Below are 141,447 nucleotides of genomic sequence, written 5' to 3'. Positions count from 1 at the left end.
CGGGGGGGAGGAGCAGCAGGGACGGCCGTGCGGGTCCTGGTTGGGGACCGGGGGACGGCGGTGACCCTCTTCTGGATGAGAAGCAGGGCGGGAATAGGCTGCGGGGAGGTCAGGTTTGGCTCCAGGTGGACCATGGAATGGAGCTCTCCGGTTGAAAGTTGGAAGTAGACCTCTCTTGGCTAAGTCCGTGCTGTGATACCCCAACTTAGGTTTCCGAAGGTAACGCACACGTTAAATCAAACCAAAGCAAGTAGTTGTGGGGAATTTCCTAAGGTTGACGCACTAAGAATGTCCCATTTTTTAATTACTTTCTTGGAGCAACGAGGACTCCACGGCTTTGGTAAATGAGGCATCCTCTGTAAAATAAAACTGTCCCGTGGAGACGTTTGAAATTGTGTTGTCCTGGAGTGTGTAAAAGTAACTGAAGCCGTGGTGCGGGAGTGAGTGCCTTGAGAGGGTGTGTATGGTGAGAAGGGAAAGGAGGAAGACTCGAGAACAGGGAGACGAGGTGGCGGGCTGAAGCCTGCAGAGGCAGCAGTGGGAGTCCAGGACTGAGTGGTCATCAGGAATGGCTGATGAGGTGCGTGGGGGCCTGGGGGCAACCTCTGCCTCTAGGTTCTGTTAGGGCAGGGCCTGGCCAGTGGGCGCTCAATGTGGCATCCCCTGAACAGAGTCAAATGCCGGAAAGCTCAAGGTGCCATTGGCTGCGGCAGCTGGGGGACGGGCAGCTGGGTGGCGGGATGTGTGTCAGGCAGGGGGCAGGTAGGGAGTAAAGAAGTGAATAGGAGGTGAGAAAGCGAAGAAGGGCTGAGGGCTTCTCTTCCCAGAGTGTAACTGAGAAGAGAGATGAGGTAGTAGTTAGAGGGAGATGACAGTTAAGGACGCTTTTTTTTTAAGATGGGGAAAAAAAGTATACTTATATGTTAAAGGGTAGGAGCCAACGGAGAAAAAAAAGTCTGAAGTTAGAAGAGAGGGGAGAATTAACAGAGCAAGGTCCCCAAGAAAGCCAAAGTGGATGCATCCAGAGCAGGGGTAGATAAGCTTTGGACTGACAGAAAAGCGGAGGGAGCAAGGACCTGTGTGGCCATAGAGACATTTCTGGGAGAGCAGAGGCTTAGGAAGAGCTCATCGCATGACTCCTATTTTTTTCTACCTTAATAAGCTTCTATCTGGAAAGCTACTCCGGGAAAGAAAGGATGATGGGTAGGGCAGACTACGCTTCAGAAAAGCTCCGTAATGCTTAACAAACACCAAATATCTTCCCTCAAAGCTGGGTAAATTGACAAGAAATTTGAGCAAAAAAACAAGAAGCTCTAGTATAAATAGATCACGAAAGTAGAAGATGGGGCTAATCATTTTCTCCAGATAATTAAAAGAAATAGTAACAACTTTGGAGGAAAAGGAAAAACAAAATCAAGAAGAAAATGACATGTGATCACAAAAAGTGTGAACATTTACAAACCCTTTAGTCACATAAGGGACCAGAAAACTGCCAAAAGAAGTGTTCTCTATTAGAAGGATAGCAGGAGGAAAGGTCACTTCAAAAATCAGGGAAGAAGGGATGATTAATACTTAATGGAATTGTTTAAAAGATATAAGTAAGGTTTGGGGACAAAAATAAGCAATATATTGAAATGTGGGAAACAGGAATGGGAAATGATTCAGTGAGTTCCACTTCAGTGAACAACATCTTGTTAAATCCTTAGGACCTAGTGACTGCATTCCTTGATGATAATATTGTCTGAAGTTCTAGGAATGTCATCAGATACCATTTTGGATGATTCTTACAGACTTGAAACAACTCCTAATATTAAGTTACAAAGTAATTCCTGCATTTAACAACAAACACATGCAAAAATCGATACCCATGACCTTGCAAATTAGTTTTAAACTTGCTAAGCAGAAAAATATTGGGAAGCATTGTTATGAAAATAGGTTTGAAATATTTTGTTTCAAGAGAGCCTTAAGGAAAAGCCCTGTCCTATGACAGTGGCCAGTCTGGGAGAGCTAAACGAAGCAAATAGGAGTGATGTGGTTTGAATTAAGCCAGAGTTTGATTCTGTGATAGAACCCGAGACCTTGCCTATGCCTACTGATGGCTGAACATCCCCTGGGAGGACTTTATGATTAGTGTTTTACATAGGTCTGGAGTAAACTCATTCATTCATTCATTTTATTCCTTCAATACCCGTTCAATACCTGAGCCCTTAGCACATGCCACACACTTTTTAGGTGCAAGGGATGTTACTTTGACTAAGATAAACAAGATGCCTGTTCTCATGAAGTTTATATTCTAGTAGGGAGGTCAACAGACAGTGTTGACCATCATACCTCAAACTCATGACCCAGGAAGGCTAATGAGCTCCAGCTATTATATCTTCATTCCAGACAGCAGAATGGAGGAAGAGAAGACGACGACGAGAGATTCTCTTGGAAGATCCACGTAACACAGTGCTTACATACCATTGGCTTAAAGCTTAGTCACATGGCCAGACATAGCTGCAAGGGAGGCTCCAAAAATGTGATCAAGTAACTAAGTAACTAGTACAGAAGGGAGAACTGGGTAGTGGACGGTAACTAGCACTCTGTGCCACAATCTGTAAGGGAAGATTAGGGAAGTTTCAACTTAAAGAATGATTGTGATACAATTTTGCAGCCCTTTGCAAGTGTGTATGGAAAACTTATATGAGGAGTCCCGTAATGATCTTTTTTTAAGTAAGAGGAGAAAAAGTGAGAGAGGCTTAAACTATAGAATGAAACTAGGTTAGAGACAAGATAGATTTTATGGCAGTCAAGTATCAGGTTTATATATTATATGTGAATTGTGACTAATTGGGTTCCATCTTGAGTATTATGACTAGTTGTTCTTATGGAGTAGGATTTTTTGTGTAAGTAATATATCCGTTTTTCCTGGGCAGAAAGTCTATCGTTATATCTCAAAGGTCTAGGTGAACAAAAATGTTAAGAACCACTATCATACCTGAGTTGATGTGGAACAACTTGACTTCTCTCATTTCCAACTTCAGAAAATTATAATCCTGGATTTTTCAGTAAGTGAGGCATTCGATGGGGCTGGTACCCATATTTTCATAAGCTGTCCAGTGCCTTTTCCACCTGTCTCTACATGCCCTCTGAACTATACCTTCTCTCTCCTCACAAGTGAGTCAGGTGAGGTGAGAATGTTAATTTATTTGAAATGATGCTCTAAAAAAAACAAAAAGGATGTGAGTTTGCCGTAACATCATGGCAGATAATGCTCATTGGACAGGTCAGTTCTGACCGTAAAGTCCACTGTGATTGCAGTTCCAAACCTCGGGGCATCTTATGAGACAAATTCTAGGAAGGGCCTGCAGTTCTGAGACTAGGACTTTCCTTTGCTCTTCCTGGGCCCTTTACCCTTCTTCATGTAATCGTTTATTTGCTTCCAGTTCCATTTGTCTACGTGCTGTAGGGAATCTGAACTCTTCCTCAGCTATTGCTGGTGCGTCGTCCTCACCTCCAAGGGTGTGGAGAGCCTTCTTCCTCTGGAGGTGCCCTGTTCCGCCTCCCAGTTTTCTAAAGCAGATGCCAGCTCTACTCCCAGTTCCACAGGGTGTGCACCTAACTCGTTTCCTAAGACAGCTGCCCTCTGCACTCATCAGGGGACACTCCTTGTTGACTCCTCTTTGGAACAAGGCAGAGGATAATAAACACATTAAATGCTTTTGCTTTTTCTTAATCACACCAATGCTCCTTTTCCCCAACATTTCCATGTTTCACTCTTTCCCCTTGTCTCACTTGTGTGGTATCTTACCTTTAAGATGTATCATCTTTCACTCTCTTAAAATGGAATCCTTGGCCAAGCTGCCTTACTGAAGTTAGAACCATTTTCTCACCATGATTCCACATGTTCCTGTCAGCTTCTTCTACTCTGTTTGACAGCAGCCTCCTCAAATCCAGCTGATGTCAGAAATGCTGTGGGAGGAGGACTTTCATTAAACTTGACAGCAGGGAAAAGTTTAAAGAAGTCTTTTTAACCAAGTCTGCACCCTAGAAACAAAGCTCATAGATTTTAGGACACCATCGATCCTCATGATGACTCTCTTGCCCTGTTGTGGAGACAAACCAACTTTTATCCTCACAGCTTGGCAGCCACCCTGAAGTAGCCCTAGAATTTTTCTATCAGAAGGGATCAGGACAGCAAACTGCATGGATGTAGAGGCCAGGAAAGTGGTCCAAGAGACAGGTTTGAATAGAAAGCACACTTAAACAACAAGTTAGATTGCCTTTGTGGGGGCTAAGGCATTGGCCCCTCTGCTGAGCAAGCCCCTCTTCTATAGGGTGCTCCTTGGATGAGCAGAGGTGGAGTAATGCTACCCACCCCGTGAGCTGTTTCTTCTCAGTTGTACTTACCACACAGATAGAATAGAATATTCCTCTGAAAAAAAATACTCTGGCTACGCAACATTTTGCCCAGGAGAGGCAAAGAAAAACTGAGACAAGAGGAGCAGCCAAAGCCCATGTCTAAACCTACTCTGCCCTGTTCTTTGCAGCCATAGTGTTAGAGCTGCCCTGCTGGCCACCTGGTAAACCTCCACTCCTTCTTTGAGTCTTATCTCAAGCAGAGCCTCCTCTGCAATGCTTCCCTGACTCCCTCAAGGCTGTGAGATTCTGCATCTTCAGTGCAATCCGTTCCTTCTGCAAACCCTTACAAGAGAGCAGCCTTTCTCACATAGTTGGGTAATTGTTTGACACCTCTGTTAAACTAGGCACTCCCTGAGGACAGAGCTATTGTATTCATTTTCTGGTATCCCCAGCACTGAGTGTAATGCTTGGCTTGCAGCTATCTCAATACAGCTTTCTTGATTGAATGGATAAATGAATGAAAAAGTTGAGTTGAGAGTAGCAACAATCACGATTTGAGAACTATTGTACCTATTCCTTATTTTTCAGTATTCTCCATTCTCTTTTGTACCTCTGCATCTAGTTTCTGTTCCCTTATAGCATTTTTTAAAACACCAGTCATTTTGTAATGCTCACAATTTTGTGGGTCAGGAACTCAGGCAGGGTACAGCAGAACTGCCCATCCCTGCCCCGGGACGCAGGGGCTTCAGCTGGAGTGAGTCTAGCAAATCCACGTGGCTGAGAGGCTCACCTGGGGCCACACATCTGGAGAGTCAGTTCTGGCTGTCAGCTGAGTTCCCCAGCTCTTCTCTGTGTCCCATCCCCTGAGGCTGGAATTTCCAAGGTAGCTTCTTCACTCACACGTCAGGTGCCTGGCCTGCGAAGGCTGGACATCCCTCACAGCATGGTGGTCTCAGAGTACTCAGGCTTCTTACTGGACACAGACATAGTCCCAATTATATGTTTCACTTCTCTGGTAAACACACTAATCTAAAAATATGGGTGAGGAAGGGGGAGGTATGGTGAGCAACATGCCTTCAGTTGAAGAAAAAGTCCTCAAAGCCAGTTTCTTTACTGCTGCGAAGTTCATCCAGACCATCACCTTACACTGGATTGCACTAAACTTCCTGTGACCAAGTCTAAGCCTTATGCACTACCTGCCATCTGAATAAGCCCCTTTTCCCTTTGGTCTCTGAGTTTTTAGTAACTAGGAAGAACACAGATTTCTGCAGGTGCTTTCAGAAACAAATTTGCCGTAGAGTAAGTTCATTTTGTGACGTCCCAACTTATATGTTTGAAAATAACATATACACTAAGTCAAACTGAGAAGAGTACTAAGGGAAATTTCCTAAAATCTGCGTGCTAATGCATTTTTCTAGTGATTACTTTGGTAGAGCCACTTAGAATCCATGGTTTCAGCAAATGAGGTGTCCCATGTAAAATGCAAGCATTGTATGAAAGCAAGATTTTAAATGTTATTATCCTTGCTACTTTAACTAGCAACTTCCGTCTGAAGGTGCACTGTCAAGTGCCTACATGCATAAACTAACACCCCTCCAGTTCCTCGATATGAAGATGAAAGCCCCTCAGGGAAACTCTCCACGCAGGACCAAAGACCCACCTGACCCCATTACATGAGGATTTCCCTCCTGGGAAGTAGATGGAAGGAACACACTCTCTGCCCGTTTCTGAAGCAAAGTATGCCAAGGTCTGCGTGCCCTTCCCCAGAAGTTCCCAGGGAGGAGGCTGCAACATCTGCACACTCTGTTTAGCACTCTTTTGGGTAGAAATCATGCTTTGCTGGCATTTTACGTTTCTATAAAAGAATAGGGAGAAACTTGCCCCTCAGAGTCCTCAATGAGGTAAAAAGGCCATGGTCAGGTGGTAATTGTGATGAAGTGTCTGCAAAAGAGAAAGAAGTAGGGTCAGAAAAATACACATTCCCTCATGGTATCCTTCAGGGCCTGACTGAAGGCCAAGCAATCACAGAGCGAGCAGTGCCAGTCCTGAGGCTCAGGGTAATTTGGACAACTAATTATAATTAAGCAGTTATTCATAATAATTTGAATAATTGAAGGTTCCCTACCTTCAGGCTGTGGGCTGGAAGCAGTGCCCTTGCCAAGCCATAAGGGAGCCTGAGGCAAAGGAGAAATCGGTAACACTTATCCTGTCTTTACTAAAATTATAGATATTTTGGGGGCCAGCCCTGTGGCAGAGTGGTTAAGTTCTTGCGCTCTGCTTTGGCGGCCCAGGGTTTCGCCAGTTCGAATCCTGGGCATGGACATGGCACCACTCATCGGGCCATGCTGGGGCAGCATCCCACATGCCACAACTAGAAGGACTCACAACTAAAAATACACAACTATGTACCAGAGGGATTTAGGAGAAAAAGGAAAAACAAAATCTTTTAAAAAAAAATTATGGACATGTTGTTCTTTATATCTTTTTACATAATTTTACTTTTTTAATTGAAGTCCAGTTGACATACAATATTGTGTTAGTTTCAGGCGTACGTCATAGTGATTTGACATTTACGTTTATTACGAAATGATCACCACCATAAATCTAGCAACTGTCTGTCACCAGACAAAGTTATTGCAGTATTATTGGCCATATTCCCTCTGGTGTACATTCCATCCTGGTGACTTATTTATTTTATAACTGGAAGTTTAATCCCTTTCACCCAATTCGCCCAACCTCTCACCTCCCATAATTTTATTTTTAAAAACATTTCATTAAAATATTATTTATCTTGATTACTGAGTTTTTGGTGCCCTCTTAAACTTGGTGCTGGTGGCAAGTGTCCCCTCACCTTCCCCCAGTCAAGGCCCTGTGCCCAGAAGCAAAGTGAGGGGTATCTGGACATTGCTTGGCCTGCCCCTGAAAGGGAATGAGGGGCAAGCCAAAACTTGGACTGGTCTCTCACCCTTGGTGTCCCGAAATTTCCAAATCACTGAATCAAAAGAATCAAGTTCCAGTCAAAGTCAGGGAAGAGAGACAGCCCCAAGTCTTGTGTGACCATTATTACCCCATTTTACAGATGAGAAACTGTGACAGATATGCCTGAAATGACAAAGCTGGGAAGTGGCAGGTGAGGACTTGAATCCAGTCTGGGTGGATTCTGTTGGCTGTGCTCTCAGCGAGTGGCCCCGAGAGATTGCCCGCTGGCTGTGTTACCCACCATTCCCACTGAAAAAGATAAATAATGTATGTTTTCTCTCTTAACAGCCAGTTGAAAGTTATGACAAAATATCTTCTATTAATGGTTAATAACTTTTATCATCTTTTCCTTTTATAGAAGTAATATATATTCACTGAACAGAAATTAGGATATAAATGAGAATGAATGAATGTAAATGAGAGAAATCAAAATAAACCAATATCATACTCCAAGAGCCACCTACTATTAGCATTTTGTTGCATATCTTCCCAAGCTTTATTTTAATAAAGGAAAATTATATGTATTTGATTTTACAGTGAAACTACGGTACACATGCAGTTTTTTTAATGTACTTTTTTCACTTAAAAATACACCTTGAACATCTTTCTCTGTCATTGCTTTTTTGCAGAGTAATTTGTAATGGCTTCATAATATGCACTCATCCATTCATAAATATTTATTGAGGGTCTGCTGCTCTCCACGAAGGCAGCTGGATCCTGGAGATACATCAGCTGACAACACAAAGAATTCGGCCCTCTAGGAAATGACATTCAAGTAGAGACAGACCTTCAAAAAAATAAATGAATAGCTGTGTCTCAGTTAATAGGAACACTATTTGGGATGTGTCAGGGAGTCTTCTCTGATAAGAGGCTGTTATGGTCTGAACTGTGTCCCCACAAATTTGTATGTTGAAGTCCTAACCCCCAGAACCTCAGAATGTGACATGTTTGGAGATGGTGTCTTCACAGAGGTAGTGAATTAAAGTGAGGTCATGAGGGCAAGCCCTGATCTAATATGACCGGTGTGCTTTTAAGAAAAGGAAGTCTGGACACCAACACACACAGGGACACAGGGTGAAGACGGTGTCTACAAACTAGAGAGGCCTGGCTCAGAGCCTTCCCTCGTGGTCCTCAGAAGAAACCAATCTTGCCTGCACCTCCATCTCGGACTTCTGGGCTCCAGAATTGTGAGAAGATTAATTTCTGTCATTTAAGCCCCCCAGTCTGTGCTCCTTTGTTACGGCAGCCGTACGAAACTGAAACAGGGGCAGAGAAAGAGTCCGAATGAAGTGACAGGGTGTGAGCCCTGCAGCATCAGGGAACAGTGAGTGCCAAGGCCCCAAAGCTGAGCTTGTTGTTTGCATTAGAGGAAAGCACGGGGGCCAGGTGGCTGGAGGGGTGACTGAGGAGGACGGAAGGAGATGAGTCAGAAGAGGCAGCAGGGTACTGCCAGGTCCCTGTAGGCCTTGGGAAGGACTTCAGATTGCATGCTGGGGGAGATAGGAAACCAGTGGAGAACCATTGAACCTGACATACTTTCACAAAGGTCCTTGGCTCCTGTGCAGAGCCCAGACCAGGTGTATTAAAAAGTTTGTAACCTCTGGGGCTGGCTCCGTGGCTGAGTGGTTAAGTTTGCGCGCTCCGCTGCAGGCGGCCCAGTGTTTCGTTGGTTCGAATCCTGGGCGCGGACATAGCACTGCTCATCAGACCACGCTGAGGCGCATCCCACATGCCACAACTAGAAGGACCCACAACAAAGAATATACAACTATGTACCGGGGGGCTTTGGGGAGAAAAAGGAAAAAATTAAATAAAAAAAATAGTTTGTAACCGCTTAACAATCAATTAAATTATTTATCAGGGCATCTTAAAGGTTTGGAGGAAGAGGCAGGGGGAGGGTCTTCTGGGACACTGGCCCCAAGTCCTAGGCCCTCTTCATACCCCCACCATCCCCCATGGCCATCCTACTCCTCAAGCTGATAACTGGATAAGCCTTCATTTTAAACCAGCCTCACTTTTCCATGAGGCCTTTTCCGCAGGGTCATTCAGAGGGACCTCTCCTCCCTGATTTTAAGGCCAGCGGTTGCTATCCCTTCCCCTCCCTTAGGTCTGTTCCTTCTCCCTGTGTCTTAAACCCAGGTTCCCAATCCCCAGGCTCCCTCCACCCAACTCAAGCCTTGCTAGCTCACTGGCACCCACTGCCATCTGCCAAGATTCCATGTGACTCTCCTCTCTACCTCTATCTCCCCCATTCCCTTGTTCCTGGCTTCCACCTAGGAAATGGAGAAGTGGGAGCCTCTTCTGGTACCCGCAAATGGAACTTCAGGGAAGTGGACAGTCTCCATTACTCAGGTATGGGAACCAAGTCATGGCTGCCCCACCCAATCTGGAAACCTCCTGCCTTCCTATCAAGTCAGAGGTAGTGGCCACATGGGCAGTAACATAGCCCAGGGCTGGACCGAACCTTGACCAGTGTGCTCTTCTCAGGAGCTTTTGTTGTTTCCAGACCGTGCTTATGCTACTGAGGGGTCCTCTCTGATGGAAAGAGCCCTCATGAGTAACCTCCTTTAAGAATGTATGTTCTTATCCCTGCCTCCTGCTCAAAGTCTTTCCGTGTTCCCCATCGACTCTATCAACATATACTTGTCATTCTGCTCTAGGCTGCATTTTTACTATTATTCATCGAAAACAAGAGATCAAACAGGTTCTCTTTATCAAGGAGCAGTGAACACACAGGGAAAACCAAACAGATGCCATTAGTAAGGGTGCCGTTCAGCCCAGACCAGCTTGAACCCAGGTGAGAGTTGACATTGAAAACCCAGAAAGGCACCTGTATTAGCTGGATGTTCCCAAGTGCAAAGGCCTGGCCTAAAAGGGGGCACACCAGCAGGGCCGCTGGCCTGGGTCTTCATTGTCACAAGGGCCTCAATGCCACCAGGCCATACCTATAGTGAGAGAGAAGCGTCGGCACGTTTGAAGAAAGAGGTTACCGCCACCCAACTTAATTCTGTGTCTCATTGCTGGGCCACATCTGTCGTGAACTGTGAACCCGTATTTTAATAAACCTGCTAATAACTCTTTTAATCACCTTGGTAATGGCATATTTATATTGAACTGAATGTATATGTGTGTGCATGTGTGGTTGAAATTTTTTACTTCTTAGATATTGACATTTAAAATAAACCACAAATTCTGTAGCTCTATTTTGGCATTTCTTTTTTTTTGTTTTTGTTTTTGTTGGTTTGGTTTAATATGGAAGGGGCCTATGCCTCTCTTGACCTCAGTAAGGCCCTAGGAAAACTTGAAACCCAGGCAAGGTGACAAAGTCTGGTCATTCAGCACTAAGGGCCTCCTTGTGTTACTTCTTTACTTAGAAAAATAAAGTGTTGCTGAAGAAGACCCAGGCTAATCAGTTTCTGAATTCTTGGACTTTTAGTTTAATTTAGCCATCAGGGAATTTTATCCAGGCAAAACCAAAACAAAATCTCCAGTGTGAATCCACATATTCCAGGCTGAGTGAGAATCAGATATGCCCCTGGGATGAAGCGAGCGAAGGATCTGATTTTCCCTCCACATAGTCACCCCAAAATCAGATAGAAAGGGAGTAAAAAGTTACATAAGTCTGGCTGCATATCTTACCAGATTCTCATTCCTACTTCCCTGAGCAAAAAGCAAAGTACTTAGCGTACCTTAAAAATGTTTGCAAAACTATAGTTTAACCTCTGTAACTGTCATTGCCAAACAGAGACTCACATGCCCATATGTTCAGTATAGAAATGACAGCATGAAACTTTTTAGCAACACTTGTACTCGATAATAATCCTGTCATCTTGAGTTTGAGGGATCATGACACTGTCTGTCTGTAGTTTTAAATTCCCCAGTGATGCCAAATATATTTGTGTCACAGACACCGTTCCAAAATACCAGAGTTCAATTTAGCTGAATACCAGGGGACTGACTCAAATTACTTGAAGGAAGTAAATATATCTTTAACTAACTCAGATGGTGAAATGTTGAAAACTCAGAAAATCTGTATTACAAAGAGTTGTAACGTGGTAAAGTAAGACATTTCCAGAAAGGTTAATAACTCTTGCGTTTTCTTTAATTATATTATTGTAACCCTTTCAATTCACATCTCTTCTCAGCCATATGTGAAAATACTGTTTTTACCAACTCATGACAGCATCTAATAAATTACTAATAATACATCATTGTTGTTAGAAATGTAGAAATCTGTCTTATGCTACAGAAATATTCAATATAGTGAAATACCAGTAATCACAGTAATAACAATCACCAGAGCAATATCCAACTCTGATTGAGTACTTAATATGAGAGAAGCTTTGCAAGTGCTTTCATGAATTGTTTTCTAGAAAGCTCCGCACACCCTTAGAAGACAGGTAAAACCATTCGCTAAGTCCTCTTCTAGTAAATGGCTCAGATTCTCACCGAGAACTGACTGTGTGCCAGGCACCGTCCGTGCATTAACTCCTTCATCCTCACAACTCCCCACAAAGCAGGTGCTCTCAGTTTCCCTTTTGGGGCTGAGGAAACTTAGGTACAGCTTGAAGGGACCTGCTCAAGCCCGCAGAGCTGTAAGCGACAGAGCCGACACTCATACTCTGCAGTCTGGCTCCAAGCTCAGGCTCTCCCTGACTAAGCAGCCGCTCAACACTAGCTACATTTCCTCTGAGCCTCCTGCATGCCAGACACCGTGTCAAATGATCTCCGTGTGTTAATTATCCCTCCTGAGGAGCTCACCGTTTTCCCACTGGTCAGATCAGGAAAGTAAGGCCCAGGTCCCTTGCTCGGAGTTCAAAACCTGGTCTTGCCTGACTCCCAGGCTCGCACTCTTTCCATTTTATTGCACAGCAGAAGTTGGTGTGGCTTTGAGAGGTGCGTAGTGACTCCGAGGGGAAAGCATACGTACTGTGAGAATCCAATTAATCAGGTCCTGATGCAGGAGAAACACCCCATAAACACCTCAGACACGTAGGAGTTAAACACTGGACCGTACTATCTCAGCTTCTCCCCCTGCACCTTCCAAGGTGGGGCCCCAGAACAGAGAGGCAAGAAGCTGCCACCTTCAGAAATCAGGCCTGGAGGCACCTGCCAGCCTTGTGGCGGGCCTGCCTTTATGGACTTGCCCCTGCTGGAGGACACAGGGTCAGAGACTATCCTCCTGGGTCCTGGCTCCACTTGTTTCCTAGATGTTGAGTCCTTTGTTGAGGCCAGTGGTTTGAAAAGTCTCAAGTCACAGGTGGGCAGTGGAAGCCCCAGAGAAACTGTCCTGTGGAGTGAAAACCAGCTTGTGGTTGTTCTTGCTACTCATGTCTCCTCTTCCTTGCCACTGGGCATTGTTGAACAAATTAAGTACTAAATTGCAGTATTTTCTATTTTCTTAAACTACTTTTTGACATACATTCATAGCCTCCTTCCTACATTGACAGCCACCTTCCCAAAATTTGGTGATGGTGCCAGCCCAGCCTTGGTGCATTCTGCAAAAGACATTTCCCCTGCAAAAAAGGGTTTCCTTTTGCTGAACTGTACATGATTGTCACTTTTTTTGTTTCTTCAGAAATGAGTCTCTTCCTACAATAAACCATTGTTGTTTCTTCTTTCTGAAGTCATCTCAGTCTGTTGTATCATATACCCAATCACAAAATGACTCAGAACGCTTGAGTCCTCAACCAGGGCTCACTGCGAGTGGCGCCGCCAGGACTGCGCGGCGCACAAGCGTGTAACCGCATGCCGGGCCCTCGCAGTGAGAGCTCTGTGCCCCAAGAACCGAGAATTCAATTGCAGGAATGTGCTGTCCTTTGATTTTTTTCCCCTGCTCTATCTATGATTTACCTTATTTCCAGATTTTAGCAATATGACTCAAATTCTTTTCCCTCCTATTGCAGAACCTGAACAGATAAGCAAAATAGCGTATCTACCTTTGTGCCTAAGACAGAAAATCAGTTGTTGGCTTATTTGAAATAGGTTCAATTTGATTTGTTTTTTTGAATTTAGCTTTTTCAGGAAATTGTTGCTGTAGGTCAGTTTGACTCATCTGATCACACGGTTAGTGTTACTTCTCCGAGCTGAGACGTGTAGTGAAGAGCTGGAGTTTATGAACATACTCTGATGGGTGTATGTTGTGTTGAACAAATATTTTGGTAAGCTAACGAAGTTTTCAAATATAGCTACAAAAGTTGCCATCAAATCCTGGAGTTATAATAAGAAGAAAATCTATGAAGGAGGTAATCTAATTCACCTTACTGTTTTAGTGCAGACATATCCTAAAGCTCAAATGAAATAAACCAACACTCCAGCACGTTTGCGTCTAATCAGGAAACTTGTTTTGGACATTTTTAAGTGTCCAGCAAATGTTCTTCCGAGTTTTTCTCTTTGCTGGCTTAGATTGTATAAGCCAAACACAGAAGGTAGCTGAATTCCCTCATGCTTCCTCCTTCCTATCTTTTCCTTTTATGCACGCACACACACACACACACACACACTTGCACGTGTGTGTGTGGTTGCCAAATTTTTTACAGTGCATGTGATGATTCTGCCAATCAGAAAGAAAAAAAACGTGCATGATAAGTGTTACCTGGCACATAGTAGATATTTCAATTTTGTTGAATTGAAATAAAATACATCTGAAAACATGAATTGTAAAAGATCAAGGCTAGTTCTTCGATTTTAAAAATCATAGACATAGCTTAAGGACATAATCAACCCCGTAAACAATGATTTATGCACAAATATTTATTGCAGAGTTATAACTGAAAAATGGAAACAGTCTAAATAGGCAATAATAAGAGAATTATGAAATAAATGCCATATCCATGAGGAAATATTGTGCAACCATTTAAACTATATTTATAACAAGTTTTAAGGACATAGAGAGGTGCTTATGACATAATGTTAAATTTATAAAATAAAGGGCATACTAGATTTTATTTCAGTATAAGTTCAGCTTATAAGGACACGTTGCACAGAAAGCAGAACTGAGGGAATACACTAAAATGTTCATAGCGCTTCAGGGTAGTGAGATGACTGATTCTTTTATGCTTCTTTTCCATATTTCAGAATCTGCCTCAAATAATAAAGATGTATTATTTTGATAATTAAAAAAAGTTAAAAACTAGAAAAACATTTCTATGGAAAAATTTTATTCATATAGCAGCTCAAAATCAATGAAAAGTTTATGCATTTATGATCTGAACTAAACCCATCAGTTTTTTGTATTTATGTTTTTTGTATGGTTGTAAATATAATCCTATGAGAGTCACATAATTGGGTTTCCATAATCCTTGCAGATAACCTATTCCAAGTGTAATGATCAAAAACTGTCAAGCTTACCTTCAATTCTTGGTTTCAGTTTGAATCCATGATGAATTAGTGACTTTGTAGGAATATGGGCACTTAAGTCGTAGTCTAACCTTCTCTTGGTTTTATTGAATAACCTGTTCCTTTCATCTTCTCCTCTTTGCATTTTATTTTATTTTCTGTTGATTATTTTACGTTACTGTTTCTTATTTTAGTGTTTATTATCTCAAGTTCCTGGCATGCTAATTCTCCCGTTTATTGTCTCCTGACTGTCTCTCTCAGTTGGTCATTCCCTCACGTAGTCTGTGATTTTTAATTGTGAGCACATCTGTAGCAGGGTGCATTGTTTCTTTACATGTTCCATGTGCCTTGAGTTATAAAAGTGTCCCTAAACAGAGATTTTGTATTTTCTTCTGTCATGGCTCTTGGGGATTCCATCCCATTCAGGACCCATTTTTATACTAATATCCAGGCTTGGGATTTGCATACCATGTGGACAATACACACTCAGATCTTATGCCTTTGCACGGGGTTTCAGTTTCTCAAAGGAGACCCCTTCTACTCACAAAGTGCCCAGGACACAATTCTTCCTTTAGGCCATGGGTGTGATATGTCTAATGTTCTTTTCAGGACCCTGTTCTGAGGCAGAGGTTTGGTTCCAGCTCCCTGCCTGGTGTCAGCCCTTAGTCATGACCTGCGTCCTCATATGGATACTAAAATACCAGCTCACAGCTGTGGCACCTCTGTCTGGGTTCAGTGTCCCTGAGAATTCATAGATGTTATCTCACACACATACTACTCTAGTTCTGAGCTCCATCTTGTGTTCTGGAGCCTAGGTCTTTCCTTTCAAAAACTATATATTAAAAAAAAGTTACTGCATTTTATCCCGACATCCTGTTGTTTGGAGTGGGAAGAGTTCTGTGGAACTCTTGGAATATTGGAGTGGGAAGAGTTGCCTCAGCTGGATTCTGCGTCCTCCAGAGTTTTTCTGGACCAGAGCATCTCAGACTGTCTTATTAGCACACCTGTGGTGCTGCCATCCATTTTGAGGAGAGTCACAAGAGGTTAGTCACTAACAATAGTTAGAGCATATACTTAAAAAATTTTTCACCTTGTAAGATAGATTCAAGGCTCTCCCTGTATGAGAACATGATCCTCACTTTCTTGAATTCTCTACTGGGTAGAAATGCTCTGAGAACATCATCTTTCATGTGTGTTGAGATGGCCAAAAAGCTAGGCAGTTCCTCCTCACTGTATTCACCATTCCCTTAGGTGTCAGCTGAAGACACTCTCAACACCAAACTATTATCAAATTAATTCTTAAAAAGTAAACACCATGCTTCATAATGACAAGAAGAAAGCTAGATTTACTTTGGGCAACTTTCCCAAGATTTTGCTTATAATTAATTCCAAAGTGCAGTTTCACCCAAATGAAACATAATTTATAAAGTCTGTGCTGTAGTTGCCTAGTTACCGTAAGAGGGAAATGAATAGGGCTCCTTTCCTCACACAAGTCCAGTCTTGAGCCCAGGGAAAGAGCCCAATGGAGGAAAAGTAGAACCCATTTTAATGGGGCATGCCTCACCTTGTGCCTCTTTCTCAAGCCAGTGGCCACTCTTGTTCCTGAGATCTCTGGCATTTGGACCCATGTTCTCCTTATTGGTGGTGAAAAATTTAAGGTGGGGGTGCTGGATTCAGATAAGCACAACCCGAGGGCAATTGATTGGTAGGTTCTGATTTTTATCTACATCACCAACATGAGTTTTCCTCAGTTATACGACACCTCAACAGAGAGTAATGGCAGAAATTGACTTTTTTAAAAAACATAAAATTTGTTTCATGCTATGCAGGATATCACCAGGATTTTTGTAAGCTCTTTTGATCACCTGTCACCTCATTGGTTTTGAGAGAGTCCTCTAAGGAAAGGAGAGGGAGTTATTACTCATTTCACAGCAGAAGCTGCCCCGTGCTAAAAGCCTCAGCTGTCGACTGGGCAGACTCGGGGTATCGAGGTTAGCGCTGACCTGGACCTTTCCTGGACCCACATTGCCTCTGCACCATGACCTTGACTCAGCGGTTCTCTCCTAGCTCAGGAGGTGGGTTTTCACGTACCAATCATTCTGATTCCTCATATCTTAGCTCCACTGCTACTGAAATTCCCACACATGTCATTGCCCGGCCCCCATAAATCCTCCCCTGTTATTCCTGAAAAGAGTCTGCAGGGGTGTTCACACGAGCCAGCTGCACACTTACCACTTCTGCTTGTGTTGACCATTGACCGCAGTCTTCCAAGTCATAATAAGTGAACCAGTGTGATTCATGCAGGGGTGGTAGGAATCACTGTGACAAACCTTCAGAAAGACAAACATTCCTTGGTACCGCAGTCATGATGGGAAAATATTCTAACAGATAAAAGGCATCTGAATTTATTAGGTTGGCGTAGCTATAATGTAACTAACAAATGGGGTTTTTCTCACAGTCTGATAACAGCTTTATTGCATGTTAGCCTTGTCATTTATTGCTTCCTATGTCCATAAAAACTGAAAAGAGCATGCTATGCCTTGACTGGTTGACGCGGATTTGTGATTTATTTGGTCAGAACTGTGTCCTCTAACCATGGCACTTCAGTTTACGGTCGAAGTTGGTTTGAGAGCAAATTAAAAACATAACTAGAGAGCGCTTAGGAAAGTGAGCACTTCCCTAAACTAGAGTTTCTACTTTGGTTATTGTTTTAGGCCAAAACTCTCCTTGAGTTTTGATTTTTGCCTTGTAACTTTATAAAAGTTATACAGATAAGTCAAAAGGGCTAACTAGGTAATTAAACGTGTCGTGCGTGAGGAGCAGGAAGCAGCAGGAGATGGAAGGGAAGGGCTGTGAGCAGCAAGTCATGCTACAACGATGATCATACTGCGGCAGAGACAGAGGGTGGACAGAGAGGCCTGGTCCTCGGCTCTGCTCTGGCCTGGGCACGGCAGCAGTGGAGCAGCATCGATCCAAAGAGAACGTAAGAAAAACTGATCTCCAAGGTCATGGCACTGAGGGCTGGTGGGCATATAATGTTGGTGGGGATGGTCTGCAATAGACAGAAGATGAGAGCAACGAGACTTCGCAGAAAAAATAACTACGAGTGGATGATTGATTGATTTGCAGTACTTCACAGATACACTGGATCTGTTCTAATCAAAGGATTGGTTGAGGCCCAGACAATGACTGTTGTGAGGAAGGGTGAGAAAATTAGAGTTTGGCACTTACAGGTTCTTGTTCAGAAATCTCATAATAATCCTGATTAGATACATGTTGAGAGATAGAGGCATTAACAAAGACAAAAGCTGAGAAATGAGGAGACCAAAAGATGAGACCCTGAACACCCTTCAGATGGTATTTCTCCCAGCATTTGAACCTTTTTTAAGTCTCCCTGTCCTCAGACAATCCTCCAACAACATAGTTTACTTTCCATTTAAAGGACCATCAAAGGCTATCAACTCCCCATGTAGGTCATGTGATGGTTAATGTCCTGTATCAACTTGACTGGGCTAAGGGATATCCAGGTAGCTAGTAAAACATTATTTCTGGATGTGTCTGTGAGGACCTCTGGAGGACATTAGCACTTGATTCAGCAGACTGAGTAAACATCACTTCAGCAGTGTGGGTGGGCCCCAACCAATCCCCTGACAATCTCAAGGGAACAAAGAGGTGGAGGAAGGGCAAATTCTTGGCTCTCTCTTCTTGAGCTGAGATGTCCATGTCCTCCTGCCCTAGAACATCAAAGCTCTTGGTTCTTGTACCTTTGGACTCCCTGACTTACACCAGAGGCCACCCTAGTTCACAGGCCTTTGGACTCAGGTTGGATTCTACCACCAGCGTTCCTTGGTCTCCAGCTTGCAGAGGGCAGACTGTGGGATTTCTCAGCCTCTATAACATGTCAGCCAATTCCTAGACAGTCATGTGCCGCATAGCAATGTCTCAGTTGATGACAGGCCACATATACAACAGTAGTCCCATAAGATTAGCTCCATAGAGCCTAAGTGTGTAGTAGGCTGTGCCATCTAGGTTTATGTAAGTGCGCTCAGTGATGTCCGCACAATGAGGAAATCGCCTAAGGGTGCATTTCTCAGAACGTACCCTTGTCGCTAAGTGACTCATGACTGTAATAAATTTCCTCATATCTATATATCTATGCAGACAGTCCCCGACTTACGATGGTTCGACTAACGATTTTTCGACTTTATGATGAGGGGACAGCTATATGCATTCAGTAGAAACTGTACTTCAGCTTTTGAATTGTGATCTTTTCCTGGGCTCTAGCCATACGTGGTAAAGTCCGCTCTCATGATGCTGGGCAGTGGCAGCTCCCAGTCAGCCCTGTGATCACAGGGTGAGCAGCTGATACACTTACAACATTCGGTACCCATCTGACCACTCTGCTGTTCACTGTCAGTACAGTATTCAATCAATTACATGAGATATTCAACACTTTATTATAAAACAGGCTTTGCGTTAGATGGTTTTGCCCAGCTGTGGGCTAATGTAAATGTTCCAGGCACGTTTAAGGCAGGCTGGGCTAAGCTATGATATTCGGTAGGTTAGGTGCATTAAATGCATTTTCGACTTATGATATTTTCAACTTAGGATTGGTTTATTGGGATGTAATCCCAGTGTAAATTGAAGAAGATCTGTATCAATCTATATCCTGTTGGTCTGTTTCCTGGAGAACCCTAACTAATACAGGCCATTTCTTCACGTAAAAACCATTCTATCAAAGGGAGAATACAAACCACACTTAAAAGTACAATCAGACTTCTTCTCTTTCCCCTTCCTAAATAGTTCAGTCCTGAAGCCGTTGGGCGGGGCAAAGCAAGGCTTGTGCCTGTGGCAGTGCGGTGGAGTGTGGGGAGCCATGATGGCCCAGGGTCGGGTACCAGAGTCTGAACAGAGAGAAAAGGGTGCCCCTCGGAGGGGCAGTCGAGTGCAAACGTCAGCACCCCATGGTGAAGTGGCCTGGCGTAGTGGGAGTGGAGGTCCCAGCCTAAGTAGGGTTAGGAGGTAGGATTGCCAGATTTAGGGGAAAAAAAACAAAGAATAAAACATGACACCCTATTAAATTTGAATTTCAGATAAGCAATGAATAAACTTTTAGTATAAATATATCTCGAATCTTGCATGAGTTATTTGTAGTTTATCTGAAATTCAAATCTAACTGGACATCCTGTATTTTATCTGGCAACAGTATGAGGAGGGCGTCCACACAGAGGGTGGGCAGCCTGGTGTGTGGTGTGGGAGCTTAAGGGGAGTGAGGAGGGCATCCATGAGGAAGGTGGGAAGTGGCTCAAAATGGGGGTCAGAGGTGGAGCAGAGAAGGGTGGGCACTGGCACAGGAGGGTGGCAGAGGAGGGTGAGCTTCCTGGGGCTGTTGTAACAGATCGCCACAAACATGCCGGCTTCACACAACAGAAATCTGTTCTCACAGATCTGAAGGACAGAAGTCTGAAATCAAGGCGTCTGCAGGGCAGTGCCGCCTCTGAAGGCTCTCGGGGTAGTCTTCCCTGGCCTCTTCCAGCTTCTGGCGGAAGGCGTTCATTCCTTGGCTTGTGGCTGTCGAGCTCCAGTCTCTGCCTCTGTCTTTACGTGGTCTTCTCCTCTTCTCTCTGTCTCTCTCCTCTGTGTGTGTCTATAAGGACACCTGCCACTGGATTTAGGGCCCACCTAGATAATCCAAAATAATCTTGTCTTGAGATCTTTAACTTAATTACATCTGCAAAGCCCCTTTTTCCAAATAAGGTCACATTCACAGGTTCCAGGATGTAGACATATCTTTGTGGGGGCCACCATTCAACCCACTACAGTCACATATAGGAAATTGATCAAATAAGCAAATATTTTAAAGAAAATGGAAGCCTATTTTTTCCTATTGGAGAACAATATGAAAAGACATTGGATTGGAATTAGGTGTGTCACTGTGAACTCACAGTTTTCAATACATACAGGTAAATATAGAAATAATTCTAGTTCTACCTGTGTATCTGTGTCTATGCTGTCTACTGACTAACAACATCCCAACAGTAATAAACACATTTAGCACCCAGGTCTTGGCTTCCAAATACCATTTGCTACTAAAGGAAATCAGGTTTCCTTGGAGAAATGGCTGATTGCAGGGCTGGTGCAAGGAAAGTACTAGGCAAGCCTAGAATATTTTGTTGTACAGGAAAATAAAGAAGTGTTCAAAGAATAAGGGAACGTGTTGAAAAAAACACAGAAGCCAGCTGGAACAGGCTCCCAGTTGCCAAATCAGGTACAATTTGAGCATCAACAGAAATGATGATAACAGTGGATTATAACCCACAAATAAAACAAGAATCCACAGGGCCATACTGGTGTAAAGGAATGGATGAATGCATTGAAAGTTTAATGAGAAATAGGATATTTGCATAGTTTCAAAGTACCTCCCCACAAAATATTTATCAGTTACAAAGGGGAAAAGAGTAATTTTACAACAAAGAGCTTGGCAGACACCACCCTAATCAAACGATTCAAGTGAACATCATCAGTAATGGGACAAATCTGAACCAGGCACCACGGGGTGGGATGCACACAAAAACAAAAAGTCAGCGTCAGTCCGGTGTTTTTCTTGAGAAAGACTCGTAATAAACTTAAATTTAATCATGAGGAAACATCAATTAAACCCAAACTGAGGGTCATTCTACAAAATGACAGACTCGTGCTCTTCCAGAGTGTCAGGCCCATGAGATAGGAAGAGGCTGACCAAACATTCTGGTACAGAGGGGACTAAAGAGACACGACTAACTGCGTGCCTGATCCTCAGCTGGATGCGTTTCTGTAAAGGGATCACTGGAACGACTGGGCAAACTTGAAGAGGGGCTGAGAGCTACTAGATGGTAGTGATGCATCAGTGTTAATTTCTGGATTTTGCACGTTATTTTATGGTTCTGTACGGTGTGTAGGAAAACACACAGAGAAATATTTAGAGGTGATATGGCATGAGGCTGACAGTTTACTGTCAAAGAGTTAAGGAAAATAAAATTCTCTGAATTGTACATTCAACTTTTCCGTAATTGTTTCAAAATTTAAATCTGTTATTATTTCAGCATTTTAAAAATGAAAAAGTGCAGTAGGAAAGGCCAAGAATTATGTTCATATATTTCCATTGCAGCATTATTTATTGCATCAGAAAACTAAAAACAATGAAAATGCATAACAATTTGTACAGAAAGATCTCAACTGTGTTTAAAAATATAGAAAAAAATTAGACAGAAATATATGAAAAGTTAGGATTCTGCATCTCCGCGTGGAAGGACTACGGTTTTGGTTTTTTGCAGGGACACACATTATGTACAGAAAGAATGTTAAGGATCACCAGGACTAGACAGTAGAATTTAATCATAAAGTAACTAGACGTGAGGAAAGGGATTAGATGAAATAGTATGAAGTAAATAGAATTTAAGAATACAGTGAAATTGCATCATATATGTCTTTAATTTCTGAGAAGTCAACCATGCACACTCAAATTGTATTTTTCATACAACCTAGGCCTGAAATGCAAGCCAACAACATCGTCTGTTGCCTAACGATAGAAACAGTGATGGACTCCAGTGCTGCTGGGAAAACTGGCTGGGCTGGATTTATTAAGAAATGATAAAGAATATACTAATCCTGACTATTACTATACCTGGGGTGATTCAAGGGCTTTTCCGGAGTAATTTTCATCGAGTAGATACAATTTTCATTTGACATGCTCTGTAGAATGTAATCTTTGGTTAAAAAGTGATTCTAGCCTTCATTTTAGGATAAATTTTAACATTTGCTTCGATTCCTTCCAGGGCTCTTAACTAAATAGTCTAAATTTCTTTGTTCTTACTGAGATATAATTCACATAACATAAAATTCACCCTTTTAAAGTACAAATTTAGTTTTTTCTGGTTTTTTTAAAGATCTTATTTTTCCTTTTTCTCCCCAAAGCCCCCCAGTCCATAGTTGTATATTTTCAGTTGTGGGTCCTTCTAGTTGTGGCATGTGGGATGCCACCTCAATGTGGCCCGATGAGTGGTGCCATGTCTGTGTCCAGGATTCAAACCAGTGAAACCCTGGGCCGCCAAAGCAGAGTGCGCAAACTTAACCACTTGGCCATGGGGATGGTCCCCCAAATTTAGTTTTAATTATCAGTTTTTAATATGGCGCAAGAGATCCACAGAGAAAAAAGAAATCTCATTTTAACTATTTCTACAGGCTTGTTTAAAAGAAAAGGAAATTCAGACGCTAACATTTGGAAAGGAAAGTGATTAGAGCAAATCGATGGGAAAAGGTCTGCCCCGCGCCCTCAGGAAGGATGCCATGGTGGGGACACCTCTGAGCCTGGCCACCCCAAGCCAAAGACAGTTCGTCTTGAAACACACACACACTCTCCTTCTTGTCCTTCTCTCTCTTTGGCACTTATTCCCCCTCTCTTCCCTTTTGCCCCACCTCAGACAAATCCCTTTCCCCAATCAGAATCCACCTTGGGGATGAAGGGGAAACTGCTGGAGTGTTGTCCTTGTCATTGGTGTTGTTTTCTCACAATCGGTGGAGCAGTCCCTGAGTTGTGGATCACCTTTGTGATCCTGGGCAATTTCATGACCTCTCTGAGCCTCACTTTCCTCCCTGTGAAATGGTTTAAAGAGTAGTTCCAGCTTTGTAAGGATGTTGTGAATGTTTAAAAAAGGATTAATGTTAAGTGCTTCACATTAGTCCTTTAACATTAATTCTCTTTTGTATTAGTTTCCTGTTCTGCTCTGACAAATTAGCACAAACTCAGTGGCCTAAAACAGCACAACTTTATGTCTTACAGTTCTGAAGCTTAGAGGTCTCACGTGGGTCTCACGGGCTAAGATCAAGGGTGGGCAGGCCTGGTTCCTTCTGGCAGCTCCAGGGGAGAGTCCATTTCCTGCCCTTTCCAACTTCTCGAGGCTGTCTGCATCCCTTGGCTTGTGGCCCCCTTCCTCCCATCCCTCCAAGCTCTGCTTCTGAGGTCACATCTCCTTCTCTGACCCTCTCACCTCTCTCTTATGTAGAAGGACACTTGCGATTCTGCTGGGCCTACCCAGATAATCCAGATCATCTCCCCATCTCAAGATCCTTAGTTTACTCACATCTGCAAAGTCCCTTTTGCCATGTAAGGTGACATATTCACAGGTTCTGGGGATCAGGACGTGGATATCTTTGGGGGGCATTGTTCTGCTGACCACACTTTCCCTTTCTTCCCATATTTCATAACGCCCAGGTGTTCCCCAACCTGGCCCAAACCTCCTTTCCTGCTTGAGTCCTCTCAGGTCCCCTACTCATGCCTCTGTACTTCAGCTACCGCCTTCCCTGCCCCTCCAGTCCGAACTCTGCTCCTTCCACAAGGCCCCTTCAGATTGTGAGGGCTTTGGGAAAGCCTTCCCAGGCCATGGACCCACAAAGACAGCTTCCTAAATCCCACTGCACCATTCGCTTGGCAAATAATCTGCCCTCCTGTCATATATTCAAGGCACATAGGTGCTGCATACATGTTGAATGAATAAATGAATCTCACCACCAGACCATAAGCAAATCAAGAGCCATGTCTTTTTTTTCAGCTTTATTGAGATGTAATTGTCATATAACACTGTGTTAGTTTAAGGTTTACAACGTGATGATATGGTATACATATATATTGCAAAATGATTACCACAATAAGGTTAAGTAACACATCCGTCACCTCACATAATTAGCATTTTTGTGTGTGGTGAGAACATTTAAGATCTACTCTCTTAGCAACTTTCAAGTACACAGTAGTGTTGTTAACTATAGTCACCATGCTGTACAGACATCCTCAGGACATATTCATCTCATCATTGAACGTTTGTACCCTGAACCAACGCCTCCCCATTCCTCTGCCCCCTCCCCACCCCCAGCCTCTGGCAGCCACCATTCTACTTTAAGGACCATGTCTTGTGCTACTTTCCAATCCAGCGCCGGAGAGAGGTTGAGGGGAGATAGGCGGCAATGAGGAAAAGATGAAAAATGGCCAGGAGCCCAAGGCAGGAAGGGTTCACAGAGTCCCCTGTGTTTCCTTAGCTTAGAGCAACACCAACTCACTTCCTGCAAAAACAGACTGTGGGCGAGGGGACTCGCTTCTCTAGCCAGCGTGAGCGACAACCTTTAGTGACAACTTGCTTCCACCCTTCCTGCCCAACTTCTCGTGCTCTCTGGATTTGACACCTGTGCGTGTGGCCAATAAAGGCTCCTACAGAAACCCTCTGGCACCTCTGAGAAGAGCTCCAGAGGCCACCACGGCTGTGGAGGGTCGGGTGGAAGTGAGAGGGGAGAAGGCTTCTCAAACCCTCTGCTCCCTCAGTCCTTCTTCAGAGTCTGTGGCCTTCCTGGGTTTGCACTATTATTATTATTTACTGATGACTTATTTCTCTTTTTTTTCAGGGTTTTGGAGAGGTGGTTAATGATCCTGCTTCTATCATTCTATCTTACCCCCATCACAATTTCCTGTGTAATTCCACCTTTCTAGTCAATGAGTATCACTTTCTGTAAGTAAATGTTTTTACTTTTCTGTTAACACTTTGAAAAAATATCTTTACCAGAACTTTTTCCTCATTAGCTAAAGCATTCATGGGGCAGGTCTTCCCCGTCAAGGAAGAAGGATAAAGAGATTTCTGGGTTATTTTTGGGCTTGTGATTCTAACTGCCAGTTTAAAGTTCACATCAATATACACATCACAAAATGCTATTTGGTGTCTCACATTTTTGACAGATGAGTTGAAACCTTTTTATATAATTCAGCAAACATTTAATATAGAAAGACTTTCCTGAGCTTTTGTGAAATAAATAGATGTATAAGAAACAGTCTTGGCCATCCAAAGAAGATCAGACACACAGATAACCACACACAAACTATTTCAGGCCTCTCCTCTGACTCACCACTCCTGAAAGATTGGGCCTTAGACCAAGGAAAATTAAACACAAGATTAAAAAAAGTCCTTTCACCTTGCTAGGCAAACAACCAGAACTACAGACTTTTCAGGTTTTAGATAACATTACAAACATCTTTACTGATTGTAGCTTTGCTCTTCTAGCAACATAAAGCTTTTTCTGTGCTTATAGTTAGTGCCACTTGTGTGGCTGTGTTTTACAGTTGGACATAGATGTGGAGTTTTGCTTGTGTTCAATTGTAGAAGGTAAATGCGTAACTTTCCTTTGGGGGAAAAAATCAGGAAGGAAGTTAAATACAAGGCTTTTCCTCCCATTTTACATTCAAACATGTCCCACAGGAAATGCACAAACAGTGCTTCTCAAACATAACACGTGCTTCTCTGTGCTGTAATACAAAAGAGCTTTACAGGAGTTCTGTTTGTTCCAGAAGCTAAGATTTAAGGACAAATGTGGAACTTGGATTTTCACTTCCTGCACAGTAGAAATGCCAAATTCCTTAGCCTAATATTCAAGATCTCCAAAATCTTATCCCAGTTGACTTCCAGCCTTATCTGTGTCCATCCTCCTACATGAACCCAGCAATGTCCCGTGCGCCATGTTGGATATTTTTATTTGTATACCCTTGTTTGCCCTCTGGCATACTCTTCTATCTTTCCTCTCCCTCTATTCCCACTATCAAAATACTCCTTCTTCAAGACACATGGTTAAAGAGAAGGCATCCGTAAGGTAACCCACACACCAGTCTCCAAGTTGGAATTTCCCCTTCTTTCTTGGGTTTTCATAATTTCCTGTAATTAAGGCTTATAGCTTTTACAATCAGAAATAAAAACTAAAAATTACCCAATAGCTTATCAAATAAAATTTGAACATAGTTTTTGAAAAGGGGAAGAAATTCTTTCAGAACCAAAGAGTTCCATTCATACCTTTAAGTGCTTCTGCTAATAAGAAAAAAGAGAGAGAAATTCTAGCCAATGTAGGAAGCAGTAATAAGATAGAGTTGTCCTATGAACCACAAATTATTATTTTTAAAAATAATGGAAAAGAGGGAAAAAAGCTAGAATTACCTTGTGACCTACAAGAAAAAGTCAAAAACATTTTAATGGGAGATTTCAAAAATGACATATTAATGTGTGCCATACTCCTGTAAATTTTCCTCCAATTAACATGTGGGTTTAATGCAAATGCTAATAAAAATTCCAATGTGATTTTTTAAATTAGAAAAATGAAGTAAAATTTACAGAGAAAAGCTAAATAAATAAGAATTAAAACACATTTTGAAAAAAAGAAAGAATAATGCAGTGGGACTAGTTCCACCTCGTATTAAAACATATAAAACCTCCAATAATTAAAGCAGAATGCTATCGGAAGATGACTAGACAGGTAAATTAGCAGAACAGAACAGATAGCTCAGAAATAAATTCTATTGAATATAATACTTTAAGAAATGATAATGCGAAAAGACTTTTCAATAAATGGTGTTGAGAAAATTTTAGCTCTTTAAGAAGAAGTTCCTCATCTCATACTTTACAGTAAAATGTGTTCTAAGTAGAATTTAAAAACTGAAGATTAAAATAAAATAGTGAAATCTTCAGACAAGGTAGAAAAAGTGAATATTTATCCAACACCTGGAGAAGAGAGTTCTTTAAGGTTAGAAGTAGGAAGAGGAACCAAAAGAGGAATGAAGTAATATTGGATCACTTAACTCCCACACTTTTGCACATTAAACATACGCAGGAGGAAACTACCGTCCCGTCTAGTGGGCAAAGTCTTCCTGCTCTGATACAATGTTCCTTCCCACCTTCAGTCCCCACACCTATTCCAACCACCTAGTAATGACAAATAGGATATAAAAAGGGAAAATCAACATGGTATAATTGGGTTCAAAAAGCATAAACATAAATACCGCCATGGAACAGAAACAAAGAAAAACCGCCAGAGTGGGGAAAGAGAACCACAGCTGTACACCTGCTGGCCTTCCGTTCCCACGTACAAGGCTCCTGCTCAGGTTAATGAAGATTCACAGCGAACAGCCTCATGCAGACAACCCTGAGGACAAGGACCAGAGCTAGAGCTCCCTCTAGTCACACGAGACCCTCTGCTTAGAGCTGTGGATTCATAGGAAGCTGTGGATGTTGTGAAGTAGGAACTCAAAGACACAACCGGGGTGCTAGCCTAGTGGCATACTAGTTAAGTTCACACGCTCCGCTTCGGCAGTTCAGGGTCCGTGGGTTCGGATCCAGGGTGCAGACCTGCACACCACTCATCAAGCCATGCTGTGGTGGTGACCCATGTACAAAATAGAGAAAAATTATATACACAGTGGAATACTACTCAGCCATAAGAAATGATGAAATCCAGCCATTTGTGACAACATGGATGCACCTTGAGGGTATTATGCTAAGTGAAATGAGTCAGAGGGAGAAAGTCAAATACTGTATGATCTCATTCATAAGTAGAAGATAAAAACAAACACATAGAAACAGAGAGTGGATTGGTGGTTACCAAAGGGGAAAGGAAGAGGCAGCAGGGTGAAAGGGGTGATTAGAAACATGTATGTGGTGATAGATTGTAATTAGTCTCCGGATGGTGAACATGATGTAATCTACACAGAAATTGAAATATAATGATGTACACCCGAAATTTATATAATGTTATAAACCAATGTTATCACAATAAAAAAACCAAAAACAATTAGAGGAAGATTGGCACAGATGTTAGCTCAGGGACAATCTTCCTCATATACACACCAAAAAAACACAACCAGATGCAATGTTCCTCACCAAAAAAAAAAAAAAAGATACAACCGGATGCAGTGAAAGAATCTATGATATCTACAATATCAAAGTAAGTCAGGAATATGAAAATATTACTGTGTATCCAGTTCTGAACTGGGGGCGCCAAGGTGCTATGCGGCAAAAGCAGTATTGTCAGATAGGTAGGGGTGAGCATGGAGGGAAGAGAAAGGGGGGAAATAGATAAACACTAAAAACCTTTCTACTGAAAATGAGCCTCCTGCAAAATAAAATTCCAAAACCACATTAAAATGTCTAATGTAAAAAAGAGTATACACCCTACCTCCCCAGTTGGAACATGAATTCACTCTAGATAAAATTAATTTTATGGAATTGCTTGATAAGGAATTGAAAATAAATGTGCTGATGATACTCAAAGAGATAAATGAGGATAGTCTTTCCATTTAAAAAGAACAAGAAAGTATGAAGGAAAAAATCAATAAGCAAACGAGAAACAGAGGGATCTGAAAGAGAAACAAATGAAAATAAAAAATATAGATGTTAAAATTAAAAAATCAACTGCAAGAATAAACTTTAGGTTGGAAATATATGAAGAGAGGATTATTGAATTGGAAGAGAGGAATTCTCCCAGCTCATGGCCACAGAAAAGAAAACTAGGAGAGAACAATGAAGGGGTATTGACATTGGATTGTGAAGACTCTGGAAGAAGAAAACAAACGATGGGAAAGAGTTGAATCCTCATATCAAAAGTGTGTCGTACATACCAAAAGGATAAAAAAGTTAAATCATTACAGAGTGAGTTCAAAGCATCAAGAATGACGAGAAAATCTGAAGAGCCATCTTAGATGAAAGACAGACCCTGTGCAATTAGGAAACCGTCTTCCCATCAAAGATATTAGATGCCACAAAGAAGCCAGTGAAGTGATGTCTTCAACGTGATGAGGTCAGACAGACGTCTACACTGCTACACTCTTGCAATGTGGGCACCAAATGAAACCATTTTCAAGTAGCAAAGCCTAAGACCAAGAGTTTAGCTTACTCCAGACTGGGCTGATGCTCACCCACCATGGTGCTGGTGAGAGCAAAGTGGAGACTCACCACACGCTGCGAGTATACTTCACATGACTGACCTGGACAGTTAAAAATGGTTAAGATGGTAAATTTGATGTTATGTGTTTCTTACCACAATAAAAATAAGAATATCATGCTCAGGCCCCAAGCAATTCCACCTTAATATCTCTGTGGGGGTGGGCAAAGGGCGGAGATGGCAGGCAGTGGGTATTTTTTAAAACTTCCCAGGTGATTTTTAATGTGCAGCCAACGTGAAAACCACCAAATTATACCTAAAACAAAATCATAGGAGATTTGAAAGAAAAAAAAAGAGGATTGGAAAGAGAGTGTTTTGAAAAAGAAATGTAAGACAAGTATAGAAATAGAGGAAATACTAAAAAAAAAAAAAAGGTCAGTGTAGTAGTTACTGTATTAGGCAAAACAGAATGTGAAGCGAAAAATAGATAACAAGGGATGCTACATAATAAAGGGAAAAAATCATGTACAACCAAGCGTACGTACCCAACAACATAGTTACAAAATAGATGAAGTAAAAACTGATAGAAGAGGAGACTCTTACAAATCCAAAACCATGGTGGGAAATTTCTAACACCTTTTTCAGAAGTATTAGATCAGAAGACAAAAAGCTTTAGGAACGGAGGGGCCTGGTGGGGTGATGCAGCAGTTAAATTCGCACGTTCCACTTCGGTGGCCTGGGGTTTGCTGGTTCGGATCCCAGGTGGGGACATGGCACCGCTTGGCAAGCCATGCTGTGGTAGGCGTCCCACATATAAAGTAGAGGAAGATGGGCACAGATGTGAGCTCAGGGCCAGTCTTGCTCAGCAAAAAGAGGAGGATTGGAAGCAGATGTGAGCTCAGGGCTAATCTTCCTCAAAAGAGAGAGAAAAAAAAGACTATTTTGGGGACCAGCTCCGTGGCTAAGTTGGCCTGCTCTGATGCTGCGCCCCAAGGTTTCGCCGGTTTGAATCCTAGGTGAGGACATGGTACCGCTCATCAAGCCATGCTGAGGCAGCGTCCCACATGCCACAACTAGGAGGGCCCACAGGTAGGAATGTGCAACTATGTACCAGGGGGCTTTGGGGAGAAAAAGGAAAAAAATAAAATCTTTAAAAAAATCCCAAAAAACTTTAAGAAGGATACAAAATATTTAGGAAGCAAAACTAGCAAGTCTGATCCAGTCGGGCTATAGAGAATCCTACAACTGGTAAACAGAGAATGTTTCTTCTTTTCACAAACACATGAAACAACCATAAAAATTGATGACATGAAAGATCACAAATTTAAGTCTCAGCAAATTTCAAAAAATCAGTATCATACAGATCATGTATTTTTTATAATTTGTTATTTTTTCTCCTTGAACATTTTCTGAAACTGTAGCAAAATATTATTTGAGAAAGCTGGATATAGGTTTATGAGCGTTCACCACATTATTCTCTAAATGTGTCTTTATGTTTGCAATATGTGAATAAGGTATTTTTTAGAAATCAAACCACTAGAAAAATATATTCCCAACAAATATAATAGCAGATTAATATTGCTTTATATAAAGAGCCCACAAAAAGATAAGAAAAACACTCAAATGTTAACATATAAATACACAGAAGACATGGAATGACATTCAACAAGAAAAAACAAGTACTCCACAAATGGAAGAACATTCATTCCAAATAGAGTCAAGGAAATATAAACAAAAATTGTGATTGGGCCGGCCCGGTGGCTGAGTAGTTAAAGTTCCATGTGCTCTTCTTCGTTCGGCAGCCTACTGCGTGCAGACCTACTCCACTCGTCGGCCATGCTGCGAAGGCATCCCACATACAAAGTGGAGGAAGACTGGCCCAGATGTTAGCTCAGGGCTCATCTTCCTCAAGCAGAAAAAGAAGAGGACTGGGTGAATCTTCCTCACCAAAACAAAACACAGAAGTGATTACAGCCGCTCTTGGTGAGGAGGCGACAGGACACTCCAGTCCAAACTGCTTAAAACATTGTGGAAAACAATTTAAGAAGATCCATCATAAGACATAAAGTTTTCCATGTTTTTTGACTCAGTAATTCCATTTCTGAGGATCTGGGGTATGGACATGATCCTAAATATATGAAAAACTTTATGTACGATGATTTTCATAGCGTGTTATTTGTGAAAACTGGAAACAAATTAAATGTACAAGGATAAGTGATGTAATTCCATAAATCATGATATGTCCTCTTGAAATATTTTGTAGCCATTACAATTTTGTCTACGAAGGATAGGTAATAATGGGAAAAAATGCTTAGTAGAGCATGTCAAGAAAAGAGCAAAATTCAAAATTATTCTCTATGATCATTAATATTTGTAAGAAAAAAGCTTGGCAGAAACAAGATGGAACATCAAAATCTTAAACTTGATTATTTTTCGGATGATGGGACCATAGGTGATTTTTTTTCCATTATTCTTGTTTTCCACTTTTTCTTTGTATTTATATTACTTTAATAACAACGGTTACACAAGCTGCTTTAATGTTCCTGCGTCTTCCCTAGGTGACGACTGATTGATAGATTGCTAAATATGTTACAAACTGCAGACTTTCTCCCCTTTGGGACTAAGGGGGTGGCCACCAGGACCCCAAGAAAATAAACAGCTCCATCTTCAGTCCATGGTGTTCTCAGGTCAGCAGACCGGGTTGAGGGCCTGGCTGGAGGGAAACTCGGCCCCTCAACTGGCTGCATGTGGCAGCCGGGGCCCCAACCCTCTACTTTCAATGGACAGAGGGTGTCCCGGCTCCTGAACTGGGGTGGGAGGGGGAGAGAGGTTTGTAAGGGCACTCACGTGGAAGACAGGGCATCGCTCAACTCAGACTGTGCCACTGTAAGTGAGATTAACTTCAGCCTCCCCTGGCACGAGATGGAAAAGTTGAATAGTTCCAATAACTTAGACACAGCACAAGTCAAAGATCCCAAAAGGACGGTAATCCCTGGAAGAGTACAGTATCCCCTCGAACAGACCCCCTTCTAAAAAGACAACAATCCAAGCTCTGGGGCAAATGTCATACTGACTGAGACCACACAGAAAAGTAAGACTGCAAAGGAGAGCTAAGTCATTTAAATCAGAATTTTCTGTAAAAAGCATCTTTTTTTTTTTGGTTAGCACCTGAGCTAACATCTGTTGCCAAACTTCTTTTTTTTTCCTTCTTTTCCCCAAAGCCCCCCAGTACATAGTTATAAATTCTAGTTGCAGGTCTTTCTGGTTGTTCTTTTTGTTAAATAAAGAAAATATTTCAAAACATTTTGGCCTATCCTCATTTTACAAACAGATTTCTAGATATTTTCCCCAAGGTGCTTCCTAAGGAGAGACAGCATCTGCTACACAGGAGATTATACTTGCAAGCACTTGAAGAAGAACCCATCTCCAAATCAAACATTTGTTTTATCTTAACAACTGAAATAGGTTCTTGTCCTACAAAGCTGGATTTGATCCTCCTACCCAATAAAGCATGTTTTGATTGCTAACATGTTCGCTGATGTAGCTGTAGTCAGAAAGAACACGTCCACTTGCCGAATTCATCCTTCCTCTCTCTCTCTTCCTTCCTTTCTTCTTTCTTGTCTTCCTTGAGTCACAAATTCAAACGTCCATAAGGGCCAGGCAAGCAGTGTGAATGGACAAAGGTGCCGGATGCAGGTGCAGGGAGCGCTGGAGCCCTGGTGAGCTGGAGAGCTCAGGCTCCAGGTAAAGGGAAGTCAGTGGGTGCCTTGCAGGAATGCAGGCCCAGCGCTAAGAGGTCATCCTATTGTTGCAATAAGGCAGAATTATAGATGTTCATATGATATCTATCAGGTTTGTAAACGGCTGCAACCAGTTCAACAGCAAGTAGCCAGTTTGCAGTCTCTGATTTACCCATTTAAGCTTCACTGTCTCATCTAGACCATGGGACTATTATACAGATTAATACTTTTTTAAAATAACAAAAGCAATACTCACTGAGCCTGTACTTTGTGCTGGGCAATGTTGGAAGTGCTTTACTGGTATTAATTCATGTTTTCCTCATATCAGCCCTATGAAGAAAGCAGCTAAGAACCCAATTTTATAGATAAGAATTGAGGTATGGACTAGAACAGATGCGATGATGCGCGTAGCAAGCTTATGACACCACACTGTGCTACAGGAACTCAATGCAGGACCATAATTGTAACTGGGAGAAGAGGACTCGAAACATGTGAGGGAAAAGTTGAACAACAGTGTTCTGAAGAGCAGGGAGTCCAGACGTGTTCCAGGTATCTTGCTGTGTAACCAATCACCTCCAAACTTAGTGGGTGAAGCAATCTTAGAGGTGTGTCCTCTCTCATGGTTTGGGGTGATCTGGGCAGTCACTGCGGGCACTGGTGCAGTTGTAGTCACGTGGCTTCTGAGGCTGGAGTCGTGTGAGGCTTCTCCACTCACAGGGAAGCCCCATGGACACAATGGCTAGAGCAGCTGGGTGCAGGTTGGGCGTGTGACTCCCCACATGGCTGGCTTCAGCTTCCTCACAGCAGGGTGGCCTCAGGGCAGCTGGACTTCAATGGTAGCTCAGGTGCCAAGAGTGAATCTTCCAAGAGACAAGAAGTGGAAGCCACAAGCCTGTGAAGACCCGGCCCTGAGACTGGCACAGCCACTTCCCTTTGTTCTGCGGACCAGGGAGTCACAGAGCCCGTCCAGATAGAGGGGAAGGGGCACAGACTCTGCCTCCTGATGGGAGGAGTGACCAAGAATGAGTAGCCTCCGTTAATCTGCCAAAGAATGGCAGACCAGATGGATGATGTCCACCCTCCCACTGGGGAGGCTAGCACTGGGCCGGCTGTCTGCCACTTCTGTCCTTGATCTGCCCGAGTTCCGTCTCCACGAGAGGTGACTGTCCAGGCCACAGGAGGGCAGGCCCTTGAGGACAGTCCTACCAAGGATGCGAGAGGGGAGTTCTCCCGAGAGAGTCAAAGTGCTCTCACCACACAAAGGAGGAGTGATGCCCCGGAGGCATGCAACGTCCCTCCACAGATTTATTGTTTGTCTTAAATCTACTTCTGTCCTAAGTGAAAGGCTTCACACAAACCCATGCCTCCTTCATGCCCTGCACACCCAAACTTGTTCTCTGTGTCCCGCCTTTTATTCGAGTCACAGATGCTCACTTGCTGCACTGCTCGGCAGGCCTAGGCTAGGCTCTGCGTGGGATCAGAGGAAACAGACGTGGAACTCGCCCTCGAGTTGTCCCCGCTCCTGTAGGGAAGCAGAGAAATAACAGTGACCTCAGAGCGAAAGAGGAAAGTGCCAGCAGAGCCTCAGATAAAGGGCTCTGGAGATTCAGAGGAGAGCCAGCGCTTCTGCGGTGCCCACAAGCACACGCGGCATCGCGCATCTTGGCGTTGCTGTCTGGTCTCGTTATTAACTCCTGTATTGTTGAACAACAGCAAACCAGCCAGGCCAAACAATTCGCGGCGCTGCTGCTTCCTCTGCATCCAGATCGTCATGTCAGGGACAGAGCTGGAGAACTCCGATAGGCATACTGCAGGGACTAACCTCTATGGACTTAAGAACCCACCCTCAACAGAAGGAACCAATAAGATGCTACCTGCGTAAAGCCTATGCAGGCTCATAAATATAGACCCTAATTAGTTTACTAATATTTCTTCAATGCATTAAAGCCTATGCAGGCTCATAAATATAGACCCTAATTAGCTTACTAATATTTCTTCAATGCATTAAACAAACTAAGACATGCAGATGCCTTTTCTCCATCGCCACCTTTTTTCCCTGGTAGGAGGAAATGTCTTTCTATTGGCATCTCCTGCTGCCCGTTGCTGACATCTCAGTTGGGTGTGTCCTTCCACCTTGGCCAGGTAGAAAGGTCAAATAAAGGTGATTGACGTAAGAGGAAAGCACACCATGACGAAGGCACTAGAAAGAACTTTTACATACAATAACCTGAGATTTCTTCATGGAAAGTTCTTTTGTGTGTGCACCGTCAGAGTTTTGCCTTTTGGCATCACTTCCCAGTCTTTCCGAAAAACATACCATGTTTTCTTTTTTGTTTCTTATTTCTAAGTGACAGATGGTTAGGAAATATCTTCTTCACTCTTGTAATTATTTTCCCCAGTTTTTCTCCATTAAACAGCAATTACCCTCATGTATAATCTTTCTAAGTAGTTATTTTCCAGCTCCCAAAGAGAATAACCACGGTGATGGCATTCATCTTATGTACTTCATGGTTTTTCCCAGCACGACACTTCTATTGAAGATAATTTGCACCACAGTAACTAACACAGTCACTTAAACATGCTCAGTAGTTAATTTTTTTTAAGTGGACCAAGTTTTCAGATGAAACATTCATCTGTTTTAGAAAAGGTGGTTTTCCTGGATTCCATCCAAAAGCATCTTCAAGGAAAATTAGCTATGTGGCCACTGTACTGCAAATATTTCCCAAGGGAGAGATGGAATGAAAAATTTCTTCCTCTGACTTAAATTAATTCACATTTATTCTGTCCTAAGCATTTTACAAAACATGCAAATTATTTGCTTTATGGAGAAGTAAAACTCCTTCTGGATTTATTTCTTGATGCTAGCAATATTGAAAAACAACTTAATTTACATTATACAAAAAAACTTTAGACAGATTTAACAATTAAACATATAAATCAAGTCATAGCAAGTAGCAGAAAATAGAAACAAGTAGTTGTGATATTTTTAGAGGAATTATGCTTTAAGCTCAGGAGCAGTAAGTGAAATGTCAAAGGACAAAAACAAGAGATTTGATGACTTGTAAATTATAATATTAGAGACCATTTTAACAAGCAACATTATTTTACCAATGGTCATCCATGATGGATTGAGAAGAAATTATTCTGGGCTGTCGGCATTCAGTGATGTCCACATTTCACAAGTCATCCCAAGAACCAACAACAGAGAGAACCATGTTATTTTGTTGAGTCAAATTTGACTTGCACTGAGAATGTGGTATGTCTGACAGAGTCCTCACTTGAAAGTACCCTATCTGACCCCCAGCACCTGAATTTTAGGGTGGCCTTGTCCTTGTTACCCGCTTACTGTGACACACTCACTCTCCAGAAGTCACATGTTAACACATCTGTACAAAGGGAAGCGTTCACTACAATGGTTTTTCTCACATGTGGAGATTCAGAGATTTTTCACCCAGGAGGCATTTCTGGAGAATGATATCATTGCTGGGAAATTCCAGAGAATGGAGCTAAAAGAAAGATAAATGGAAAGTTACTGAATTTCTAGAGATATTCCCTGAATCAGGACTATCTAACTAGCTTTAGGAGAATTGCAACTTTGAATATGAATGACGGTATTCAAGGGAACCGATGCTACTGTTAAAAAAAAAAAAAAAAGCAAAACTGGAAGAAAGAGGAAGAGGACAGGAGAGGAAGGGAGCGGGGGGCAGAGGACCCTGTCCCATAGTCATACAGAGAACAACCACAAGCAGACAATATGAATTCCTGATGGGGAGTCCTCTTGAATCAAATGATCTCTCCAGGCAGCTTTTAACAACATGCTAAGCTGGACAAAGCCCAGAATTGCCCAGGTGGACAGTGTCCACTGTCACACTGTTACAGGAATAATGGCAGTGGTTCCCAGCCAGGCCTGCATTCCTGCTGTCCCATCTCCTTGTTTCTCTCTGAGCTTGTCACACCCTCATCAACCCATGTCTGGAACATCGAGGGCCTTTCAACTGGTCTCTCTAGGCTCCAGTCTGTTCTACCACCAATTCGCCAAATCGTGAAACACTTTCCCCAGAAGTTGCTGTCTAAAATGCAGGTGTGGGGGCCGGCTCCGTGGCCGAGTGGTTAAGTTCGAGCGCTCTGCTTCGGTGGCCCAGAGTTTTGCCAGTTCGGATCCTGGGCGCAGACATGGCACCGCTCGTCAGGCCATGCTGAGGCAGTGTCCCACATGCCACAACTAGAAGGGCCCACAACTAAAAATACACAGCTAGGTACCAGGGGGATTTGGGAGAAAAAGGAAAAATAAAATCTTAAAAAAAAAAATGAGAGTTAGATCCAGACACTGCAAACCGATGTCTAGTGCAATCTGGCACGTGTCCTGATCAAATCCCGGATTATCAAGAAGATTTATTCGTGAAGCGCCTGCTCCACGCGGCCAAAGTGCGAAGGCCTTCACATTTGCTATCACATCTCAACCCCTTTCAACCCTTTGGAGAAGTATTATCAACCCCACTAGAAAAACAAGACCCAATCAGGACACCAGCCAGGTATTTTCAGTGTTAAGACTGCGTTCTCATGATTGGATCCTGACACCCCAAGTCGGAGTCCTTTTAGATTTACAGTAGTCGTGGTCCATTGTTCGTATAATTATGTATTAGGTGTCTGCTGTACCGTTCATACACTCAGAGTCTTTTAGACCCAGGAGACATCTTAGAGAACATCTAGTCTGATCCCCTTATTTACAAATGAGGACACTGATAACGTGGCATGACTTATGAACCATATAGTGAATAGAACGATAGAATCATGCTCTGCAGAGATTCTTTTTTCTACCTGATTTTTTAAGCATTTTCTTCTGAATAAAAAAGCATCTTCTGAATATATAAGCTTAGTGCTAAAAAGGTGAAAATTAAATAAAATAAGAAATTAAAAATAATCCACAATTCATATCCCAATAATCCTAACTTACTGAAAAACGGCTTTAGATTCAGTTCACTTGTGCCTCATGTTAGGGCTGAGAAAACAGATGTATCAATTAGGCAAATGGTTATGAATTCGTACATATACACATGTACATATATAATTACTGTTGCATTCTTCATAAGATATGGTATTCTCACTAAACATAAATATCTTCTTATTTTATTAAAATTATTTATTAAAATTCTTAAATGATGGAAAGGATTTTTGCCATAATCATAAAACTAATATTTTCTCACTGGGAAAAAAAGTTTTTGAAAATAAATTCCAAAGTAAAGACTACCTACTATCCCATCACCAAGAGATCACCACCATTAGCATTTTGGAGGCTTTTTTGGGGGGGTAGGAGTGCCTTTTTGTTCTGTTTGTGTGTGTGTATTTAATCAGGAGAAATGGAATAGACGCTTTAAACCCTCGAGACATTTTGTCAAAATATCTTATTGTTCGTTATTATTTAAACTAACAGCATCAGTGAATGAAAATGTTCATTTCACAATATCCTCACCAACTTTAAATACTATTTTTGAAACTTTTGCTAATTTTATTTTGGGAAAAATGGCTATGAATATGAACTCTAAAAAGATAAACATTGTTGTGAAAGTTATTGCTTATAATTGTCTTATTTTATGAAGCAAGTAAGATTAAGCATATAATAGCAGAGCTCTAACTAAATTCTAGGTTACATCATACCTGTTTAGAATATTTTAAACCCAGGTAACTGGCTTAAAAACAGTTTTGCAAAACTGCACAGTATTAACTGGAATGGAAAGAATAAGAAAGCAGCAGGCGAGGCGGGTCAAAGGGCCTCCAGCAAGCCTTCTGTGGAAGAGGCGGAGGCAGCATCTCTCTGTTTCTTCCTGCCCTGTTCCCAAAAGGGAAGCAACTGATACATCGACACATGCAGCACAGCGAGACCATCAGACCACACTCGCAGCCAGAACGTCTTCAACGGTCTACGTGTGTGTATTTAGAGCCCTGGCCGACTTGGAGGGATATACATCAAAGTGACAATTCACAGAACACTAGAGTTAGAAAGCTGAGCACTTTCAGAAAGCGGTTCATTTCTAGCCCAGTTCCTACCTTCCCCTGGCTTCCCGGTGCTGTGTGCCCCTCCTCTTCCGCACCTGAGTTGTTTATTGAGGTCACATTGGTTTAGGACACTATATAAATTTCAGGTGCACACCCTTATATTTGGACTGCACCTGAGTTTTTTTAAACAAGTATTTATGCTCGTCAAATTTCTGGTATGACTCCCATGCCATCATTGACCCTGATGTTTTGACTGCGCCGTCTGTTGAAGGGGAAGGGCCCTCACATCTGTGGAATGTATGTTTGGGGACGGCATTCTGGGTTCACAGCCAGGAGGGTCTTCTGCCCTCCCTGAGGGGTGCTGCTGGTTTGTGATGTCAGAGTGTGAGGCTCCCCTGGCACCTCTAAATAGCTATATGAGGTAATTTTGGGAGAAGGGCAAGAATAAAGCAGAAATGTGTCTATTTCATAAATATGAAGACACAGGGGAACAAATGCAAAATTCTGGAATCTTTTACAGCCTGTGAATGCAATATAATGCCATCATTATTGCTAGCATCTGAAAAATGAAGTCCCTTCATACTGAATGCATTGTTGGATCTGTGTGTGACGTTACCGGTCAGCAATTAATGCTGTCATTGTTCAGGGGCCTTTGTGTTGAAAATGCATGATAATCATGATAATGGAAGCATGGAATTCAAATTCTCTCTCCTGACATTCAAGGCCTTCCATAACAGTGACCTAACCCAGCTTTAGAGCAGGAACTCGCCCCATGCAAAGCTTTGTGTGGGGAAAACTAGTCACTCAGCATTCCCTCCCCACCGCCATGCTCTGTTTGTGCCGGCGTGCCATCCAGAATGCCCCTCTCACCAACACCGCCCGGCTGGCGCTTCCATCTGCCAATCAAGGATCATTCAAATGCCACCTCCTCCATGACCTTTCTCTTCCACAGACTCTTTTCTTTACTCTGACGAAGTTTCTTTGCAGGTGGGAGCCACATCTTACACGATATGGATGACAGAGACCTCTCGCTTGTTCCTCCTTCCCGAGGGTAAAGTCCTGGCAGGGAGTGACTACCCAGCCCAGGACTCCATGGGCGAATACCTCCTCCAGGTGTGCCCAATACCTGCTTCTTACCGGTTTAACGATAAGTGGAAGTGACAGGTGCCGCTTCTGGGCTGGGCATTTTAAGAAGTGTGCATGCCTTCTTCCCTTCCCCGTCTTGGGCAGCTTGAAGCCGAAGATTCTGATGCCCAAGAGCATGGCAGGAACTCGGAAGGAGCCGGAATCCCTGGATCACCAGGTGGAAGAAAGTTGCCCCCTGACCTATAACAGCATCACTGAGCTGTTAAGTGAGTGTGAAATTAACTTCCACGGGCTAAGCCACTGAAATCTGAAGTGTTCTCTCTTATAGAGCGAGAGCCGTTTCCCTGACTGATACAGCTCGGTATCCTTCCAGTGCTTGGCTCATTCCATTTCATACATTAGGTGCTCAGAATGCATCTGTTAACCTGAACTGAAAATTCAGAGACAAATTCAAAGAAATATAAGTTAGGTTATAACACAGCTTGAGATATCTGACGACAGCAAAATGCCCCTCCAACGCTATTTTCTTAAAAAATATCCCCACCCCCCCAGTTATTTATATTACAAGTGCAAGTATGATAAATCTTACACTTTGAGATCAGTTGTCACTTTGTTCTTGGCAAAGAGAAAATAAGATGTTTTGAGAACTTATGGCCGTTCCGGTTGAATGTAGGTGCCAAGTTTTCTTCTGGTTATGTGAGCCAGATGGCATAACTGTGAACAAACAATGGCAACATGAAAGATACTGTCTTTGATTGTCATACACTTGGGTCAGATTTTCAAACAAGACATAACAGGGGCCCTTGGCCAAGAGCACTTTGATTCACGTCCAATTAGACTTTCACTGTAAAATGACGATGCTATTACTGCCAGTGTTATTTCTTAGGTTGAGCTGTTATGCAAAAGGGAGATACCTCGATTGGGTCATCAGCCCTGCAAATCAAACTTCAGGCTAATTCAGCACAATTGGATGTTGTATTCAAAAATCAGAGCGTAAAGCTAGAAGAGTAAGAGGAAGGGGATAGGTGACAGAACTTGGCATCCAGCTGTTCCTAGAATTAACTCTTCAATCTCCTCTCAGTGCGCTTCTTTACCCCCTTCGCCTGTCTTATTTCTTCTCCATCCCAACAACTGAGCATCCCCATGGAGCCCTGTTCCAGTCTCATTCAGAGACATTTTCTTATGATTTATCTTTATGCCTAGATTATTCCATTTTACTGGCTGGCCTACTGCACATTGTTTCCCATAAAAATGTTAATGATCACGTATACATTTGTTTTTGATAATTTTTTCCAAATATGTTTTGTTTTTTCCTAAAACAAAAAGCTGAACCCACACTTTCTGATAGCAAGTGGACTAACTATGATTTAGACCCACTTTTGGGGGCCCAGTAGTGGTTGATAAAAATCAATTTACTGAATCACAACCAGCATTTCCAAAAATGAAATAAAATAGAATAAATAGGGGAAAAAATCAGAGGGTGTTATATATTGTAGTGGGTAAATATTGATTCATGAAACTTCTATTTAAGTTACTTAGATTGGCATGTACAATGAGGCAAAATAAAATATTTCTCAGTGTGGGTTGAATCAAAAAGTTTGAAACTCATTTATTTAGCAGATATTTTTCTGCTTATCATCGCATTAATAATTTAGCTATCTATTATTGGTATTTCTTGGGGAGGAGAGAAAAGAGGAAAGATCAAGATTTTAATGATTAGTATTGTTCCTTGAAGTAAAATGAAGAAATAGAGACAATTCCTTAATGAAGAAATAAAAGAAAAACTTTGGTGATCCTCTTACAATGAAAACTTTGAAGCCTATTTCCTAAAAATCCAGAAAATTCCTAAGGAAAGTATCACATTGTCCTAAAATTATGCTAATATATTAATTTTCTTAATTATTAACCTTAAAGATGAACTCACTTTTTAAAAATAGCTTAATTGAGATATAATTCACATAATATAAAACTTATCCAGTTAAAGTGTACAATTCAGTAGTTTTTAGTATGTTTGAAGATCATACTACAATCTAATTTTAGAACATTTTCACCATCTCCCAAAGAAATCTCATACCTATTAGCCACGACTCCCCATTCCCCACCCTCCCCAGCCCTAATAAACCACTACTTTATTTTATGTCTCTATAGATTTGCCTATTCTGGACATTTCATATAAATAGGATCATACAATATGTATAGTCATACATATTTATATATACTGTCTTTTATGTCTGGCTTCTTCCACCTAGCATAATGTTTTCAAGCTTCATCCATGCTGTAACATCTATCAGTACTTCATTCCTCATTATGGCTGAATAATATTCCACTGTGTGGCCATACCACATTTTGCTTATCCATTCATCAATTGATGGACATTTGGGTTGTTTCTACCCTCTTGGCTATTATGGACAATGCTGCTGTAAACATTTGTGTACAATTTTTTGTGTGGACATACATTTTCATTTCTCTTGGGTATATACCTAGGACTGGAATGACAGGTCATATAGTAGCTCTATATTTAACATTTTGAGGAACTGTCAAACTGTTTTCTGAAGTGGCTGCACCATTTTGCATTCCCACAACAACTTACGAGGATTCCAGTTTCTCCACATCCGCTCTAACTCTTGTTATTGTCTGTCTTTTTTATTATAGATGTACTAGACGGGTGTGAAGCGACATCATATTGTGGTTTTGATTGGCAATTCTCTAGTGACCGATGATACTGAGCATAGTTTAGTGTGCCTATTGGCCATTTGTATATCTTTGGACAAATGTCTATTCAAATCCTTAGCCCATTTTTAATTATCTTTTTCATTGTTGAATTGTAAGTGTTCTTTATATATTCTGGATACAGTTCTCTTATTAGACAAATTATCTACAAATATTTTCTCCCATGGATTGTCTTTTCACTTCTTGATGGTGTCCTTTGAAGCACAAATATTTTAAATTTTGATAAAGTCCAATTTTCTATTTTTTCTTTTGTCACTTGTGCCTTTGGTTCTGTATCTAAAGAGGCATTGCCTAACCCAAGGTGACAAAGATTTATTCTTATGCTTTCTCCTAAAAATACTATAGCTTTAGCTCTTGCATTTTGGTCTATGATTGATTTGGAGTTAACTTTTGTGTATGGTGGGAGATAAGGATCCAACTTCATTCTGTTTCATGTGGATAGCCAGCTGTTCTGGAACCATTTGTTGAAAAGACTATTATTTCCTCCCATCAAATTGTTGTGGCACCCTTCCCAACAATCTGTTTACCATAAATGTAAGGATTCATTTCTGGACTTTCAATTCCATTCCATTGGTCTATGTGTCTCTTTGTCAGTACCACACAGTCTTGATTACTATAGCTTTACAGTAAGTTTTGATATTGAGGATTGTGAGTCCTCCGAACTTTGTGCTGTTTCAAGATTGTTTTGGCTATTCTAGGGGTCTTCCATTTCCATCTGAATTTTAGAATCAACTTGCCAACTTCTCCAAAAAGTCCAGCTGGGGTTTTTGATAGGTATTGCATTGAATCTGTAGATCACTTTGAGGAGTATTGCCACCAACAATATTGTCTTGTGAGCCACAAACATGGGATGTCTTTCCATTATTTAGGTTTTTAATCTTTTTCAACACTATTTTGTACAGATTTTGCACTTCTGTTGTTTTATTCTTTTTGATGCTATTGTAGATAGAACAGTTAATTTCATTTTGGACTGTTCATTTCTAGTGTATAAAAAGACAATTGGCTTTGGATATTGACCTTGTATCCTGCAATCTTGCTGAACTTGTTTATTATTTCTAATAGTGTGTGTGCGATTTCTCAGGATTTGCTATATGCAAGATCATGTCATCTGCTAATAGAGATAATTTTACGTTTTCCTTTTGAATTTGGATGCCTTTTATTTTTCTTGTCCAGACTGGATCCTCTGGTACAATATAGAACAGAAGTGGTGGGAGCAGCCATCCTTGATCTGCTCTAAGGGAGAAGGCATTCAGTCTTTGACCGTTAAGTATGGTGTTTCCTGTGGGTTTTCTGTAGATGCCTTCTCTCAGGTGAAGAGGTTCCCTTCTATCCCAGTTTTTTGGTTTTTGGTTTTTGTTTGTTTGTTTTCTATGGCAGAAAGGTGTTGGATTTGGTCAACTGCTTTTCCTGTATATACTGAGAGGATCATGTTTTTGTCCTTTATTCTATTAATATGGTGTACTACCTTGATTTACTTTTAGATGCTAAAACCAGCCTTGCATTTTTGGGATAAATCTCACTTGGTCATAGTGTATGATTCTTCATATATGTTTCTGGAATCGTTTTTCTTTGATCTCATTGAGGATTTTTGCATCTGTATTTATAAGAGATATTAGTCTGCAGTTTTCTCTTCTTAAGATGCCTTTGGTTTTGGTATCAAAGTAATTCTGGCCTCATAGAATGAGTTAGGAAGTGTTCCCTCCTATTCTATTGTTTTTTAAAGCGTTTGTGAATGGTTGATATTAATTCTTCTTGTTTAAATGTTTCTTTAAATGACCAGTGAAGCCATCTGGACCTGGGCTTTTCTTTGTGGGAAGTTTTTAAATTACTGATTCAAAATCTTTACTTGTTATGGGTCTATTCCAGGTTTCTATTTCTTCTCAAGTCAGTTTTGGTCGTTTGTGTCTGTCTTCCTGGGAATTCAATCCACTTAATTTCTCTAGTCTGTTGGCATACAGTTGTTTGTAGCATTCCCTTACAATTCTTTTTATTTCCCTAAGGTTGGTGGTGGTGTGCCCTTTTTCATTTGCATTTTCTTTCTTTTTCTCTTGGTCAGCCTAGCTGAAGTTTTGTCAGTTTTACTGATCTTTTCAAAGAGCAATTTTCAGCTTTATTGATTTTCTCTATTGTGTTCTAATCTCTATGTTATTTTTTTCTACGTTTACTCTTCATTTTTCCTATAGCTCATATCTTTTTTGTTTCTTTAGTCCTCAATTACTGCTGCTTTCATGTTAAATAGATATTTTCTAGTGTACTGTTTTTATTCCCTTCTTGTTTCTTTTCCTATGTATTTTTCAGCTATTTTCTTAGTGATGGTCCTTGAGATTGCAATTAGCATCCTAACTTGAAACAATCTAGTTTGTATTAATACCAGCTTAATTTCAATAGTATACAGAAACACTACTCCAATATAGCTTTGTTTTTTCCATCTTCTTTTGTATTATTATTGTCATATAAATGACATCTTTATATTTTATAAGCTCATAAACATAATTTTATAATTGTTGCTTTATGCGGTTGTCATGTAAACCAGATAGGAAAAGTGTTACACACACCAAAAAACCCTATTTATACTGTTATTTATATTTACCTATGCTGCATTTACTAGTGCTCTTTCTCTCTCTCTCTCTGTTTTTTTTTTTTACTGAGGAGGATTTTCCCTGAGCTAACATCCATGCCAATCTTCCTGTATTTTTTTAGTATGCGCGGGCCACCAGCACAGCATGGCCGTGAACAGAGCAGTGTAGGTCTGTACCCAGGAAGTGAATCCGGGCCACTGAAGTGGAGACGCTGAACTTAACCACTAGGCCATGGGTGCTGGCCCTCTTTCTCTTTTTTTTAAGTGGATGAATTCCTGAGAAAATAGGGGAAGCCCAGAAGTGAGGGACCAACAGAACAGCCAACTGCGCCTCCATCCACCATGACACTGCTGGAAGGTAGGAGTGGGAAGCCTTTAGCAGAGCTGTCCCAAGCGTGTGCTATGTCTGGCCTTTTCCTCCACATTCCTGGCACTCAGCATGGTCAAGTGCGAGATCTTTATCCATCTGTGTGGATTCAGTTACTGTCTCGTGTCCTTTCATGTAGCCTGAGGGACTGTCTTTAGTATGTCTGGTGGGGCAGCTCTACCTGTGGCAAATTCTCTCAGGTTTTGTTCATATTTGGTGGACTGTTTTCTCCATTTTTGAAGGATATTTTGCTGGAGGTACAATTCTGTCTCTTGTTCCAGCTCTTTGAATGTGTCGTCCCACTGACTACTGGCCTCCATAGTTTCTGATGTGAAATCATCTGTTAACTTCAGCAAGGATCACTTGTACAGGCTATGTCATTTTTCTCCCGCTGTTTTCAAGATTCTCACGTCACCTTTGGCTTTAGACACTTTGGCTGTGATGCACTTCAGTGTGGATTCTTTGAGTTGATCCCACTTGGAGTTTGTTGAGTTTCTAGGATGTGCAGCTTAATCTTTTCCATCAAATTTGGAAAGTTTTTGGCCATTATTTCTTCAAATATCCTTTCTGCTTCTTTTTCTCTCTTTTCTCCTTGTGGGACTCCCATTATGCATGTGCTTTTTAATTTTCATCTCTTTACTCCAATTTTTTAATGCAGGCATAAGTACTCCTGCTAGGTTATGGTAGTGACATTAAGAATTTTGATAAATATTGCTAAGTGCCTTCTCAAAAGTTTATGATAAGGTACCCTCACACCAATGATGTATGAGCAAGCCCATTTCTCCTAGGGTCCTTTATTGATTACACTGCAGGTGCTTTTTAAATATTGGATGAGGTGCTTACTTTCGGTTGGGCTGTGGTCCCTCAGACAGGCCTGATTGCCTCTCAGAATCTCCCGTCAATGCTATTGTTATCCCTATGGGTCCTGGGACCATCCTCAGAGAACACTCAAGAAGTTGGAGAAATGACAGGCATATTTCCCAGGCTTTCTTGTTCTGCTCTGTTTTGTGTCTCCCTAAAGAGAAGTCTCATCAGTCTAAGCTACCTCGGTCTCAGACGCTAGGCTGAGCTGTGAGCCTTCTTGGAGCACTCACAGCCGTGAGGAGACTTATCCTGTAGACACTGTTCTTTAAACTGCTTTTTTCCACTCAACCCCCTAGTGTGACTATTTCCTAGTGTCTTTTACAATACAATTTGTAATGGTTGCATAGTCATTCATAATTGCAAAAAGGAACACTCATTTTGCTTATTTTGTTAGTTTCTGATTTTCCTTATTATAAATAACACTGTGATGATTATTAATAAGCCCAGGAGGGCAGGAGCCCCATCTAGTTTATTCTTTGTTGTGTTGCAGCATCCAGCACAGAGTCTACCTCATAAAAGGCACCAATAAGTGTGAATAGAATGAATAAGTGGTTGAATAACAAGCCTTTATGTATTTAACCCTTATTTACAAATTCCATTATTTCCTTCAAAAAATACCCAGAGGAGAAACTGATGGGTAGTAGATGTGTATGTGTGTGTGTGTGTATACATACATACATACATACATATATATATATATATTTTTTTTTTTTTTGGTGAGGAAGATTGTCCCTGAGCTAATGTCTGTTGCCAATCTTCCTCTATTTTGTATGTGGGATGCCGCCACAGCATGGCTTGATGAGTAGTGTGTAGGTTCACACTCGGGATCCAAACCCACAAACCCTGGACCACAGAAGCAGAGCACGTGAACTCATTCACTACACTACCAGGCTGATCCTTGATATACGAATTTTTAAAACCGTGGGCCAATATTTTCAAACTGCCTGCTGAAAGATTTCTCCAATTTACACACCCGTGGGTGTGTATGGGAATGCCTATTTCTCCACCCTGGCCATCTACTGATGTGTTTGTGTTAACCCTGTGTGACTGGCCATTGAAGAACAGGCATTCCAGGGTGCACTTCTTGTAGGACAAGCAAGGCCGGCGTTTTAAGGTCTTTTGCCATTTTGCTCCTTTGACCAGCAGACTCATCGGTTTGGGGAGGAGGGCTGGTCCCTCTGAGTTCCGGGAGCCACAGCCTGGGGCTGCTCAGGGAATGGGAAGGCTGACCTGTGACTGTCAACACCCTCCTGCTTCTCAGACAGTCTCATGGGGCATCACCGTCACTGGTGAGAAGAAAGGCAGACAGAGGTCCGGCTGTACCTGCACCCTGACCCGGGCGATTCAGGGGTGTCTTGTGGATCTCAGGGACGTGGGGGCGGGCTCTCACCACCGCCTCCTCCACGGATGTGCACCTTCCTCTGAGCAGAGAGCCTCCAAGCTTTTTTGGTTTTGCACCCAAGTTGGCAAACAATTTTCAAGCATGTCTTTCCAATATATGTCTGTTAACTAATAAAGTCTATGCATGTACTATAACACTAATGTTTAAAATACATAGAAACCCGTCATGTGAAACTCAACATTTTAAAAGGTGAGATTACAAAGACATACACGACTGGCAGGTCCCACGTCCCTTCTTGCTCAGTGACACTGCCTTTCTGGCCCAACTCTGGCATCCAGTGCTGGAGGATGTTTGCGGGTAGTGGGCTGTCTCCTGTCTGAGCAGGCGGGTCGTTACACGTTTCTGAGGGAGCTGGGCTTCCTCCGCCACCGACCAGCGGGCTCTCTAAGCCAGTACTTCCTATGCGTGCCGCAGGAGGCCACCTTACACTGCTCTTCAGTGAACTGAACCCAGCAGCTCTGATCACACCTTACACCATGGCCAGGTCCGGGGAAGCAAGGGCCGGTTCTCCTCATTCTCGGCTGCCTCACAGTCAGCAACGAGTCCCCTTATTCAAACACCGCATACTCTGAGGAAAGTGAAGCGACAGCAGGGCCTGGTCAGGACAGACCTTGGCTGTTAGATTTTGCATCACAAAGATTCGATTGTAAAGTATTTACATGACATCACCCTGTGTAAATATGTAAGGTCTGTGTACAGAAAAAGATACACGCAAAATAACGTAACAATTTAACTGAAATAATGAAAGGAACACACACAAATAAAAATTAGGAGGGGAATTCTTTACAGTAAAATTTACTACCAAGTGCTTTCATGGAAATATCTTTCCCTAAAGAAAGAAGAAAAATGCTCCAATAGATTTTAGTTGAAAACTTAGGGGGAAAGAGAGGGTCAGGACCAGGCCTGCTGATGCCGCCCTGAGGGATCGGACTGGGTTCAAACTGGCTTTGGACCCACGTCTGCCACATCCCAGCAGTGCGACCTTCGATGTTGAGGGTTTGGGGCTATACAGAGGGGATAATCACCTCTTACCTTAGCAATAATGTGCAGCTTGAGCAGAGAAGGTGGCAGGTTGGCGTATGGCGGGCTCAGCGGCTGCTCCTCCTTGCCTTTGCAGGCCGCGCGGCTCTCTCACGCCTGCTCACGCCCAGCTGCAGTCTGCTCTTTTGTCTTTCAGCATTAACGATGTGGAACACTTCTAGAATTGTTTCAGCTGCCTAAAAATGTCTTAAATCTGAAGCTTCTCTTTAAAATGCCCGTGCTCTATTTGCTTGCTTCCAAGTGTGACGCAACCACTGGGCTTACTTCGAGGCGAGTCGGAGGACAGAGAGAGCCCCGGGTGCTTCTCTAACCGACTGGCGTCAGAATCATTCTTGGCATCCTAAGCTGATGTTTCTTCTCTTTTTAATTATAGGTAACTCCAGTGTTCTAGAAATTCACATGCACAGCAAAAGCACAGCCACTTGCACTGAAAACACCTGCGTCAGGAGAAAGCTTCTCCATCCGCCTCTTCGCTCAGCTTTCCTTTGGTCCTTGCTCAGTTCTGTAAACAGGCTTCTATTCAGCTCCTTTTCGATTCTGCATATGTTCCTCTAAAAACATTTCCTATTTCGCCATTTTGGGTAGTCGACCTCTTGGAGAGCTCTGCAGGGGTCACGGCCGTGACCCGGGAAGAGGTGAGTTGGTCTGAATTCCGGGCTGGAGAGTGCTCGGAGAGTCCTGCCACGAAGGTCACCCGCTTTCCTGGAAAACTCGCTGCGATGTGGAGAGGGTCAGGCCCCGTGTCCCCCTTCCCATCCTCTCTGCTCTGTGCGGGTGGGGAGTGGGCAGCCGGGTGGGTCACGCGCCCCAGGCGAGAGGTCATGGCTGTGGAGGCGAGGCCCCTGTGCTGGGCAGGCGAGGTCTCCCAGGTCCGGAAAGAGGCCTCCTCTGCCCCCAGGCATGCAGGCTCCCGCGCTGGGGAAACCGCTTACACGCAGCGGAGGGGAGAGCAGGAGGGGGAGGGGTGTGGACCCGGTGACACGGCCCTGCACTCCCTCTGGGACTTGGTTTCCCCATCTCTCAAGGGAGCGCTGCCTGCTTCGCAGGGTCGTGAACATGCTGGCTCCGGGACAGCCTCAGCGGCTCGTGCTTGGTCTCTGCGGGTCCATCTGTGCCCGGATCTCCCTGGTTTTCCTGAAGTTAGCGTCCACCCATCAGTACATCTTGGATTCCCTTTCAGTACTTTGTCTTTTGATCTTTTGCCTTTGTTTTCAAAGCTTTTCATTCCAGTTGCTTCCCCAGTAGATGGTGGGTTCTGCTTCTTTCCTTCTAGGAACTGTCACCATGGTTGCTGACTGTTGCATTTACCTACCTTCAGCTGGAAGCCCCTTGAGGAAAACCACCACGGTGGGGGGAGGGCGTCAGGTGTCCCCTGGTGGCATGTCCAGGAAACCGTCCTGTTATTTTGTGTGTGGGTATCAAGCATTCTAAAAGAACTGAGAGGAACATTAACAATAAGTTCAGAGACACCTCCTCAATTTTCTGTTCCTTTTTGCCTCAACTCCATTCCCTCTCGAGAATCGTGGGAAAAGTCTGCAATCTGCTATCCCCAGACCTTCCATCGGTGAAGGGTCAGCCTTGGGAGGTTAGTAGTCTAACCAATTACCTTGACCCAACTGATGAAGAGTCACCACAGGTGGAATCCGTGGGGCAAAACCCTCTTCAACACAAACTCTGTAAACAGACAGCTCCCAGGCTTGGCTGACAGCTTGAGTGTTGCTGCATGCTGCTGCCATGATGGTAAGGTCAGTTTGAATAAAACCAAGTGGCCACTCCCTTCTAGTCCACATCCCATGGCAGTTCAATGTCACAATAACTCCTGGATATTTATAACCCATTTTGCTTCACACAGAGGGTAGGCCATGTGTGCAGAAAGTTCGCTGCAATGGGATGCAGTGTGGAACAACTTGATATTTATCATCCCTGTCACCTTCCTGGAAGGTAGGTTGTATGGGCACAGAGGGGCCCATGTACAGAATGACAGATGAGGCCAGCCCCGGTGCACAATACTGCTGATTTAAGGCTTAATAACAGGAGGTTTATTTAAAGTATTCAAGATGTTTGAAAAATTAAGATTGTAACGGTTATATTAAAAAACAGTAAACCACGGGACTGGCCTGGTGGTTGAGTTCGCACACTCCGCTTCAGCAGCCTGGGGTTTGCAGGTTCAGATCCCAGGTGTGGACCCATGACGCTCATCAAGCCATGCTGTGGTGCTGTCTCCCATATAAAACAGAGGAAGATGGGCCCAGGTGTCAGCTCGGCGACAATCTTCCTCATACACACACACAACATAACAGTAAACCAGAATTGATGGTCAAATACTGCTGTAGAGTTGATAACAGATGAGTCTTCTGAAGGGGTCACAGTGCAGGCATCAATGTGGCGACTGACATGTTTTCGCTCCAGTACCACCATCACCCCCACAGTTTGATGACGTTGGCATGACTCTTATTACAAAGGCAAAGAAACTGATCTTTGCAAGATTGAAATTCAGACACTAGGACTCAGTGGCCCAGGCTCTCTGCTATCCTATACCAGTTTCTACTACAAAACTGTGAATTTTAAGCAAATTCATAGAGCTGAAAAAAAGTATTTTCACTAAAATTTTGTCCTCATTTGTTTGACCTTGCTGCTCTGGTTGCTGACTCTTGTGGGCTGAACTGTTCCCTCAAAAATTTGTTCAAGTCCTACCACCTGGTACCTGTGACCTGCTTTGGAAACAGGGCTTTTCAGATGTAACCAAGTAAAGAAGTCGTGCGGGATTCGGATGGACCCTAAAGCCAATGCCCAGTGTCCTCAGGAAGAGTGGGGGTTTGGAGACAGACACACAAGGAGAGCACGGCCCTGTGAAGACAGAGGCCGGGAGTGGGGTGACGTGGCCACAAATCAGGGAATGCCAAGGGCCCCAGAAGCTGGACGAGGCTGGAAGCATTCTTCCTCAGAACCTTCGGAGGGAGCGCGGCCCTGCTGACACGTTGATTTCAGGCCTCCGAGCTGTGAAAGCATACACTTCTGTTTTTCAAAAGCCGCCCCATTTGTAGCACTTTGCTATAGCAGCTCTAGGCACTGACATGCTGACTTCATGGGCTGGAGCCCAGCTGGACCTAAGATGCTGAGAGTGAGGCCTTGACCGCTGCTGCACCGCCGGGAACAGAGTAGGTGCCCCTGAGAGATGGCCACCAAGCCAACAGGGGCCCTGGACAGACCGAGCGACTACTTTGGCATGGGTTCTAAGCCTATTCTGAAGGTCCAGTTTTGTAGCGAGATCATCGAGGATCTTAAAAAAATAACAATGAGATGCCACCTTAAATACTTTCAGGTACAAGGAGGGTACAAAGAAAAAGATCAGGTCTTTGAATTTGGTGCAGTGAACTTGCAGGTAACAGGGAGCTGCTGAGATGCGTGGCTGTAGAGACGGCAGGCAGGCAAAGGGTGGCAGAGCCATCATCTGGCGAGACAGGATGCTGAGCCTGGGGGTGGCAAGGGGGGCCGGCCTGCCGGGGAGACAGCCCTCAGGCAGCCTGCCCAGCAGTGTGGCTGTGCTTTAGAGACACCGGGGCTCACCTTAGAAGAGGAAAGATAGCTTCAGGGAGAAACAACAAGACCCTGCTACCCATTAAGATCTTAAAGTGCAGACAAATAAACCAAAGGATGGCGAAGAATGGACTTCCTTCACTGTGTCCCCAGGTCGGAGGCAGGCCCCACAGCAGGCAGCCCTGCTGCAGAGACGTCCGGAGAAGGCCGGGTAGAGAGAAGCCATGGCCTCTTCCCTGGGGTGCACACCGCCAGGGCCAGTCCTTGAAGACACTGGACACCACAGCCACCTGAGACTCTATGAGCAGTGACTGAACAGATCTGAAAATACGGGCACCGACAGGCAGGGAGGTTAGGGACCCTGTCAGTTAGAAACGTGCTGGGGAAGAGTGAGAAAGTGTCACAGCAAACGTTTAGTGAATGCTGTCTGTAAGCCAGGCGCTGCTCCGAGCCCTGAGCCCGTGGGAACCACCTTCCTCCCAACACCCAGCTGCAGGGTCATGGTAAGATGCCCACTGTGCAGATGTGGAAAATGAGGCACAGCTATGCTTGTTCATTGGCCAAGGTCATACCGCCAGGAAAGGACACAGCCAGGAGCTAAATCCGGTGCTTTGACGCCAAGCCTGTTTCCTTAATTCTTACACTATCGTATGTCACTCAATAACCCACATCCCAGCGTTCAGTGAGGTGTTCCATCCGTCACCTGCTCTGGTGCCTGCAGCAACCCTGTGAGGGGACATCACTGTCGACCCCGTTCGCAGAGGAGGAAACCAAAGGAGTTGTAGTGACTTGCCCGGGATCACATGATTAGGGACTAGCAGAGTGGGATTTGAGGCCAAGGCTTGCAATTGCAAAATCCCAGCTCCCTCTGCGCCCCCGTGGCTGCTGAGTGGGGCGCTGGCCAGTGTGGAGGTGGGACTTTTGAATACGCTGGGCCTGAAGTCACAGCGAAGCATAAGCAGGCAGCAGCACAGGAGGAGGAGGCCAGCTCTTTGAGAAGCTGGGGCCGCCTAGGGGAGCCCAGAGCAGAGTGGAGGCAGTGGGAGCCCAGAAGCAGCTCCGAGACATCCTCCTAGTGGGCTCGGAGAGCAGGGCGCAGGTGTTGGGGGAAAACAGAACGAAAGGAAGGAGAAGACGGCTGAACCAAACCAGTCCAAACCAGTTGGGGAGAGTTCAATTGGTAACAGAACTTAGCAACCATGAAGGGACTGGTGATTTATTCACCTTTTGTTTGGTGGAAGCTGGTAACACAGCTGCAGGCAGAGGGCCAGGGGTGGGGACCCAGAGGCAGCAGGCCTGCATCGCTCTTAATATCTTGAAGTTTTAGAGAACAGGGATTGGACTTGTTTGAAGGCAAAAAGGAGAAGCTGCTGGTGGAACAAGTTGGGTGCGAGCCTTTTCAGGACCGGGGAGGGGACAGAATGCCCAGGCCCAGGCGGGGTGGCGCTGGGGGAGCAGGAAGGGCTACCTCTTCATCTTAGAAAGGAGAAGAAAGGGGCAGCCAGAGAACAGGCTTCCCTCTGGGCAGTGCTTATCAAGGTCAGTGCCGATTCATCTGCGGACGGCGAGTGTGGGGAGACCTCTGTCTTTCGAACACACGTCCATCCATTCGGATCACATTTGTTGTTTGGCAAATACGATAGCAAGTTAGCCATCAACGAACTACATATGCCGACCTCACTGGACGTTTATGTTCTGTCCACATTACTTCCTAAACACAAACAACAGAAATCATACTGTTCATTAGGACTCTGGCTCTCAAGCAAGAAAGGGACATTTATTACCAGCTCACACTGGTGTCTCATAGGCCCTGCGCGCCCTGGTGCAGCCAGGAAAGCTCAGGACAGGAGAGCCATCGGGAAGCTTGGCCACCCTGCCCCAGGCTGCTCCGCCTTCTCCATCCACAGCATGCAGGATGGCCCCACACGGGCATGACTTTCTGTCTCCTTTCTTCAGGGGACCATCCCAGGCTGAGTGTCTCAGGACTGTTTTTCTTCTGCAGGGGACAAAAAAAGCAGCTCAAACAGGCTTAAGCTAATTAGGGAATTTAACGGCTCAAATAACTAAAAATTCCCGGCCAGCTGGATCCAGGTGGTCACAAGGCAGCAGAGGAGGCAGGCCCGCATTGGCTCCAACTCTGCTGGCTCAGCCCCCTCGGGACCAGACGACCAACAGGAACTTCAGCTTCCGTCCTTCCCCCGCACTGTGGTTCTGATTGTCCCAGCAGGTCTCAGGATGGGCTGCAGGTAGGCCCGGCTTTGGGTTATGCCCAGTTCTGAACCACCCATGGCCAGGCCTGGGACGTGTGCCTGGTCCTGGAGCCCAGGCCAAGGTCCACCACCACAGACACATGACAGTAAGAGCAAAGGGACGTGAAGTTCACTGTTCATTGGGCACGGTTTTAAGCACTTTAGATAAGTTAACTCATTTTAATCTCAGCTTAGTAGCTTCTCTGTTCACTAATTTAGTCGGCGCATTGCCCCCTTTTGATGGATGGGGAAATTGAGGCCCCGGTGGACGCCCTCACCAAGGCCTCAGAGCTGATAAGTTGCAGAACTGGGATCTGATCTCGACTTTCAGGCCCAGAAGCTGGGCTCTGGCCATTACAGGAGGGTACAGCACCAGCAAAACTGGACGCAGATGCTGGGCTGACAGAGATGACAGATGTCCCATGGCCACTCTGAGTTACCTCCCTGCAGGGAGGATTTGCCCAGCCCAGGAGGGTCACGCTGTGCCGAGGTGGCTGCCTCTACAGTGAGCTCGTACGTGGGCTAGTTCCAGAACACAGGAGGGACGAGGTGGGGTGTCCTTCCACCATTCTTCTCTGGGGAGGGTCCTGACTGGGGAAAGGCAGTTCTGGTCATGGGGATAGAAGTAAAAAGCTATTGACCAGCAGCCCCTGTGTGTGCTCACCTACACTCCCCCTAAATTCTGCTCCGCACAGGGGCCGAGTGGCTGCGAGGTGTCCGTGGTCTGAAGGCACACAGGGAACCCACTAGGTGGGAGGAGATGCCCAACATTGTTCCTTTTTGGTGTCAGGGTCCAGGAGAGGACCAGGGAAAGAAGCCCGGTCCCCCTCTAAGGAGCAGCACACACTTTACAGACTGTTATACTGCGACTGAGCTGTCCTCTGTAGTCACAGGTAACGCGGAAGGTGAGTCTGCCTTTTGCACCTCTCCAGCGAGCCTGCCGGGAGGACGCCATCCTCACTCTTGCAATCGCAGTGGGATAGAGGTGGTCAGGAGCCTTGGGTGGGTGCTGACCCTGGGGGCCGCGGGCAGGGCGGGCAGGGCTCCACAAAAAGATTTGCTGAGAAGCCACACTAGGCACCTGTAGGAAAACACCTACTAATGCCTGAATTTCCATCTTTCACACCTGTGTTCTGTCAGCTTCTGCAGAGTTATACTGCAGTGACACCCCCAAATCTCAACGGTGACCTCCATGAAGGCTTGTTTCACATTTTCACAGGCGAGCTGTGGCTCTGCTCCACCTGGGACCTGGGGTTAGGTAGTGCCCCAGTGTGGACACCCAGTTCCTGGGCAGAGGGAAGAGGAGCATCGGCCAGCTGTGCAAGGCCCCTCCCACTCCTGCTCCCAGGTGGCAGGTGTCATCTCCACCCAATTCCATTATGGCCAAGCCTGACCTCTACTGGCAGGGAGACATTCCCTACTCAGGGAGGACCCCACGGAAAGGCCTGGAGCAGGTGGACTGGACATTTAAAATAATATAATCTACCACACACCCAACTTTTTTTGAGGATTAAAAATTTATTTTCAAGCATTCACAGGGAACCACTGGCTGTTTTGGTTATTTTGATAAAAACAGAGCTACACTTATGTCTACGCTGCTATACAAGTTGCACATGTTCCTAAATATCCTTTTTGGTGCTTCCTGAGCCAACTGTACATCTAACTGTGCCAATTAGAAAATATGGGTAACACTAAATGAGGCTCTTGTCTATTGCCATTGAGAAAAAGTAATGGCAACTTTCTAGATAAACTGTCAGTAAACACAAGGAGGCAAACGTCCTGTTAGGAGAGAGCTGGAGAGGCTGTGAAGGCCCCGTTCTGTAAAGTCCTGTATAGGATTTCAGCAGAAACACCGGTGAACAGGGAGAAGGGCCGAATCTCTGAGCCAGGCCTCACGCAGGAGGAGCCTGAGTCTAGGGAGGTTTAGGAATTACTCAACGTCATTCCAGGTAAAGTGTCAGAGGCAGAATTTAAATTTTCACACTTTCTTGGGATCCAAAGCATTTACTTTTTCTTGTGCCCAGTGCTGGCTCCCCAAAGGAAAGGGACTAAGTGAGAGAAAGAGAAGAAAAGGAGAAGAGAGATTAAAAAAAGGAAAGCAAAGTTGAGAGAAACAGCAGGGGGCAGAGGAGGTAAGAGACAAGGAGATAGGAGGGAAAAACGGAGAGGGAGAGAAGGCCAACAAAGGAAAAACAATATTGAAGGAGAACAAAGCTGGGGGACTGACACTATTCAACTTCAAAACTTACTATAAAGCTACTTGATTCACTGTAACTAAGACAGTGTGGTATTAATGAAAGAGTAGACAAACGGATCAATGGGGCAGAATAGAGAGCCCAGAAACAGACCCACAAAAACACAGCCAACTGATCTTCGACAAAGGAGGAAGCGAATACAATGGAGCAAAGAGTCTTTTGAACAAATGGTGATGGAACAACTGGACAGCCACATGCGAAAAATGAATGTAGACACAGACCTTAAACCCTTCACAAAAATTAACTCAAAATGGATCACAGACCTGAATTAAAATGCAAAACTAGAAAAGTCCTGGAAGATAACATAGGAGTAAATCTAGACGGACTTAGCTCTGACGACTTTTTAGATGTGACGCCAAAGGCAGGGTGCATGAAAAAAAGAATTGATAAGCTGGACGTCATTAAAATTAAAAATTTCTGCTCTGCAAAAGACACTGTGAAGAGAATAAAAAAACAAGCCATAGACTGAGAGAAAATATTTGCAAAAGACACATCTGATAAAGGATTATTATCCAAAATATACAAAGAACTCTTAAATTCAACAATAAGAAAACAATCAAATTTAAAAATGGTCCAAACAACAGGTACATGAAAAGATGCTCAACATCACTAGTCATCAGGGAAATGCAAATCAGAACCACAATGAGATGTCACCTCACACCTGTTAAAGAATGACTATTGTCAAAAAGACAAGAGGTAACAAGTGCAGGTGAGGATGTGGAGAAAAGGGAACCCTTGTGCCCTGTTGGTGGGAATGTAAATTGGTGCGGCCACTATGGAAAACAGTATGGAGTTTCCTCAAAAAATTAAAAATAGAATTGTCATATGATCCAGCAAGCCCACTTCCGGGTATATATCTCAAGGAAATGAAATCACTATCTCAAAGAGTTATCTACACCCCAATGTTCATTGCAGCATTATTCACAATAGCCATTGTGAATTCCATTGACTGATGAATGGATGAAGAAAACGGATGAAGAACACACAAGACGCAATATTATTCAGCCATAAAAAGAAGGAAATTCTGCCCTTTGCAACCACATGGATGACCTACAGGGCATTATGCTAAGTCAGAAATAAGTCAGACAGAGAAAGACAAATATTGTCTGATCTCACATGGGGAATCTAAAAAGAAAAACAAAACCGAACTCATAGAAACAGAACAGACTGGTGATTCCCAGAGGTGGGGGGGTGGGGGGTGTGTGGGGGAACGGGTGCAGATGGTCAAAGGTGCAAGCTTCCAGTTATAAGGTAAGTTCTGGGGATGTGATTGATGTACAGCCTGGTGACTGTAGCCAACGATACTGTATTGTATATTTGAAATTTGCTAAGAGAGTAGATCTTAAAAGTTGTTATCACGAGGAAAAAAGACTGCAACTATGTGAGGTGATGGATGTTAATTTCTTGTGGGAATCATTTTGCCATAAATATATACCTATTTTGAATCATTATGTCGTATACCTTAAACTAATACAATGTTACATGTCAATTATATCTCAATAAAACTGGGGAAAAACAGATGCTCCACATCACATGTCATTAGGAGACTACAAATTGCAACAACAGCCCTACTAGGATGGCCAAAATCCAAACACAGACAACACCAAATGCTGGTGAGGATGTGGAGCAACAGGAACTCTCATCCGTTGTTGGCGGGAATGCAAATGGTACAGCCACTTTGGAAGACAGTTTGGCGGTATCTTAAAGAACTAAACACACTCTTACCATATGATCCAGCAGTTGTGCTCCTTGGTATTTACCCAAAGGATCTGAAGACTTATGTCACTCAAAAGCCTGCACAGGGGTGTGTGTAGGAGCTTTATTCATAATTGCCAAACTTGGAAGCAACCAAGATGTCCTTTAGTAGGTAAATGGATAAACCACTACAATCCACACAATGGAATATTATTCAGCACTAAAAAGAAATGAGCTATCAAGCCACAAAAAGATGTGGAGGAACCTTAAACGCATATTACTAAGCGAAAGAAGCCAGTCTGAAAAGGCTACATACTTTATGACTCCAACTGTATGACATTCTGGAAAAGGCAAAACTATGGAGACAGTGAAAGCTTGCTGGTTCCTAGGGGTTATGGACGAGGGAGGGGCCAGCACATAGAGCACAGAGGATCTTCAGGGCAGTGAAACTACTCTGTATGACACTGTGATGGTGCATACTTGTCTTATATCCTTGTTCCAGCCCGGAGAACGTACAGCACCAGGAGTGAAGCCTCGGTAAGCTAGGTCTTTGGGTGGCAACGACGAGTCAGTGTAGGTTCAGTGATTGTAACAAGTGCACCATCTGGTGGGGGATGTTGAGAGGGGGTGCTGTAGTGCGTATGGGAGAGGGCGGGGGCATATGGGAACTCTCTGTACCTTTTCCCCAGTTTTACTTAAAACTGCTCTCAAAAATAAATTCTATTACATAAAAATTTAAAAATAAATAAAAATAAACTGAGCACAGCGAAAAAGACAAGATCGGTAAAAGACCTTCACTAGTGACCTTCAAAGTTCACTTCAAAGAATCTTTGGAGCGACGGGGCCTTCTGGAAGGCTGAGGAAATCTGGCAGGTGGGCACCCTCCTCGGTGGGAGGCTCGGCCTGGCGGGCCCCCGGGCGGGGCGCGAGGACCAGGGGCGGCATGGAGGAGGCGGCGCCGCCCGCGCCGAGACCCCGGCGCAGAGCGAGGCCGCGCGGAGCAGGGAGGGGCCGCCGCGCGGGCGCCGGGCGGAGGAGGAGCGGCCCGGGCGGCGCGCGCGGCCCGGCCCCGGCGTCCGCAGCTTTCCGGCCTGCGGGGTCCCGGGCAGGCGCCCAGCCCTGCGCGCGGCGGGCGACGGGCCTCGGTGGGCGGTCGGGGGCTGAGCTCGCTTTACCGGCCGCGCCCCGCGCCTGGCGGGGACGCTCTTTGTTGGGACCGCGCCGTACTCGTGGGCGCGAGGACGGGGGACCCGGCTCTGGAGAGAGCTGTCTCCACCCGAAGTGCCCTCCCTTAAGCCTACAGCCCAGCCCGCGCGCGCCGAAAAGCACCAAAGAACGCGCGCGCAGAGCGCGGCCGGCGCCAGGCCGGGTCCCCGCTTCCCTGCGCCCCGCGCCCGGGGAGCCCCTGTCCCCGGCGGGAGCGCGTCCCGGGGCGGCCCCCGCCCCTCGCCCCTGCTCCTGCTGCCCGTCTCTTCCTCTCCCTCCTCCCCCTGTTTCTCCCCTTCCCCCGCTCCTCCCCTTCCTCCTCCCCCGCTCCTCCCCTTTCTCTTCTCCCTCTCCAGCCTCCCCCGCTGCCTCCTCCCTCCTCCTCTCCTTCCTCCCCTCCCTCCTCCTCCTCCGCCGCTCCTCCTCTTCCTCTTCCTCCTCCTCTCCCTCTTCCTCCTCCGTCCGCCCCGCCTCCCCGCTCAGGCCCTTCCAGGTGGCCGGGCCCCCAGCCGCCGCCTGCCGCCCCCGGGGCTTCTCCGAGCCGTGCGCAGCGGCCGGGCCGCGCCGCGGGCCCTGCCGTGGGGAGGCGGAGGGCACCTGGGGTGGGGGCCCTGTGGACCCCCCGCATCTCTGCTGCCCGCCGTCCCCGAGCTCGTCCGCGGGAGGCACTGCGCACCGTGCGCCCTGGAGGGGCGGCGGGCAGGTCTGGGGCCCGGCTCGGCGGCGGCGGCCGCACACGTCCCGCCGGTGTCCAGAGGCGGGCAGACCGTTGACACGCGGGCAGGTTCGCGCGCACTGTTGTCCCCACCGAACGCACCGATTTAGGGGCGGAGGGAAGCCCGAAACCAGACGAGAAGCACCCTGCGGGCTGCCGCTGCGTGGACGCGCCTCCTCCGGGCTGGCTCCGGGCCTCCGGGCGGTAGCGGCGAGCGCGTCCGGCGGGCTGCTAGCGGGGTCCCGGCCCGGAGACGCCCCTCGGCGCGAGTTCAGAGCCAGATCGCCCTTCCGGAGGACTCGGCGGTCAGCCACGCGAAGGGAACCGGACAAAGGCCCCCCACCTCTTTCCTCCTTTGAACTTGTAAAACGACCTTAAAAAGGATTTGGAGCCGCTTAGCGCGTTTTCTGGCCAGAGCGTCAGGAGGGTTCTTTCGCCCACAGGTCCGAGGAGGCGGAGAGCGGGGCGCGGGCCACATGGCCCTGGTGCCCTACGAGGAGGCCGCGGCAGTGGGGCTGCAGAAGTTCCACAAGCCCGTCGCCACCTTCTCCTTCGCAGACCGCACGATCCGGATCCGGCAGGACTGGAGGCAGCTGGGCGTCGCGGCGGTGGTGTGGGACGCGGTGAGTAGCCCGGGGCCGCGGACAAGGTCTGCAATGATAGTAAGACGGGCCTTTATTTATTTATTTTTTAAATAACGGCTTTCTTGAGATATAATTCGTAGACCATACATTTCACCTATTTAACGTGTACAACTCAGTGATTTCTTTTAAAAGAATATTCAGAATGGTACAACCGTCACCACGCTCGATTTTAAAACATTCATGTCCCCACCCCCTCCAAAAAAACTTCTACCCGTTAGAATCACCCCCCACCCCCCATTGCACTTTAAGGGTGAGTAACGGAAAGACAGGGAAGTTGAATGACTTGCCAGTAATTTACCCAGCGGTACAGTAGGACTGGGGCGGGGGTGGGGGTGGGGGGGAAGCATCAGCCCCTAACAGGTTTGGACGCTCATTAATTTTTAAGTTAATTTTTAAAAATATTGCACGAAGACTATTGTAAAGTGACAAAGCCCAAAATGAAGATCATGTATTTTCTTTGTTTCCCAATTCTGATGGTCACAGAATTATCCTATAACTGCTTTTTACATCCTCTCCCCGCCTGCCCCGTGACTTGCCCTCAGCATCCAGCACCACACTTGGGACTCAGTGGGAGTTCAGTTAATGTTGGATCAATGACTGGCATGGATCCACTTTACAGCCTTAACGTTGTGTTCCGGATGTTAGAAAAACATTTAGGAATAGAAACCCTCATACGTTCTAACCCAGTAATAACGCATCTAGGAATCTAGTCCAAGATAACTACATGAAAAGTATTCCTGGGACGAGTAATAAAGATAGATACTAGTGAGGAATGGGTGGGCCTGCCCAGTGCTCACCAAGAGGAGGAATTGTAATTATACAAATAGCACGTGACCATGAAAACCAAATTGCAGCAAATAGTTGTTAACAATATACAATGCTTTTATAGAGTCGTATGCAGATGCTAGCTCAAACATCAAGTATCCAGAACTTTGGCCTGAACTCACCTTTTGATGCCCAATAATATACGGTGAGGGCCTTGTGTGACGTGACTGTCAGGGATGCAGCTGGGGCCCGCGGTGCTGCTCTGCATTTTCCCTCTGGGAGGTCGTGGCCTCACTGGCCTGAGCTGGGTTGGGAACTAGATGTTCCCTTAAACTCACAGAGGCTGTTCAAGTCAGCTCTGCCTCAGTAGTTTTGTAAGCCCCAAGCGTAAAAACGCTGTGACACAGGACGGGACCCATCTTGGTGGGCAGTGTCGCTGACCGCTGCCGTCCCCATCAGGGACCACCGTGGGGCCTGGGCAGCTGCACTGGGGGACGGGTTTGTGCTTGCTCCAGGGGTCGCCTCCCAGCTCTCGGAGTTCCCGTGTGCTCCGGTGACCTGGAACTGAGCCTTGTGGTGGGAGGGGTGGGGCGTCTTCCCGCCAGAGCGCAGCCTGCTGGAAGCCCTTCAGTGCCTACAGCGCTTGCTGACCTTCATCTTGCCGCTGTGTTTTGACCCAGGCTGTCGTGCTTGCCGCGTATCTGGAGATGGGAGCCGTGGAGCTCAGGGGCCGCGCTGCCGTGGAGCTGGGTGCTGGCACGGGGCTGGTGGGCATAGTGGCCGCCCTGCTGGGTGAGTGTGCGTGCCGGCTCACTCCTGGGTGAGTGGGGCTCATCGAGAGGGGCATGGGCTGTGTCCATGAGCAAACTCTGTGCTGCTTTCCTCCTCTCTGGATTGTTTTCCTTTCCCCCGCACTTATGAGGTACGGGCCAGTTGCTGGTGCTCTCAGCTCCAGGAGGGCTAATTTCTGTCTCTCTCTCATCCTGTTACTCCCACTTCTCCTGAGGCTTTGCTTTGCCTCCTTCGATTCTGTGATGCTGATAATATGATCTTAAGGCGACCTTGGGTTCAAAGAGAATTCTCTTATTCAGGCTGTCCTGTGCACACTGAGACTTTCCTGACAGGTGGGCAGAGCGGAGTCTCTCCTTCCCTGTGGAGGGAGCTGCTGCTGTTTCTCATCCCGGGAGGTCGGCCCTGGTGTGGGTTGTACTGACATCTCAGATTAAACAATTTACACTCTGAACTGGTATCAGGGTTTGTCATTTTTGTTTGGTATACAGACCTTAATTTAGGCCTAGAGCGTTTTTAAGCCTCATTTTCATTTTAATATTCGTTGTAGACTCCTGTCTACAACTTCTGACTCGTATAGTTCAAGCTATCCAATGATAGGCTAGCCCAGCTTCTAGGAGAGAATATACGTAATATTCATCACTTCGGTACTGTCATCTGGGGCTCTTGTTATAGTGCAGTTTCTGCTTCTGAGGGGCTGGATTGGGCCTGGGAGCCTGCATTTCTTTTTTTCATTTAATTTTTTTAGTGCAGTACCATCGGTTTATAACATATACATTTCAGGTGTACATCGTTCGATTTCTGTATAGATTACATCACGACCACCACTCAAAGACTAATTACAACCCATCACCACACACAGGTGCCTAATCACTCCTTTTGCCCTCCTCCCTCCCCCCCTTCCCCTCTGGTAACCGCCAATCCAATCTGTGTGTGTGTGTGTGTGTGTTTGTCGTTGTTTTTATCTTCTACTTATGAGTGAGATCATATGGTATTTGACTTTCTCCCTCTGACTTATTTCACTCAGCATAGTACCCTCAAGGACCATCCATGTTGTCACGAATGGGCGGATTTCATCATTTCTCATGGCTGAGTAGTATACCATTGTGTATATATACCACATCTTCTTTATCCATTCGTCCCTTGATGGGCACCTAGGTTGCTTTCAAGTCTCGGCTGCTGTGAATAGTGGAGAGCCTGCGTTTCTGACAAGCTCCCAGGTGACGACGCTGACCCTGCTGTACTCAGGCTGCACTTGGGTGGGAGGGATCTGGAATGGCCATGTCGTGTCCAGGTGCTCAGGGACCCACTGGAGCCCCTCTTTGTCCTGTCCTTTTTCTGGTAGCTTATTTCTCTTTCAGTATTCTCTTCTCTGTTTTGACGTCGCCTTCCAGGATGTGACGGGGTGTGGGCAGGGGTGGTGGCCCGAGCATGTGAGACTGATTTGGGTGCCCACTGACTGATGCCACAGCGCCTCAGTCGCTGAGGGGCCCTGCTGCCACAAGCTGTGTTCTCCGTGGGTTAGCCTTATATATATAGCCAGGTATGTTAGGTGTTACTTGTAATTTTCACTTTTCCAGTGAAACTGGGGTTCCAGGAGATTAAGCCGCTTTCTGAGGCCTCATCAGGAGCCCTGAGACTCACACCAGGCGTGTCAGACTCCGCAGCCCAGGTTGTTTTCTCTCCCTGACACTAACTCCCTCTCTGCTGCCGTGAGAAGGGTTCGCTGAGGGAGACGCGGTCCTTCTGTTTCCTCCTGAGAACAGCGGCTTCCTGCAGGACTGGCCGCTGCAGAGCCTGTGGTGCGGCCAAGTGCGTAGGGTTAGAGTGTCACACTCTTCTACCTCCTACCAGCTGTGTGACGGGGGCAAGGTGCTCAAGAGCCAAACGTCAATTTCCCTGTAAGACGGGGATAATAGTTGTCTTCACCCCTCAGTGAGGATCAGATGAGATTGGGGTAGAAATCCGGGCTCCTTGACTGGCACACAGTAGGCGCTCACTAAGTGCTGATTGCCTCTCTGAGGCTTTCTGCTTCTGATCTAGAAATCTGGACCTTGGGGTTGGGATCAAAGACAGCCACGGAGCAAGGGACAAGTTGATTGTTGCCACAAAAGACGAGTGGCTTTGGGAGTGGCCAGAACAAGCCCATGGTGTTCCCGGCCCAGCCTCGCTGTCACCCCTGAGCCTTGCTGCCCCTTTTGTTTCCCCGCAGCCCTGTGCCTCTCACCTCTGCCCCCGTCTCACGTGTTTTGTGCTCTGTCTCCAGGCCACTGAGGCTCTGCGGAGAGAGACCGGCTCATCCTGTGGGTGCCTGGCTCTCCTGCAGCCCCAGGTTCACGCAGACACTTGACTGGTTATGGAGTCAGAGACAAACGAACTAGAAAATCATGGAAATTAATGTTCCTGTCATAAAAATGGTTAACTCTATTATAAATATTGCCCTAAAAGCAGGAAAGACCCCAGCAGAAAATCTGATTATTCATGACTCTGCTTATAATTACCATTAGCATTTTGGTGAATGTCCTTCCCTTCTTTTTTCTCCATCCATTTTTTATTTGAGGAAGACACATCCCTATGCCCATCTTCCTCTATTTTATATGTGGGACACCTGCCACAGCATGGCAAGCAGTGTGTAGGTCCACACCCAGGGTCCAAACTTGTGAACTGCAGGCCACTGAAGCAAAATGTATGAACTTAGCCTCTGCGCCACCGGGCCGGCCCCTCCATCTGCATTTTTAATCGTGGTTATATTTGTGGTTATATACACATGTGTACATGTGTGCACATGTATATACATACGTACACACACATGATGCTTCATTTAACATGAGGTCTTGTGCGCTTCTCTGCGCTACTATGCGATTTTCATACTCATTGTTTTAGTGGCGACGAAGTATTAGGCTGGACAAGTTTTGATGTTGAAACCTGAGGCTGAGAAAAAGTTCATCCTTTAGCATGGAGACAGTGAGAACTAAAATAGGCATGATTTTGAAACGTCAGAAAGAGACTAGTTGTTCCCCTTTTCAGCGTGTTTTCACTTTTGTAATCTCAGTCATTTACTCCTGAATTCTAGGGGCACCCCCACATGCCTGGCCTGGTTTTAAGTGCTGCACGCGGAGCAGTGAGGGGTCAGGCAGGTCGCTGTGCTCAGGAAGCTTCCGTTCTGATTCTACTTGGGGAGAGGGAGGGAAAGACAAATTATAGTAAAAAGCCAAAAAAAAAAAAGAAAAAATGGTGAGTGCTATGCAGAATGTTAATATCTGATGGAGATTTTCCTGTTAAAAGAAAAAGCAGCTGCTAAGGCCAGAGCAGCCCCTGTGTCCTGGTGCTGGGTCTTTCCAGTCTCCCGTTCCTCCAGGGGCCCCGCGTGGTGGGTCTGCTCAGGGGCTGTCTCCAGGGGTGAACTGAAGGCTGATGGAGGTGGAGGAACTTGCCCAAGGTCACAAAGCCAGTGGATTGAGGAGTTAGAATTTAGTCCAGTTCTGACTCTCAAACACTGGGCCTCAGTCTGAAGCTCTCCCCTCTCCAGGTAGCCTTTGTACTCCTTGGAAGCTGTTCTGGGACAAAACCATCCCACCTCCAAGGTGGGGCTCTGTGAGTGGGAGTCGGGTCGGCGAGTCTGGACTTTGAAAACTTTCCCAGCTGACGTAATGCCCAACCCAGCCTGGGGACTCTCTTAGAATATAAGACTCAGGACGACACACACTGTCTCTCCGTTCTCTATACTTCTGGTGCAAGTCTCCCCTGAACTTTCGACTTGTGTGTTTAACTGAATGCTCGATGTCTGTCCCTGGCTGTGTCTCAGCTCCTCACAGTCCGTGTTTACACTCGAACTCAGCTTCCCTTCACAGACTCGTCCTCTTGTTTGTTCTGGGTTAGCATCACTGTCCACGTAGTCACTCAGGCCAACTCCTTGATCCCCGCTCCCCCCAACTCCCCGCCCTGAAGTCTTGCTGATTTTGCTTTTAACTGTTTCTTGATTCCATTTCTCCCGAGTCCCACTGCCTGGCTGGAGCTCTCATCACCTTCTTCATGATCATACCTGCATTTGCACCTGACCTTCGTGCCTCTGATTCTCACACCCACTTTCCCAGTAGCTGTCAGAGTGTCCCATCTAAAATGCAGAACTGATGGGGTGACCATACTTAAACATTCCTGTACCCCCCCGCCTGCAGGCTGAACCCAGGCTCCTTGGGAAGGCTCTGTAATCTCATTTTTCCCGACTCCCCAGCCTCACTCTTGTTCAGCACCATGGCACGCACAGTTTGAAGTTCCGGGGACACACACACTGTGTCTGGCCTGTCCCTTCGCCTTGAGCGCCCTCTCTTCACCCCTTCCCTCTGGTTAATGGGGTGTCCTTTAAGTCTAAGCTCAGATTTCCCTTCCTTCAAAAGCTTTCTTTGGGCTCTGCTCCTCTCTGAGCATCTCTCCTTCATGACCCCAGAATTTCCTGGGCCAGCCTGTGTCCCCCTCGCTTCCTTCCCACGTTGCATCACAATTATGTGTATGTGTCTCTCCCTCAGGAGACTCTGAGTTCTAGAGGGCAAGGGTTGTCTTGCTCATCTCTGCATCTCTAGCACATAGTATGTGCTCACATGTTTGAATTATCCCTCCTTCCCCAGCGTAAGTCACAGGCGTCATTGATCACTGTCTTTCTCACCATCTTCACTTCCTGTCAACACCCTGCCCTTCCTGGTTTCATCTTCTTTGTTAGGCCAACCAAGGCGCAGTGCAGCTCTCCACTTGTCCCCGGCCTGCGCCCCTGCAGCTGAATGTGGCTGCAGGATCATCCTGCTGCTGGGTCTCACTAGAAATTCCTGATCAGGAGCCTCAGGGGGCTCCTAAAGCTGCGGAGCAGTCGCTCGACTTTCTCTCCTGCTCTTTCCTCTCGAGTCTGCCAGTCCTTCTTCCTCCATTCTCACTCTTAGCTGAACACATTTCTTCTTACTTCACTGAGAAAGTTGCAGCCTCTGCACGCTCCCCCCACTGCCTCTCCGCGACCTGCGTCGCGTCTGGACCGAGACTCTCTGCCTTTGCTCCCGATGCCCTAACACACAGACGACGTGGGTCCTGCCCGGCCAGCGCTCTCTCCCCTATTCGAGCACGTGGCTCCAGTGACTCTGTCCTGCACCATCGTGTTCTCCCTTTCTACCCAATCGTTCCCGTCAGCATACGGACTTGGTGTTATTTCTCTCATCTGAAAAAAAAAAAGAAAACTTCGTAAGTGGCTGATTCGAGGTCTGTGGCAGGAAATGTATAAGATGACCCTGGATACCTTGTCATCCCAGATAGCAAGGAAGCTGTCAAGGATGACTGGGTTTGTGTCAAAAGTCCACTGGCAAAAGATAGGACAGTTCGAACATCAATAATGATAATGGCAATGGATTTAACATGTTTAATCCACGAGTTCATGATACAACAACAAAAGAAACCCCCTTAGTCATCTTTGTAGGATGCTTAGAAACCATCTCTTTGAAAGTCGATTTCCAAAAGCGGAGGGAGAAGCAAAGCTTATCTTGCCTTTCCAGTCAGACAGTTCCTATAGAAAATGAGTAAACGAACAGTCATTGAAAGAAACTTCCCTTTCTAGAAGTTTCTCAACAAATAAATGCAGAAGGAGTCTGATGAATGAAGGATCTGGGCATTGAGTAATTCATGGCTGCTCACATCACAGAAATCTGCCTCTTGGTGAAAAACACACCACCAACTGGCTCGAAAAATCAAACTCAGATCAAACAAATTTACAGGAGATACAGAGGACAAAAGACATGCTAAATTATGCAGATGCTACTGTGGGAAACTACAGGACAAATGATCCGTTTCTTCCCTAAATTGCAGCAAAAAGAGAGGCAACTAATGATTAAAAGAAACCTAAGACATCCTCTGTACCCCTCCCCTAAAACCAAGCCCTCCGCAAAGCTGTCTCTTCAGAGGTGACCTGTAGGACTCGGGACCTGTGAGGGAGTGATTCCCACGAGAGTCGGGAGACGGGCACTGTGGGCAAGTGGTGTGGGGAGGTGGCTGTGGCCGTGTCGCGGGGCGGTTACGGCAAGGTGCAAGCCACCAGCCTCCTCCAGCTGCATTGGGGTGCTAGCCTCTCCATGCTAGGAATTCTGGTAAAACCCAGGTCAGAGCGCTGGCCCCAGCTCACTGGGAGAAAGCCACAGCCTTTCAGAACAGGGTGGGGAGCCCCGCAGTCTGCCTCTGTCCTTCCCTTGCTACTCTGGCCGCATCTTCGCCCCCTCTGCTCACTCCACCCGCTCCAGCCTCCTCCCACCTGCCCTTCAGGCCTTTGCACTGCTTGGCTGTCTCCAGGAATGTGCTCCCCTCGATGCACTGGGGTGTCCCCTCACTTCTTTCAGGCCTGTACCCAAGTGCCCCTTCTTGGCGAGGACTTCCCTTTCTGCCTACCTCCCTCACTCATGACATTCCACGTCTCTCTTTCCTGCTAACAGGCTGGATGTTCTATTTTTAAAACACTCTATTGCCTCTCTCCTCACTTGAGTGTCAGCTCTGTGAGGGTAGGGGTTTAGTCCCACGGCTGATGGTAGCCACTTAGATATTTGTAGAATTGATGGATGTTACAGGGGAATCGTCAACTGACGTTAAGATCCTGTTAAGACTCCTGGAACACCCAGCAGGTTAGAAGTAGCGTCAGAAACCCCTGAGACAGGCATTGGAGAGGGGCTCCATCTAAGGGCTGTTAAAATGAACACTGAGGCGACATGCTAAAGACTAGATTACTCTAGTGTTGCCAGCAGAGTGCTGTGTAGACTGTGAAGAAATCTAGAGATAAAGTTCTAAGTCAAACCGAGAAAAGGCTGAGATTTCCCTTATCAGGACAGATGAAGTGTCAGGAACTCTGCTCATCAGCAGCACGCTGTCGAGCAGGGAATGGTCAGTGGTCAGCGCGTGCTTGTGAAATCTAACAGCTGGAGCATTTTCACCAGCATCGCACTCAGGACTGTCAATGGTGAGTTGAATTACACCCTGCCCCAATCCTACCAGTCAGGATAAGAAACATTAAGTATAAGCTGAAGTGGTGCTCACTCGGCTGGTCTGTAGTCCTGAGGGATCACCCATAAAGATGACACACTGAAGAGAGGTGCAAATGGAAATAATTTCATGAAAGAATGAAACATTATTTTAAAATTCAGAATTTACAGGGCCAAAACTAAACAGGATGGCATGCATTATATTGTGACTACAATGTCGATGAGGTGTTTCAGGGCTGACCTCATGTGGTTGCTTCACCGTAAGGGTAACTACAGTTCAGTCTTCTCAGCCATATTGGTTTAAAAACTTGGGTCTCTTAGTTCGTGGAAACAACCCACAAAAACAGATTAATAAAATATTGCCTCGTTAGTTTTATATGCTGCACATAGAAACTTAGCACTTAGAGAACATGATCTCACGTTTTAACCTACAGTATTTTAGTACAATCTAGTAATTTCTAAGTTTACCATTTTTCAATATTTGTACTTATTACATAGATACATATAAGTTGGCTGCTTCATAACAGCATAAGGAGAGGTGGACAGGGATTTCTTGGTGGCCAATTAAATCTCTTCCTTGATTCTTTTTAAAGCTTTAATCCCGGAAAGTAGCCTTCCCTGTTCTTGGTATCCTGTCATCTTCACAGTCATTTGCTCCCAGATGTTTCACTATTGGCTTCCTCTTCACCCTGAGGCCTATTGACCTGAAGATCGTGACCTAATGATGAGTGAAGTACAGTGGTAGACACCTGTGGGGGTGGGCCAGCCCTGCCTGCAAATGTTCAGAAGCATCAGCTAGCTTGTTGTCACTTGGGGACTCCATATTTTATAGGCACAGCTTCAGCAAACAGCAGGTGTGTCATGGACGCAAACCAAAGCCTCACTTTCACCGTCAGGTAGTACGGGAGCCACTGGTCATCGTTCTGATCTACGCTGCCGTCCGTGGAGGGCAGGATCTTTGCATATCGGGTGGACTATTTAGAGACCCCCACCCCCCTGTAACTTGACCCTACCGTGACTCATACTGATGTGCACCCTACTTTCTCTCTGCCCACTTTCCAGGTGCTCACGTGACTATCACCGATCGAAAAGTAGCGTTAGACTTTCTTAAGTCAAACGTTCAAGCCAACTTACCTCCCCATATCCAACCCAAAGCTGTTGTTAAGGAGCTGACCTGGGGACAAAATTTGGGGAGTTTTTCATCTGGAGAATTTGACCTGATACTTGGAGCTGATATCATATATTTAGAAGAAACATTCACAGATCTTCTTCAGACACTGGAACACCTCTGTAGCAACCACTCCGTGATTCTTTTAGCCTGCCGAATTCGCTATGAACGGGATAGCAACTTCTTAGCGATGCTGGAGAGGCAATTTACTGTGAGTAAGGTTCACTATGATCCTGAAAAAGATGTGTATATTTACAAAGCACAGAAGAGAAGCCAGAGGGAGGACTTATAGTTGGCTGTGGTTGATAAGAATGTTGTCATTGGGTGTGTCAGTGAAGGTCTTAAGGGGGAATCTAACTGTATTTATTGAAATGGCTTGTGTGAGAAGCTTGCCCAAAGGTTCTCAAGGGACGAGCACAGGAGCGGTTTGACACAGGGCAGCACTTTGTTCCATTGCTCTGACTCTTTAGTTATATTCTACTCACTCTGACGTTCAGTTAACATGGCAGGAAAGTGCGGACTTTGGTTCCTCTTGATTCTGTACCCCATGCTGCTCCCTCCTGTGAACAGTTTCCACTGGTGGTATGATGAAGGACTGGCGTCCAGGAGTCTTCAAGTCAGTGACCTTGTCTCGGTGGGGCTAAATCACGCAAATTGTCTTAAACACATTCTGAGATACGTGTTTAGCCCAGTTTTCTAACTCGGAATATACGGTAAGGTTTAACCTCCATTCCCTGAGCCGTTAATGCTCTAGAAGTCCTCCGTCTACCCCATTTACGTCTGATACTTTTGGTTTTTTGAGATCCAGTTGTGAGTTTTCTGAGGTCTCATATTATGCTTTTTGGCTTAAGTTCTCATTTAGGTATAGAAACAATAGGTAAAAATAAAGTTTTAGTTCCTTTTTGAAAGCACCTAAGATCTCGGACCTCCAGGTCCTATGTTTAAGTTATCTTCTTCAAATGGGAAGCTGTAGTCTTTCCCTGCAGCTTTACCCTTTCTCCAATGGTTTCTCACCAGCTCCATCCCTGGTCTGTAATTATTGTTCAATGTCTGTGGTCCCCAGAGACTGTGGGCTTCTCCAGGGCCAGGGATGTTCCTGCCTCCTTCCTTGTTGCCTCTCCAGTAACTACCAATGTCACAACCAAACATGTGTTGAATGCAAAAGACAATTTCCACTTAGAGGGTATTGATCTTTGGGTAAGTGATTGAATGTTGTTTTATGATTATCTTTGACATAGGCTTTATGAATGAAGTCACACACTTGAACAGGCCTCCCCTTTTTTAACGATGTAAAAGCTTAAACAATAGCTTAAACAAATTTAGACAAGAATATTATAACCCAGTATGGTATTTGGTACTAGATATAGATTTTCTTTGTAAAACCTTAGAAACAAGACCTCCGCCTCCCTCTTAACCTTTTAATGAATATCTTGGATGTGAAAATAGCAATACACTGTTTTCTACATATATTTTAAATAGAGATTTTTACTTTAATAAAGGTGAATTAAAAGTTCAGAGCATCCTGTGATGTACCAGTTCAACATAATTCTGATAAATGCACATGAAATAGAAATATCCATAATTTATCAAATCCATGAAATGCCAGTACTGCGCCAAGAGTGTGGAAGGTCTTTCCAAACAAATAAAATAAAAGCCCTGCAGTGCCCTCGACACCGTGATGAAAGCCCACTCCCAGGTCGCAGGTTATCAAAAATGAGCACATTAATCGGCTCTTACTTTAGCATCCCTAGCTTTGGAGATGGGGATTAGATGGTTTTGGCCGGGGATGCCCGGATGTGCTGCCAAGTGAAGCAGGCGGTGACTGGGTTACTTTACATTGTCATGAAACATTAAGGATCAGATAAGGGTGAAGGTAATTTTTTTTCTCCTCCTACAAATAGATGAAAAGGCAAGAAAAACTCAGTAGGAACAGAATGGTTGTCTAAGTGAAAATCGTGATCTTTTTTGGCTCTGGGTTTACAGTGTTGTCACAGGTCAGGTTCTCTGGGGAATGAGGCTCAGTGATGGAGGTGAGGTGCAGAAAGTTTAGAAAGACCAACATCTCTGAGGAAGGAAAAGTTGCAGGGCTGGGAAAGAGGAAGAAACTGGGCTGGGATGCAGTCAGGAAAGAATTGTGCTGGGCCAGCCCTGCGGCTGGGCCATGCTGAGGCGAGGGGGTAGGACCTTCTCTGTGTAGACTAGTCATTGGATCCAAGGGGCATAACCCTGGGGTGAAGACAGGACCTGGAGAGAGACTCCGCTGAGAGCCATCAGCCACCAGCACTCCCAGAGGCTGGGGCAGTGAGTACCTCAGGGGTGTATGCTGGGAAAGAATGCATCTGGGTAGGATGCCACAGCGTCCAGCGGAAAGGTCAACAAAGATGTGACATTTCCCACTTAGTTAAAAGGATTAATTTATGCCATGAACGTGCACCTTAAGTCCTCAAGTGAAGGACAGAAGCTAGTCCAACCTGCTTACTAAGCCTTGACCCTCACCTTGCTCCACTCCTTTGAACTGCCGGACAGTTAAGTGATGCACTGGGCATCAACTGTCCCTAATTAAAGTCAAGGACTGCCACCAAGGTGCTAGGTTAGGATACAGGTATGACTCCAGGTTCTTAGGATGACCACCACCAAGTACGCTGTGGCTTTCTAGTAGATTACCTCTTACGGGTCTATCTTGCTGCAGTTCATGATAGAAATATCCGAAGCCCGGGCACCATATTCAAATAGTTTCTAGCGGAACACTTATTGCTTCATACAAAAGGATCAGAATTTTAGTCAATCAGAATACTTTATCTAAATTAACTGAACACTAGATTGAAAACGCTTTCAAGGCACAATAACAACATCGTCTGGAATGTTTTCTCTTGCCAAATATAAATTATGCTCCTGGAAGACAAGGACTATACTTCATATTTTATATTTCAAGTGTTAACACAGTGCCTCTTCATAAAGGGAGCTCAATAAATATTTACTCATGAAAAATACAGATTTCTTTACAGATGAGTTACCTTATTAAACTGCTTACTAAATTGTCTAATTTATGCACTTTATTTCTCCTTGTCCAAGTTAAGGGACAAATAAATTCTCAGGTATATCAAAATGTAAAGCAGACTCTCAATAACAAAATTATCATGAACTTATGTGCAGGTTCACCTCCAACATAATTCCATTTAATCTCTCTGCTTTTAGTTCATAGTAGTTGAAAGAAGCATTTTCTGTCAACTTTTAAATCAAGATAAAAATAAAATTCTAAAGCACTTTTGGAAATCACTGTCATGTATCAGTCTTGGTGGGAGGCCCTGGATCGAGGGCCTGACATAATCGTTGGTGAAACGTGATTTATCTTAGTTTCACAGAAACAGACACAGTTCCTCTGTTCTCAGAACTCCACCTGGACAGTGTCGCGGTCCTGCAGCGAGGAGGCAGCGCTGCGTGAGCAGAGGCTGTTCTGGGAAACTGACGGGACTGCAGGAGGCCAGGGCAGTTGACAATCCTCAGCTCCTGTTTCGTCACTTTAAAAACTGAGGATTTGTTAGCTTGGAGCTTTCTTCCCACTCTTAAATCATGTTGTGCTTTTCTTTCTACAAGCAGGGAAGGGTTAAAATTTAACACCAGAGAAGATGGCCTTCTGGGAATTGAGCTTCCTGGTTGAGAACGGTTTCTGAGGGGGAACGGGAAAGCAGCGCAGCAGAGCCAAGGGGAGGCCTGCCTGGTGTAAGGCTGGTTCTGCCACTTCTGATTTTTCTTCCTAAAACAACACACACATAGACTGTGAAGTTTGACATTAAAAATACTAACCGACGTGATATTTTTATTAATTTAGCAGATTCTTAATGCTGCTTAGGAAACAACCTCTAAATATGAAAACCATACTTAATAATTTCCACTTCTCGGTGTCTATCCTGGAGATACACTAGCTTGTGTGTGTCCACACTATCTTGTGTCTATCTTTAACAGTCAAAAGTTTCAAACAGCTTGAATGTCCATAAAGGGTACAGGTTAAATCAGCCGTGATGCATCCAGACGCTGGGACATGCACGCCTGTGGGAAGGACTGACGCGGGTGTACGTGGACTGAAGAACTACTGCCAACACACGTTCAGTGGAAAAAAGCACCGTTCATGTAAAAAAGGGGGAGGGAGGCGGATGTACCTTAGACTTGTGTGTCTATGCACAAATTGTCGCTAAAAGCATACCTGAGAAACCGCTTCTTACTGCTCGCCCATTTATAGTTTAGTTTTTTCCAAATATACATGTTACTTAAAAAAAGTAAGTTAAAAATTAGTAAGGGTGAGAACATTATCAAGAAAGCGAAAAGAAAACAGAATGGGAGAAAATATTTGCAAATCATATTATCTGGTAAGGGTCTAGTATCCAGAATATCTAAGGAACCCAGAAAACTCAACAAAAAACAACTCCACTGAAAAATGAACAAAGAACTTGAACAGGCATTTCTCCAAAGAAGATATACAAACAGCCCACAAACACATGAAAAGAGGCTAGACATCATTAGCCAATAAGGAATTGCAAATCAAAACCACAATGAGATACCACTTCACACCCATTAGGATGGCTATAATTAAAAAGCAAAATCACAAGTGTCAACCAGGATATGGAGAAATCAGAGCCCTCATACATCACTGGTGGGAAGGTAAAATGCAGCAGCTGATAAGTCTGACAGTTCCTCAAGAAGTTAACATTGGATCACCATGTGACCCAGCTTTCCACTCCTAGGTAGACATCCGAAAGAACGGAAAACAGGGACTGAGACAAATACTCGTACATGGATGTTCATAGCAGCACTATTCACAGCAGCCAAAAAGTGGAAATAATCCAAATGTCCATCAGTGGGTGAACAGACAAGCTGTGGCCTATGTAGTTACACTGGAATATTAGTCATAAAAAGCAATGAATTACTGACGAATGTTACAATGTGGAAGAACCTCAAAAACATTATGCTAAGTGAAAGAAGCCAGTCACAAAAGGTCATGTCGTGAGTCTATTGAATTTTTTAAAAAATTGGCACCTGAGCTAACATCTGTTGCCAATCTTTTTTTTTCTTTTCCTCTTCTTCCCCAAAGCCCCATAGTACGTAGTTGCATACTCTAGTTGTGAGTGCCTCTGGTTGTGCTATGTGGGACGCTGCCTCAGCATGGCCTGATGAGTGGTGCCATGTCCATGCCCAGGATCCAAACCAGCGAGACCCTAGGCTGCCAAAGCAGAGCCTGTGAATTTAACCACTCAGCCATGGGGCCGGCCCAAGTCTATTTATATGAAATATCTGGAATAGGTAAATCTGTAGAAACAGAAAGCAGACTGGTGGTTGCCAGGGGCTGGAGGGAGGGGCAATGGAGAGTCACTCTGTCATGGGTACAGGGTCTTACTTGGTAGTGATGGAAGTGTTTTGGAACTAGATAGAGGCGGTGATGGCACAACACTGTGAATGCGCTAAATGCCGCTCAGTTCATTTAAAAATGGTCAGTTTTGTTATGTGGTTGTACTTCAGCTGAAAACAAAAAAAAATAGCATTCAAACTGGAAATTGTTTCCATTTCACTTGCTAGGCCCTCACGAGAATTCCAAGCCCCAGTCTGGTCAACGTACGTAAGAAAGATGTGGAGATTACGTGCACACTGGGAGGAAGGGGAACACTGACCGAGGCGGGGCCTTTCTGGGCTTTTGCCTTAAGCAGTGTCCCGGATAGTGGCCTCATCCACAAGAGGGAAAACCAGCTGAAGAACAGGTTTAGAGGAGAAATGAGAAGTTGTTTTGGACCTCTGTTCCATGGTGAGTCTGGAGCTCAGGGATGAAACTGTATAAACGTGAGAATTACTGCCTTGGCTGTGTGTCAGTGCGAGGACAGGGACTTTTCAGGCCAAGAAGTGTGTCCTCAGTATCTGTGAAATGATAAGCAACAGCAAACGTGGCTGAAGAGAAGGCAGGCATGCTGTGCTTTTTGAGGTCCAAGCACCTGAACACGGCTTGCAAGTAGGGTGACTCTAGGGCCTGGTTTGCTCAGCACAGTCCTTGTTTGCGCCTACTGTCCCCATGTAATTTATGTCAGCCTTTCACTCTCAGCACTGTCTCAGTTTGTACAATAAATTACGTGGTCACTCTTTGTAGAAGAAAAGAAAGGAAATTCAAGTAACTCCTTCAATACAAGTCTAACAAGCTTAACAAACACATCATGGCAATTTTAAAGAAGTACTTTAGAATAAATGTGACTGCTTATCTTCAGCAGTTGACTCAACAGTATAGGAGAGTCTCTCATTCTTATGCTTTCATTAAAGAGCAGATTAACCACATCCCCTCCCCTTTCCTTCCCTTTTATGATATGCTCATAGAACTTCAGAATTACACGGGGACCTGAAAAGTTATCTATTCTTGTTCTTCCAATGCAAACGGCATTTTATGACATCGAGACAGCCGGTCATGTCTCCCATTGGTTGTCTCAATAGGGCAGTAACATCTCCAAATCTTCAAATGGGCATTGTTCAGCCTTACTGCAGAAAGAAATCTTGTGCTAAAAATTAGGAATATAGTAAAATCAAGTAACTGAAGGTATATTCTTGTTGCTTGAATTAGTTTTCCATTGCTATGCAACACAAGCTTGTGATATAGTCTAACATAACTTTTGCTCATTTAACAAACCAAGAAAATATAGCTTAACACTATTACCAAAAATCAAAATATAGAGATCCCATCCCCAAAAAAGAGACTTACAGAGATTTAAAAAGCATGTTTATGTGACTGCACATAAATGTTTGTGTAAAAAGGGCATTATGACAGTTGATACCACAAAGATTACAGTAAGAAAAAGCACTTTATGACAATATTTCACAAATTCACAAGGATCACTTTAATGTACAAAGCAATTGCTACCATTGTGAACACAAAGCAGCTAATATGTACATAGTGTTAATAAAATGCATTATAACTCGGTACATTTTTTTCTCTTTACACAGATAAAGCACAAAAGATTTAGGTAAAAAAATTAAAACAGGGATGTTTCTAGAATGTAGGGAATTTCCCTCATTATAATTATTTATTTAGTATTCAACTCTAATAGCAACATCAGAGTTAAAAAATCAATACCCTGTTTGTGCTGATAGTTTTGGGGGGAGGTATTCTTTACCCCAATCCTCAAGGAAAAAACAAAACAAAAAAAACAGCTTTCTTTCTAGAAACTTCCCTGATTATTTTGTTTCTAAAAAGTTTCAAGTGATACATCTAGGTTAGAAATAATTCCTTTTTTAGGTGAGGATGACAACTGACGTGGACAAATCAGTCGGGGACAACTTTACATGGAAAACTGCTAACTAGCACTCTTCTTTGCCATCCCTAATCTATACTCACAGAAAAATGCTGACAAATTATTTCCCACTTGTTATATAAATAATTTTATTACATACACAACTTGGAGTGGCACCTGGATGAAAGTAGGTCTATAAAGCATTTACCAATTCAGTTTTAGAAACACAGGAAAATAGCCCTCCCAAACACAACAGCAGGCCCTCCCGCTTGGCCAGCTGACAGGAGACCTCCACCCACCGGGGCGCTCTTCCTCCCTACCGGTTCTAAACCATGTCAGATTTACTCTCACATCTCTGAGAAGCTCCTCAGACAGAAGCTTGGAAATGCTGCATTTCTATAGGCAAGTATTAATGCCTGTATGAAGTAGATAAAATTTGAATTTCCTACTGTTCGACCCTTTTCAAAGACACTTCCTGAAGGTCGTTCATTTTCCTTTTACTTGCTGGTGAGATTAATTCAAATGTATCACGTTATACCCAGCCAGGACCTGCACCCACAGAACCAGAATGCAGACAGGTCAATGTTTTCTCTCTGTGCTAAACAACTCTTCCTGTTAATAATATCGACATGCTTCACAGGCTTTTCTTTTTTTTTTATTTTTATTTTTTTAAAAAATAAATTTCAAGCTAAAACACCTGAAATATAATCCCTCCATTCAAATGGTATCTGGTCCCTCTTAAAGTCTGTCTGCCCCCTGAGGACACATACAAAGGCTTAAGCTACATTCACTAATCACAAGAACTTATCATAAGCAGATGAGACAGATGGAACTTCAGCACCCTGTTTGATTTATTTGAAATTCTTCCATACTGACTCGGCTTCATGATATGTCCACCCCTCAGGGATTAGTGCCTCTCCCAGCCATTGATTCTAGAGTCAAGGAAACCAGTTCCTAATACATACAGCGACTGTGCAGTCAACTCAAAAGTCAACACATCAACTTAAAAGTATTCAAGATGTATGTGAGCCACCCGACAAAAAGCTCTAGTTGTGCTTTGTACAACTCAGTGAGCAAATTATCCCACGACTCTTCACCTACAGGCTTACTAAGCACACTTCTCTTCCTCTTCCTCACCTGGGATCAGTTAGATTTAGCCATTATTTCTTTGATGTTAACAAAGCCAAATTACAGTGAAAAGAATTTAGTCAAATGATTATATGTGGTCTCCATGATGACCATAATTCACTGCCCTGAAAAATCTTTTACTGTTCTGGACAAATTCATGGATATCTTGGCATCCTATAGACAGTATTAATGTTGGGGTGAGGATAGTGTCTCATTTAAAATCAGAAATAAATATTTACTCACTTGAGTTGCTTTTCCTGCTCTCTTTATCCATGATGAAAAAGATAGGGTTCGAACCCATCTTTTAATCAGCTGGGCTAGTCAAATCTAATTTCCTGATATTTTTCTTTTACAGCTATTTATAAGGCTAGCCTTTAGGTGCTAAAATATTTTAATCAATGAATAGCTTCCATTAAAAAGTCACATGATTTGAAGAGAGGAGAAAGACATGAAAAGTCAGTTGACAATTAATTGATGAGGGAATTTCTCAAGTTGCTAATACCCACACTGGGTCATTTTTAAAAGTGCAAGTTACACCAAAGATTTACAAAGAATATAATGTAAATATAATCCAAGTAAATATACAACTTTTGTATTAGGTCAATGGCAAACAAGATACCAACAGTTTTCAGGGCTACAAAAGAAACAAAGTCTCTTGAAAATAACTGAAAAGGTGTATAACCACTGTTTCTAAAACTCATTTTAATTCAAAATCTTAACTTTAAGATATTAGTCTTATTTAATCCTGCAAAACGAAGCAGCCTTTTTGATCGTCAAAATAAAGAGACCAATATATGCTAACAGCTGACTGTAGTTGATCACAGAATGAAAAACATTAAAAATGAAAAGAAACAATCTAGATTGAAGTCACTTCAAGTAAGTAAAAGCATCCTGGTTCAAACACACTTGTGTTTGAATTCTTCCTAAGCCTTTGTATGATTCCACATGTCGCCCAAACAGTCAGTGATATAGGGATTAGGCCTGAGAGACACAGATGGACTTCAGCCAGGTGGACAAACTGCCAACTGCTATGGTGCTTTCAGATACTAGCACTCCTGCTGACACCATCAAAACACATTTTCTGACAAAAATCCCTGCTCAAATGAAAACATCAAAATTCCTCCCCCAAGATGATTTTTGAAAAATCAGTGGTACCTTTTAGAAGGTATCTTCAAAATTCTCTTACCACTGTTATAGCTGCCAAAGACAAAGCATAAAAACCAAATACTTTTGGGGGGGTAGTTTTCAAGTGACTAGTAACATTTAAAAGTATCAAGCCAAAGGAAAAAAACAATGAAAAGAAATAAAATACTTGGAAGAAAATTAGAAGATAAAAATCAATCATGAGTGCTGTAGTAATGCAGTCCAAGAAACTACCAAAAGGGATGCACTAGAACACGCAAAAATGTAAAATTTCATCTGACCTCAATATACTATAATACTCAGCATTCCTGACTTAAAAGCTCTCAGAGCTTCAGATTATATACTGTATGTATATATATATATGTACACATATATTATACAAATGCCATTTCCCCCCCCAAGAATATCTAAATGAACAGAGCACCTATGACAATGTTATGGTTGCCAATACGGTACTTGAGTTTGAAAAAGAATGAACTTAAAATTACATCTGGTATCAATTTTTTAATAACGTGAACACATTGGATCTAGCCCTTTCTAAACCACTTTTCAGTTAAACACTATCAAAGCTTGAAAACTTATAAGAGCAATATATCAAAAATAAACCCCTCCCACTTCGTTTTTATTAGAGTTCATCTGTCCTATAGATAAAAGTGCCACATGGCCCTATATTTGCAAAGTGAGCGATACCAAACTTGCTATTTCTAAGCAAATCAGTAGCATTATGTACAGATTCCTATGATGACATTTTCATTCCCTTTTGGCCAATAAGGAGAGAAAAAACATTTATAACATGGCCACATATGTTCTTGGCTACAAGGTTTTTTAAAAAAATTGTCATTTTCTTAATAAAGGTTCTCAAAGTTGCATGCTTAAAAACAAACACCTTTCTCCAATTCTCATTAAAAAAAAAATGTCTGCACAAAAGGGGCTTAATTTCTATCTGTATAAACTGAAATCTTCAAGTCTCTCCAAGGGTCTAAAACAGTTTTAGCAAGAGAATATGCTTCTTACCTCATCATTAAGTAGCTGACTTCAAACCAGTGCAATCATCCTCAGGTACAAAGGACCTGGTCTTAGTTAACTTAAAAATCCAACCAGCTAATATGGATGTGACTGCCTTATCAGGGACTAAAGAGGACCACCAACTTCCTAATTGAATAAGAATGCCCCAACTTTTGAAAAACGTTCAACTTCAGAGGAGAGAACACAACTTACTAAATACTAGGCAATTTTCATTTATAAAGCGTATGACATTCAAAATGTTAAATTTTGACAATTTGACTCATTAAGAAAGAATTCTAATTTGTGAGCATATTTGTGATTTTGCTTGGTTTCTGTCAAACCAGTTTTGGAAAATGAGATACCTATGTTGGTATACAAATAATTTTTATGCTGTAACTTTCCCCATTAGCTCAGCAGATAACACCAAACTTTATAGTCCTTTGAAAGCCTTCTTGAGAATCTGGTGAACTGTCCACATATAAGACTACATCACCCAATTCTTAGAATGATGCTCCTTCATAAACTCTGTTCATCCTTGAAAAAAGACAATGGCTTGTTACAAACAAAAATAAACCATGTACAAATATTAATTAAACATCTTACTTTTCAAAATGAACCCAATAATTAATACCTATATTTGCATATTTTGTTAACACAATTAACAAACTTAACTTTTTCAAATAAACCATGACCAAATATAAAACATTAATTTTCTAGACTCTCTTTTAAAAGGAATAACCTTCTCAAATGAGAAATTATATCCAACATTATGTCAGTCTCTTATTTTATAAATCCACCTTAGTCTTATTTTTCTTTTAAAGGGTAACTTTTACATTTACCAGGTTTAGTGAATAAATGAGTAGTTAACATTAAAAGGAGTACTGGAAACAATGTATGATAATACGAATACAGACTGTTCTGGTTGGGAGTTCAAACAGGTAGCTTATAGAATGACAAAGGCTATATAGCGTATTGGAAAGCTAAAGCATAATTATCCTTTTTAGAAGAAAAAAAATGTTTTGCAAGAATGACAATCCAAATATTGTAGTACAGCAGTCACTCAAATATGTCTGAAGAAAATTACTTTCCTTGTGCACATCTAATACTGTACTTTTTAGAACTAGATCCTTACAATTTCTTTCATTAAAAATTCACTAGAGATATTCTGTTAAAGTACGTTAATATGGAAAAGATTTAAAATTAGTATTTTTCTACAACACATAACATTTTATAAACAATATATCACTTTGCTTTATTTAGCCTCTTGAAGGCTTTCTGTTGGTGGTATAACCTAAGTGCAAATGGGAACAGTTTAATTCAAAATATCCTTTTAAGTAAATGAGTGACAATATAATTATTTTTGAAGGCGATGACAAAAACATTTATTTAAAAACCTTGTTATATAACTCAAGGGGTTGGTTTACTAATGAGCATCTTTTTACTAAGAATTTAGTACTAACTAAAACAAGCTTTGTAATCTTATTTACTTTGATTTAATTTAAAATTCAAATACCATGCTCTTTCATTCGTTGGTTACTTCTTTTAATGTATTCAAAAATGTTGAACCCCTACAGAACTGAATTAAGAATCAACAACTGCCCTATGGAAGAGCTCTAGTTAATACAGAATGTTTTTAAGAACCAAGGACAAGTTTTCAGTACTGAAGAAGAGAATGTACATAGAAAACACTCCAAATTCATTCTTAATTTCTTCAACACCACACTATAATTCCTTTTTAGAGGGTACGTCTCAACAATTTTCCATAATTCACAATGAAAATGTGAAAACGTGTCAATTTGGCAATCAACACCTCTTCATTGCACCTTACTTACTTTATGCCTGCGGCCCACACACTACTTCAGCTCAAGAGGCTGGGGTAATTCTGTCCCTAAGGCAATCAAGGAGCTCAGCACAAACCTTGAAATCATTTAAAAAAAGATTTTCTCTTCCTCATTTCCCCCATCAATTTACAAGTAAGCAAATTATTACTTTTTGACGAGGGCAGGGGGTAAAAAGCAGAAGTCTCTTCATGATTCCTGGTGCTGAAAATTTCTCGAGGGGAGACGTGGAGGCAGGTGTTGGAACATTCACAGTTTAATGCAAAAGCACAAATGAATGAAATTCTGTAGTTGCTTTCAGGCAGTTTTGCGCATAGAAAAAAAGAAATGTTTAGAAAATAAAATGTTTATTTTGTCTCTCTGGTTGTGGCCAAGCCAGTTCTTTTTCCACCATAACAGGCGAAATTTAAATCCCAAATTAATCTGATTTGTGGCAGTAAAGGTCCTTAAGTGCTTTTAGCTCCTCAATCAGTGTCTTGTTTTGGTTTTCCAGAACTGCCACTCTGTTTTCTAAACATTTCACATATTCTTTCTTCTTTCTACGACATTCTCGTGCTGCTTCCCTACAAGCAAAAAAAGGACAGGAAAGATTATGCAGCACTTCTCTATCATTTATTTTGGGTTAGACACAGTACATTTTTTTTAGAGAATTAGCTCAAAGCAACAAACATTTTAATATAGACTGGGCATTTGAAAAAAAATATACAGAATGACTTGGAAAGTACCTTATATAAAATTTTAATATACCATAGAAGGTTGATTTAAAAAAAACAAACATGAAAACCCCTAACCAACCAAAAGGGCTGAACAAGCACTTAAAAATTACATCTATCACTGTTTATTAAAATGTTCAGCATCATACCTATAAAACTGGAACTTCTATCAATAACAGTAACCAAGAAAATAATAAGACAATTTCAGTGTGAAAAACATCTTTTAAATAGAAAAATCTCACAAACTCATCATTTCAGGGCATTAAAAAAAAATGTAACACAACAGTCTCTTCAGTAAGTGACATTGGGAAAACTGGATATCCACACGAAAAAGAATGAAGTTGAACCCTTACCTAACACTGTATATAAAAATTAACTCAAAATGGATTAAAGACCTGTCAAATACTATAAAACTTCTAGAAGAAAACATAGAGGAAAAGCTTCAAGACACTGAATTTGGCAGTGATTTCTTGGTTATGCCACCAAAAGCACAGGCAATAAAACCAAAAATAAATAAATGGTACTACATCAAACTTAAAAAGTTCTGTACATCAAAGGACACAATCAACAGAGTGAAAATCAACCCCCTACGGAAAGGGAGAAAATATTTGCAAATCATACATCTGATGAGAGTTAATATGGAGAATATACAAAGAACTCCTGCAACTCAACAAGAAAATAACCTGATTAAAAAATGGTCAAGGACTTGAAAAGACATTGCGCCAAAGAAGATATACAAATGACTAACAAGCTTATAAAAAAGATGCTCAATATCACTAATCATTAGAGAAATGCAAACCAAAACCAAAATGAGGTATCACCTCACACCCATTAGGATGGTTACTACTAAAAAAAAAAAAATCCCAAAATTCCAAACAGCAAATAACAAATGTTGACAAGGATGTGAAGAAATCTGAACCCTTGTGCACTGTGGTGAGAATGTAAAATGGTGCAGCCACTATAGAAAACACTATGGTGATACCTCAAAAAATTAAAAATAGAATTACCATATGATCCAGCAATCCCACTTTTGGGTATATATCCAAAAGAATTTAGAGCAGGATCTCAAAGAGATGGAGCCAGACCTGGGGGTCTGGTGGTTAAGATCTGGTGCTCTCACTGCCGAGGCCCAGGTTTATCTATCTCCCCATCAGGGAACCACACCACCCGTCTGCTGGTTGTCATACTATGGTGGCTTCGTGTTGCTATGATGTTGAAAGCTATGCCACCAGGATTTCAGATACCAACAAGTTTCAGTGGAGCTTCCAGACTAAAAAGAAAGGACCTGGCTACTCACTGGCCAGGAAAACCCTGTGAATAGCAGAGGGGCATTGTCTGACACAGTGCTGGAAGGTGAGATGATGCAAAAAGACCGGGCAGGGTTCTGTACACAGGACTGCTAGGAGATGGAATCGACTTAATGGCACTAACAACAACTTGAAGAGAGATTTGCATACCTGTCTTCACAACCGCATTATTCACAATAGCCAAGAGGTAGAAGTAACTCAAATGCCCATCAACAGATGAATAAATAATAAAAATGTGGTATATACATACAATGGAATAATATTAGCCATAAAAAGAAGGAAATCCTGTCACACCTACAACATAGATGAACCTTGAGGATATTATGCTAAGTAAAATAAGCCCGTCACAAGAGGACAGATACTGTATGATTTCACTTACATGAAGTATCTAAATTAGTCAAACTCATAGAAACAGAAAGTAGAATGGGGATTGCCAAGGACTGGGGGGAGGAGGAAATGAGGGGCATTGTTTACTTAACAGAGTTTCAATTTTGCAAGATGAAAAAGTTCTGGAGATCTGTTGTACAACAATGTGAATATACTTAGCGCTACTGAACTGTACACTTAATAAGGTTAAGATTGGAAATTTTATGTTTTCTACCACAATTAAAAATTAAAAAATTATTTTAAGAAAATCTAACATTAAAAATAAAAATCTTTCGGTGAGCTACTAAGTCTAAATTAGTAAATGGTTTTTTTAGTTCTATGCGAGTAAATCTTTCTTTAATACCCTCTGTCACTAGCACAGGGCCTGGCACAAGGTAAGTACTTATTGTTGAATGAACATAACAGTTGAAAGCAAAAAAGTTCCAAGTCTTTCTTTAGAAAATGAAAAAAAGCACCAGTTTACAACCCCTCACTTACAACAGTGGCAGTGTAGTACAGCAGTTGAGAGCAGTATCTTCAGTGTCAGATTCTTTCGTTTAAGTGCTGCTACGCCTTACCAAGTATGTGACCACATGCAAATTACTTCACCTCAGTTTCCTGACTGTAAAACAGGATCATGTGATCTACCTCAGAAGTTTTATGAGGATTAACGGAGCTGACAGATGAAAAACACATAAAATAGTGGGTGGCATTCTGTAAATGCTATATATGTGCTAGTTATTATTATTTCTCGATAACTCAAGTGGTGGTACATTATAATTCCATTAATGTCTTCATCCCCACATAGCCCATCAGCTCAGGAAAAAAGGAGCATTTCTTGGAATTAAGAAAATGGCACCTAATGTTGTATTATCCATGATAGAGAGACATGGACAATACATGATCCACTGTATCACTCTACCACTGGAGAAAATTTTTTGGAAATGGTTTTAAAAATGGCCCAACATTCCAATGAACAGTGAAGACAAGCCAAGAAGCTCTGTGAGGCACAGAGAGATCTAAATAATGACCGTGGGGATGATTCAGAAGTCAATCTGGATATTCTGTATGTGGTGAACTCCAACACTATAGAAAGCAGGAAGGATGTATGTACACTTACAAATCTAATTTCAGCCAGGGCCGACTAATCTTGTTTCCTCTGCGTTCTCCTCGCCATCCCTTGAGAATTTACAGTCCACAAGTTCCTATATGAGTGCTACGTCTACACCCAAGTTTCCAAAGTTAAACTAATATGATCCCATAGGTTAGGTCTCCCAGCTTTGTTCCACCAAAATCAGTATACTATAGTGTTGTGAAAGATTAAAATATATGCTTCTCAAAGGAAGGGGAAAAAAAAAGAAATACTAAGCTAAGAAAATTAACTTATTTCTTTAATGCAAAACCTCATGGATCCTTTCAATATGCTAAGGTGAGCTGAGACTCTCTCCAAAGAGGAATTCTTTGTAGCATGTCCCAAGTGGAATTTGACTGTACAATACTTTTTTGGGGGAATAAATTTCAAGTAACACTGTCTTGCAGAATGATGCTCAAGTTAGGCACAGTTAGTTGTGTTGCTTCCAGCAGGTCCCTTCCCATTCAAGGACTGTTTCCTCATCTGTTTAAACAAAAAAACCCAACCAAAGAAACAAAAAGGACGAATCAAAATGTCCCAAACCAACATGGTTAGCTTTGTATTAAGGTTTATGCATAACCAGGAAATAAATGTGGCACGTCATTGAAAGTACCTGTTACAAGTGACAGGGCAGAGGGGTGGCAAGCAGTTTCACAGTAAAACAGGCATTACTATATTTTGGAGTAGAATAAAAAATCCAAATAAACTTTAAATATAAAAAATTTAAAGAAATCTTTATTTTGGAGAATGCTTCTTCAAGCTTGTCAAAAATTTGTAAGTAATTTTAAGAACAGAAGAGAATGAAAGGACCCTCCCAGAGGATTAGTCTGAGGACATGGTGTAAAGATTAAATCGACCTCTGATGTCTCCAGCACAGAAATAGGATTTTATGATTCTAAGGATTGTTGTAGACAGATGGCCTATAAATTCTGAAATCAATTTGACAGACATTTTCAGAAAAAAGTTCTTTCACATAATGTTTCAACATCCTCCTCCTTCATTTACTGAACTAATTCTTTGCCTCAATTTGATACTTTTATTCTGTTTCACTTCTTTCCTTCTTCAGCATCGCCAATTCTTCCTTACTACTTGTTTTCTCTTTTGCTTTCAAAGTTGTTTACCAATTGTATTGATTTTTTAACAACCAATTTTCAATTTGCTCTTCTTTTTCTAGTTTCTTAAGATGGAAGTTAGGTTGGCGAAGTTTTGTAAAGGGCCAGATTGTAAATATTTTAGGCTTGCGGACCAAATGGGCTCTGTCACAACTACTTAACTCTGGTGGTGTTGGATGAAAGCAGCCATGGGTAATACATAATGAAATGAGCATGGCTGTGTTCCAATAAAACTTTACTTATAAAAACAGGGAGTGAACGAGGTGCGGTTTGCCAACCCCTGACACTGATGACTGATTTAAGACTTTCTTTGATTGAGCCCCATCTCACAAATTTTTGCCATATTTTCATTTGCATTCAGTTCAAAAAGTTTATTTCCTTTGAGATTTCCTTTTTGACCTAGAGATTTAGAAATGCTTAATATTTATTTAATTTTCAAACAAATGGGAATTTTCCCAGATGTTTTATGGTCCAAGAACACACTTTTCCCATTCTCTTAAATTAACAAGTGTCATATAAATGTCAAATAGGTGTAATTGGTTGATAATATCATTCAGGTCTTCTATATCTTTATTTTCTGTCCTCACTGAGAAGGGTGCCAAAGTCTTCACCTATAATTATGGCTTGGTCCTTTCTCCTTTTAGTTCCATCAGCTTTGGCCTCATGTATGAAGTTCTATTAGCAAACACATGTAGAAGTACTATGTCTTCTTAGAGGTCTGACCCCTTTATCATGATACAATATCCGTCCTTAACCCTGACAATGTTCCAGCTTCCTTTTGATTACTATTTGCATGGTATATTCTTCTCCATCCTTTTCCTTGTAACCTATCTATGTCTTTATATTTGAAGTGAGATTCTTGCAGATAGCATATAGTTACGTCTTGATTTTTTATTCAGTTTTATGTCTTTTACCTGAGTTAGACCACGGGTTGGCAAACTATAGCCCGTGGATAAAATCCACATAGCCTATTTTTCACAATTGATAAATGTCTAGCCAAACTAACCAAAAAAGTGACAGGGGAACGAGAGAGAGAAGCCACAAATTATCAATATCAGGAATGAAATTCCTATTAATCCCAGACATTAATAGTTAAGTAAATACTATAAACAACTCTATGTCCATAAATTTGACAACTTAGAAGAAATGGACCAAATGCTTAAAAACACAAACTTCTAAAATTCAATGAACAAACAGATAGAGTTATCTGACATAAAGAGATTCAATTCATGGTTTTAAAAAAAACTCTCAAAAAAAGAAAACTCTAGGCCCAGATGGTGTTACTGGCAAATTCTAGTAAATAATTAAGGAATAAATAATACTAATACTATACAACCTCTTCTGGAAAATAGAACACTTCCTAACTCATTTTATGAGGCCAACAACCCTGATAACAAATCCAGACAGAAATACTACAAGAAAAGAAAAGTAAAATCCCTATCTGTCATGAACACAGACCTGAAAATCCTCAACAAAATATTGGAAAATCAAATCTAGCAATATGTTAAAAACCACAAAACATCATGACAGTGTGTGGGTCTAGCCCAAGAATGCATGCATGTCTTAACAGTGGAAAATCAGTCAATGTAATTCACCCTATTAACAGACTAAATAAGAAAAAACATGATTACTTCAAGAGTCAGAAAAGCAGTTGACAAAATTTAACAATCATTTATGATAAAAAAAACTCCCAGAAAACTAGGAATAGAAGAAAGCTTCCTTAACCTACTTCAGAGCATTTACAAAGAACCTACAGCTATCATCATATTTATGGTCTCCCAAAGATGTCCATGTCCTAATCTCTGGAATCTCTGAGCATGTTACCTGATGTGGCAAACGGGAATTCAGGTTGTTAATCAGCTGACTTAGAATAGGAAAGTCATCCTGGATTCTGGGTAGCCCCAATATAAGCATATAGGTCCTTAAAAGTGGAAGAGGGAGGCAGAAGATATGACTATGGCAGGACGACACAGACAGATGTAACACTGCTGACTTTGAAGATGGAGAAAGAGGGCCACGAGTCAAGGAATGGTGGGTGGCCACTAGAAGGTGGAAAGGGCAAGGAAACAGATTCTTCCATAGAGCCTCCAGAAAGGAAGAGAGCCCCGCTGACACCTTGATTTTAGACCAGTGAGACCCATGGTGGCCTTCGGTTCTAGAGAATTGTAAGATAATAAATTCGTGTTGTCTAAGCCATTAAGTTTGTGGTAATTAGTGAGAAGCAGCAGTAGGAAACTAAGGTACTCCCTAAGATGGGAACAAGGCAAGGATGTCCTCCCTCACCACTCCTATCTGATATCCTATCAGAAGTCTTAAACTCTGCAATAAGGCAAGAAAAAGAAAAGTCATACAGATTATAGTCATGTGCCACATAGAGATGTTTCAGTCAACGACAGACCACATATATGACGATGGTCCCATAAGAACAGTACCATACAGCCTAGGTGTGTAATAGGCTGTACCATTTAGGTTTGTGGAGATACACTCTACGATGTTCGCACGATGATGAAATCACCTAACAATGCATTTCTCAGAAGGTATCCTCGTCATTAAGCAATGTATGACTGTAGAAAGGAAGAAATAAAACTGTCCATATTTGCAGATGACATGATTGTCTACGTAGAAAATCTCAAGTGTCTACAAAAAAGCCCCTAGAATAAATAAATATAGAATAGTTACATGATAAAAAGGTTAATACAGAAGTCAATTTTATTTCTACAGACCGGCAATGATCAAATATTTAAATTTAAAAAACATATGTACCATTTAAAACAGCCCCCACCGCTACCAAGAAAATGAAAAGCAAAAGCCCAGAGGTATTTATATATAAATCTAACAAAATATGTGCAGGAATCTGTATGCTGAGAAATGGACAGTATGCTGTGTTCACAGAAGGGAAGACTCGCTATTGTTAAGACGTCCAGTTCTCCTAAGCTGATCTGTACACACAGCACAATCCTCATCAAAACCCCAACAAACTCATTTTAAAATTTATATGAAAATGAAAAGAAACTAGAATAGTCAAAACAATTCTGTAAAAGAACACAGTTGGAGGACTCACACTATCAAATTCAAAACTTACTGTGAAGCCAGAGTAATTGACACTGTGGTATTGGTGAAAGGATACAGAGAACAACGAAACAAGCTAGACAGCTCAGAAGCAGACCTACACAAATATGGCCAATTAATTTCTGACAAAAGAGCAATGGCAATTCAATGGAGAAAGAACGTCCAAATACCAAAAATGAAAGTTGACACATCTTATACCTTAAACAAAAGTTAACTCAAAAGGGATCATAGACCTAAATGTAAAACATAAAACCCTAATACTTGATACAGAAGAAGTGGAACTCTCACACATTGCTGATGGGACTGTAAAATGGTTCAAGCACTTTGGAAAACAGTTTGGCAGCTTTTTATAAAGTTAAATATATGCTTACCTGACCTCCTAGCCAGCCCACTGCTAGACATTTACTCAAGTGAACTGAAAGTTCATATAACAACCTGTATGTGTTCATAATAAATTCATTCATAATCTTCCAAAAATGGAAACAACAAAGATGGGTCAGCAGATAAATAAGCCACAGTATATCCACACAATGGAACACTGGGGACAAAACCAAGTACAGATTCATGCAACACTATCAGTGAATCTTACGTGCATTTTGCTAAGTGAAAGAAGCCAGATCCAAAAGGCTGCATACTATATGATTCCATTTATATGAGAATCTGGAAAAGGCAAAGCCATAAGGATAGAAAACAGTTCAGTGGTTTCCAGGGGCTAGGGGAGGGGATAGAGGCTGATTACCAAGAGGCATCACAAGGGATTCTTTTTAGGGTGGTAAAACTGTCCCATAAGGCACTGTGGTGGTAGATACACGATACTATACATCTGTCAAAACCCATACAACTCTACAGCACAAAGAGTAAAGTTAACTATATGCACATTAAAAAATAAAAAACAGGATGTTGATGAATCCCAGAACTGAGTGAAGGTGGCAACAAATGTAACTGGACTACGAATGTGTGACATAACCTCATTGAAGAGAATGAGAAAAAAGGAGTAGACCTAAGTAACTGAAAACACTGCTTTCACTGGTACTTTAAGACTAAAACCAAAAAGAACTATACATAAATACTGTATTGTAATTGGTAAATTTGTTTCTCACAGGGGCACAAGTTAGCAATTCTGAAACTACTTTATATGTATACTAGAGTTAACAAATATGTAAACAAACTATATTTAATGGAAGGCCAAGTTTCAGTCAGAGAAATAAGTTAAATTAAGCCAAGAGGGGAAGGCTAAAATGAACCCTGTGGTTCCAGATTAGGGTCAGAGAAGTGAGGATGAACTCATTCATTTTAGTAACATGCAGACACAGATATACAGGTGTGTGCACAGTGGGTTGGTATACATATATGTATTTCCCAGCTCTGTCCTTTGAGAGGACCTAGGAGTATGAAGCCCTAGCAGCAAAGAGCACACCTAGTGCCCAGTTCTTGATGTCTAAATTGCATTTTCCAATAAAAGGAACTAAGGCTCATTGAAGAAAGGGCTGATTCCATAGCTAAGGCAGGGAAAACACGAGATGAGAAGTTGAGCCTGGAAAATCTTGTAGTGCCAGAAAGGAAGGACATGCTTTAAAAAAAGCAACATCAAGAAGACACAGAAACCAACTTGTCAGAGCTCCCCATGGCCAAAGCTGGAACACTGTGAACAAGATAATACATAGATAATATTAGATTATAGCCCAGAGAATAAAGTAAATATTGCTAAGTTCATAAACAAACAGGGAAGAAGGGACAAATTTTCCTTATAGAAGAATTCCAGTTAATAAATATAGGAGGGATGGGGGAAACAAAATCCTCATTAGAACATCACAGTAATGATTATTATAGGAAAGACTCACTGGTGAATACTATAATCAGTGGGTAAAACTTTAAAGAGAAATATACCAATTACTAGGTGCTTTTCACCAATGACCACAAATTTTTCGATACTCTCCTCTCCAGGAGTTGGAGTTTAATTCTCCTACCTTTGAATGGGCGCTGGATTTAGTGGCTCACTTCTATATAAAAAGAGAAAAATGGTGATTCTACAGTGGACACACCTGGACACACTTTAACCAAATGGTCTAAGTTAACATCACCAGTAATGAGTCATGCTGGCAGGTGCTCCATGATGGGATGTGATGAGAAGGGCATACCACACTTCTGTGGTATTCTTCCCCAAACCTATAACTTCAGTCTAATCACAGGAAAACATCAGGCAAACCGAAATTGAGGGATATTCTAAAACAAACGAGACCACTACTTTTCACAAGTGACAAAGCCATGAACGACAAGTAAAGAGAAACTCAGACTGGAGGGGACAGTGGAGACATGATGACTAAATGAACGTGGTGCCCTGAACTGGATTCTGGAAGACAAAGGGAATATAGGTAAGTGGAGTTAACTGAGGAACTCTGAATAAAATGTATGTACAATGTTAACTGTTAGACATAGTATACCAGAGTATGGTCTTAGTTTTGATAAATGTAGCCTGGTTATGTAATATGTCAAAATTAGAGGAAGCTGGATAAAGAGTATCTGGAACTATGTACTATTTTTACAACTGTTCTGTAACCTAAAATTATTTAAAAATAAGTTAAAAACTATGTATTAAAAAGGTATTTATCTTTGCACATATATATCAGGGAAAAAGATTATACTCTAGAATTTTAACACTTTGAGTGGTGCAATTAATGGTGATTAAATGTCTAGCTTATGTTTTGTATTGTGCTTATAATGAGCATATTTTACATGTGTAAGAAAAATAAATAAATCAAAATAGGATAATATACATGCTCTTTGGTAACCTGCTTTTTTCCACTGTGAATATCTTCTCATCTCAATAAAAATACATCTATCTTCATTTTTTTTTTCTTGGTGAGGAAGATTGGCTCTGAGCTAACATCTGTTGTCAATATTCCTTTTTGCCTGAGGAAGACTGTCACTGAGCTGACATCCCTGCCAATCTTCCTCTGTCTTTTGTATGTGAGATGCTGCCACAGCATCACTTGATGAGCAGTGTGTAGGTCCCTACCTGGGACCCAAACCCACGAACTCCAGGCAGCCGAAGTAGAGCTTGTGAACTTAACCACTATGCCACTGGGCCGGCTCCCATCTATCTTCATTCTTAATGGTTAGTTGTATACAGTTGAATGGATGTACCTTAATTTACATCATATACACCTTGTTTGGAATTTCTGAACTTTTTATTCATTTCTAATTCATTTTCTAGGACTCTGCCCATTCACATCCTTGACTCATCAGTCTTCTGACTTTATTCGTTAAGAAGTTTCTAGTTTGTTTGCTTTGCTACTTGATCTTTTTCTTGGCTAAACAAAGGTTTTATATTTTTATATGGTCAAACCTATTTAAACTTTTCCCTATTACTTCTGCCTTTAGGAAATCTATTAATATCCACCACCTGCAAATTTAAAATTGTAAGCCAAGGGTGGTAAGGTTGTATTGCTTTCCTAATTTTTCACTCTTCCTTGCCTGCAGGAAGAGCACACATTCCCACTCCACTGACACTGGGCCTGACCTTGCCTCTGCTTCAGCCAATGGTACAGGAGTGGACATGATATTCGCCACAATCAAGCAAATGCTTTAAAAAGCATCGCCCCAGTCCCTTTGCTACAAGAATGACATGCCTCAAACAGGTGCTCCTCCTTTGGCTGGGAACATGTAGAGGAGAGCCACAGCAGCTGACTTGTGACTGCCAAAGTAATGGAAGTGAGGAAGAAATTTGTTGTTTTAAGACACCGAGATTTCGTGATTTTTTTGTTACAGCAACAACACAAATTAATATAACAATCATCTACACTTTCTTTTAGAATGTTTACTACTTACCTTCATTTTTGAGTAAATGGCAATTTGGATGGTGCAGAATTTTGAGATCACAACTTCTTTTCATCAAAGTATAGTTTAAGATAGGCTGTGTTTGGGGTGGATAAAGGACATCCATCCTAGTGAATATGTTCAGGAGACTGGTTCTCTCATCTTCCACAGAAGGAGACACAGCGGTAGAGGCAACTAAACATGGGGATTCTGGGGGAATAGCCCAAGGCAACCACTGCTAGTGTGAATTCCTTTTAAATCCCTGATCTTACCTTAAAAAGGCTCATTTCTCTAAAATTTTTGAGCAAAATAAACATTCAAGGAAAGCATTCCATGTTTACCTCATGGTGTTGCGTATCTCCAACACACTGTCATGTGCTCTGGTTTGAGAGGCAGAGCAGGAAGGAGATGGTTGTACTGGAATCTGAGAAGTAGCATGTACACAGGATTTGGGCCAGATCAAGGCTCAAATCTCAGCTCTAGCAATTTCTTAAAAGGTATGACCTTTGGCAAGATATTTAACTTCTCTCTGAACCATATCTCCTCTATAAGGTAAAGATAAGCTTCTACCTCATTGTAGGTAGAACTAATAATATAAGCAAAGCAATTATTTAATGTCCAGCACATCCTGAGCCCTCAGTAAACAGTACCTCAGGGGAGGAAGTCAATGCCAGAATATACAGAATTAGGAGGGACCAGCTTAGAGGTGATGCCTGGAGCATATGGATGTGGATGGAGGTCCCAAGGGAGAATTATAAAGTAGGCAGAAACTAGGAGAGTAAGCCAAAGAAAAAGAGTTTAGGGGAACAAGCAGTCAGAAGTGTCAAATACTCCATTAAAGGTAAAAGGAAATGAAAAGAGAATACTAGATTTGCCAAGTGGGAGGGAATCTGTACCTTATAACATAAGAATGGCATGATGGTCCCAGAGGCCAGATTCTAGTAAATGGAAGTGGACAAAGGAGAAGCAGCAGTAATCTGGGAGTAAAGGGAAAAAGAAACTACAGCAGAGTCAATGGGAGTTTCCTTACAGTGAAACGAAATCCAAGCCCAGGTATTTTTTTAAAGTCAGGCAGCTTCCCTGAAGATCTCCGGCAACACTGGTTGTTAGGAGCTGCAGCTGTGTGCGCCCTGGCCCTCAACGTGGTGTGTGCGTGTTGGGGGAAACATACATCAAATGAATAGAGAAAAAAGAAAATTTGGTCTGCCAGTCAAATTAACTAGTTTTCATAAACGGGCACCTCTCTGGGCTGGCCTCTATGTGGAGCAGACAGAAGCCACAGTGCTGCCTCTCCACCCACTGCAAGCACACTGCCTCTCAGTCTTTTCCGTGGAGGGGGAAATGCTTCTGCTTCACAGAGCCAAACTACAGAGACACAATCTGAAGTTCTTCTGTTGTTTTTATAACCAAGAGAATTTCGTTTCTTTAGTAAGTGCTACTGTCTTAAATTTTACAACCTAGCTGTTACTTGAGACTTCTTAATCAGACTGTGTTCTAATTTAAAAAAGGGTTAAATGCTTCCCTACAAACATTTTAAAATTGAAAACATTTTAGTTCAATTTGTATTTTAAAACACACAAGTGCGAATGCAGTTTTTATGCTTCTGTTTATTATTATAACTTAAATACTTAAAGAAAATCACAGATTGATGGAAAACAAAAAAAATAAAAGTCAGCTCGTTTCCAACTCTTTTCCTAATAGACCAGAAAAAGCTCTGCCATTTCTTATAGCTTAGATGTAATTTACTAACACTCTGTAAGAGCTAAGAATATTTTAGGAACGAAAGAGATTAATCTGAGTTGAAAAAAAGAAATCGCATAAAAACAAACTTCAACAGAGCACTACAGTTACGAAGTACTTTCAGAGGAATTGTCTTATTTGACTCATAGAGCAACCCTCTAGGTGGGTGGTGGGACCACGTTTTAGGGATGAGAAAACTGAGGTTTAGAAGGTTAATATGTTTTTCCAAATTCACAGGAAAAGGGGTACAGATCCAGGACTTGAATCTGGATCTCCTAAATTCCATCTCTAGGTTTCTTTTACTTTATCGTAGTGCTTGAAGAGTCCTGGGGTGAAGAACGGGAGTATTTTCACCAATTTCAAACTTTTTATATCTTTATATACCTTTATTTTCATTTTCTTCGGGCTGTCTTAAGTCATGTCCATATTAAAATCCTAAGCTAAATAAATAAAAATACTAAGGTAAATATAAGTAAATAAAGATGTTTTATCCTGTTTTTGATGACAAAACCATCTATAGCTATGAATTTATTTTGAGAATTACTCTGTCCACATTTCATAGATTTTTGATAGGTAGCATTTTCATTATTGAAGACTAACTATTTTAAGATGTTGTCAATAAGCAGGTTTTCTTAGAATTAATCTATTTTCAAAGAATATTTAGGTGTTAAATTGTTATTTTGTTGAGTAAAGATACTATTCATTAAAACATGGACTGGCCAGCATACATTTTATTACAAATAAATTTAATATAAATAAAACAACATTTAATTTTAATATACATACATTAAATTCTTGATCTTCCTGAACAATACTACTCAGGAAAAGCAACAATTTTTAAATAACCTAGCTAGTTGGTTAGAGCATAGTAAAAACATAGCACAGCTGTGCATTTAATCTCACGGAGAAAGTGCATGAAAGAAAACTACTCTATGATTAAAGATTGCTCCATAAGCCTGTAGCCATCTCATTAGCACAGCTTATTAAATAAAGAAGTTTTAGCAAGATCCATCAGTTCTACCAGAAAAAAACTCAATGCAAAAGATCCTTCTGTCAGCAGATGTGAAGGACCCACGTCTGGCAGAATCTGAAGGTGTCTGACCCACAGCAACCTAAGCAAACGCAGCATGTGTACCTGTTCTTCATCAGGCGAACCTCCCTCTTTCGCGCTGCCTCTTCTGCGGGCTGTGTAGGAAGTGCTGGGGAGGATGCCATCACGACTCCAGGGGCAATGGTGCTAGTGGGTGCTGTGCGAATCTGGTATGTCTGCACATCTCCAGAGGCAGCTGAAAAAAACAGTGGGCATGGTGTAAGACACTTAAGCAGTGTGTGACTTGGTAAAACCATATGTGTCCATCATCAATATAAACAGACATTTTGGATTAAAAGGGGAAAAAAGGAACAAATGATTCAGACTAAAATTTGAACGAATCAGCATTCTTTGGGTCATTATTGAGAAATAACTCCCAATTTAATGTATTTATTGGTATAGGCATTTGGGTAAAAGAGGTCTTAACCTATGTCTGCTGGGTCTTATATTTAGCGTTCATTCGAATGTAGTTCTATGCTGTTGTTAACATGCTTACCAACCTTAAGCCTAAAAGGTAATAGGGCACAGCTTGGATGATCTTCCTAGATAGAGTCCTCAATGTCTTCCTTTGATATTGGTAAGTTCATATTAAAAAATTTCAAGTAGACTCTTGCCACGACATAAAAACGACCATGATTTTTCACAAAATAGCAAAATGGAAGAGAAAATAAAGCATTATGGTCAACTATTATAAACTTCTAATTGAAACAAAAGTGAAAGTATGAAAAACTGTACTACTTGATGCCAATTTTATTATTTGTAAACATTATTTTAATGTAAATGATAATGGCTAAATAAACTGAAGGTTTGTTTTTCTAACTAAATGATCCATCATTTGTGAAAAGAAACAATCACTATTTGTCAAACTGCTTTTAAAAACAGCTTAATAATATGCCCTCCTAAGAATAAAGAACCTAACATTATCTGAAAGAATTTGAAGGTCTTTATAAAATTATCCACATTTGTTATTAATATCAGTTAAAATGTGTAGTTTGAGTGGAAAAGATTTATATACTAAACATGTTACCATCTTCAAACTGACGTTCAGAATTCAAATGCACTGACATCCTGCTTTACAATTTGTGAGCACCTGCGTGTAAAGTGAAAAGGTGTTTTACTCCCATTAATAAGCAAAATACTATCTTCTTCAAATATTATTTGTTTAGTAACGGAATATATTCTGTAAATACATTAGGCCCTTTAAATAAATTATGACTCTCTCTAGCTGGTGTTTTAGGATTATTCAAAAATTATCACCTACGGGGAAGGGGCACAACTGTCATCATCTAGCAGAGGCAAACATAGTATTATCAATGAAAATATTTTTTGAAACAAACTACTTCCTCAATATGTAAATTTTCAATCTGACATAAATCATATTCTTAAAATGCTCAAATAGATTCAAAGAAAAATGGTCAACTCCCATCCATAAAGACTTCTGAAACAAATAGGAAGAAAACAAAAAAATTAAATTAAAAAAATAAAACAGAAAAAAGCTATTTCTATAATTCCTTAAGGATTTAACTACTACTTTTCCTCCAAAGACTAGTAAACTTGCATACTGATAGAAGATTTTTCAGAATAGAATTCTTTTATTTGAAATAAAAAATGATGATCTTAGAAATGAGCATGCAAATTTCTTTTGAATAAAAAGCAGAGAAACAGAATTTTGAACCTCCAAAGATTCTTATTAGTGATTTAGTACAACTCTCATTTGACAGATGAAAAAAAATGAGGTCTAGAGAAGCTGAGTCTTACTCAAGGTCACATAGCGAATCTATGCATTTACATCTAGAATCTAGCTTTCACAACCTCCAGATTTCATTGTATTTCCCTCCAACCTACTGTTTCTCCTATCCCCAAGTGCTAAAGGTGTTAAAAACAGATGTTATATTTTTAAAACTAAAAACAGTTGTTTTTATGCCATGACATTTTGGTCCAATTGAAATAATGGAAGAGTTCATGGAAAATACTACCTATGATAAAAGAAAAATAAACTACATTTTAACAATGCTTTGCAGTATCATACTTACTTTTTCTGAGTTTATAAAACTTTAAGCTTTCAAAGAACTGACCACACCTGTGGATTCTCAGTTCTCTTACCTTGAACAACAACTTGGTTGCTGGGCACTAAGATCTGCTGTCCATCAGTGGTCTGTGCGTACTGTAGAATGGTAGTGGCCGGCTGTGTGGCAGCTGCATTGGTCATGGTTAACGTTTGCAGGCCCTGCACCCCATCCGTACCATTGTTAGCCAGTTGTATTGCTCCTCCCTGTGTAATGGCAACTAAAACCCAATGGATTTTACTGTTACAAGTTTAATAAATACAAGACTTTTATAACACACTAAATTCAAAGTAGAATAATTTGCAAGACACAATCTAGGAGAAATTATTATCGCAAATAACACTGCCAAGAAGGCTTTGGTATACTCAAGTGACTTTCTGCTCAGGAAACCCACATGCAATTTCTATAATACAAATGCATTCTATGAATCACATGATAATTTATAATAATGTCTAACAATTTTAAAAACTAGATAAATGAGAAAATGTTAAATTCCTTTTGAAGTTATTTGGGTTCGAGGAGGTACCATTTTGTGATCCATACTTCCTTCATTCTAACATTAACTACATATTTTAATTGTTTAATATTTGCTGCCCCATTAGTATATAAATTTCTTGAGGGTAGGAAATGTGATTTTTCTTCTCTACTTTCATGTACTTAGCAGAGAAATGGGCATGTAACAGGCACCCAATAAATGGTTGTTTTAATGCATAATTAATAAAGCAGTTCAGTAGTGCATTCTGTCTGGTAACTCAGCAGCAACGCATAAACTATAACAAAAGTCCACTCAATGAAAGAACTGAAATGTCCTATGAAACAATTATTACAGTCTCTCAGAGTTTAAAATTAGAGCTCAAGATCATCAATTAGAAAAAAATATTTTACTGCTATTTCTAAATTACATATTCAAGCATTCTCAAATAGGATCTTTTGTTCATTATTCACTAATAAACCACACTTGTCGTTTATCTGTTACAAAGTAATCAACTCTGGCTCACACTAATAGATATTTCACTTTATAAAAAAACTGAATTCACCTTTATGCTGCAGCATAGTGTTAATAAAAAGAAATAACTATTTTATTTAGAAGAAGCAATCCTTTAGATACCAGCACTGAGATGTGTGGTTGGATCCTTCTCTAGACACTTGCCCTGTCAGAGTTCAAGTTTTCCAGAAAAAGAAGGATTAAAAATCACAATATTACATATAAAACTGCAGAATGGATTTTAACTGAATAAGTCAACAAGTCTGACTTAAGCATTTTACTTTTTGTGTTAGAAGGGAACTAGTTTGGGATCAACTGTCAGCCAGCTCTGGGTAACTAATATCCTGAGTCATCTGTATATGGAAAACTGATTATCTACTGTTCAATGAAGAAACAGTAACAGTTAATGGCTATGATTTAGCAAATAGTATCTGTGGAAATTAAGATACTGGCATACACAATCCATCCACTTTAGCCAATCCCATAAATTTTACTTATCTTAGACAAGGACAAACAAAGGAATATATAAGAACTATTCTGTGATTAATATTGCAGGATAACTTGAAAGAATCAGAAGGTTAACAGACTCAAACCACAATTTCTCATGTAGAGTTAATAAGCAACTTCTGCTGTATTTCACACACACAGCAACTAGACTTCAGGAGATCTGGGTTCTAGTCCAAGTCCCATCACTAAACTGTTATTGGAATGTGTTACTACTTCTGTAAAAATAAAAATACGTGGTTCTAGCCACTAAGTACAATTGTTGTAAAAATCAAATAAGATCATGTATATGAGAGTACTCTGAAAACTGAATTCTGATGGTTTTTCTCTATCATATTTATTTATACAATTGATTATTCTGAAAGGATTTGAGATGGCTTTCAATAAAACTCAATCATTAAGGAAAAGATAGAAGTCAAGTAACTGTTTTGTCTCTAGGTGAATATAATGATTCTACCAGAAAATCTAGAAGGAAAGAATACATTTAAACATAAACTTAGCTGAGATTCTGAGTAGCCAAAATAAAGAGGAAAACATCATCTTTTATTTAGTGAAACAAAAATTCAAGGTGAAAATGTAAGACACGTTTTTCTGCCTAAGAACAGACTCTCTCAAACAAGACTTTTATTATCAGGGACAGTGAACCAAGTAATGGGTAAAACTAGCAATAGCAGTAATAAAAAAATAACCAGTTTATGGAAGGAATACAAACTGGGGCAGCCACTAGGAAGGGTAATTGGGAAAGATATGCTTGGATTTGGATGCTCTCCTACAAGACACTACTACATATATGAGAATGTTCACGTAGCATCTTTTGAAACAGAAGAAATGTCCAAAATATTCATCAGTGTGTGTGTGTGGGAAATTTTAAAATAAATATTATATTTATACAGTGAAACATAATGTAGCTGTCAAAGAAACAATATACGTAACTATATATGTATATATTTGTCTATGGTATATAAATAATATGGATCTCACTTGTATAAAAATATATAACGTGTATGCATAAATAAAATAAAAAAGAGTGGAAAGATGTATACCAAACTCTTACTACTGGGGAGGGATGAAAAGGATTTTTACTTTTTATTGACACTATATACCTCTACCATTTGAATTTTCACAACCATATATTTGTTTTATAAGTTAAATATATAAATGTTCCTGTATATGTAAGTACTCATATTGATTCTTAATGACAATCAGGAACATAATGCCAAATCAGTTCCATCAGAGCCACATGTGTATATAAAGAAAATAAGGGATAAAGATAATGAAGAAAGCTTGAAAAATCTCAAAGGATTAACCTTTTACTTTATTTATTTATTTTTATTGAGGAAAAGATTCGCCCTGAGCTAACATCCATGCCAATCTTCCTCTATTTTTAGTATGTGGGCTGCCAGCACAGCATGGTTGCTACCAGAGTGGTGTAGGTCCACACCCGGGAAACAAACCTGGGCTGCCGAAGCAGAGCACACTCAGCTTAACCTCTAGGCCACCAGGGCTGGCCCAGTATTAACCTTTTAAAACTAGGAATTTTCAGTTGCTGGAGGAGAGCAGTGTGCCAGATTACACATCTACTTTTCTAAACTGCGTTTCCCTATTTGAGATTCTGATATGCCTCTTTCCTAAAGAGCATACTCTTTCCTTCAAGTGAGACTCACTGCAGTGGGTGAATCGACGTTACTAACAGGAGTAGGCTGTGTTACTCAGGTGTACTGAAGCAGGGGAAAAATAAAGGTCATGTATCAATGTCTTACAACACACGACGTGAATAACTCAAATTATGTGGAAATCAGGCTAAAAAACACAGACCTATACATACATAGACAGTACTTGCATATCTCTGAAACGAAGAACTTCACAAGGAAAAAGATGATTGAACTCTAGGAAGCTTAAAGAGTAGAGAAGAAGCTCAGTACATAAAATGAAGGCATTTTTGACTATCAAAAGTTTCAGCTTTGGGAGAGCTAAAAAAGTCTGCTACTCAGGCATTTGTTTTAATACAGTTGGAATGCAAATTAGCATTATGCAAACCAAGTCTGAGCTGTAAGTGGAAAACTATGAACTTGAGAGTCAAACTTTTATACACATTTCTGACACAGACTACCCCAGGACATTAGAAAACTAACGCAGCAAAGGAGTTTCAATGTGCACATTTCTATATAATGGGCGAGACTTAATGAACAAATTAAAATGAAGAGATCAATGTGTGAGGGAGGCTGGAAACAAAAGGTATTGGGAAAAGAGAAAAAAGTACCATTCACACACATGCTTTTGATCAAACCAAACCAGAACTCAAAAGTACTTTGTAACAGATTTAAGTAAAAGAGAAGAAAAGAGACCTAAGTATTAGAAAGAGACAGCACAGAAATGAAAACTTTGATAATTTTGCAAAAGAAATCTTTTCTTTCTGTGAACCAAAAAGCAGTGTGTCCTCTTAATTTCAGCAGTCTTTATGTTTACATGATAATTCACTACACTACCTTTTACATTAAAAGGAATAACCGAATGTGCTATAGACTGCAACCAAGCCGCTGCACTCCCATCACAAAACATTAAATTTGACTTTAAAATGCTTTTAGAAAGGAAGATGAATTATTAAAATAAATGAATAAGGAGACCATTTTTGGCCTTAAACATAATCAAAGAATGATTATTTTCTTTATCTGAGAAAACTCATGTTCTCTATTAACATCATATATCATAAGAGAATTGAAATCTAGTGTTTCAAGTAGTGGTTCAAAAAAGTTATTAGACTCTCCATCCATCTGCACAAAACCAAGGGCCATCTAAAGGGCTTACATACTTGAGCAATCCTAACTAAAACCCCGAAGAAAAAAAAGCATTTCTGTTACAGAACTTTACATATTGAACAGTAAAGGAAATACAAGAAAGGCAGATGACAGTGAGAAAAGAGCTGGCACTTATATGATTCCTTTAAGGAGAATGCAGCCATTAGTTTTTCATCTCACTTTCTAAACCAGAAACATCTATTACTCACTATACTGTCCACTGCTCGTTTGGTAAATTGGAGTTGGCACCGTTACAGTGGTGATGGCAGGTGCTGAAGTCTCCTCTTCAGACTTCTCTTCTTCAATCCTTGGCACTCCTGGTGCATCAGAAGATAAGTCATTCAAAATTTTCCTAGTAAAATAGAGAACTATATTAATTAAAATAAAAATAACATTAACTGGCTAAATACAAATAAATAGGAAAAGATCAGAAAACTGGCAGAAAGCTACAAGTGCTTTTAAAGTTTAAAACGTAAGAATTTACAGAAGAAACTAAAAATGGATCAGAGTTCTACATGTCAAAATGAAACCATTCAAGGACTAGAAAAAATGAATTTTTCATGAACAGATGAATTTCTCCTTGGCCTGAATGTAAAGAAAGACTATGATTTAAAATCTAGGGGCAAGTAGAGATTAATAAAATTTCCTACAGAAAAGACATCTTGTTGCATGGCAAAGAGCACCAAAAATAAAGTCAAAAGACGATCAACAAAACTAGGAGAAAATGTCTACATGTTATTACAGATAAAGAGCCAACATCCCCAATATAGCAAGAACTCTTAAAAATTGAGGGGGAAAAAACCCCCAAAAACCTGACTTTTAAAACTTCTCAACTCTCAGATTGGTAAAACTAAAAAAAGCATAACAATATATTCTGTTAACAAAGTTGTGAGAAAACAGACACTCTCGCACACTGCTGCTGGCACCATCCTCAGAAGGAAACTGGTGACATCTAACAAAACTCTATCTATCTACACAGCAGTCTTACTTTTCGGAATTTACCCTGAAGACAGACTTCCAACAGGATGAAAATACAGATGCATGAAGTTATTCACGGTAGCACTGTGTGGAACAGCAAAACACTGGAAGCAATCTCCATGCCCACACTCCGGAGAATGAGCCATGGTTCATCCAATAATGGATATAGCATGGCACTTTTTGTATAGGAAAGAAAATGAAATGATATACATGTACCTGCTCATCTGTTCAAGAAAAAAATCAGAAAGGATAAACCAAACAGAGTTTAACGAGATTAGATAGCTACTGGGGATGGGTGGGAAAGAAGAAAGAAAGGACTTGAGGGAGCGAAGGGGAGCACTTCTAAGAGTGTGTGTGTGTGTGTGTGTGTGTGTGTGTGTGTGTGTGTATATATTTGTACAATTCTGACTTTTGGAACCACATGTCTCATATATTTTTGATTATGTTAATGTCTTGATTACGTTAATGTCTCATATATTTAAAAAAAGGAAATAATATCAACAAGGATGAGGGGGAAAATTCTAAAATGGACCACGAACAAAAACAAATGAACCTTAACATATTTCAAATGTGTAAGAATCACAGAAGAGGGGAAAAAAATCCTAACCCAAGTAATTTTTGACATCTTAAATTTCTAACAAACCAGTCTGAATTAATATTAACTTAGCTTCAACAGTCTCCCAAAACTCTGCCCATAATTTATGTTGTTATTGTCAAATTACATGTTCATACATCATGTGCTCATTAAGATTTACAATGACTGTTTTATGCATTTATCTTTCAAATCACATAGGAAAAAAAAGAGTTAGAAAGCAAAACTATAGTAACACTGACTTTTCTATTTACCTTTATATATGACCTTATAATTACCTTCACTGGCATTGCAGAAAATATTCTACATTATCTTTCAATACTCCTTTCTCCCAATCTACCCTCTGGAAATTCTAGAAACGCATCCATGGAGCACTTCCCTCTATTCTCCATGACTTTCACCTCAAACATTTCTACCATTTTTTGCTCTCCATTCCCAGTTACTTTCTTGGTTCCCTTCCAGTTTATTGATTCCCTCATCAGCTACTTGTATCTAGTTTATCCCACTTACTGTTTCTTTTTTTTAATTCCCTTGTCTCTCTCATTTCCAAGCTTACTCATTTTTTTTTTATCTGCCTGTTGTCATTTAGTAAACTGCTATTCTGACTGTAAGGATGATTTTCTCTCCTTTATGGCTTTGCAAATGAGAAACAACTATTTCAAACAGCTTGTGGACTGACAGTGGTCAGCAGATCATTCTGGAGTCACTGATCTGGAGTACTGTTTCTCAAACTTCAGCATACAAAAGAAGCACTTGGAGAGCATGTTAAAACACAGATTCCCAGGTCCCCTTCCCAGAGATTCCATCATTAGGTCTAAGATAGGCTCCCGGAAATTTGCATTTGTAATGAGACGCTGATTTACCCAACTTGTCTGTGGACCACATTGTGAGTAGTATTGGTCTCTACAGCAATGTTTTTCAAACTGAGGTCAAAATCCATATGTGGGCCACGAAAACAATTAAGTATGTTGCAACTAACATAAAAAAAAAAAAACCAAAAAATAGCTGAAGATCACACATAAGGGTAAATATTGCTTGGTGTAACTTTTGCTTCAGATCACCATATATGAGTGTACGTGTGATTGCATAACAGAGAACTGTAAGATATACTTCGTATTATGGACTGTGTAAAAAAAAAAAGTTTAAAAGCTATTGCTCTAGACCTACAAATAAATCTACTTCTCTTTTGCATGAAGCCAGTGATCCTTCTTAGTCTTCTCTTTCCAGTTTCTCAAATTGTTGCTCTGGGCCATCTGGGGCATTCTCCTCTTGGAGACAGTTCACTTTCTTTTAAGGTATATTCCCAATGTGGTCTGAGAAGTGAAGCTGATTCTCTCCCCTAATCTAGACACATGGTTTTTACCAATGTAGCCTTACAGTGTATTGGCTTTTTGGCAATCATATCTCACTAATGATAATTAAAGAACATAATTATCTTTTTCAGATGAATTCTTAATCCAGAAGCCTGTACTTCAATAAGTGGTTTTATTTTAAACTCAAGCTCAGAAGTTTTACACTTATCACCAGCACTTCCTCCTCCTGTTCCAGTCTATTTCCCTTGGCAGCTAGGATCTTTCAGAGTACTATCTTCCGACCCATCAGGGTCCTTATCTTGTAAGGTTCTGTCATTTGCAATTTGACAAGCAAGGCTTCTATGTTTTTCAGCAAATTTCTAGTAAAAATACCAAGCCAGATGAGACTAAGCGAGAGCCCTTCAAGGACTCCCTCTGGGTATAAATCACTATAAAGCTGGGTTGTTCCATCAAAAACCCATCTCACATTATCAATCAATCCCCATTTCTCCAACCTCACAACCGTATCATAAGGACTTTGTTAAAGATCTTGTTATAATGTAGACATAGAGGCTAGCTTTCAAGAATTCATAAACTTAAAAACAAAAGGGGCACAGCTCACTGTGGAGGTTTGACTGTATGGGAAGATACATTACCTTTCATGAAAGTAGCCTTTTTTCTACATATGTGTGGTCTCAAGGTGTTCCTACTTAAATGATCTTTGCTGGGATACAGGCTATAACCAATTAAGGCGAACGAAAGATCTTTTTCAACATAAACCTCCTATTGCATAAAGTTTACAGAATTGCCTGGAATTTACATAGAGAGAAAGCCATGTGGCTTGTTTCTTAATGCCTGGTAGGATTTGCTTCAGGACTAAATGGGTTATATACTAACATGAGATACATTTCAAAGTTAAACTCTAAAACTATTTTTAAAAAAGGAATTATGAGTATAAATACATAAAACACATACTTGGTAACATAACATTTCTTAAGACCTCAACATCAATTTAATTTAACTGGATCCTTAATTTAACTGTGAGGATAAAGAAAAGGGGTAGTTAGTAGCTAAGTGAGTGGAAACAAAAAATTAACCATCCCTTTGAAAAGCAGAAAGATACATAAATAGAAATAATTTAGGTTAATTATAAGGAAGAATATTATACGTCTAAAGTTTATTAAACTCTGAAGTAAGCTTATGAAGATTTGTGGAACTGCTCTTCCTGGAGATATTCAATATGGAGCCAATTTCTACACATTAAAAAAAACCAGTTTTGATCCACCTTGCAGGCAAGGCATGGACTAGTCAATTTCTATAGCTGAACATAAAATGGACAGTAAGTGTCCCCGAAGTTAGGGGATATAAGCAAAGCATCACCCTGAAGCAACTATTAAATTAACAGTTACTTGCTAAGTACCACGGCTTAAGAAACAGTCTGTAAATGTGTTGCTAAGTAAACAGTATAATCTCAGAATTGACGCATAACTAGAAAATGCTATAATTTTATCAAATGCATTCCAAACTTTTTAACAGAAAAGTAGCAGCCAACATAGTATACAAAAAGCAGGAAAAAAAGAATCAGTATTTATCCAGGACTATTCTGAGTAAGAAGTGCTCTTATTCTGTATGATAAGCTTCAACTTAACTTGAGAGAAGTAACTTAAGATGAAGAGAAGTAAGCTATATGCTATTGCAGCTCACTGGTCTTCTGACCTCTCTTCATCTGCAACTACCCAAGGCTTCCTGTATATCTTTAATGCTTAATTCTTTGAACTATTACATTCCATACCTGTAGGAAGGCCTCCTTGAAAGAATTTCTCTTCGTTTTTGGGAATCAGTTACACTATCCACTGACTCCTGTGAATCTTCACTTTCTGCAATAGTTGAAATCTGAAAATAAAGAAGAACTTTATCTTGATAATCAAATTTAGTTCCCATAAAATTTTTATAAATTTTAAGAAAATGTCAAATACAAAAGAACATATATAGACCATATACATGCTTCAGTAGAAAAAAAAATTAGTTTTTATGGGGGATGACCACACTATCACTTTGCTCTCCCCTTTACTTATCCTACAGAAGTCAGAGGACCTAAAAATTTTTTGTCATATCCAAATTCAGCTTATTTCTTTCAGGATTTCAATGGAATCAATCCTGAATGCATCAATATTACTTGTCAGTTGTTTTCTTACAGTTGTGAGAACAAAACTACCAAGTAAAATAAAGTTTCTGACACGAAGGAAAGAATAAATGACTAAATATTTGGTCATGTAAGTCTATACAGTGACTATATAAATATTTTACTGTAAGTGCTGTGTAAATTACTTGTGAATATATTTACAATAGTACAAATAAGATCAGTGACCCCCACCATGTTCGAGATGACTGTTTCTAGCAAGTCAGAAAGAAGCCCTCCGTTACATATGGACTTGTTTCAGAGTTGGCATTCTATATTTTTTATTAAGCAAAAAATCAATGTAAAGAACTGTGCATTTCTGGAAAGTATCCGCGGACAGAAAAGCAATGATGTTAAGTTGAGTGAAGATTTTACATGGGATGATGATAGCAGCAACTAGTGTTTACTGAGGACTTACTAAGTGCCAGGTGCCATGCTAAAGTGCATACATAAATGACATTATTGTATACTAATAGGGTAACAAAGGTCCTAGATAAGTACGATTATTATATCCATTTTATAGATGCAAGAATTAAGGCACAAAGAGGTTAAGTAACTCACCCAAGTCACAAAGCTAGGAAGTAGTGGCCACTGTCAATACTTGGCATCTCAGTTTTAGACATCCTTACCAGCATCAAAATCCTGTTGGTTCCAATCTCAAACCAGTTTTGTCAGAAGCAGCAACCCAGAGGCATTTTTAGACCACTTTTAGACTAGAAGTTTCCTCACCAAGGCAAGCTTGTCATCAAATTTACACTGCCCAGTCTCTCTAGTTTGATGGGCGGGAGCCTCTGGCTCTTCCTGAGCTGGGTGCACATGATGCCATCAGAGGGGAGGTGGACTTAACCAAAGCAAGTGGGTCTGTGTGGGTCAGCTGCACCTCAAAGTCATGGCAGGGGCAGTAAGAAAACACATCTTCAGAGGCACCTGTGGAGGTGCCTGAGCCTAAGCGTCCTGCAGAGCAGGGACGCGCTGACAGGGCTTTGAGAGACTCACACTTTACAACGAAATTAGGTAAATCGAGTAACAACGAAATTAGGTAAATCGAGTAACGCTTCATAAAATGTATCTGCGATAAGTAATGTGCCCTATCCAAATACTTTAAAGCTTAAGAAGTATAGTCTTAAAGACCTAAAAATTAACAGGCACATTTAAGGAATCCAGAAATGACAGATACAGAGACGGGCAAGGCTGAATTTAGTCTGTGATTCTTTGCAGATTCACAACGCTGTAGTTACCGCCAGCAGAGAACAGAGAACCGTTTCCCACTGATCCGCAGCTGCTGTAACTAGCCCACTCAGCACAGTCTCTGCACAGACTTCCTACTAGATGTGGAGCAGAGCAGAACTGAGAAAAGGCCTTGGCAGAGGGGTCAGGATTTCAAGGAATAACAAGAAGAACAAACTCCAAGTGGATGGTACTGGGACAAGTGTTTACTAACCTTCATTAATACTTCTCAGAACCCTAGTTCCTCTATTGTTCTTTCTGCCTTCTTTGCTTGACCTTCAACCTTAAAACCTTTTAAGGACATAAAGTGACTTAGGTGCACTCTCCCAAGTTGAAAGTCATTGAAACAACAGCTTTAAAACATGCTACACAAACCACCTATAGGAAGTTTCAAAGTGAAATAAATTATGTTGCCTTTTTATAATATGGCCTTTGATACATTTTTTTTTTTCAAACTCAGTAGAGCTACTGCTCCTAAAGGAAAAAAAGTCCCCCTTCCTCTGATCTAAAAGATACTCTCAATTCAGACAGAAGGAATTAACTTATCCCTACGTAGTGATTCCAACTTTTTAAATGTAAAGGGAATTAAGAACTATTCAAAAACCACACAACGAATGTAACATTTCCTCTTTGGGAATATATCCACTGAGAACTCAGAATTATGAAGCTAATTCCTACGGACTACCAAAAAACAAAAACCAAAACCACAGTGGGCTCATATTTCTGAGACTAATAAAAATCATGTCAAAAATCCTTTTTATAAATAACGATTATTATACTCTAATACATATTCAACAAGTTAATAAAAATAACAACATGAAAAATTCTATCTTGCACGTAAGCAGCACAGAACACCATCACATTCTAATGACGGAGTCTCTTCCTTTGGTCCTCACCTCCTGTCATCTCTCTTCTTAACCCCTTCCTGAACTCCTTAAACAGCTCTTCCACTGTGGCCAATTATAAGACAAAAAATTTTCAAAAAGTCAAAGCACCATTTGCAGATATAAGGCTTTAGATCTGTATTTCTCAGCTTCCCTTTAGTTTGTTAAAAACCCATACCTTCTGTTTATAAGGGGAAAAAAAACCCTTCTATTTTGGTGTTATTTGAAGTTTCAAAATAATATACACAGTGACTAGAACCAAATCAAAGCAATAGAAATATTAGCTGTTTTTTCAAACTATACACAGTTCCCTGGAAACTTAAGTACTTGCCCTGTGTAGAGTTCAGACTCATGGTTTAGGTACAGTTTTTTAATCACTGGATCAAGAAGCTTAACAAAAGTCTAGAGCAATCATCTTCAAACTCTTTTGATCTGCAGATCTCCCTTATAAATAAGAAAATTTTACATAAACATACATACTTCCTGTTTGTAAACTTTAAGTGTTACTGTGAAACAAAGTAATAAAGAGGATAAGTATAAATATTAAAATATATTTGTAAACTTCTTTTTTTTTAAAGATCAGCACCTGAGCTAACATGTGTTGCCAGTCTTCTTTATCTGTTTTCTTCTTCTCCCCAAAGCCCCCCAGTACGTAGTTGTATATTCTAGTTGTAGGTGCCTCTGGTTGTGCTATGTGGGATGCCACCTCAGCATGGCCTGATGAGCGGTGCCGTGTCCGTGCCCAGGATCCAAACCAGTGAAACCCTGGGCCGCTGAAGCGGAGCACACAAACTTAACCACTCAGCCAGGAGGCTGGCCCCCTATAAACTTCTTAAAATCATTTAATTTTTCATAATAATGAGAATGATGTGATTTAATAAGCTTCATTAAGAAATTATTTAATATTTTATGACACATTCAAAAATCTGATTCCAAGCTTGGGCTTTTTGGAATGTCAATTAACATCTGCTATTGTTGAAAAAGAGAACTCATGATATGTAAGTACATTGTAAATGTAAGTACATTTTTGGGTGGCTTACTAAACAAAACAATCACTTTTAATTTTTATCTCCCAATTATAAAATTTTTGATGAGATTTATCTAGTATATCTTCATCTCCCTGGCTCTCAGTTACTATGCTAATACAAAGCGTTACATTTTTAACAAGTAAGTTCAACACCTACTGAAACTCTGGAAGCCTTCTTAATATTAGAAAATTCTATTTCCAGGGTTTTAAAAGTATATAGATTTGCGTTTTTAGGTGACAAATTTGCACTGTCTGCAGTCAAACAAAAAGTATGGAAACATTTCCAAACTTGTTTTCAAAATGCTATCTCCACAGCACAGGCTTCTTTCAAAATGCAGTTACCCTCTCATGCATTGTTAAAATGACATTTTCTCCCAGAAAGGATGTCAAAATGGAGTTATTTTTAAAAAAATATCTGTTAGTAATACATCCCTTACAAGTTTTTGCTTGCCATCACTGAAAAGATTAGAAACTTTGGAGTACCTGTCTTATGTGAAAACAAACAAGCAGCGCATCCTTCTGTGAAACAACTCTGAAATAAGCTGCTGTAAGATAACCACTGAATTGTGTTGCACAAACGATTTTTATTGTTGTTCCCATCACATCACAAAGTACTGTGAGAATTCTATCAAAGATTTCACCTCAGCCCCTCTCCCCTTGCTCATTCTATGCAAGCCCCATCTTCTTGCTACTCCTGAGAGGGAAGCATCTCTCACTTTTGAGATTTGCATCTGCTTTTATCATCTGTATGGCTCACCTCCTTCCTTGCCTTCTGGTTCCTAACCACCCTACAAAAAACAGAGCACCATCCCCCCACATCATTCTCTATCTCTTTCCCCAGTTTTAGTCATCTTCCCAGCACTTATCCTCACCTGACATATTTTATTTTTTCATTGTCTCTTCACTCAAATGTGATCTTCATGAGAATAGGCAAGTATGATTTATTCGCTGCTGTCTTTCATAACACCTAGAACAGTGACTGGCACATAGCATGCGATCAATAAAAATTCACCGAAGGAATGAATGGAATAATGTAAGGTAACATAATCCATAAATCGTCTGACACACTTAAACTGTACTATGTTAAAAAAGTGTCCAAAACTAGCAAACGACAAGTGAAGATGGCATTGTTAATGTCTATACATTTGTGTAACTCCCACTGCTTTTGTGGAGATTCTTACATAATATGTGAGATTTGACTTATATACCTAAGAATAAAGTTAGGGCACCAACGTCAAGCCATATACAAAATATTAGTACAACTTAGTTTCTAATAGTCTTAGATTAAAAAATATAAACAGAAGTCCTAATATCTTACTCTCACACGAAGAGAAATGTACTTTGTCTATTTTGGAAACGCTATTCTGGAATACTAATATTCTCTCATCTAGAAGTTTGAGGGACCATTTCTCTCCTTCTTTGATTACTTCTTTTGCTGTAAACTACTTACCAGTTATTAATACTAACTACTGTTAACCAGGTGAAATGACCATTAAAGTCTAATACATTCTCCATGGTTTAGGCCTTTTAAAGAAAAAAAATACTGTATTTGTGTCTCTATTTTTAGAATTCAGGCTGTCAATTATAAGCATAGCTCACCGCAACAAAAAAAATGTGTTCTTGAAAAGACAAATACCTATTTCTACAAAGTTAATGGCTATATAACCCCCAGGTCCAAATTATAATTATTACTGCCACAAAGTAAAGATTAAAATTAAGAATACAATCAGGGGCCGGCCCCAGGGCTGAGTGGTTAAGGTCGTGGGCTCTGCGTCGGAGGCCCAGGGTTTCGCTGGTTCAGATCCTGGGCGCGGACATGGCACCGCTCATCAGGCCATGCTGAGGTGGCGTCCCACATGGCACAGCCAGAGGTACTAACAACTAGAATATACAACTATGTACTGGGGGCTTTGGGGAGAAAAAGAGGAAAGGAAAAAAAAAGAAGACTGGCAACAATTGTTAGCTCAGGTGCCAATCTTTAAAAAAAAAAGAATACAATCAATAATTAAATATCACATATTACAACCAAAAATTGTAATCTTAACAAATTTTGTGGCTATAACTTTGGTAACTTTTGTTGTGTTCTTTATAGAAAGGCCACCTAATATAAGTGAAAAAGAAGTGAAGGTTAAGGTGAGGTCTAGGAATCCAGGGCTCCTGGCAGGTCAGGTTCTCCCTGCTCTTATCAAGAGGAAGACGTGAGTGGGGGAAGTCATAACAGCAAGTGTGGAGAATAGCAGGGTAGCATTCAACGAAACAAAAACTGAGGCAAATGATAGGAGACTTTTCTTTTTTCGAGGAAGATTAGCCCTGAGCTAACTACTGCCAATCCTCCTCTTTTTGCTGAGGAAGACTGGCCCTGAGCTAACATCCGTGCCCATCTTCCTCTACTTTATATGTGGGACGCCTACAACACCATGGCTTTGCCAAGCAGTGCCACGTCCGCACCCGGGATCCAAACTGGCAAACCCCGGGCCACCAAAGCAGAACGTGTGCACTTAACTGCTGTGCCACCGGACCAGCCCCTTGATAGGAGACTTTTGCTCAGTGTGATTCCATAGAAATATCAAATTCTTTTGGTCTTTACCTGGACAACACTGTCTCCTACTTGGCAACAAATTCCATTCCCAGTATCTTTCAGTATGTAAATTCATACAACTTGATGATTTCACATGAAAACATTCTCCCCCCACACATAACTGTCCAAGCAAACTAAAAGCACAAGGACAGAATGAAGCAGAGGTGGGTAAGAGGTTCAATGACTCAAGAGTGTAATGTGGCTGACAAAATCTAATACGTATATCCTTTGATGACGTTAACAGAATGCTTCCGGGACAAATAAGGTACTTCTTCCCAGTACAAACATCGATCAGTCTGGCTACCACACTCAAGGAAACACAACAGCTCTCACCCACAAGAAGACAACAAGGATGGTGAAGAGGAATCAAAGCCACACCACATAATAAGTGGCTGACAAAAAGAGGTGTTTGTTTAGTCTGAACATTTTTTTTTTAATGGGAAGGGTGCAGGAGATGGGGAAGAGGAAGAAAGGGAGTTAAACTTGCTTAACCAGTTTCAGAGGACAGAACTGGGACCACTATCTAAGTTTTAGAAAGGTCTATTCTGGTCCACCACAGGGAAGAATATTTTAGCAATTACACCTAATTATAGATTGGTTACCTCAGGAGATAGAGCTTCCTTTGAAAGTGTTCCAGTAATGCTGGACTACCACCATTTGGAGGAAGGGAGAAAGACAATACAGGGAAATGTGGCAATAGTCTAAGGGCTAGGGAGGTAACAAGTGTGGCCTAGACGTAGAAGATCTCTAAGATTTTTATTCGTATCTTGAATTTTGTGTTTACAGAGAAGGTCAAAGACATACAGAATAATTTCTCACCTTCCTTTCTAAAAATAGTTCTCTCCAAATCTAGGACCTAGGACTCACCTGAGTTCCGGAGAAAAGTCTTTTTAAGTCCTTACAGGAAGACTGTGAAGCAAAAAATATGAAATGGGAGGCTGGGGTTATGGCCTACTTGAATGAATGTTCCAGTCTTTTTTTTTTTTCAATAAGCTCACTACAAAGATGTATACTGCTCTAGGCTCCTACAGTCAAGTAGTCTAGTCACCTTCCGAGGTCTACGTGCCTTTATTCCCTTTGGTTCCAACCCAAAGGAACAATCTCTCCAAAGAATAAGATATCAGTTGTAGTATAATCCCTGATTTTTAAAGTGTACTTTCTGAATGAATACACCACTATCTCAAAGTCATATACTCTGACTTAGAACCCCAAACATAGCTACAGTTTTACAAATGCTTTTCGTGATCTCTAATTCAAATAATATCTTAGGTAAGGTTATTAATTAATTTTTGACAAGGGTTTATTTTTTTCCAATTGTATGTTTAGAAGATAATTACAAAGTTATTGTTTTCATATTTCAATTTTCTTTAACTGAGGTACATCAGCCTTAGTCTCTCCCAAACATTTCCACTTTATCCCATGTACTTAATGATTTTCCCTAACCAATTCTTTTTCTTCTATAGCTTAAGAAAAACTTTTTCTATGTCTGTTCCTGTGTGTATGTTCCTATACATAAGGTGACTACACAGATGCTGCACATTCCTTTACTGTAAAGTAAAACTCTGAACTAGATATGTTCCTATTTTCATAACTAATGAAAGGAGAGAGATATGGCTATAAACAACAGTTATTAAAGCAGATGCACAACTTTTTATACACATACCTGAACTGTCTGGACTTGTGGAGACTGAATAACTGATGGCTGGGCCGCCTGAATAACTCCATGGACTTGAACTGTCTGCCCATTGGGCAGCTGTACTAAAGTTACGGTGGGAGCAGATGATGTTGCGTGAGCTGCTGGCATAGATACCTACAGTGTTGAACATGGAGAAAAATTACTATCACAGATACCTCCTTGGGAGTACTCATGTTAAATACGAAGCAACTTTTTAGTAGCAGAAAGATGACGTTCCTGCTAGATAAGTATTTCACTGGTGTGAAAGAAACTAATAATTAAATTTAATATTCTTTTTTAAAAGAGACTAAAAATGTCCCCCCACCCTCCCACTTTTCAACTCCTCCCAAATGATGAAAAACAAAAGCAACTTTAATGTAATATCACAATACACACACAGACTTCCTCGGACACTGTCATTACACGCACGTGTAGTGCTCTGTTTTCCCACCTGCCTTCACACCCAAGGTCTCATTCTGCTCCTCGAAGAAATCAAGACTGAATAATAAGAACCATCTCCATTTCAGAGACAGAAGAGCAAGTGCTCGAAGAGATTAAGTAACTTACCCAAGGTGAAGAGATATGTTAGCCTTGAGGAAACAGAAACGTTTTCAGAATATCACGTGTTAAATAAGCCATGTTCTAAAATATAATTGCTCTCAAACTGGGGCAAAACTTAGCTATTTAAGGCTACAACACACATACATCTTACAATATACAACATAGTTTTCTCTCTTACATTAATTATGTCTTTTATTAATGAAAATGTATTAGTAGGTATTATAACTGAAAATTTCTATGCCCCCTCCGATCACTAAACTTGTAATAGTTGATATTTTAAGGATTTATTTTCCTCTTGAAAGAATAAAAGAGCAGAGTTAAGAGAATATAAGAGAAATCAATTTTCTCCTGAGGCACAAAGGAGGTACTATTTTAATGAGTCAATATCCAGGTTAAAAGGGCTCTTAGGTCATACCTGTTTATCTGATGGTATTTATTGTTCCTGTGCTTGAACACATTTGGGGCAGGAATTTTATTTGCTCATTTGGTAAACAGTTATTGGGGACCTATGGGCTGGGAACAATGTTAGAACTGAAACTACAAAAATGAGAAAGACACAGGTTTTTGCACTTAAGGAAATTATTGGGGTACATGTGTGAAGGAATGGGGAAAAGAACACAAATAAACATAATTCAGCGAAGTAATGAAGTTTGTGAAGAGAAAAATGGACACACTGAGAAGAGCTACCCCTCCCCACCTAAGAAGAGGGAAGGCTACCAGAGAAGAATGTGAATTTGAAACAAAGAATACAAGTTAGGCAAGTTATTATGACTTGCAGGGGAAAGGCACAGAATTTCAGGCAGTAAGGGTAGCACTGGCAAAAGCAAAGAGAAACAGCATGGTCTGTACACTGCAGAGAGGGATGCCCAGTCATCAGTACCACTGGAGCACGTGCAGGAGGTGGGAGAGATGAAGTAACAGAGGCAAGCAAGGGTTAGATGGGCTAGTCATTAGATACCTTCTCCAAGTCACATTAAAGAACTTGCATTTTATCCTGAGGAGATGGGGAAAGGCACTGAAGGGCTTCTCAATTTCTGAATATCACAGTGAGGTCTGCATTTTATATAGCTCACTTTAGTGGCAGTGTGAAAGGTATTTATTTCAGAGGAAGAAAAGTGGAGGTGAGGAGGCCAACTGAGAAAGCCTATATAATAGTTAAGCTGAGATGATAAAAGCTAGAAATAGGCCCTAGTTGTGGTAGAGATGGGAATGAGAGAAGTGATTTAATGAAAATTCAGGGGGCAGACCAGAAAGGGCTTATGAATGATTGGTTGAAGAAGGCGAGATGAATCAAAGATAACTCTCATATTTCACTTCTGGGTGAGAAATGGTAGACTATGCCATCAATTGGAAACAAAGAACACAAGAAGTAAGAAGAAGCTTTTGGGTGGTTGGGGTGGTGGTGGAAGATGAGGGACCTGATCTGACATGTGAATCTGCAGAGATGTTTAGCAGGCAGTTAAGTATTTGTGAAGCTTGGGGCAAAGATCCCTATTGAATGTAGAGGTTAAAACCACGAAGTCCCATCTTTGGACAGTTAGGAAGTCCTTCCTCATTAATCACTTTCTCTTTGGCCACTATAAATCTCTTTCAGTTTTACCTGGTTCTCAAAATGTGGTCCATGGACTACCACCACTCCACTCTACCATTAGAGTCACACAGGGTACCTGCTGACAAAGTCAGAATCTCTGATGGAGCCAAGGACACTTTCTCCCACAGTGAAGTTTGAGAACTACAACCTTAAATTATTCAGAGGATTTCATCTCAATTCCATATAAAAGCTCTTCTAATATTTGAAGCCTAATCTGAGTATTTTCTAGGGTAAATATAACAAGCTAACTCAGCAAATAATTCATTTTCTACCCTGATCATTCTACATAATGGCTCCTCTTATTGTAAGCTTATAAAATACAGGTACATAAAAACAGGATAAAAATCACCTATTTCTACCACTCAAAGCTAATCTCTGTTAATATTTTTCCTGTAGATCTAGGTACTTTTAAGGTAGAATATATACAATCAATTTTTATAACACACTGTCATGGAATCTATTTTACCTTTGAATCCATTATAAATATCTTTCCATGCCATTAAAAGTCTTCTTTAACGGTTTTAATGGCTGCATAATAAAAATTACATAATTTGTTTAATAAATTCCTTATTACTGGAAATTTAGGTTTTCAAATTTGCCTATTACAAGAAAGCTTATAGTCATTCTTTTACCCAACTCTTTAGCTACATATATAAAAATTTACATTCTCATAGTCAAAACCAACATTGTTTTTTTCCACTTAAAAACGTCTCTGTAAATTCCAAAAGTAAAATAAGGTGTCTCATTATTCTTTCAGATTGATTTTCTTCCTTTACTAGTTAGGCTGCATTAGTTTTTTCCTGTTCATTGATCAAATCACAATGATCTTGGATCACAATTTTATTTTATCTTTCTAGTATTAAACGCTTACAGTAAAAAAAAATAGGTATCAGAATTATGAGAGAAAATTATGTCAAAAATGTATGATGTATGTGTTAAGGACTTGGATGAGGAAGTGAAAAAAAAAAACCCTGCAATTAGGAATAAAAAGAGCAAAAAATTAGACAAATGGGAACAGATACCAGCTTTCCTAAAAGTCAAATATCATGTCATTCCACTTTTAAAAGTCTTAAGTGTTAGAGGACTGCCTGGTAAGAACGACAAGCTGAACATGTGCATATAATTTTGCTCCTTCCTGAATCTCCAACGAAACTTCATCAAATTGATTTTGTTTTTACAGACATAATCACATAAGTATAGGAGATGGGAAAAGAGATAATAATAAGAGATTTGGAGCCTGGAAAGCAGATGGATGAATGGTAATGTACTTGGAAGACCTCAGAAGGCCAGCTCACGAAGTGGAGGCAGGGAGAGCCTGACTGCACCACAAAATTCCTGACGAGGCTCAGGATCTGAGATGCCCTGGAGGAGAGAAAGTGAGGCTGAAAATAAGGAAGCCTGGTGAAGGCTCTCTGAGAAGCAACTAGATTCCCTCCTTAACTCCCTGAAGAAAAACAGCTAATCTACCCTCCACTGACAGAAAAAGGGAGATTTATCTTCCAGACAGAGGGTCTCCTGACTACCTAACACCAGGGATTGCTGAAGGCGGGGTAGTAGACCCCAGCCTCACTCGGCCCCCAGGCCTCTACCCTATAAGCAGGGATTAATTAGTAAAGCTTTCTCTGGGGAACCTGACCAATGCCCAGGGAAAGAGGAAAGACTTAAAAGATACTGATACTGGGAATGCCACCCTCCAGTGAAGCTCACAACTCATAGATATTAGGTCCCAAACAGATCCACAGAGCTTCCAATACAGCTTTTTGGTCCTGTACGTTTAAACCTGAGCAGACAAACCACAAATTATCTAACATTTGAGGAAAGCTTCTAATATGAAAGATGGAGACCAAAACAAAATCTAATTAACATTCCCAGGGATAAGAGAAAGCATTGCCTTTGTGAAACAATAAACAGGATACTATTAAAACACAAAAAGGACTATTCAGAGAACAAAAGGAACTCTTGGAAACATGAGAGCAAAATAAAAAATTCAACAGATGGGTTGGAACGTGTAGTTGAAGAAATTATCCAAAGAGCAGAGCAAAAAGACAAAGAGATAGAAAACAGGAGAGAAAAGATGAGAAAATCAGAGAAAACAATCCTATAGGTATAACACCTGGATCACAAGGATTCTAGAGAGAAAAAAAATCATCACTCAACTTAAAGAAATTGCCCGGAATTGAAGACATGAGTTTCCACTATAAAAAGGCCCATTGAATACACAGCACAATGGATGAAAACTGATCCAAACCAAGGCCCTGATAATGAAAGTGAAGCACTGTGAACAGAGAGAAGACTTTTATAGGATATCAGAGATACAAAATAAAAAATGGAATCAGTCCTTTCAAACACCCATGGTACAAGTTGACTGTGGATCACTACCTTCGAAATTTGAAAGAAAAATGATTTCTTTACCAAGTCAAACTTGCCCAAGAACCCGCAGGAAAACATGCTTAATATCAAGAACATAAACTGCACAAGAGAAAGACAGTAGGGGAAGGAATCTCCAGGATGACCTGAGTCTAGCAGACTCAGAGGACAAGCAGACCGGACAGGATAGCATGACCCAAGAGACAGACATGTTGAGGGCTGTCATCGCCAAGATCCCTGCTGGCATTGTATCTTCTTTTCACACGAGGCCAAATGCCTGAATGAGCCCAGAATCTTATCTGTGCATGCTTGCCTTGACCAGGTACTGATGAAGTCCTGGCTCTTTCCCCTTTGTTCCAGCACCTGCCTTATCCATGTACATTCACTTCATCCCCAAACGTATTCTGCTTTGCCTTGCTCCTGAGGGCTAGAGGTGGGCCCTGGTGATCTCCGGAGAAAACACAAAGTAGCCCACTCCTTCTGACCATATTCCTGCTCGAGGTCCAGTATTTGGCCCACACTTTACCTCAGTGGCAACCATCTGTGATCAGCTGTTTCCCAAGACCCGTCCTTGCTCAGTGACCCCCCTAGGAAAGCTTTTACACTCTTTGGGAGGCTGAAACTCAACATCCCAGAGCCTCTGCTAGGATTATTTTCTCCTGGTAGCCATCATGTGAGAGAGGCAATGTCACACGCTTACCTAGCAGGTTTATGTTTGCTATTTGGTTTTTATATTAACCACCTTTCTCATTCATGTATACGCAAATACTTGTTAATAAAATAAAATTTTTGAGGAAAAATACATAAGAACAAAAAATAAGGATGAGAGACTATAACCTTAGAGATAGAACGTTTAAGACAAAGACAAAATGAAAGAATCATGGATTATATTTCAAATATACAGGAAACAAAAACTACTATCATCCTTGAAATTTACTTGTGTGTACATTTATTTGCTTATCCTATTTTCTAGTTTAAGCATATATAAAGAACCTTTCAGGTTATTACCCCCACGCCCCGAAATAAATTTGCGTGATATGAGAAAGTTATCATACCAGGTTTTTTTCCTTTTTAAGAGAGACAATCTACTCATCAGTTACAATCCAATTATTTCTAATCATGTTGCAACAAACAGTGTATTACTGTTTAACAACACATTTTCTGTTATGTTACTGAATTTATACTGTCATTCCTAAAACTGGGCTAACACCAATAGGAATTCTGATATTCTTAGAAGGCCTCTGCTCATTGTATGTGTATCTCTGTAATAAAAACGAAATTCTCTTGTCTAACACGTATTCCTTTTGGAAGAGAGACAACTTGGAATCTCTCCATGTATTTTATACCTGGGCTAATGTGGCAATCTGTGGCTGGGCTTGAACTGTCATTTGCTGGTTTTCAGCTTCTGTTACGGCTGCATCTCCACTCTGCTGGTTCTCTGCTCCAGATTCCATGGTCATTTAGTCACCTACAATAATATGGGAGAATGTTACAGGCACTACAGTGCTTTGTGCTTTTGTGACTCTAAAGCAAATTTCAAGTTAGAAATAGGTATATGTGGTGGTTAGGTTAGCAAATGCACCCAGAAATCTAGTTAAAATATAAGGTAGCTGAATTATTGTCAACTTGTCCAAATTTACTGAGCTGTGCAAGTTCTAGTCCCTTCAAAAAAGAAAAAAACTTCCCCCTTGACATTTCTTCCCAATGGGATATTACTCCATCTAGAAGTAAGAAGGGATTCCTCTCTTCTCAGAATCTCCCCTACTCAAGGGGCAGAGGGTGGCAGCAAAGTTAAAAGTTTTCCAAGCTGTAAGAATCAGGTGTGGAGAGAAGGCAGAGAGTAGAAGTGAGCTGATGACAGGTCTATGAGATACTGGCTTCACGGGATCTCCCAGAAGGGTATTCCCTCCTGTAATAGGGAAGAAGCAGAAAAATTATAAGCTACTTCCAGAGGAAATTACTGGTGGTAGGACAAAATCTACCCAAGTTTCAAGAGCCTAAGTTGTGGGGCATCAAGGTAGAAAGGTGGGACAAACAGCCACAGAGCCAAATTAGAGGCCCCAAAGAAAGAAAAGGCTAGTGTTCTCACTCCTCATCCTATGTATGGTGTGCTACACACATGCACACACATGAAATAAAACACCTTAAAAAACACAATTGCAAAATTCTGGATAAGTTAATCAAGGCTGATCTTTTTTACTTTTGGACGCTGCTTTTCTAAGGGCTTAGTATACCTGCTGAGTAATCTGGCACTGGATGGCAGCAAAAGTAACTTGAGAGCAATTCCTAGCAGAAGCAGCTACATGAGATTAGAGAGATTTCAGTAACTGGGGAAGTGATCGTACCTAAAGGATTCACAATAAAAAAGAACATATCTTACTTGCGTACTACTATCATCATTCAGTGCCTAGCATATTACCTGTCAAAAATGAACTTAGTAGTGAGGACTACCTATAGTGACTTCATAAATAACACAAAAACCCCAATGCTTTTCCAGAATTTATTACATTTATTTTATAACTCTGAAATCGATAATCAAAATTGTCACTGATCCTTATGTGATTATTACATGCCATCAGAATGTATCACATATCAATACATTTTGCCATCATTCACAGGGTTCTATAAAAAGAAAGTGCTTTACAAGTGACAGTTAAAAATGGAAGCGAAAATATCTCTGTAGAAATGAATATAAATAATTTAGAAATACAGAATTCACAAAACAGATAACAAAGGAAAAGATCAACAGACTTGACTATATAATTATTTAAAACATTCATGACAAAAGCCACCAAGACAAGAGCATAGGGAGAAAATATCTGCCATATATAATCAACACAGTAACATCTAGGATACAGAGAAACTACTAGTCAATAAGAAACTCATTATTGACTAGTTCACAAAGGTATTATGTTCAAGGATATTCACTGTAGAATTTTTTTATAATAGCAAAAAACTGGAAACAAGTATCCATAATTAGGAGAACCATTAAATAAATTACAGCAATGAAAAAGAATGACGTCTGTCTATAATGTAATGACATATAAAGCTTTCCAAGACAGACTGAGTGAAACTGCAAGTCACGGAACATACTGTAAAACTGAACCCCATTTATGTTAAAAACAAGTAAAACAAATTCTTGTAAAGGTGTACACATGGAAAAAGGTGTGGGAAGTACTCAGTGGTAGCTCCAAGGAGACGAGGATTTGGTAGAACTGCATAGGATGATGACTTTTACCTTTTACTATTTACATACTTGAGTATTTTAATATTAATTTTTTTCCTCCCAAAATTCAGGATTACTTGTACAATTAAAAAATTTTAATACCAGAAGTCATGGATAGCATTTTGAATCTATGAACCAAAAACAATATTATATTTCAATCATGATTTTGAGATACCTGTTAACAAAAAACTTTTTAAATCCCAGATACTTTTTATATGCAATTACTCTTTCTGTTAAAATTTTGCCTAAATTGTTTACCCTACATTCCCAAACAGTAAAAACAACTACTTTTAAAAATTACCAAATAACCTTAATTATTATCACTTGTGATAATTCACTGAGTTGTATACTTGCAATCTGAGCTCTTTTAAACTAAAAACTTGAAGACAGACATCCAAAGTAACAGAAAGCAACATCAACAACAAAACAGTTTACGTTATCCTAAATGTTGTCCATACTTTTGGTCTGGAAGAAAATGGCATGTGAGAGGGTAAAATCTAATCTTAATAACAGTAAGTAAATGAATCCATTTTAGGACAGTACTGAGTCAAGCTAAATAAGAGGAGAAATCCATAAACTCTTCTCCATCTTCTCCCCTAAGTCATGATTTTAATGAAAATTAAGATAAAATACAAATTTATCATCATAATCCCTCCTTTTTAGAAAGAGTATATGCAACCATTTTTAACAGACTTTACCGTAAGCCATGTTTTTTACACCTACACTGTCACCCATATGGTTTCACTCTGCCATCTGATTATGTCATCCATATGGTCTCAGCCTGCCATCTGATTAAAGCCTCCTAAGGCACAGATCTCTCTCTTTTGTTTTTGTTTACTTTACATCAGACGTACTTAATTTTTTTTGACATTTAATGTATAGGGCATCATCACAACTTTCTGTTTCAGAAAGTAAAATATTTATGACTATATTAAAATAAAGGAACAAACCCCATTAGCTAACATAAGTAATTATAGCTACAAAGACATTCAAAACAGGAAGGCAATTTGCATCCTCCTTCCCTCCCCAACTAGATAATATTCTTTCTCTTTAAAACAAAACGTGGTATTTCCAATGGACAGGATCCCCATGTAAACTGCCAGTGTTTTATTATCATTTCATTCAGGCAGACTACTAATCCTTTTTCAGAGGAAGGGACCACCTTCTTAATTTTTATAACTCTTAGTTTGAGCAGACATCAACCACTTGGGCCACAGTACAAATAGCGTCTTTCATCAGAAAATTCAGGCCTTTTTCAAAGTACAGGTGAGAATTATTTAAGGAAGAACAATTTGTTTCAGATGAGAAACTCAATGACTCAACTAGAACAGATACTATTCTTTTGGTTTTCACTTTGAAGGCACTAAAATGAAACAGCAACCTCCCAACTAGACTAAACTAGCATTTAAAGTGGATGCATTAATTTTGGACTTTGAATTCTTTCGCTCTTCATTCATATCTTCGGGTGGGAAGAGATGCTATGGTATCACGTGTATAATCTTCAATTTTTCTAATAACTCAGGAGCAGTACAGCCAGCAGTGCAGTATCCAGACACAGGATCAATTAATAGAGCCAATATGTGGGTTTCCAAAGTTGTTTGAAGAAAGGAGATTCCTAAGTCATTACACAAATAAATGCTTTTCAAGACTGCAAGAACAATAACAAAAAAACTAAATAATACTATAAAATAAGAAAAAGATCAGGTACATATGAACTCAGAAAGAATGTTGTATACATACTGGGCCTGGAACAATAGAAACAGAACAGATCTTAGAAATCACGGAAATCTAGTATTAGCTTAACAGTATTGTGATTCTTATTCTTCCAACAATTCTGAATTGTAAAATTTATTTGGGATTGAAATTTAAGATTTGGGGATTTTCATGATTTATCCCTAAAAATTAACATAATCCTTTGGAAACTATGAATTTATAATAAATTTCAAAATAGTGGCATGCCTAAAAGGAACAAAACTTTTAAAGCCAATTCACAAAGATACATACCATTTTGCTTTAATGGTCTTTAGAATTCTCTCTCTTAATATGAAAAATAAAAAGCGAAGTGATTCTGTAGTATTATTCACCCAATCCTGAGACAGACAAAGGATGCTGCTGTTAAGTAGTTGGGAAAGGGAGCCTAACACTTGCTGGAAAGTGACATCTGTTACCAGGTGGTTGTGGGACAAATTAAACTTTTTGTGTTTCAGTTTCCTCAACTGTAAAAACAAGGGAGATGGATTAAAAGATCTCTTCCAACTTTAAATGCTCTATCTGAGGAACTGACACTACAAGATATACGTACAAACACATAATTATGCAGGCCACTTAATAAAATAACATATATAGTAAATGAAGGCAGACTGACTAAGTATTAATAGGTCACCTAGCCTCTTGATCTTGGTCAAATACGGAAACACTACCACTCATTTATATATATGTATCATGAGCATGCAATACAACTTGAGATGATTCGAAGCATTTTAAAAATTATTCTCTCTCTCAAATGGTAGACAGTGTCTCTTTTACTCATTATGTTGCCCTGGTCATAACTGTTACTATAGTTATTAACTAGTTTCATCATCTCTTTTCTTAATTTTCAAAGAGGATAAAGCAGTTTTTCCTTTCCATCTTAGAAAACTTCAAGAATCTATCTGACTGGAGCTGTATCTCTTTTTGTACCCTTTACACAGTAAAAATAACAGATATTTAAAAGTTTAAAACGTAGGGGCCAGCCCCGTGGCTGAGCGGTTAAGTTTATGCGCTCCGCTTCAGCAGCCCAGGGTTTTCCAGTTTGGATCCTGGATGCAGACCTACGTACCGCTCATCAAGCCACAGTGTGGTGACATCCCACATAGAAGAACTAGAGGGACTTGCCACTAGGATACACAACTATGTACTGAGCTTTGGGGAGAAAATAAATAAATAGGAGGAAGACTGGCAATAGACGTTAGCTCAGAGCCAATCTTCCTAACCAAAAACATACCTTTAAAGAAAAAAAGTTTAAAGTGTAGTTTAGATAAATGTCCCAGTAGAGTGCCAAATGAGTGCTTCCATGACATTTAAAAGAGAATATACTCTGCAACAATCAAGACAGTGGTGGACTTCCAAAGGGGCATTGAGGATGAATACAATATTGATAAATTTGAGGAAGGAGGATAACTTTTTTGATAAGAAGCAAAGGCTTAGAGTAAGCCTTTAGAGAAATGACTGAGGCAGTGGCTGGTGTCAAGAGTTTGTATAGAAGCAAGGAGAGAAGACAAATAATACAGAACCGTCACTCCAAAGCAGTCAGTAACTACTAGCACAAAATAAGAATGAGAGAATGAGGCCTCAAAGTAATTTGGTTTAAAATTTTTATACTGCAAGGAATTTACTTCTACTTTAGAGAGTAATATATCCTGAGGGAATTCACAAGTAAGGGAATTTGCTTCACTTTTTTAAGACGAACAATATCTTCAGTTTTAACAATTTATATACATTATACTTCTATTCTATCACCATAGCTGAGCACTCATATGTCAGACACTGTTGAAGTTACTGGGGATAAAGAAATAAAATAAATTTTTAAAACTTTGCCTTTGCGGAACTTCTATTCTAGTGTGTCGGAGCAGGGGAGGGAAAGTAAACACAAAGTATAACAAATCAGATGGTGACAATTATTGTGCAAAAAATAAAGCTGAGAGGGATGCTGGAGGGATTTTCAAGACTATAAAAGCTGACCAGTGCAACCCTCATGGATAAAGCAGCACTTAAATTCACCTACTCAGCACCTAGACAGGACTCCAAATCAAGGACAAATTTCTGGCAGCACTGTTTCTGACTTATCTGCCTCTACCAAATTAACTAAAGCTCATTAAACAAGAAAGCAAGGCTTTATCATCACTTTTGCTAAAAATCATTAAGCAAAAGGAAAGAATGTTGCAGAAATTCACCTTGTTCTTTTTCCTAAAATATTTTGACCTTTAAGAAGTGCCCCAGCCCCTACAATCCTAAACATTCTAGCTCAAGTTGATGAAAAATAAACCCATCTCCCCCACAACCTGCTTTACTTTTTAATCCCTTAAATCTATGATGGATTTAATCTAGTTGAGAATGAAAGGTAAATAGTCAGAGAAATAACTGTGAATCTTGACTCTGAAGAGAAACAATGTATTCATAACTAATGGAACATATGAATACATGCTGTGATTTAAAAAAAATGCAAATGACCTTTATTACAAATGAGAAAAAAACCTTGCCCACACCCTTGCAAGGGGGTGACTTCTGAACTCTCACCAATCCAAAAGTCCAGGAATTTAAGGAAATCACGTAAGCAGCAGTCTAAAGTCTCCAGGGTAACCACAGCAAAAGGCTCATTTGGACACATGGTTTTAAAACTAAATGACTATTTTGTTGTCATAGTCAAATGTATTACTAAAAATATTTTGCAGAGTATACCCAGAAACATCTAGGGATAATACATAATACTTCCTACCTATTTACTTTGTACCTGTTATTTAGTTGTTATAACTGAAAGCCTTGTTAACACATTCTTAACACACTCGGGACATGCTAATTTTCTAAAGTATTATGATTAATTTACTAAAGAGGCAAAATGTTCAGGGGCTACTAGCTTTCTAGGAATCAATAACTATGTTGCCTCTTTGCCTCCACTTTTTTCCCCGTTACTAACCTTAAATACTTGTCATTTATCTTTACCTTATGTCCAATCTAGCAGAACTGAGAGGTATGCAACCCTTACTTGAAATTACGCAATGTTCCAGGTTTCTGATGCTAGTAAGTCTTTCGTATTAAATACAGTATATCTTCTCTGAAACCAGATAGGAAAATGTTATATTCAAATGTTGTCTGTGTACATAGGCATGTCTGCAGATATATGTACATGTATGTATACACATGTATATATGTACACACACCCTCAACACACATCACATATCAACTTCAACTATAAAAACTTTACTAGATTAGACTGATCACACCCTAATAAAATGAGGCTATATACATTTTTAGGAAAAGTTAAAATAGGCAACGAGATAAACTAAAACAAATTGGTGTCTTTATCAAGGTAAGTAAATTCTGACATAGTATTCAGGAACACTTTTCTCTGTGCTCCTATCAAGGTCTTTCTCCTTTAATTGAAGAACAAACCCATATTTCAGCCTCTAGTCTACATATTAGAGAAAGGCAAAGAGAAGTTGCATATGAAGTTAATTCTGTGTGATTTGAATTTGACAAGATTTAATCATTTCTAAGACAAAAATAAAAGCCTGAAAATGTTTATATATTTTTATAAATTCTTTGTATTAATAGTAAATACAAGTATAACCTGACCACTACTACCAAAAAGCAGGCAGCAACAGCAAAGGGGGTTGGTCTTTCTAATGTCATTTAATAAAATCAATTCCCTGATGATTTGTTTACTGGAAAAGAGAAACTGCCTGAAAGTCAATATTTTTATTTTATGATTTATTGTAGTTTTGTGATTACCAGAGTATTTTAATGCTATTTTTAAAAGGTTATTTTTAAATGTGTACCATGTGCTATGAGAAAGACACATCCTCATAGGAAGTGACTTAACAGAAGTGAATTAGAAAAATGTTACTTGATCTATAGAAACACACTGCACGATTTATGATATGCATCTTAGAATATGTGACATTCTATAGAACCTTTCAATAAGAAAGCTTTACTGCTTTCTCAAAGTTTTTTTTTTTTTAAGTATTGGCAAAATCTATCTGTCTTGTTTTCCTTCAGGATAAGACTACTCATGGCTCTGAAACAAGCTTTCATATATCTGGGCACCAAGAGACAGTGTTGCTTAGCAAAACAGCAACCATGACTGTGCATTATTTTAGATAATGACATTTTATCCCATCTCTTTCCATGATCCTTTCTTTCCAAACACCCACCTAATACTATGTTTACAGTTCTACACCTTAAGCCTTTCAAATGACCGATCCTACATAAACTTCTACATATGAAGTTCTACTAAATGAATTTTTAGAGCTGGATTTTTTTTTAAAGGAAAAAAGGATTATACACCTCCTACATACAGTTACTTTTAGAAAAGCAATTTTTGTGCTGACTAAAGAGTGAAACTGTCTTCAAGTGTTAGGTTCTGCTTCACAAACTAGCTCAATGCTGAAACTCTAAGGACCCATAAAAATTATGCCCTAAAGTTAAATATTCATACCCTATTATTCCATTTACTTAACAAAAACTGAGGGACTATGTGAAAATCACTACATTCTAAATGGAAAATGAATGTTCAAGTGTTTTTTAAAAATAAGTTCATAAAGTTAACATTTGGTATTTTGACAGTTCTGTTTTGAAATAAATTTTGAAATGCTATTCCTGGTGAATTATTTACAAATTAGACATGGAAGAGTGAAAATTCAGTTTTCCTGAAGTAAGACAACACATGTTATAGTAGGAGTCATAAGACAGGAATTCTGGTTTTAGCTCTGACTTCACAGATGGAGAACTAGAGAAGTAAGAGATTTGTAAGGAATTTACAAGACTGTTCAGGGCTATACCACATAGCCTCCAATATTACAAAAAGTGAAGAATTCTTTGTATATTTGGCAATGGAACTGCATGGACTATTAAGCAACAACATGCTAATCATTTTAATATGTTTTGCTAAGTAGAAAAAAATCCAAGTACTCAAGGCATCAAGGATATACTGGACTATATTTAAAAATTAGCAGGGTTAATCGACAAAGCTAATAAATGACATGCAGGCAACAGCAAAGACTTTATGTACAATTTTAATAAAACAATCACTTCAAGTTTAAGTCTCTTTATCTTTAACGCTGAAAGCATCAAGTCCCATCTTTCAGGTAGCTGTACTATTTTTTACCAACCCGGTTGTGATTTCTTGTAAAATGATTTTGATTCATACAATCTCATGCTATTTCTCATGTTTCAGAGGCAGGAAGTATTAGTAAAGCAGAGTTACTGAAAACATTCTTTTTAAACTATGGAAAATGAACCTAATTTCCTTGGCTTTTAAAAAATAAATCTGTAATTTCAGTAAGTTTTAACTGTCTAAAGGATATACATCAACTTCCTTTAATCTGTGCAACTCTAAAGGGGGATGGCTTTTAATCCTGCCTTTCAAATTTGTGACCCTTCAAGAGGGAATCATTTATTAAACAAATTTTCTGTGCCTATTACATAATAAGTGTTCTACTGAAAACTACGGGGAATATAGTTTAAGGCACACAAGAACCTCTCTCTCAAAGAGCTTCCAAGCTAATCAGAGATGAAGTATGTACTCTATAAAAAAGGGCTGGGCAAGTATAAACTAATATCCTTACGACCAGTCTACTTATGAACCCCCCACCCCCAACAAGTACTTAAAAACAATGATTTGAAATCATAAACTTCTTTTTTGAAATGACAGGAATACAATGAATTATGGAAAAAAGGAAAGCATGCACTGGCCATTTATGGTAATCTTTCTACTGATGCAGACCTGATTAGTAAGATAATGAAATCAATATATTTCTTTAAGACCTTGACTAGAATATTTCCTCCAAGTGAATTTTTATAAACCCAAACCACTACTGTTTAGGAGAAAAATTCTAATAATCATTAATAAAGACAGAACCTTGAAAACTTTCTTCGCAAAGAGGTAACGCTACAAAAGAATGATGAAGACTGCTTTACTGTTATTTCTTGCCCAGGGAAAAGGCTTTACCAACAAGTAAATCATTTCAATTCTCCAGGGCTCAGTTTAGTCATCTGTAAAACATGAAGGAGTTACTACTCCCTTCATGGTAAAAGTTTGTTAAGTGTGAATTCCCCAAATACAGTAGAGTTTATAAGTAATACACTACACCCACACAAACATAATAAATTCTCTCATAAAAAGTAATTGTCAAGGTATAGTACTTCAAATTAAAATGCTTCACTCGAAGTAGTTATTTCTTGATTTTTATCTTTGCTCCTTTTCATCAGTCACTCCAACTAAGGGATCTGGACACAGAATAACGAGAAGACCAGAGAAGGCAGAGTGTAACTCTAAATATGCATTAATGGCTTTAGTTATTTCTCATTAAATAACGGTACCCTGTTTGCCTGGGCTTTCAGAGATATTTAGAAAACGTTTGCAATCAGAATAATTTATGATGTCCAAAATATGACACCAAAAGCACAAGCAACGAAAGAAAAAAGATGAACTGGAAATTAACAAAATTAAAGACTTTTATGACTCAAGGAACACTATCAAGAAAGTGAAAAGGGGGCCAGCCCATGGCCGAGTGGTTAAGTTCGCGCACTCCGCTTCGGTGGCCCAGCATTTCACTGGTTCGGATCCTGGGCACTGACATGGCACCACTCGTCAGGCCATGCTGAGGCGGTGTCCCACATGCCACAACTAGAAGGACCCACAACTAAAAAATATACAACTACTTACACTGGGGGAATTTGGAGAGAAAAAGAAAAAAAATAAAATCTTAAAAAAAAAAAAAACGAAAAGACAAAGAACCTGGGCCGGCCCAGTGGTGTAGTGGTTAAGTTCAGTGCGCTCCACCTCAGCGGCCCAGATTTGCAGGTTCGGATCCTGGGCACGTACCTACACCAGTCATCAAGCCATGCTGTGGCAGCATTCCATGTACAAAATACAGGAAGATAGATGGGCACAGATGTTAGCTCAGGGCCAATCTTCCTCACCAAAACAAAAACAAAACCCAAATTAAAAATGGGCAAAGGATCTGAACAGACATTTCTTCAAAGATATAAAAATGGCCAAAAAATACATGAAAAGATGCTAGACATCATTACTCATTAGGGAAATGCAAATCCAAACTACAATGAGATACCACTTTGCACCTACTAAGATGGCTATTATGAAAAATAATAACTGTTGGTGAAGATATGGAGAAATCAGAACCCTCATACACTGCTGGTGGGAATGTAAGAAGGTATAGTAGCTTTGGCAAACAGGCTGGAAGTTCCTTAAATGGTTAAACATAGTTATTATATAATCCAGCAATTTCACTCCTAGGTATATAACTAAGGGGAATGAAAACATATGCAATAAATGAATGTTCATGGGTAGTGTTATTCATAATAGCCAAAAAGCCCAAATGTCCATGAATAAAATGTTGTATATCCATAAAAATGTAATATTATTCAGCACTAAAAAGGATGAAGTGCTGACAGATACTACAACATGGATGAACCTTGAAAGTATAAGGCTAAGTAAAAGAATCTCATCACAATGGACCACATATTGTATGAGTCCATTTCCATGCAATGTCCAGAAGAGGCAAATCCACAGAGACAGAGAGATTAGTGGTTGCCTAGAACTGGCGTATGGAGAGATTGAGAGGTGATGGCTAAGGGATGCAGGGTTTCCTTTTGGGGTAATGAAAATGTCCAAAAACTGACTGTGGTACAGATGCACAACTTTGTGAACGTGCCAAAACCCAGTAAACTGTACACTTGAAATTGGTGGATTGTATGGTATGTGAATTATACTTCAATAAAGCTTTTAAAAAAACAATCTATGATGTCCACTTTTTAAACTGCAATATAATCTACTATGAAGGAGAAAGGATTAGGAGTCAGGAAATCTGCATTTTAGCCCAGTCATTACTTGGTTTTATCATCCCTCCTCTTACATGAAATTTAAAGCTTCCTGTCTCACATTCAGGGTTCCTCAGAACGTGGATTTGGTTAACCTAACACTTTCTTCACCAACTTGTGAGCATATCAGGTTCATTCTACTTCCATGTCTTCATTTTTTTTGTCCATGCCACTGCCTAGAATACACTCCCTTTAATCTCTAACTATGCAAGTTCTTCAGTAATCAATTTAAATTCTATCTTTCTCACAAAACGTCTTCTCACTAAAACCTCTTCTAAACTCTATGGCCTTTCAAGACAGTAGTGAGAATTGATACTCTGCCACGTATAAATCATTCTTTCTTACACTGTTTTCATCATCTCCACTATACCATACAGTCCTTGAGGGCAAGAGCCACATACTCACGCTTTATTATGTGTAGCAACTAGAACAATGCTTCATTTTCTATGTATAAAAATACCTAACAATAAATTTTCTTGTGATTATTTCATCAACTATATAAAAGTCAATGGTTAATAAATGTTCACTGAATAAATGACTAGACTGATACATGGCAGTAAGTAAAACCAAGATATTACTATTACTAGTCACAGCAAACAATAAAGCTGCTACTGATACTTTTAAGAAAATGATAACCCTTTAAGAGTACAAATAGTTCAGAACAAGCAATAACTTTCCCTTCGGTGATGAAAAACAAGATATTTCTGAGTGTCCTATGGCCAATCACTTATACAAACAGGCAGGACAACCCTCAAAAATAATGGTTATTCAGGTCTGGCTAAATTACCATCATTTTTAGTTACATCTATACTGCCATATAATTATAACCAGAAACTCATGCAGATAACCCGCTCATTAGGAATACACTTAAAAGTGAAAAAGAAACCTATCGTAGTCTCAGAGAAGATTCACTAATCTTTGGGAAAGGCATTTTCTATTACCACTGGTATAAGTCAACTTTCAGACCCACCCTCCACTCCTACACCAAGGCCATTACTTAGCTATTCTAGCTTCCCACTTAATTCCCTCTTCTCTAATCAAATGTCAGTCTTTACTTCTCTCCTTTTGGGAAAAAACTCACCACCAATCCCTTAGACCTCTTGCTCTCCAAACCTTGCCCCTTGTTAGATTATTCAGAGATCCTAGATTAATCCAACAGCAGGAAGAATTTGTTCAGACAGCCCATCTCATTTATGGTAAACTCCTTTATTACTTTACCTCAAACCTGAGAAAAAGCAACTCAGGCATTTACAAGTTTATCAAGCAGTACTACTGGTTTGTTTTTATTAAGTTGAGATTCATTAACGAGCCTCAATAATTGATTAAACATACAGTTAAAGGTAATTTTTCATCACTGAAGATGGAAAATACTGTCTTCTACTTATCTGTTGGAATAAACACCAGGACATGAACGATTAATCTTTTCTTCCATTCTTCTTGGTAACCAAGAAAGACGACAGGTGAGCAAAACTCTGAGTAAAATATAACAGAACGTAACTTTACAGGGCCACTTGTGGCAGAGCTAAGAAAAGAATGCAAAACAAAACAAAAAGGACTTCAGGCAAGAGTGTTTATGTATTAACGGGAGAAAATGGATGTCCCTGGTGGTCTGTTGGTTAAGATTCGGTGCTCGATGAGGCCCTAGTTCATTTCCAGGTCAGGGGACCACACCACTCATCTGTCGGTTGTCACACTGTGGTGGCTGCGTGTTGCTGTGATGTTGAAAACTGTGCCACTGGGATTTCAAATACCAGCAGGGTCACCCATGGTGCGCAGGTTTCAGGAGAGCTTCCAGACTAAGACAGACTAGAAAGAAGGAGCTGGCCACCCACTTATGGCCATGAAAACCCTGTGAATAGCAGGAAGCACTGTGTCTCTCTATATACAGCACTGGAAGGTGAGAGGATGGTGCAAAGAGATTGGGCAGGGTTCCACTCTGCTGTACACAGGGTTACCAGGAGTCAGATCAACTCGACACCACTAAGAAAATTCTTATCAAGTTTCAAATGTCTCAAAAATCTACCTTCATAGATTTGATCATGTAAAATACATTTAAAACCATACTTTCTTCTTACAATTTCAGAACCGTGATCAGAGCTAACCTCTTCTATAATGACCAAGTTAGCATATATATTAAATTGGCCATTTTCACATCATCAGTTTGTTGCTTTAGTTCATGATCTTTTTACCGTCACCCCAAAAGGCAATTTACTGTTTCCACGATACTGTGAGAAATCATTTAATTCTCTGGTAGCCCACAGACATGTTCCAGAAAGAAAATTTTCTGCCTTTTCAGATTTCAGTTATCTACCTGCACCCCCCAAATCTTTAAAGATAAGTGTTTTGTAAACATTTTAGTCATTGAACAGGTAAAAACAGCACATATTAATATTTTATAGAAAATACTAGTACATCCTCAAAATAAGACAATATTCTTACACTAACAACTTCAGCATACATAACTGTCAACTTCAGCACAAAAAGAATAAGATATACCACAGCAACTTCATTTAATGCTTTGTTTTCTTAAGTATAAGGGACTTATTTGTGTCCCTGTGGCTGGATTATTAGTTATTTTCCTTCTAAGTTTAACCAACTTAAAAAACTAACAGCATGTATATTTAAAATGTCCTATAGTTAAATGCTGCTTCGAAGAGCCAAAAAAAGGAAAAAAAAAAGAGAGGTACTGAAACTTGTTTTGCATTCTAGCTAAAATGAATATCACTTGATTCAACTAGTTGACCAAGGACTTCCACAGCGGGAACAAAAAAAGAGAAAAGAAAATTCGTCTAAGCAGTAAAGTCTCAGTAGACAATCATATTGGTGAAACTCACTATTTAGTTATCAAATATAAAACTCACTGATAATTACACTAAGACATACTAGAAAATCATCAAAGAATAAGTTGATGAGTATGTAAAAAATAAACAAACACAGGGAGAAAGCTAAGTACACTAATCAGTTATCACTGCGTAATAATTTCCCATGAGAATAGTCTTCTTAAAAAAAGGACTGGACCACATGAGATGTTCTTTCACATTTAGAGAGAGAACCAGAGAGACTTTTTTTGTCTGAAATAATAATAGAAGGAAGTAGTCTGTTCAGGGCTATTAGAACCTCAACAGAAGAGTTAAATTCAGACTAAATTCACTTTAAGAGTTAACTCTTACATAGCTTACTTGCCTATTCACGAATATCTTGATTATTTTACAGAAAATTTTCAAAAACTGGAGCTAAAAAGATAACAGGGCAGTTCAAATAACACCTTCCCGTCACAAACTGCTATTTCTCATTCAAATGAAACGTCTTTCATTGAAATAAATAAAGATATAGTGACAGATCCCATTAGTGTAAAAGGTCATAAAGACCTAAATATAAAATTAGCTAACTGGTTAATAAATATAGGTATATCCATACGATGAAACGTCTCATAATTAAAAAAAAGAAATGAGGAAGCTCTTTATGTACTGATGCAAATCAAGTGCAAAGCCCTATTAAGTGGGGGAAAAAGCAAGATATAGGATAGTATATATAGCATACTACCATCTGTATAAAATGGGGGAAGAAGAGTACATACATATTTGCTTGTGTATGGATAGATATCTCTGAAAGGACAAATAAATTGTAGGGTCAGCTCCAGTGGACTAGTGGTTAGAGACCTACACCACTTGTCTGTCAGGGGTCATCCTGTCCCAGTAGCCCACAAACAAAAAGAGGAAGACTGGCAACAGATGTTAGCTAGGGGAGAATCTTCCTCAAGAAAAAAAAAGGAATTGTAACACTTGAGTGATTGGGGGTACACAGGACTTTTTGCTACATTTTATATGTTTTGAATTATGTACTATCTGAATTACTTATTAAAAAAATAAAATTGGAAATATAATCCTTTCTTCCGTTACTTCACCAGGTGTCATCTCTCTTTCCTTTGATTGTTTTCTTATGACATATATTCTGCCTTATTAGACACTGTGTCCCTAGAAGTTCCTGGAGGGTAGAGATAAGACTGGGTAATCTCACCTGAGGATTCATTGCAGCTTCTGCCCAGTGTATTAAACACAGTAATAATAATGATGAACAATTTAAAAAATAAGAAACATTTGTCGAGCACGTGTGAAATGCCTGGCATTAAATATGTACTAACTTACTTATATAGTTTGCAAGTATTAACTTAGTAAATCCCACATTTCTATGAGGTAGATACTGTACATTTATGGCGAAGGAAACTGAGATATGATTAAACTTGCCCAAGGTTCCAGAGCTAGGAAGTTAAAATGAAGCTAAAAAATGAATAGCTACCATTAACTGAATCCCTAAGGAGGTACTTTATAATTATCTCACAACCCTACAAAGTATGTGGTACTATTCTAATTTAACAGATAAGGAAACTAAGACTGAGAGAGATGAAGAAATTTCCTGTAGGTCACAAAATTCCTTGAGGGTAGGCATACGACAGTAGTGGCAACAGCAGGATTCAAACTCAGGTCTGCGATTCCAAACTCATTGCTCTTTCCACTAACTACATTCCGTGTCACCTTAAGCGCTAACTCAATATTTGAATTACCCCAAACTGTTGTCTCAAGTGATACTGCAGTAGAGATGAGCTCACACAAGAAAAAAAAAAATCCTTGCATTTTTTCCATTCCCTAACTACTATATCCTTAAATTCAGATTTGAACTCTCACTATTCAATAAAGAAGCCATCATTGGAAGTGACACTGTCATCAAGAAAGATGCTTACAAGACTATGTCACAGGCTGGCTATAAACAAGTTTATATAACCATATCTGATAAGCTATTTATGGAATAAATGAAATTATAAATTTCAGTGGTATATTCTAAGCATTAAGTTACAAGTAAACAATTTTTCCTACTGTGGAAAAAAAGAAAAAGCATTTTTTAAATGAGATGAAGTGAAGGATACATACTTGGTTTTACTATAACCATATTGTACTCCCCAAAACAAAACCTAACATCTTGGAAACCGAGAGACAAAATGAAGCTGCTTCTTGAAGAAGAAACGAAAATTTCTATTAATCAGGTCTAATTAAAAAAAATGAATTTCAGAAAGCAGAAAAAGGAAGGTGCCATTTTATGGATCAGGTTTCTAAGTCTCCTTAGGCTCTTAGGTGAAAAAAAATCATTTAAAAGAGGTACCACTAGAGTTTTAAATTTCACAAGTGCCCTTTTAACATTTTTTGGTCAATGTGTCAAAGATTCATTCACTTTGTGAATACACGTGTTCACTAAAAAAAACATGTTCAAGCAGATTTAACTGTAATTTTTACTGATGCCTGGGAAGGAGTAGAAGTATAATTTAATACCATGCACCACATGAATATTCAAATATTAATGAACATAAAAGTTTGAAAAGTTTCACCTGGAATTGCTAAGAAATACAGACTAAGAATTTACAAACAAAATAAAATTTAAAAAATCTTTTGGATAAGACTGAATAAAGAAGCCATGAGAAAACTTTTTTTTTTAATTTCACAAAGGAAGAGTCGTTGTCATATACTGTCTGTCAGGGAAAAAGAATTCTGGTCAAGTGATGATTGATGGCTTGCAGAAAATCTGTCAACGAAAAAGTAACCTAGAGCATCGTCAATACTAAAATTTCCTCAATGTCTGGAAAAAAGACCATCTTCCCAATCCTTATGGAAAAATTCTCTTTATTGCATCTCCTTAAGTTACTCAGCAATGACAAATTACTAATGTGGTTTTTCAAGACTTTCAGTACAGTAACGCAGGTTTTGGAAAAGTGATTTGGGTACAGAACGCAGAAGACAGCGCTGCCACGAGCAATCCATGTTTATTCCTCGCAGGAAGCCTGGAAGCATCAGTCGCGTCCGCCACACCGTGGGGGCAGGTGAGTATCTCTAAGACAAGCAAGCTGGCTACCTTTACGCCCCAGCTAAGACGACCGTTTTGCTTTTACTTTTCGGCCAGGAAACGCGCCGTGAGCGTAAGGGACCCAAGAGCTGGCGGCCGAAAGTACGTTTCAGGCTCGACCCCCGGACGGCAGACCGCCGCGAGCGGGGGCCGCGCGAGCCGGGGCTCCCAGGAAGGCGGCGCTCGGGCAGGCCGCGGCCAGGTCCTCCGCAGCCGTCCGGGCTCCCGACGTCCCTCTTCCCCACGGGCGAAGCAGAGCCCGCGGCTCGCGCCCCGCCGCTCCCGCCCGTGCGAGGCCACCGAGGCCCGCGGAGGGGCCGGCTGTGGGGCGCGCGGAGTCGGCGGGGCCGGGGCCGGGGCCGGGGCCGGGCGGACGGCGGGACGCGGCCGGGCTGCGGGGCCGGGCGGACGGCGGGGCGCGCCGCGAGCCGAGCGCCCGGCGGCAGGACGCAGCGTGAAAACCGAAACCGCGCTGGGCGGCCGCTGCCCTCCGCGGGCCGCCGGCGCTCCAAGCCGCCCGGCGCGTCCTCCGCGGCGCCCGGCCGGCGGCCCGCTGTCCGCGCCGCGCCCGGCGGGCAGGGCGGGAACGGCGGCCCGCGCGGCCGCACAAAGGCCGGGCCCTTCCCGCGCTCCGCCCGCCCGCCCGCCGCCCGGCGGGGACGGCGGGGCCGCGGCGGGCTCCCCCGGGGCGGCCCCGCTCCGCTCCGTCCGCCTCGGCCCGGCCCGGCCCGGCGGGAAGGCGGCCCAGCGCCCGCCGCCCCCCGCCGAGCGCCGCCGCTGGCTGCGGGCAGATCGCCGCCGGCCGCCGGCCGCCGCTGCCCGGCCGCCATTACTCTTTGTTCGGCGGCGGCGCGGCCGCCCGCGGCTCCATCTTTGCGGCGGCTGCTGCGAGCGCGGCCGAGCGGGCGGCGTGGGCCCGGCCCGGCCGGCGCTGCCTCCGCCTCCTGCTCCTCTTACCGGCGGTACGAGCGCCTCCGTCACTGCTTTCGTTCGCCGCCCGGCTCTCGCTGGAGTTTTATTCTCTCCCCCACGTAACACACCGCGTCAAACTACACCTCCGCCGCGTCACTCACCAGCACTCGGCTTCTCCCAGCCGCCGGGCCACAGGCAGCCGCCGCCGCCGCCGACTGAGGAGCCGCAGCCAGGGAGCAGCCAGCGCCGCCCAGTGCCGAGTGCGCAGCGGCCGCGCCCGGAAACAGCCGAGCGCGCCCGGAGGAGCTCGGGCGGCCCCGCCCCGCGCGCCGGAGGCGGGGCTCCCGAAGGCCTTCGGGCGTCTTCGGGCGTCTTCGGGCGCGGCGGAGGGGAGCAGGGGAGCGGAGGCGCGGTCTCAGCCTCGCCGCGGCGTTGGGCCAAGCAGCCCGACGGCGGAAGTCTGAAGGAGGGAGCGGGGCGCGGGTGCGGCCCCGGGGAATTCCCGCGGGCGTTGGCGGCTGGACGGAAAGCCCCCGCGGCGGTGAGCGGCTGCGAGCCCGTGGCGGGCCGGGCGTAGGCTGGGCGGGAGGGTCCGCTCCGTGGGGCGCCCG

The 141,447-nt window shown here is 41.2% G+C and overlaps 2 protein-coding genes across 26 annotated transcripts; one reads left to right on the top strand and one right to left on the bottom strand.

The window, feature by feature from the left end:
- Positions 1–59,664: 59,664 nt before the first annotated feature.
- METTL21A (methyltransferase 21A, HSPA lysine) lies at positions 59,665–95,410 on the top strand. 10 transcript variants are annotated; one of them, XR_011528887.1, is made up of 6 exons: positions 60,773–60,904; positions 61,279–61,458; positions 62,925–63,036; positions 71,091–71,407; positions 93,210–93,637; positions 94,746–95,128. XR_011528887.1 is itself a non-coding variant. In XM_070581798.1 (5 exons), the coding sequence occupies exons 2-5, from the start codon at positions 61,312–61,314 to the stop codon at positions 77,008–77,010; spliced, it is 822 nt and encodes a 273-aa protein (XP_070437899.1). In that variant the 5' UTR covers positions 59,681–59,787; positions 61,279–61,311; the 3' UTR covers positions 77,011–77,328. The 10 variants fall into 10 exon arrangements, 9 of the variants coding, with proteins under 9 accessions (XP_070437900.1, XP_070437899.1, XP_070437894.1 ...); XM_070581798.1 differs by lacking the exons at positions 60,773–60,904; positions 93,210–93,637; positions 94,746–95,128 and adding exons at positions 59,681–59,787; positions 76,765–77,328; XM_070581793.1 differs by lacking the exon at positions 93,210–93,637 and having other exon boundaries at positions 94,746–95,410.
- On the bottom strand, positions 77,925–141,145 carry CREB1 (cAMP responsive element binding protein 1). Of its 16 annotated transcripts, none has more exons than XR_011528888.1 (10): positions 140,998–141,128; positions 122,559–122,680; positions 116,682–116,828; positions 115,886–115,927; positions 108,916–109,016; positions 104,471–104,613; positions 100,015–100,197; positions 97,957–98,107; positions 83,561–84,129; positions 81,213–82,262 (listed from the first exon to the last, which is right to left on the bottom strand). XR_011528888.1 is itself a non-coding variant. In XM_070581800.1 (9 exons), exons 2-9 carry the CDS (start codon positions 122,670–122,672, stop codon positions 83,985–83,987), a joined length of 1,026 nt encoding a protein of 341 aa, XP_070437901.1. In that variant the 5' UTR covers positions 122,673–122,680; positions 140,998–141,128; the 3' UTR covers positions 77,925–83,984. The 16 variants fall into 16 exon arrangements, 6 of the variants coding, with proteins under 6 accessions (XP_070437901.1, XP_070437902.1, XP_070437903.1 ...); XR_011528889.1 differs by having other exon boundaries at positions 83,718–84,129; XR_011528897.1 differs by lacking the exons at positions 81,213–82,262; positions 115,886–115,927 and adding exons at positions 98,412–98,520; positions 98,939–99,001 and having other exon boundaries at positions 83,254–84,129.
- Positions 141,146–141,447: the final 302 nt, after the last annotated feature.

The sequence above is a fragment of the Equus przewalskii genome, chromosome 17 (assembly GCF_037783145.1).
Source record: "Equus przewalskii isolate Varuska chromosome 17, EquPr2, whole genome shotgun sequence".
Classification (NCBI taxonomy): Eukaryota; Metazoa; Chordata; class Mammalia; order Perissodactyla; family Equidae; genus Equus; species Equus przewalskii.
This window is presented reverse-complemented; position numbering and strand designations above follow the sequence as displayed.

What these genes read in the sequence shown, in the direction of transcription:
- METTL21A (XM_070581798.1), top strand. Translation starts at nt 61,312, where the DNA reads ATGGCCCTGGTGCCCTACGAGGAGGCCGCGGCAGTGGGGCTGCAGAAG. An exon ending in CGGCGGTGGTGTGGGACGCG is followed by an intron (nt 61,459 to 62,924) that starts GTGAGTAGCCCG and finishes GTTTTGACCCAG; the next exon opens with GCTGTCGTGCTTGCCGCGTA. An exon ending in CATAGTGGCCGCCCTGCTGG is followed by an intron (nt 63,037 to 71,090) that starts GTGAGTGTGCGT and finishes CCCACTTTCCAG; the next exon opens with GTGCTCACGTGACTATCACC.
- CREB1 (XM_070581800.1), bottom strand. Translation starts at nt 122,672, where the DNA reads ATGACCATGGAATCTGGAGCAGAGAACCAGCAGAGTGGAGATGCAGCC. An exon ending in CACAAGTCCAGACAGTTCAG is followed by an intron (nt 115,928 to 116,681) that starts GTATGTGTATAA and finishes TTTGCTTCACAG; the next exon opens with TCTTCCTGTAAGGACTTAAA. An exon ending in AACGAGCAGTGGACAGTATA is followed by an intron (nt 100,198 to 104,470) that starts GTGAGTAATAGA and finishes ATTGGGTTTTAG; the next exon opens with TTGCCATTACACAGGGAGGA.